The sequence below is a fragment of the Pseudophryne corroboree genome, chromosome 6 (genome assembly GCF_028390025.1).
Source record: "Pseudophryne corroboree isolate aPseCor3 chromosome 6, aPseCor3.hap2, whole genome shotgun sequence".
NCBI lineage: Eukaryota > Metazoa > Chordata > Amphibia > Anura > Myobatrachidae > Pseudophryne > Pseudophryne corroboree.
Genome location: NC_086449.1, coordinates 90704376 through 90848554, shown reverse-complemented (window position 1 = coordinate 90848554; position 144179 = coordinate 90704376). Strand labels below are relative to the sequence as shown.

At 47.2% G+C, this 144179-nt stretch overlaps 1 protein-coding gene and 1 long non-coding RNA gene across 2 annotated transcripts; one reads left to right on the top strand and one right to left on the bottom strand.

The window, feature by feature from the left end:
- Positions 1 to 24797: 24797 nt before the first annotated feature.
- Positions 24798 to 89537, bottom strand: S1PR2 (sphingosine-1-phosphate receptor 2). Its single transcript, XM_063931479.1, has 3 exons — positions 88951 to 89537; positions 35488 to 35590; positions 24798 to 31673 (listed from the first exon to the last, which is right to left on the bottom strand). Exon 3 carries the CDS (start codon positions 31554 to 31556, stop codon positions 30513 to 30515), a length of 1044 nt encoding a protein of 347 aa, XP_063787549.1. The 5' UTR covers positions 31557 to 31673; positions 35488 to 35590; positions 88951 to 89537; the 3' UTR covers positions 24798 to 30512.
- A 1811-nt stretch (positions 89538 to 91348) lies between these two features.
- Positions 91349 to 92446, top strand: LOC134934862 (uncharacterized). Its single transcript, XR_010179829.1, has 2 exons — positions 91349 to 91621; positions 91910 to 92446. It is a non-coding gene; the product is annotated as an uncharacterized LOC134934862 (long non-coding RNA).
- The last annotated feature ends 51733 nt before the right edge of the window (positions 92447 to 144179 follow it).

Sequence of the window (144179 nt, the reverse complement as noted above, 5' to 3'; positions counted from 1 at the left end):
TGTCGAAGTAAAAAAAATAAAAATTACATAAAGAGAACATACAAACTACACACATATAAGTCGCTATACTTGCAAATACGCGCAGCAAGCACAGCCATATATGGTAACACACGCATTTACACGGACATGCCACAGAGATGGATTCAACACTTATTTCATACAGTACATAATTATAATAATATCAAGCGCCAGACATCATGATGATTTAAAATTATATATATTGAAGTAATGTCATGTATGTGTATTATTTGAACGAAACCAGATAGACCGGTCATGTTTACTATTGAAGCAACCAGATTGATGTGTAGATTCATTTGATTCTCGTTGTGAAGTTGTGGGACATTGCAGCGGATAATTATGATTAAATGTATAAAAGCTAAAATCACTTTTATTAGAACAATAGATATTCCAAACAGGTGGTGGATAGGAAACTCAGGCCAGCCCCTTTGGACATCCCCAAGGCTGAACCTGTTCAGCATATACAAAGGGACTGGTGACTCATTGTGAACCCCTCCCCCAGAAACTAGATAACACACTGATCACACAGGAGCTAATGGCTGTAAGGTCTGAGACGATGATGGACTTGCTGGCAGATCAGTTCCTGTATTTATTTACAAAGAGAGAGAGACATAAGATGCATTGGAGGGAATGGTAATTGTATCGCTGGCCTGTAACTGTATGTAACTGTATGTAATTGTATGTTTTTAACTGCTTACTGTGTGAGTTGTAATCATGTAACTATAGGTATACTGTACTTTGTAATATATATTGAATCCATATCCTTTTAATAACAAATATATACATCAATGAGCTTTGGAACTCAGATAATGTGTGGATGTATTGTTTTCTCTTATGGGATGCAGTGTTTTGCGATGTATAGCGCACATTAATAGGATATGGTAATAAGAGGTGCAGGCGTTTACAATATATATTAGAGCGGGCATTTTAAATATTTGTGAGAAATCAATTTGGCATTCTTAGATGGGTGCTCGTCCGGGATATTAGGGTCTTAATGATGCACTGTACATTACAAACGCGGCTCCGATGGACGCATTGCGAAGCTGATGAAAATAACATCCACGTTAATGTATTGTTGTGTTATCAGTAAGCCAATGATATGAAATTTCAAGGGACAATGCGTTTCTCATAATATTTAAGATGCTAAAATGTATTTTTATTGTTGCAAAACAAGGTTCAAATAAGTCATATTGTGTTTGATTCAGATTGGATTGTTTATCTGTTTAAGTAGGTTTAAAAGTATATTTAAAAAAGTTGCTGCATAGCCTTGATATAGTTTTTTTTTTAACTCAGGCCTAAAATAACTTCTGGTGCTTGTATGATGTGTGATTTCTTTGTGACAAAGGAAGCCACATGGTCTGTCCTCCATTTTGGACTAACCACATGGCCTGTCCACCGTTTTGTGTAACCCTCATGGATGTGGAAGAGGGAGGAGCAGCGGCCATTTTGGGAAGGTCATTTTCTAAGTAGCTGATTTTCACTGCTCAGAATAATCAGCTTTCCTTGGTCACATCAAACACCATTTATGAGTTACCAATGCATTTATTTAACCTATGCCATAGTCAATTACAAATAGTTTCAGCTGGGCCTAGTGAGAGTTAAGAGATGAATACTTGATGTAAGAATTACACACAGATATTTAAAAAAAAAGTTTTTTTTTCTTTAACCTCTAGGATTTAGTTAAAATCTGCTTGCTAGTTTAGGATAGCCATTGAAATGTTAATTAACCTGTCCCACTACCCTCTTGAACAGGCATATGAACCTCTGTTGATATGCAAATTAGAGACTTTGAAGGAAATGCATTCATTCAGTAGGTGTGTACTGTGTGGGGGTTCTATGAGAGTCAAGTGGTATATATATTATATTAATATATATTATATATAATATTATAATTGTGTGTATATTTATATCAGTGTATGTTCTGCAAGATAGCTATCCAATCTGAATCATATCATTTAAATTATTGATTATTGCTAGATTCATTATAGATTTGTGTGAAATAGGATACATTTGTTGCCATATAGTTAAAACTAAAATAACAGTGTTTAAGGAAGTAAGTATAAAGACACAAACGCAGGTCTGCATAAAAGTTTATACAGAACAAGTTGTGTCTAGTGGGCAATAGTAGTTAGTATTGCTCACATTTATAGAAGCTGTGTGATTTGTTTTATTGCGGACGCAGGGTTTTGTACATGTGTCTCGGACAAAGTAAAGGACTGCGCACGCAGCGTAAGGGACACGCACGGTCGTGTGTTTGCGCAAAGTGCGTAAGAATGCGGGCTCTAAGTACAAATTATACAATAGTGTCGTTTAGTTCAAAGGTGGGATAGTAGACATTTAATACAATAGCACATAACTATCAGATTTCAAAAGCAGGTTACTCTAAATTTAGTTTAAAAACTGTATTGCCTCTGGGGTAAGGCTGCCAACCTGAATGAATCCAAATTTTCTGTACAGAAAAGACAAAGTGTACTTGAGCGACCGAACGTAGGAGTGAGTGGAACTGAACCCCGGAAGTCGGGTCCCGTAGTACATCAAGTAAGAGGAGGCTTGGTGGCGTGAAGTGGCTGACTCACGTTAATATAGATTGAAATACGCAAATCGTGAGGTGATTTGCAGAGGAGCGTGATAGTGCATAGTATTGCGATTGAAGTTAAAAGGTTTTTGTATTACGCTCCGAACTGAGGGTTGCAGTTTGTACATCGACCCGTGGTTGTACGGCAGATAGGTAACAAGTACCTATATGCTGTGCGAGAGGGCCGCTCATTTGTGGGTGCGATATATATAGCGCAACTGGATACCCCTTTACGAGCTTTTGCATAAAATCGCGGTATCATTAGCGCTGTATAGAGCATGCGCAAGTGTGATTTGTGTATAAGTGTATAGGGAGTTTTCACTGGTCTCTCTCAGGAAAATCTCCAGCGGTGTATATTCACTGGAATAGGTAAGTCACTCCTAAACACTTCCAGTGAATAGAAACCAGATAGGGGCCTCACTGGGTTCGCGGTGGTCACTATTGGAGTGAGTCGTGGTACTCGGCGGAGAAGGAGTGGGTGAAAGCGCTCTAAGAACTTTCACCGTCTATCTGCGGTGTGCATTGGGGATTGCGTAAAAAGGAAAAAGTCCGCGATGGGATCCAATTGCACAAGCAGTGGGCATTTGGTAACTAGGGTTCAGGTTGAGGTGCCGCGGCCCAGGGGGTCAGCGAGGTTTATTATGTGTGGTAAATATGGATCACACACGGAAGACTTTTTGTCTGAATGGGTACGTATGACTGTCAAAGATAGGGTACCATTCCCTAAAGTGGGCAGCTTTGAACCAGAGGTATTGCAGAACTTAAGGATAAGAATATGTCTGATAAAATCCCGAAAACAAAGGGTCAGACATACAAATTGTTTAAACCTGTGACAGCAAGAGGGGTTGGTGAGTTTGATCCTAAGGTATTGCAGGTGGTATGTATATATAAGACAATAATGGAAATATAAGAACTGTTTGAACTTGTAGCAACAATAAATAAGTAGGAAGAAAAAAAGAGAATGCAAGTACACCGCCTTATGTAGATGTGGAAGCAGTTACGGCCAGCATACAAACTATAGAAAATAATAAAAATATGAAAAATATGACTGTAACCTATATATGTACTAATGAATGTTGAAGTTTTATTTAGGAGGAGAAGGTGACCTGATCATTTTCAGCCATTTCTCATGCACCCAGAGGAGTATCCAACCGGTAAAAGAAGAGCAGTAGCCTGTGGGGGAAGTGGCTGAGACCAGTGGAACAGGTAAGTATGGTATCATTCGTGTAAATATATAGTAAACCCCCCCAAAAAAAAAAAAACTAAAAAAAAAAAAAAATCAAGAAAGTAACGTCACAAATGGAGAGAAAAAAAAAACCTGCCCGCACATTAGTATTTGCCAGTAGGAAAGCGGACAGAGACAAGGTAGCCCCAGGGTATTTCTTTCAGTTACCATATAAGAAGTATTTATTCCTAGTAATGCCCCTAGTAAAGATGAGCTTGGAAATGTTTGTTGGACCATGTACAGACCTTTAATACTGGATGAGAAGGATTGAATGAAATACTTTGCATGACCTAGAAGCTTGTTAAACTTTTTTTTTGTTTTTGTCTTTTGCAGAAATAGAAAACTCTCCATCTGGATAAGATCACTGGTAAACACTAATTCGGCAAATGGGAGATGGCTGTCTCTGTGCAAATGGACGGGCTCAATAAGGCATTGAGTGTCAGGGTGCAGACTTCTTTGCAAAATTGGAAAGGGATCACAGTAGCTAATTTTAGATAGTGTTCTATTGAACATCACAAGAATAGTGTTAGGCGCAGAGAACAACAGGTGGAGAGGTTGAGGACGGTAAGTATACTGGCACATACAGGAAAGACCCATCAGTCCAAACCCCAGATCCCTAATGGTCAATAATATGTTACACTTGTAGGAAGGAAGGGCATTTTGCCAGAGATTGTAGGAGTAGTAGGACACATAGTCAATATAGATCCCCTAGACAGAAAACACAAGCCAGATTATTAAACACATAGACGGGACCAAGGGATATATAGTAAGGAATCATAAGCCATATAGAAAACACAGATTCGGTTAATGGGAAGAACAGAATAAATGCAACTTACTAATGTTACATTTCACTGTTCTAGATGCATGTCCATCACAGGTAGAGGAAATTAACTCACAGATACCGGGTTCCCTATGAACTTAGGATGGACAGGACACTGGATTGATGGCTGGGATAGTCCCAGTAGAGATAACACACAGATTTTTTTTTTAGGGGTATAGACCAAGTAGAGAATCACTTCCCCGTAGTGCCCAATCCAGTTGTCAAATTTTTATAAAATCTTCTCCACCTATACAAACTCATCTATCACCAACCTCTATTCTGTTTCTCTACAGTTTTCCTCTTCATCTTTTGCGTTCACACAGGGTGGTAAAATACATGGACCCAAGTACAGTTCAAACTCCACATGCCTAGGTCCTTCAGAGTTCTTCCCGAACCCAGTATATCTCAACAGCACGATGACACCAGTATTACTGCAGTGTGCCTTGTCATGCACAAAGGGTGGAGAATGGGAATACTGGTGAAGGGAAATTTTGTATAGACACTGATATGTCTGTTGGTGAATGGCAAACCTGACATTTTCTTTTTCATTTTCTTCTTCCTTCTCTCCTCTAGAGATGTTTCTTTTTTCTTTTCTTTTTTTTGAGTTATGCTCATGGTACTCTACATTGCAAACACATGATAGTTAAATTAATATACAAAAATTTGTGTTCCCTGCAGGAAGAGGCAGTCTGGAGGACAAAGGGGTATGGCCAGGAGGACTGTGGGCAGGTGGACACGGTAAGCCAGTAGCCCCCAGAGCATACCTTCCAAGTCTAGCTGAGGTGGCACACGGTCTGACTCATCTAGGCAAAGAGGGTAGGTGCAGGCTGATGAGAGCCTACTGGTGTGCGCCAGGATTCTATTCTCATGCAGGTAAGAGAGCAATGACCTGTCTTACTTGCTTGAGGAAGAATATTGGTAAAGCAATACCAACAGAGCCATCCCATATCCCTCCTGCAGACGGATCTTTTCAGGAAATACAAATCGACTTCGTACAGTTAACACCCTTTAGGAATTATTGTTATGTATTGGTGTGCACTGATGTTTTCTCAAGCTGGGTAGAGGCATTTCCTGCCGCCACGGATGCTGCTGTGTTTACTGCAAAGGAAAATTGCGCAGAAATTTGTGTGTAGATAATGGTACCCCTAGAAGTAGGAGCAAAGCTTGAAATTGTACTATTGTGATCATAGATACTGCCACTAGTATTATGTAGCTTCGGAACCACTCCCAGATCTTCACTCGACGAATCACCCTCTTCGAAATTTGTTTTTGTTTTGGTATTTGTGTCTTTTTGGGTTGTTTTTGGAAGACAACCTCATGTCATGATTGATCCGCACAATGATCAGAAATACACCAATGAGGTGACAGTACAGTACCTTGAGATGAGCCAGCATTTGACAACTTGACAAAAGAACTTGAAACTGTTGATTGCTGGTATGCCAAATGCTAACTGTCTTGATTATGAACCAAGAGACTGTGTGATTGTTCTTACACTCAGGTTGCCTAATAGACAGGTGGGAAGGACCATACCAAGATTTGTTGACAGCACTAAAGGTCGCCGAAAGAGAGACTTGGGTCCACTCGTCTAACTGCAAGAAGGTCGCTGATCCGGAGAGAACTCGTGACAAAGTAGTTTATTGCTCACATTCATTGAGTTTGTGTAGTTTGGTAACTGTATGTTCCAAGTGAACTGTGTGTTCCAAGTGAACTGTGTGTTCAAAGAGCAAGGTGGAGAGCAAAGTGAACTGTGTGTTCCAATTGAAACTGTGTGTCCAAAGAGCAAGGCAAAGATAACCTCGTATCACCAGAGACTCTGTTCCGTGAAGACTGAGAGGCGGCACTGTTGGACACTACCTGAGCGTACTAAAGGACTGCAGAAAGACCAGTCATTGTAATTGATTTGTTATGAACAAGAGTTGTTTTGTTCTATTTCTCTTTTCTCTCTTTCCCGCTGACAAACATTTTCTTTCAGGATATTCTATTTTTGCGAGGTTTTTTTTTATGAGGAGTCGAGTGTGGGACTGGAACTGGTTCTGTAGGAAGGAGTGATCTCCTTATAGGATCCCAGGGTTAGCCGATCAGTTTGTTAAAGTCAGAGAAAAATCAAAGGTCTAGTAGTTATGGAGTTTAGAGGTAATCAGGAACAGTTTGACAATGGCTACTCACACATTGCAGATAAAGAGCTCATTAACATATGTGGAAGAAAGGTTTATGAGTGGCTCTCACCGAACTCCGAAGGTTTACGTTATTTAGGAAGGACACTACTTATAACCCTTGTTCAATGATTAAACAGACCTAGCATGCGTTCCAGAAATGGAAACAATGTTCAGAAAATGATAGGAATATGTAGATCATGAAAATTTTATGGGGTATATGCAATTCCGGGCGAATTGCAGCTTTTTTTCGCCCGTTTTTTAATTCGACACAATTCGACCGTCGAATTCCGGCCGGCGGGTGCCGGAATTCGACATATTCAATAAAAAACGGATTCGACAGTCCCGCTGTCGAAAAACGGACCAATTGACGGATAAGTGTGTCCTGGATTCGACTTTACCGACGGCGCAAAAATGGTTACAAAACACAGAAAAAAATTGCGTGGGGTCCCCCCTCCTAAGCATAACCAGCCTCGGGCTCTTTGAGCCGGTCCTGGTTGTAAAAATACGGGGGGGAAATTGACTGGGGATCCCCCGTATTTTTAGAACCAGCATCGGGCTCTGCGTCCGGTCCTGGTGCAAAAAATACAGGGGACAAAAAGCATAGGGGTCCCCCGTATTTTTTGAACCAGCACTGGGCTCCACTAGCTGGGGAGATAATGCCACAGCCGGGGGACACTTTTATACCGGTCCCTGCGGCCGTGGCATTAAATACCCAACTAGTCAGCCCTGGCCGGGGTACCCTGGAGGAGTCCACTTAAATCAAGGGGTCCCCCCCTCCAGCCACCCAAGGGCCAGGGGTGAAGCCCGAGGCTGTCCACCCCCCATCCAAGGGCTGCGGATGGGGGGCTGATAGCCATGTGTAAAAATAAAAGAATATTGTTTTTTGCAGAAGAACTACAAGTCCCAGCAAGCCTCCCCCGCAAGCTGGTACTTGGAGAACCACAAGTACCAGCATGCGGGGGTGAAACGGGCCCGCTGGTACCTGTAGTTCTGCAAAAAAAATACCCAAATAAAAACAGGACACGCACACCTTGAAAGTAAAACTTTATTACATACATGCCGACACACACATACTTACCTATGTTCACACACCGACTGTGTCCACGTCTCCATCTGTCGACGTCTCGGAATCCGGGGTACCTGAAAATAAAATTATACTCACCTAAATCCAGTGTCCTGTTATTATTTGTAATCCACGTACTTGGCAAAAAAACAAACCGCATACCCGGACCACGGACTGAAAGGGGTCCCATGTTTACACATGGGACCCCTTTCCCCGAATGCTGAGACCCCCTGTGACTCCTGTCACAGAGGGTCCCTTCAGGCAATCAGGGAGCACCACGTCGTGGCACTCTCCTGATTGCCTATGCGCATCTGAGCTGGCAGACAGCGCATCGCACAGCCCCTCCATTATATTCAATGGTGACCGCGAGTAACCTCACCGCTGACCGCAAAGTTCCCACCATCCGGGTATGCGGTTTGTTTTTTTGCCAAGTACGTGGATTACAAATAATAACAGGACACTGGATTTAGGTGAGTATAATTTTATTTTCAGGTACGGCCGGATTCTACTTGGAGACGTCGACAGACGGAGACGTGGCCAGAGTCGGCGTGTGAACATAGGTAAGTATGTGTGTGTTGGCATGTATGTAATAAAGTTTTACTTTCAAGGTGTGCGTGTCCTGTTTTTATTTGGATATTTTTTTTGCAGAAGAACTACAGGTACCAGCGGGCCCGTTTCCCCCCCCGCATGCTGGTACTTGTGGTTCTCCAAGCACCAGCTTGCGGGGGAGGCTTGCTGGGACTTGTAGTTCTTCTGCAAAAAACAATATTCTTTTGTTTTTACACATGGCTATCAGCCCCCCATCCGCAGACCTTGGATGGGGGGGACAGCCTCGGGCTTCACCCCTGGCCCTTGGGTGGCTGGAGGGGGGGACCCCTTGATTTAAGGGGTCCCCACTCCTCCAGGGTACCCCGGGCAGGGGTGACTAGTTGGGTATTTAATGCCACGGCCACAGGGACCGGTATAAAAGTGTCCCCCGGCTGTGGCATTATCTCCCCAGCTAGTGGAACCCGGTGCTGGTTCAAAAAATACGGGGGACCCCTACGCTTTTTGTCCCCCATATTTTTTGCACCAGGACCGGACGCAGAGCCCGATGCTGGTTCTCAAAATACAGGGGATCCCCAGTCAATTTCCCCCCCGTATTTTTACAACCAGGACCGGCTCAAAGAGCCCGAGGCTGGTTATGCTTAGGAGGGGGGACCCCTCGCATTTTTTTTCCAGAATTTTAACCCATTCCCACCCCTTCCCACTGAAAACCATGCTCTCTCAATTTTAGTCAGTTAAAAAAAAAATATTATTTAAAAAAAAATATAAATAATACTTGTGTCTCCTAATAGACAAACCAAGGACCTAATCCCTTCTAATATAAATAGATATGCTATTAGCAATAAAAAAAATACATAAAAAACATGTTTTAATTTTTTTTTTATTAGATTCCGCCAGCAAAGGGAGGCGGAATGAAATAGACGAATTTACTGTTGAAAAGCACTGTTGTTGAATCAACATTTTTCAATTGAATATACTTTTGTCGAAAAGCCGCATTTTTACCATTGCAGACATGTCGAATTTGTCACCTGTCGAATTTAAAAAAGTCGAATCTGAAAAGTCAGTTTTTTTGTCGAAAAGTACTGTATTGCATTGTCGAATCATTTTTTTGTGTCGAAAATGTCCAGTTTTTCGACATTTGCGGCAATTCGACCGCAATTGCATATACCCCTATATGTCACTGTCACGATTTGTTTGTGTCTTTTTCATCTACCCAGCAGAACCTCAATTGAATCCAAACATCAGTGTACAAAGACGTAGGCACATGTATGTGTGAAATGTTCGTCGCAAATCAGACATTATAGGCCACAGCACTGTCCCAGCATACTCTATAGGTTGAATGTTGTCCCACACCCAACCAGTGGTACCGTGACCGCCGAGTGCATATAGAGGATGTCTCGTCCTCCTCCCTTTCTTCCCCAAATATAGTCAAGTGTCTGATTTGCGAAATGCATACATACTTTTGTCTAGGTCACCGATTATTGTATGAAATATTTTTTCTTATGTTAATAATTGATGGCAGTTATTGTTTACTGCCAAAGGGTGGACTGTCGAAGTAAAAAATTACATAAAGAGAACATACAAACTACACACATATAAGTCGCTATACTTGCAAATACGCGTAGCGAGCACAACCATATATGGTAACACACACATTTACACGGACATGCCACAAAGATGGATTCGACACTTATTTCATATAGTACATAATTATAATAATATCAAGCGCCAGACATCATGATGATTTAAAATTATATATTGAAGTAATGTCATGTATGTGTATTATTTGAACGAAACCAGATAGACCGGTTATGTTTACTATTGAAGCAACCAGATTGATGTGTAGATTCATTTGATGCTTGTTGTGAAGTTGTGGGACATTGCAGCGGATAATTATGATTAAATGTATAAAAGCTAAAATCACTTTTATTAGAACAATAGATATTCCAAACAGGTGGTGGATAGGAAACTCATGTCAGCCCCATTGGACGTCCCCAAGGCTGAACCTGTTCAGCATATACAAAGGGACTGGTGACTCATTGTGAACCCCTCCCCCAGAAACTAGATAATACACTGATCACACAGGAGCTCAGTGGCTGTAAGGTCTGAGATGATGATGGACTTGCTGGCAGATCAGTTCCTGTATTTATTTACAAAGAGAGAGAGACTTAAGATGCATTGGAGGGAATGGTTATTGTATCGCTGGTCTGTAACTGTATGTAACTGTATGTAATTGTATGTAACTGTAAGTTTTTAACTGCTTACTGTGTGAGTTGTAATCATGTAACTATAGGTATACTGTACTTTGTAATATATATTGAATCCATATCCTTTTAATAACAAATATATACATCAATGAGCTTTGGAACTCAGATAATGTGTGGGTGTATTGTTTTCTCTTATGGGATGCAGTGTTTTGCGATGTATAGCGCACATTCATGGGATATGGTAATAAGAGGTGCAGGCGTTTACAATATATATTAGAGCGGGCATTTTAAATATTTGTGAGAAATCAATTTGGCATTCTTAGCTAATAGTGCAGAGTCTGAGCTATTTATTTGTAAAATGTATTAATGGAAGAAATACAGGCGATGTTCTTATAAATTGCTCCTAATTTGAACATAACCCTCACTGACCCTTTTTCATCTGGTAGAAACATAGAATTTGATAGCAGATAAGAACCACTTGGCCCATCTACTCTGCCCAGTGGCGGAACTAGCGAGCGGTGGGCCCAGGTGCGACAAAATGCTTTGCCCCCCCCCATATCCCATCCAAGTCCACCCCCTCACCGCTGACTGGATCTGGTGAGGGGGACCTGCTTCAGGGCCAGAGAAATGGATACCTAGCAACAGTGCCGTAACTAGACATTTTAGCACTGTGTGCAAGAAACGGCATCGGAGCCCCACCCCTGCATGCAAACAGGGGCAGTGCGCGCCGTAGGCGCGCGCAAAAATACATAGTGGCGTGGCTTCGTGGGGAAGGGGTGTGGCCACAAAATAATACCAATTCATAAAACGGTGCACAGTAGTCTCCATTATTCAAATTACGCGGCACAGTAGCACCACTACACCAGGTAGAGACCCTTTTACACCTTACAGCGGACAGATTCCTCTTTTTACACATTACGGCAGACAGCGTCCCCTTTTTACACATTACGGCAGACAGCGTCCCCCTTTTTACACATTACGGCAGACAGCGTGCACTTTTTACACATAACGGCAGACAGCGTCCCCTTTTTACACATAACGGCAGACAGCGTGCCCTTGTTACACATAGCGGCAGACAGCGTACACTTTTTACACATAACGGCAGACAGCGTCCCCCTTTTTACACATAACGGCAGACAGCGTCCCCTTTTTACACATTATGGCAGACAGCGTACACTTTTTACACATAACGGCAGACAGCGTCCCCTTTTTACACATTACGGCAGACAGCGTCCCCCTTTTTACACATTACGGCAGACAGCGTGCACTTTTTACACATAACGGCAGACAGCGTCCCCTTTTTACACATAACGGCAGACAGCGTGCCCTTGTTACACATAGCGGCAGACAGCGTACACTTTTTACACATAACGGCTGACAGCGTCCCCCTTTTTACACATAACGGCAGACAGCGTCCCCTTTTTACACATTATGGCAGACAGCGTACACTTTTTACACATAACGGCACACAGCGTCCCCTTTTTACACATTACGGCAGACAGCGTGCCCTTGTTACACATTACGGCAGACAGCGTGCCCTTGTTACACATTACGGCAGACAGCGTCCCCCTTTTTTACACATTACGGCAGGCAGATTTCCCCTTTTTACACATAGCGGCAGGCAGATTCCCCATTTTTACACATAGCGGCAGGCAGTCCCCCATTTTTACACATTGCGGCAGGCAGATTCCCCCTTTTTACACATAGCGGCAGGCAGTCCCCCATTTTTACACATAGCGGCAAGCAGATTCCCCCTTTTTACACATTGCGGCAGGCAGATTCCCTCTTTTTACACATAGCGGCAGGCAGTCTCCCATTTTTACACATAGCGGCAAGCAGATTCCCCCTTTTTACACATTGCGGCAGGCAGATTCCCCCTTTTTACACATTGCGGCAGGCAGATTCCCCCTTTTTACACATTGCGGCAGGCAGATTCCCCCTGTATACACATAGCGGCAGGCAGTCCCCCATTTTTACACATAGCGGCAAGCAGATTCCCCCTTTTTACACATTGCGGCAGGCAGTCCCCCATTTTTACACATTGCGGCAGGCAGTCCCAACAAAGACAGAAAGAAAGAAAGAAAGAAAGAAAGAAAGAAGAATTATACTTACCCTCTCCGCAGGCTCGAGCTCCTCAGTGCAGCTTGACGATTCCCGGGCAGGAGAGGAGGTGGAGGAGGGAGCCGCAGCAGCGCTGTGTTATTGGTGGAGGCGCTGCTGCTGCTGCCCCTCTGCTTCACTATAGGCTGTTCTCGGAAGACAGCCTATAGTGAAGCAGAGGAGCAGCAGCAGCAGCGCCTCCACCAGTAACAAAGCGCTGCTGCGGCTCCCTCCTCCACCTCCCTCCTCCTCCTTCCCCCGTACCGCTGCTCCTCTCCTCTCTCCGGGCGGCTGTGCGCTGCGGGCATCGGTTGCCCGCAGCGCACAGCGGCATGTAATGAGTCAGTTTGACTCATTACATGCTTTGGGCCCCTGGACAGAGGCGGGCCCCAGTGCAACGCACTGCTTGCACTGGCGGTAGTTCCGCCTCTGACTCTGCCCCTTTTTTTATTTTTACCATATTTTTATTTCAAGCCTTATTTGATCCTTATTTCTTTGTAAGGATATCCTTATGTCTATCCCATCAGAGGCGGAACTACCATTGGTGCAGCAGGTGCATTACACTGGGGCCCCTGAGGATTAAGGGGCCTACTGCTCCCCAGACCAGCAATGATTAACCCCTGGCTTCCCCTCTGCAGACCATTTTAAGCAACGTCGGATGACTGGCCCAGTACAGAGAGCAGTGTGGGCCCCACTGCCTCTCCCTGTCACCCTCTACCTGTCACCTACAGCCTCTCTCTGTCACCCTCTGCCTCCCCCTGCCTTCTGCTGTCACCCTCTGCCTCTCTATGTTAATCTCGGCCTCCCTCACCATGTCATCCATTGCCGTGTGGCATATTGTGAACTTGGGGTAGAGGAGGGGGCTCAAATTATATTTTTACACTTGGACCCACCACTGACATGTTCCGCCACTGAATCCCATGCATGTTTAAATTGCTCAACTGTCCTAGCCTCTACTACCTTTGATGGGAGGCTATTCCACTTGTCCACTACTCTTTCTGTGAAGTAATTTTTCCTAAAATTTCCCCTGAACCTCCCCCCCTCCAGTCTCAGTGCATGTCCTTGTGTCCTTTTGCTTCTCTTCATTTGAAGAATGTTTCCCTCCTGAACTTTGTTAAAACCTTTGATATATTTGAAAGTGTCTATCGTGTCCCCCCTTTCCCTTCGCAGCTCCAAACTATACATATTGAGATTTTTTAGTCTTTATGGGTATGTTTTGTGATATAGTCACCATGCACCACAATGCACCAAGATACATTATCTATGGATAGACTGGTCCAGTGACTCCCAGAGGAATATGCTAAACAACGGTGGGTACGGAATATCAAGTCAAAGGGCGGTATTCCAATAATATATCACGCCCAATCTCCTCTCTAAAGTGGTCCCTGTTATTGCGCATATCGCGCCCATAGTAATCAGGTTTAGCTGCGTAAAGGGTTAGAGCGCCTCGCTGCCCCAGGGCTAGCAAGCGGAAATTATTATACCACACCCGTCAGCAGAAACAGAACGGGTGTGGAAGTGGGCTGAAAGAATTGAATACTGTCCATAATGTCACCATTCATCATGTCACCATGAGAACGTTGATATGGTAAAAGTGTCTGGGGGTGGGGGCACTTCTCTAACAGAGCAGACATGGAGCTGACCATCTGATTTATACATAGGCGATGTCACAGTAGCTGAAAGTCTGAGCTGATCCCATTAGGACACTGCTCTATTGAAGTGGGAGGAGCTTCAGTTGCCCGTCATGGACTAGGACAGCAATTACTTTTTAACAGCGCTCATGTGAACATCAGGTGAACGCTGAATATTTTACTTTCATGCATCACAATGGCCATACCTCCAAACATGTGAGAGATAAAAATCAGGAGTTTAACATGCATGCCCCGGAAAAGGTGGCGTGGCCCCCGTTTACAAAACTGTGAGTACATGCCTGGCGCGTCTGAATATGCTCGACTGCCCACAGGGTCTCCCTGTTCACCCGCTGCTCTGCTATGGAGCGCAATGGTGGGATAGCGCTTTTCCCCCATGTGGCATACTGAAGCCTGTGGATGGGATAGCGAGACAGTCCCCGAAATGCGGCACTGCCCTTCCCAAAGCGGGACAGTTGGGGGTTTGGTAGCGGCACATTGTGGGCATCACCCCTACAACTGAATCAACACCAATGTTTCAACAGAATGAAGTCACCCCTTGGCCAGTTATCCCTGTGTGTACTGACTCTGTGTCCTATCTCTGCCTTCCCTTCCATGATGTCACTTATTTACAAATCGGTTTATCTAAGACAAACAACCACTTTATTATGGTGACATGAGCAGCATTCTCAGTCCTAACCCAGAGAGCCTTGACCATTAATTGAATGAATCATTGCCACATTATTCCCAGCAGACGAAAAAACCAGAGCAGTGGAGGCTCAGCCCAGTGACAAGGGGCAAAAGGACAGAGGGTTATTTAATGTCTTGAACAAAACATTGCCACATCCCCCTCTTTTAAAATAATTAACTTAGGTTTCCACATGCTGCCAGTGTGCTCGGAGGCCGGGCTTTGCCAGTCAGTCATATAAACTAAAGACTTAACAAGCACTTCTACAGTGATCGAACGTCACAGTGCGTCAACCAATGATATTGGGGCACATGACGCAGAGAGCTGGGTGAATTGTTTTCCGATTCCTTCTCCATTACATCACTGGTTACCGGTGCTTTCTGAACCAGCCAAGAGTCCGTTCCTGCTCTCTAATTATACACATAGATGAGAAAATATGTACACAGCACTGTGAATGCTAGGAGGACAGAACATTCCAGGGAATACGGGATGACAAGTCTATAAAAGGGAAATCATTAGCTGTTCTTATACTGTTTGCAGCAACCAGTATAACTATAGACGCACACAATGGAGAAGCCTTTCCCTCAAGATATAAGCATTCAGGAGCAGAATCAATTGCACACAAAGTGTTTTGCGGCATTATACATACAACAGCAATTACAGCAAGGAGTAATAGGCCTATACTCATTTCCTCACCCATAAAAAGCCGTGAAACTGATTATTTTTATATATATATATATATATATATATATATATATTGGATGCCCAAAATATTTCCTTGTGTACTTTAGCTCTGAAATGGGTTCAGATTTGACCTAACTACACAAATAATTTTTACAATTAAATGGGTTGTTATTTTTTAGAGCTAAATTCACAATAGCATTACTAATTAACTAAAAGTAAAATCCAAAAATGATCAATGATTATCTATAGATATATTATTCGGTATGCATATAAAAATCTATGTTTGGGGTCATTTTTGACCCCATTTTGTGCATCCGAGGAATAAAAAATGTATTGAGGTAGCACTCTGGCAGCCTTGTGAGAGATATTATCAAATTTCTCTTACTGTACCTAGCCCTAGATATTGTGGGAGCTTCAGGCCAAAAAGGGACAGCAGGCTACTGAATGTAAACTGTGGCTGACCAATCGCATGCTGCCTTCTTCATCCTGGAACGCCACACTTATTTCAAGTGTGGACTGTCAATCTTTGTGGAATACAATAACAGCCTGATAATGTCAGGCTTTGATGCAATGCCTTTCACTGTAAGATGCAATACACAGATAAGCTACAGTTTCCCACTTAGGGGGTCTATGGGCTCGATTCAGATCTTATCGCCGTTGTGCGCATTCACAAGGCGGCCGATTATTGATCGACCGTGAATGCGTACGGATCGTAGTGTGCATGCGCGAGGCCAAACTGCGTAAAAATCCAGCAACTTTTTTTGATCACTAGGCGTATGCAAATTGATTGACAGGAAGCCGGCGTTTGTGGGTGGTAACTGTCCGTTTTCTGGGAGTGTCAGGAAAAATGCAGGCGTGGCCAAGCATTTTCAGGGAGGGTGTGTGACGTCAGCTCCGGCCCCCATCAGCCTGATTCTATCGCACTAGAGGGGTGATTCAGGCCTGATCAGTCACACTGACATGTGGGGGGACGCCCAGCACAGGGCTAGCCCGCCCCGCATGTCAGTCCCTGCCCCGTCACACAAGTACAAACGCACTACACAGCGGCGATGCTTTTGTACTTCAGGAGTAGCTCCCAGCCAGAGCAGCTCCTGCTCTTTGGCAGGAAGCTACTCGTCGCTGCCCGGGTCGCAGTGGCTGCGTGTCACGTTACGCAGCCGCCGCGCCCCGCCCCCCCCAACGGGCCAGGCATGCCTGCGTTGCTCGGACTGCGCCCCCTAAACGGCGGCTAAACGCCGCAGTCCCGTCCCCTCCCGCCTCGGCCTGTCAATCAGGCAGAGGCGATCGCAGAAAGCTTTACCCTTGTTTGTGAATAAACCTTTAAAGAATGGTTTATAATGAAGCACATGGTTCCCACAAATAGTGAGGTCGTTACCGGCTGGAAGTTCCGGTATTTTTATCAATAAAGCTAAATAAAAATAAAGAATCTTTTAATAAGAATTCATCCTCGAAAAAGTGCACTTGGGTTGCATGAAACGCGTTGGTGATTTCACAAACAAGGGTAAAGCTTTCTGCACGGCCCCAGCATCGGCCGCATCACGAACCACAACATCAGCCACGTCCGGAGCAAGAGAAGGGACGTCACGCCGCTCACAGCCCGCTGGACGCAGCGGGACTCGGAGCGTTGTCAGCCCCGCCATCGGCTGCACAGAGCGGAGACGAGAGCCGCGGTAACCGAACATCAGTGGCTACAACAACATCAGAACAGGGACAGACAGGTAGGGAGAGTCACTATCTGCAACGGTTACCAACCAAACGTGGTCTGCAGGCTACCCACATTATCACTCAAAAGAGTGTAAACATTATAAAAAAGCTAACCAAAAAAATGTCTTTATTAACAGGTGCCACTAGTATTAACATACAAACATAATATAACATCAGCGCTCTCTCACACTAAATTAATATTCAGGGCGGGATGTATTAACATACATCGCCGCACCTCGCCGGTTACCGCAGCGATGTTGATCGCGTATGTACTAACATATGCGATCAACATCGCGATGCGGTGACGGAGGCCACCCGCGATACCTGTTAGGTGGTCTGCGGGGGGTCTCCGTCACCTCCATGGGGTCCCCACACTGCCTTGATGCCGGGTAGCAGCAGCAGGCTGCCCCCGGCGCCTCCTCCTCCCCCCTGCAGCCGGAAGGACGTCCGGCTGCGTTGCTAGGGGGAGGAGGAGATTACCTTCCGGGTCAGGTAAGCTGGGGGGGAAGGTAAGCTGGGGGGGAAGGGGGTCGGCGTCTGCGGCGGTGTCGGCGGGTTGCGGCGGTCGGCGAAAAGAAGCCCATAGGCTTCTATAGGGTATCGCCATCCAGAGATGGCGATACCCTGGACGCCGAAAACGCGGCGGTAGGGTGTTAGTAAATATGAAAATGCGGTAAAACCCCCGTTTTCGGGGGTTTTACCGCATTTTTGCTTTAGTACATCCCGCCCTCAGTCTTTTAAGAGAGCTGCTTTATCTCAAAGCGCAGCAAATATATATTTTTTCATTGCACCACTTTTCAAGGCAAAATACATCTCCCCCTTAGGTTGGTACTTTGGGGGTCATTCCGAGTTGATCGCTCGCTAGCTAGTTTTAGCAGCCATGCAAACGCTATGCCGCCCTCCACTGGGAGTGTATTTTAGCTTAGCAGAAGTGCGAACGTTTTTATCGCAGAGCGCCTGCAAAAAATTTTTGTGTAGTTTCAGAGTAGCTCAAAACCTACTCAGCGCTTGCGATCACTTCAGACTATACAGTTCCGAATTTGACGTCACACACCCGCCCAGCCACGCCTGCGTTTTCCCTGGCACGCCTGCGTTTTTCCGAACACTCCCTGAAAACGATCAGTTGACACCCAGAAACTCCCACTTCATGTCAATCACTCTGCGGCAACAAGTGCGACTGAAATGCATCGCTAGACCCTGTGCAAATCTGCATCGTTCGTTGCGCCCGTACGTCGCGCGTGCGCATTGCGCCGCATACGCATGACTGCCATTTTATAGCCTGATCACTGCGCTGCGAACAAATGCAGCTAGCGATCAACTCGGAATGACCACCTTTATCTCTCTCCACTTTGGGGGTAATTCCAAGTTGATCGCAGCAGGAATTTTGTTAGCAGTTGGACAAAACCATGTGCACTGCAGGGGGGGCAGATATAACATGTTCAGAGAGAGTTAGATTTGGGTGGGGTGTATTCAAACTGAAATCTAAATTGCAGTGTAAAAATAAAGCAGCCAGTATTTACCCTGCACAGAAATAAAATAACCCACCCAAATCTAACTCTCTCTGCAAATGTTATATCTGCTCCCCCTGCAGTGTACATGGTTTTGCCCAACTGCTAACAAACTTGCTGCTGCGATCAACTCAGAATTACCCCCATTATCTTTATCCAAGGCTTAGTAAATAGACCCCTTAGCTTCATAATAATTTTGCTTTGGCTGAATGCACCCCACACACTCACTCTCAGAGTAATGTCCAGCGGTACAACTATAATGAATGTACAGTATTCCTAAATGTCCAACATGAATTCCTCACTGTGCGATTAAAGAAAGTTCCATAGGCAGCACACGCAAGTAGGAAACAGCGAATAAGGGTGTAGAGAGAGGAAAGTGCCATGAAGTGTGGGAGATATCCTCTCATGTGATCTCTTTATCAGTGACTAGAATTATACTCACATTCCTTCATGTACAGCTTCTACTCCTATATTACAATTCAGCTCATTCTTCTCATACTGTACATGTATAATTCCTTTCTATAGACCGTGCCATTTAAACATGAGATTATATTGGCGCACACAATCGCCTACACATGCTAAAGAATTCAACCCATCAACTCAACTGTGAGTTACTGGCATCACGGCCATGTTTCTTGACCAAAACTCATGAGTCCGGGTTTACCAGTGTATTAATAACCAGCTTTCTCTTGATTCTATGGTGTATTAGGCAATGGGCGCTTTTTAAATGGTAATAACTACGTGGAGGTGCCATCATTAAATGACATTTTACATAAACTTCCTGTATCACATGATAGCTGCGCATATTGGCCCTCATTACGAGTTGATCGCTCGCTGCCGTTTTTTGCAGCGCAGCGATCAGGTGAAAAAACGGCATTTATGCGCATGCGCATTGTACGCAGCGCGCATGCGCTAAGTACTTTCACACAAAAGTTTGCAGTTTTACAGAAGCTCGAGCGACGTTTTTCAGTCGCTCGAGTGTTCGTAGTATGATTGACAGGAAGTGGGTGTTTCTGGGCGGCAACTCAGCGTTTTCAGGGAGTGTGCTAAAAAACGCAGGCGTGCCAGGGAAAAACGCAGGAGTGGCTGGAGAAACGGGGGAGTGGCTGGCCGAACGCAGGGCGTGTTTGTGACGTCAAAACAGGAACTAAACAGACTGCAGTCATCGCAAGATAGGAGTAGGTCTGGAGGGTTCCGGTATGAATGGTCGACCATGTTATGGTCGACAGTCATTAGGTCAACCACTATTGGTCGACATTGACATGGTCGACATGGACACATGGTCGACACATGAAAGGTCGACACATGAAAAGGTCGACATGAGTTTTTTTTTTACTTTTTTGGGTGTCGTTTTTTGCGTAAAGTGACTGGGAACCCCAATTAGTGCTTCGCTCGGCACAGATTACCGTTCCAATCGTATGCCTTCGCTTCGCTCGGCACAGATTACCGTTCCAATCGTAGTCCACGTGGATCGTAAAGTATGGAAAAGTTCTCCAAAAGAAAAAAAGTTAAAAAAACTCATGTCGACCTTTTCATGTGTCGACCTTTCATGTGTCGACCATTTTCATGTATCGGCCATGTGTCCATGTCGACCATGCCGATGTCGACCAATAGTGGTCGACCTAATGACTGTCGACCATAACATGGTCGACCATGTGAACGGATACCGGTCTGGAGCTACTCAGAAACGGCATGACATTTTTCCTGTGCAGTTCTGCTAATCTTTTGTTCGCACTTCTACTAAGCTAAGATACACTCCCAGAGGGCGGCGGTGTAGCGTTTGCACTGCTGCTAAAAGCAGCTAGCGAGCGATCAACTCGGAATGAGGGCCATTGCCCCTTTATATATTTATAAATATTAATCATATCTCCTCTGAGACCACTAAAAGGGAAATATGATTAATATTTACAAACATATAGAGGGCCAATATGCGGGGCTATCATGTGAGTTGTTTACTAAGAGATCTCTTTACAAAACGCGTGGACACCCACTAAGGCTTGAGGAGAGAAAATTTTGTACTCAGCGCAGGAAGGGATTCTTCACTGTAAGGGCAATACGAATATGGAATACACCGCCAGAGAAGGTTGTAATGGCGGACTCAGTCAATGCATTTAAAAATGGGTTAGACAAATATCTAACGGAAAAAGATAAATAAGGATATAGCCTTTAACCTAAATATATTAGGGAATGCAATATAATTCAGGTTGAACTCGATGGACTACTAGTCTTTTTTCAACCTCACCGACGGTATCCGGTCTCTAGGTCGATAAGACTTAAATCGACAGTGTCTAGGTCGACCACTATTAGTCAACAGCAACTAGGTCGACAGGATTTCTAGGTCAACAGGGTCTCTAGGTCGACATGTTCTAGCTCGACAGGTCAAAAGGTCACATGAGTTGTTTTTTTTTAAATGTCTTTTTTTGAACTCTTTCATACTTTACAATCCACGTGTACTACGATTGGGACCGGTAACCTGTGCCGACCACAGCGGTAGCGGAGCGATGCACCTTGATGCAGGGGACGCGGTGCACTAATTGGGGTTCCCGTCACTGTACGGCGAAAACGATACCAAAAAATATTTAAAAACTCATGTCGACCTTTTGATCTAGACCATGTCGACATAGAATCCCTGTCAACCTAGTTACTGTCGACCAATAGTGGTCGACTTAGACACTGTCGACTTAAGTGTGGTCGACCTTCAGTACCACACCCCTCCCACCATTGTTCACATAACCGCATCCCCATGCAGGGCTACATGTGTTTATTATTGTTTTTTTACATGCAGAAGTGTCTTATCCAAAGCCATCTGCAGACCTATTTTATATTCCTGAAAATCTCCCTTGGAATGTGAGTAGCACACATAGGGGCAGATTTATCAAAGCTTTGAGAGAGATCAAATAGAGAGAAGTTAAAAAGGCGAATGTAGGGGGTCATTCCGAGTTGATCACTAGCTGCCATTGTTCGCAGCACAGCGATTAGGCAAAAAAAAGCGGCATTTCTGTGCATGCGCACAGGCCACAATGCGCACGTGCGAAGTACTTTCACACAAAACTCTGCAGTTTTACACAAGGTCGAGCGACTCTTTTCAGTCGCTCGGCTGATCGGTGAGTGATTGACAGGAAAGGGGCGTTTCTGGGAGGTAACTGATTGTTCTCCGGGAGTGTGCTAAAAAACGCAGGCGTGTCAGAAGATAACGCAGGCGTGCCTGGGGAAACGGGGGAGTGGCTGGCCAAACGCAGGGCATGTATGTGACGTTAAAACAGGAACTAAATAGTCTGCAGTGATTGCAAGGTAGGAGTAGGTTTGCAGCTACTCAGAAACTGCATAAAAAAATTTCCGAGCACTTCTGCTAACCTTTCGGTCACACTTCTGCTAAGCTAAGATACACTCCCAGAGGGCGGCGGCTTAGTGTTTGCACTGTTACTAAAAGCAGCTAGCGAGCGATCAACTCGGAATGAGGGCCGTAATAGGGTGTGAGAATCAGTAAGTGAGAGATTTTGTGAGAATTCTCCTCAGAACTCTCACAAATTCTCTCACTTCCTGATTCTCACACCCTAGTACATTTCCCCCAAAGTAACAACCAATCAGTGCCTACCTCTCATTTTTCAAACACCTGTAACACGACAGTAAAGCCCCGTACACACGGGGGAGATGTGTGCTGAGCTGTCTAGCACAGACCGTTCAGCACACATCTCTACCCCCACTCAGAACTCAGCGCTATGTGTGCTGAGCTGAGCAAGGAAGAGGGGGACGTGGGGCAGCTCATTTTACCCAGCGGTGAAATGAGCGATCTCACTACATTTGGCATGCATGCATGCCAAATCTAGAGCCGGCGATAGCGACCGCGCATCGCTGTCGCCGACACCCTACTACACACGGAGAGATCCGTGCTTAATTTCTAAGCAATCTAGTCAGATTGCTTACAATTTAAACACAGATCTCTCCGTGTGTACCCCCCTTTAGGGACTGATTGTTTGGTACTTTATCTCTCTCCACTTTATCTCTCTTCAAGCATTGATAACTCTCCCACACGGTTATAAGCAAATTATAATTTCCTGATACAGCATACACTATGACACCTCATTAAGAGTGGGACAAAAACGCAAATTGCGCCTGTTCTGACCGCAACTTGCTTTAGAGAACACGTACGTCTTTTCGCCATGCATGTCTGTTTTCCAGCCCTGTGTGCTAAGGGTTCTGAAATATGGAGATTGGGATACGTGTGGCCTAAGTATGGTTGGAACCTAATACCACAAATTTTGCCTTAGATGGGCGTCGAATAGCTGCAAATATGCCCGTTTGAATGGACGTGACTTGTGTGTACTCAAACCCTGGTGCAGACTGGTGATAATAACTACTGGCATATTTACAATGGGTGCAGTGTGTGCAGTGCACACGGGCCCCCGAGGTCCAGGGCGGGGACCACACCGCACACCCTGCACCCATTTTTTAAATACTCACCTCTCCGGAGTCCCCAGCTGGTGACATCTCTAGGCAAATCTCCAGTAAATGGCGCGGTGGCCATTTTCCCAGAGATCTGCGCATGCGCACTAGACTCTGGGACATCGCTAGGGTCCCCTTGTCCAATGTGTCTAATACACACCCATGAATGCAAAGGAAGTTAAGATGCTGCGATAGTCATTTAAAAGCAGGATTACAGTGTACCGAACACTCAGGAAGGAGATCAGTGGAGAACAAACACATTATAGACAAGTAGACTCAATAATGATGACAGGCAGCTATCCCAGAATGTCCTCCCATTATTCCTTGCCCAAAGATCCAGCCTGGTCTTTTTAGAACCTCCAATTACATGCCATAACGGAGATGTAGACAGTAGATCAATAATAGACTGGTTCTTTTCCTCTCTCGTGGCACAGTCGTGAGTAGACTCTGCAACTGTGCTGCAGTCAACGGAGTACGTGCAGGTCTGCAGGAACATGGTGCCTGTGCTATGCTCTCATTGAGTTCTCTACTGAGCATGTGCAAGTCTCAGAGAAAAATGGCTGCAGAGTCTCCAGAGAGGTGAGTATAATATATGGGTACAGAGTGCAGTGTGGTCTCCCCTGTTTGGAGCAGATCAATACCGTAGAGATATAGGGGGTCATTCCGACCTGATCGCACGCTAGGTTTTTTTCGCTGCGATCAGGTCAGAACTGCGCATGCGTATGCACCGCAATGCACAGGCACGTCGCACGGGCGTAAAGCGGATCGTTACTCTGCGATGGGATTTACAAAGAATCCATTTGCACGGATGATCGCAAAGAGATTGACAGAAGAAGGCGTTTATGGGTGTCAACTGACAGTTTTCTGGGAGTGTTTGGAAAAACGCAGGAGTGTCAAAGCGTTTGCAGGGCGGGTGTCTAACGTCAATTCCGGCCCCGGACAGGCTGAAGTGATCGCAAGGGCTGAGTAAGTTCAGAGCTACTCAGAAACTGCACAAAATGTTTTTGCACAGCTTGGCTGCACATGCGATCGCATACCTGCAAGGCTGAAATACACTCCCATGTGGGCGGCAACTATGCGTTCGCACGGCTGCTAAAAACAGCTAGCGAGCGATCAACTCGGAATGACCCCCATAGCCCTAGTATAGAGCATTTAGTATAGAGCATGCCACTGCTCAATGGGGCGGAGCCTCCCATAGTCACATGCGCCCTAGACTGCTATAAACTAATATCTAATTGGTTAGTGTAGCCTACAATATATCATTCCTACTCTGGAGTAGGCCAGCCAAATCTGTAATTCACTGCGTTCACAGTCTCTCTCTCTACCAACTTTTCAATTATTTGATTTCAGAATAAGCCGGCTCTAAGGAGACTGACGTCCTATGAAGTTTTTTAAAAAAAAAGCTACACAGTCTTTTAAAAAAGCACAATGTTTTAATACACATTTTACAATCTTTTAATATTCATTTGAAATGCTGTAACAAACATATTTCAGCAAAATTGCACCATGAAAAAAAAAAAGTATTACATTTATACAACATAAACTTGTAGTGTACTTAAAGAAATAAAAATGAAAATACATTTTTGTTTAAAGAAGATGCAGACAGTTCTGGAACACTTTGCAAGAACATGTAACACAATCACCTCCGACGTCACACTCATGAGCAATACTGTCTGGAAGGGTTTTCATGTGTTTCAACACGCTGCAGTCGTTTTGTTACATGTAACATTGTGATATCAAAGAGTGGACATGCTGTCAGGCAGTAACTGTACCTGGAGAATGGCTATAAGTTTTAGTACCGTTAATGATATAAGCTATGAAAACTGGAAATGTCTGTACCGTATACACACACACACGCGCGCACACACACGCACACACACACGCACAAAAGGAAACAGAATGAGGCTGTTAAATACATGGTATAAGCAGCATAAAAACTAATTGTCAGGTAACTTTGGGCATTGTAGGTTCCATATATAAAGCTGTATTTTTAACCCCACCCCCCTCCCAATTTCTCACTGTAGAACCTCAAAAGTCCAAGCCTACAATATAGAGCCAGATAAACAATTGGGGCAAATTTGACTACAGCCCCAGGCCTCCACATATGGATAGGCCCATCATCATGACAGTATGAATATGACAAGCCGACTGGCCACGTGGTCGTCAATCAGTATTACAATTGTGTTTCTATTTTCCACGGGAAATTAAGTATTTTCAACTTTTATTTACATGCCCACATGGTACAGGCCACACCCACACAACACTAGCCACACCTCCTCTGTGTCTTACTACAGGCCTCTGATCTCTTTCATCCCCAGGCCCATATGGCCCTGTAGGGGAGGTTTATCAAAGCTCGGAGAGAGAGTGTTTTTCAAACACATCCTGTAACGGGGTGCATTCAATATCCCGGTTGACGGGATCCCGGCGCACAGCATACCGGCGCCGGAATCTAGACCTGGGGGGATACCGACGTCTATTCTCCCACTTGGTTTGTCTACGACATCCCTGGAGGGAGAAGAAATAGTGTGGTGCGCCACTGTGCCCGTAAGGGGCTCTTTTGCGCTCACCCCGCTGCCGGCATTCCGGCACCCCGTGGTTGGGATTCTGACCGCCGGGATAACAGGCACCAGTATACAGATACCAACCCCCTGTAACATGACAGCAGCGGATTGGTTGGTATTTCATCTCTCTCCAAGCTTTGATAAATCTCCCATTTAGTCTGACCCTGCCAGAATCCACAAGGTTCTAAATATACTTTTATCAGTGAGTGTGATGGTAACTTCTCTTAATGACTGACTGACTGACTGACCAACTACTGGAAGTTTGTGAGCAAACTGCAGATATTGTGTAGATGTCCATTGAGCCTACTGGATGGCTGCTTGTCCAATCAGCAAGACTGACACCCAACCAGTGCTTGTGGTTTACTTGCAAACTTCTCCCAGCTACAGATAGCCCTTGATCCTCAGTAGTCAGTGCTTTTAGTTGGGAGGATATTTAATGGGAAAATAAAGGTTCTAGGTGGCGTTTTCCTTTACAGCAATTGCCACGTAAGTATAATCAGGCTGTTCTGAATGATAAGGAGCTAGTACCCTCCTTGCAGCTAAAGTGATATCACATTCTTGGATTAAAATCATGTATATATTTGAGAGGGGCTCATTACTTGTCCCTACCCTTTGTTTTCTCTTTTTTTAGATTTATGCTACTTGGTAAAATGTTAAATAAGCAATATACATAGTATATAATTAGCTAATTAGCTTTTATTGCACACATATTATTTAGTGACCTTTTATACCATGTACGCTAAAGTGACAAATCCTAAATCTGGCCACAATATTAATTTTTACGCAATGGAAAATATATATATTTTTTGTTTTTGTTAAAACCTACCAATTGTAGTCCTGGACACATAGACACCTAACAGCTACCAGGATTGTATCTAGCCGCTTACTGGAGGTCATTCCCACCCGATTGCTCACTGCAGTTTATCGCAGCGCAGCGATCAGGATGAATCTGCGCATGCTGGACGGCCGAAGGCCGTTGTTCCCTAGTGAGCGCATCTGCCTGATTGACAGGCAGAGGCGGTCGCTGGGCGGGAGGGGGCTGGATGGTGGCTTTACGCCGCCGTTTAGGGGGCACGGTCCTGCCAACGCAGGCGTGGCTGGACCGTTGGGGGGGGCAGGCCAAGGCGGCAGCGTAATGTCACACACAGCCGCTGCGACCTGGGCAGCGAAGAGGTTCTCCCGGCCAGCGCAGCTTCTGAAATGCATTGCCGCTGTGCAAAGCTTTTGCATTTCTGCGGGGGAGGGGGGGGGGGGGCGGGCGGCACTGACATGCGGGGCGGACTAGCCCTGTGCTGGGCGTCCCTCCGCATGTCTGAGTGCCTGATCGTAGCTGTGCTAAATTTAGCACAGCTACGATCAGCTCGGAATGACCCCCACTGTCCATTGAGATGCTTTCTGTAGCCAAACAACATGTCATTGTGGGACAGCAAACCTTCTCAAATCACAACCTCCTGTCCCTGAAGGGGAGCCTCCTGTGTAATGTCATCTCAGCACACGCTATGCCAGACACGCTTCAAAGCAACCCAAACAATATTTTGGCCTAGTTGTATGTCATACAGTATAAATAAAATAAATAAGTGGGATAGTGGGGTCCTGTGGATCGGCACATTGAATTTATATCTTCCTTTGGCCTAGATGAGCTACGACATCTTCAAGACAGCAAAGTGGGGGTTGCTGTAGCAAGCAGTGAAAAGAGTGGAGAAGCGGACAAGTAGATAAGTTGCCCGTTGCAACCAATCTGCATCCACCAATTATTTTATAGAATGCACTTGATAAATACTACCTTGAAAGCTGATTGGTTATTCTGGGCAACTTATCCACTGGTCCTCTTCTCCACCCTTTTTACTACATAATGCATCAACCCCTTGAATGTGAGTGACAAGACATTTATCTCAATAGCATGCTATATACTGACAAGAAATATAACTAAGAGCACCAGCCAGTCCCGTTACAGTAAACTCGTGGATTGTTCGGTATCAATGCAGGGAATGTGGAATTATTTGATATAGTTTAGAGAAGTCCACTAACTTCATATGGGACTATTCCTTCTGAAACGAGGCATCACAACCATAACCATATAAGAAGGATTTGTGATCATTCCTGTTGTTTCTGTAACTTTACGCTTCCAAATCCCTGTGATGAGAAAGTTCCCACAGGAAGTTAGAGTGAGTGCAGCAGCACTGTTCTATGTCTCTGCATAACAACCAGGCCACTTTTTCTTACATTACATAACTACGAGAACTATTTCCTGTTTTCTAAATCATTGGGATGGAGCGTCTACTTTTTTTTTTTGGGGGGGGGGGGGTGCTCTATATTTGTAACTCTATGTTATGGGACATATTCATTAATTAGGCCTCCGAGGTAGAACTGTCGCAGCAAAGAGACACTTCCGGCCAGCTCTACGTGGTACGAGCCAGGACTAGCTCCATTGGTTAGGTCATGTGTCTAGTCAACGTCTTCCAGCATCACATTCCATGGTGATCAGAAAGCTTACAGAACACACACTACTACAGACCGCACCTACCTATATGCCCAAAATTTATTTGAGGGATTACCATTGCACACTTTGTTATGAGGTCAATGTCATGGATGATATTTCTCTATCTGTGGCCAAAATTAAGGTTCTCACGATGAACCAAGGCTGGCGAAGAATCATGGGCAGCTAGATTTTAAAGTAATGTCATGGTAGCAACTTTTTCCTATCACCTTTGGGTTTCTCTATCTCAATGATAACTTGTCAATGCAATTTGTCAATCTCTAATTAAAATAATTCCTATGGAGCCAATACACAAATCGAAATACAACCCATGACAACAAATATTTGGTCCCCTTTATAACATCTCCAGTTTCATGAACAGTCTGGTCATTTTGGCTGGTACACTGGCCCTACTTTATGTTTGTATGCTATGGCCGATAATCATACAACGGAACGATTGTCAGCAGACTACGCATGCGCTTCGATCGCACTTCCCACGCGCCAAAGTAGCTCTACGATGCCACTCACAGTGAGATTTTAATTGACAGCAAGTGACCATTTGGGGGAGGTAACGGGGAGTGGCGACAAAAATGCAGGCATGTCATGGGCGTTTTCAGGGCATGCATCTGCCTTCAGCTGCGTCACGCACGCAGAGAAACATGGCGCCAGCATCGCTACTGCTGTGTTCACTCTGCGTAGCCATAGGGCCGATGTTCCTCATTATTGAATATAAGCTGAGCAGTTGCAAATTAGTTTGCGATGGCTCCGGTGAGTGTCTATCTTCTTTCTCTAGTGATGACTAGCAAATCCGTGCCTATAGATTCACTGCTGCGTAGGCAAGTACGTACAAACATGAATCAGGCCTACTGTCCCTTGTGTTTTCACATATTGGGGTCTATTCATGAAGCAGTGAAAAGAGTGGAGAAGTGAGCCTGCGGAGAAGTTGCCCATGGCAACCAATCAGCTGCTCCGTACAATTGTATAGAATGCAAATTATAAATGTTACCTCAATGCTGATTGGTTGCCATGGGCAACTTCTCCACAGGCTCACTTCTCCACCCTTTTCACTGCTTCATGAATAGATCCCATTGTCTTTAACAAATTGTCTTCTAAGTGTGATAGGAATTAACACTAATGCCCCCTACACATTTGCCGAGGTGCCCGACGGCTGATACGGCCGGCGGATGACCCAGCAGCGGTGAAGGAGGGGTGGCGGGGGGAGTGAAGTTTCTACACTCTCTGCTCCCTGACGTCACCCGGCCCCATAGCCCTGCATGTTAATATGAACGATATTGTCCATATTGGCTTGCGGGCATAAACGAGCCGGCACCAACGATGAACGACCGCGGGGCCGCGCATCATTAATCGTTGGTGCCTACACACATTACTGAACGAGATTGTTCATATTGGCCGCGCACATCGGCAAATGTGTAGGGCCCTTAAGAACTAGATTGGGCTGTAAATGATTAAAAAAAAATTCATTTTTCCCCTGCAAAAACAGTATAGGATAGGTAGGTATTCCTCACTGTAATAGAAACAGGAAGTACAGATTATATATTGTTACTTATGTGCTAGAAACGCTTTCTTAGTTTTCTATACAGAGTTTAATTGGGGAAAAAAACATGGCTCCTCAATATTAATATTAACTCAATGGCTTTCTACATTCAGACCTTTTCTGACAGCATAGCATATTTATATGGCACTTTGTACTGCAAAAATATATCATGATCTAAGTCCCGTGTTAAATATGTGCGTTTATTTTTCAGAATATAAAAAAAAAATATCTTATTTTTCACATTAGACTTTAAACGCACATCATTGCTTCACTTTAGAAGCAAACCGCATGCTAAATTCCTTAGAGAATTTTCCCTGTAAAGCAACGTGCTCCCAAATATGAGAGGAAAAAAAGCTGAGGCCAGAATGTAAGGAATTGTCGTTGTCGTCGTCATCGTCATCATCGTTATCACACCTTTCCAAACAAGTGCTGTGTGATGGGTACCTGAACCCAGATGTCGGACTTACTGGGATTATCTCAATACCACCAACTTTCCTTCAAAGTACTGAGCATTTTTTTATCCATAAACCATTGGGATCTATAGAACATCTTTACTCACACAAATGTATTGCAGTTCTTCATGATAGGCGATGTGGGAAAATAGTGTTTTTGTGTGCAACGCTCCAGGGAACTAGAACTACGTAAATTGAGCATGAAGCGGTCAGGAGTCCTACTCTTCCTCAAGAAGTTCCAGCAACAAAGCACCCTCAGGAACTCCTTCCTCATGTCTTTGCTCCTCAGAGTGTAAATGATGGGGTTCAATGCCGAATTCAAGGTGGCCACCCCAAAAAAGTAGTCAGCTTTATAGAGAATGGAGCAGGATTTGACTCTGCAGGATACATCCATGAGGAGGATAGTGAACGCTGGCAGCCAGCAGACAATAAAGACTCCAAGGACTATTGTAACTGTTTTTAGAAGGGCAAGGGTCTGGGGTGCAGCAATCTCGGCATGGCTGGACTTCACAATAAAATAAATGCGGACATAGAAAATGACAATGGAGAAAAGTATGAAAGTGAAGATGGTGACTATGAACAGAATGTATTTTTTGGCATATAGAGGAAAGACGGTTGAACACTCGTCCAAGTTTCCGATGCAGTTCCAACCGATGATCGGTAGACCTCCGATCACCATTGAAATAACCCAACAAGCTCCGATGAGTATGATCATCCTACAGTTCCTGTCACTGCTGTAGACTTTGACTTTGGTGATGGCCACATATCTTTCAAGAGCTATGGCCAATAGGCTGAAGACTGAAGCAGCAAGCGTTGTGAAAGCAGTGCCCTCACGGATAAACCATGCTACGGGAGTCAATGTGAAGGTAGCTTTACCAGACAGCAAGATGTTGGCAATGTAGGCACATCCAGTCAGCAGGTCAGAAAATGCCAAATTTCCAATAAAGAAGAACATGGCAGAATGGAACTTCTTGTTCCGCCAGACGGAAATAAGAACAAGTATGTTCTCCAGTATAATAATACAGCAGATGATGATGAAGATCACGGAGATAACTTCACGGGAAGAGCTCTCCTTTTTAATCCCTTTAGTATAGTTATAGTGTTCACAAATCTTGGACACATTTAGGTACTGCTTGTAGATGCTCATCCTGGCTGTTTTGGCAACCTGGAGGTACAGGACTGCTCTACAAGGGTCAACGCTGCACCAGCAAAGTGACGGCTGTTAGACCATTCTCTTCTCTTTCTTAGAAATATTTATTAGGACCTGAAAAAAAAAAAAAGTATGTATAAAACAAATCAAATCAGTAAGGTATAAACCATGCAAGTTAGGGAAATGTAAGTTATGGCAATTTAATACATGCAGTAATATGAAGAGTCTTGGAAACCGAGTATAGCAATTATATGGAGAAATTATACGCAGTAATAAGATGAGATATAGGGAGGTTATACAGAGTAATAGGAGGAGATATAGGCAGAGGTTATATGGAGTAATAGGAGGAGATATAGGGAGAGATTATATGGAGTAATAGGAGGAGATATAGGGAGAGGGTATATGGAGTAATAGGAGAAGATATAGGAATAGGTTATATGGAGTAATAGGAGGAGATATAGGGAGAGGTTATATAGAGTAATAGGAGGAGAGATAGGAAGAGGTTATATGGAGTAATAGGAGGAGATATAGGGGTATATGCAATTGCGGTCGAATTCCCGAAAATGTCGAAAAACGGGACATTTTCGCCAAAAATAAAAATTCGACAATGCAATTCAGTACTTTTCGTCAAAAAAACGGACTTTCCAAATTCGACTTTTTGAAATTCGACATTTGTTAAATTCGACATTTCTGCAACGGTACAAATGCGGCAATTCGACAAAAGTATATTCAATTGAAGATTGTAAATTCGACAACAGTGCTTTTAGACAGTAAATTCGTCATTTTCAATCCGCCACACTTTGCTGGCGGAATCTAATAAAAAATTTAAAAAACATGTTTTTTTTGTGTGTTTTTTATTGGTAATAGCATATCTATTTGTATTAGAAGGGATTAGGTACTTGGTTTGTCTATTTAGGAGGCACAAGTATTATTTATATATTTTTAAAAATATATATATATATTTTTTTTATGGAATGGGGTAAAATTCAGAAAAAAAAAATGCGTGGGGTCCCCCCTCCTAAGCATAACCAGCCTTGGGCTCTTTGAGGCGGGCCTGGTTGCCAAAATACGGGGGGAAAAATGACAGGGGATCCTCCGTATTTTAACAACCAGCACCGGGCTCTCCTCCTGGTCCTGGTGCAAAAAATACGGGGGACAAAAAGAGTAGGGGTCCCCCGTATTTTTTGTACCAGCACCGGGCTCCACTAGCTGGACAGATAATGCCACAGCCGGGGGTCACTTTTATACAGCGCCCTGCGGCCGTGGCATTAAATATCCAACTAGTCACCCCTGGCCGGGGTACCCTGGAGGAGTGGGGACCCCTTCAATCAAGGGGTCCCCCCCAGCCACCCAAGGGCCAGGGGTGAAGCCCGAGGCAGTCCCCCCCATCCAAGGGCTGCGGATGGGGGGCTGATAGCCTTGTGTAAAAATGAAAGAATATTGTTTTTTGCAGAAGAACTACAAGTCTCAGCACGCCTCCCCCGCAAGCTGGTACTTGGAGAACCACAAGTACCAGCATGCGGGGGGGAAACGGGCCTGCTGGTACCTGTAGTTCTACTGCAAAAAAAATACCCAAATAAAAACAGGACACACACACCTTGAAAGTAAAACTTTATTACATACATGCCGACACATACATACTTACCTATGTTGACACGCCGACTCTGGCCACGTCTCCATCTGTCAACGTCCGGGGTACCTGAAAATAAAATTATATACTTACCTGATCCAGTGTCCGGTTCTTTTATTGTAATCCACGTACTTGGCAACACAAAAAAACGCATACCCGCTCCACACGGGCTGAAAGGGGTCCCATGTTTACATATGGGACCCCTTTCCCCGAATGCTGAGACCCCCTGTGACTCCTGTCACAGAGAGTCCTTTCAGGTAATCGGGTATCGCCACGTCCTGGCACTCTCCTGATTCCCTATGCGCGTGTGAGCTGGCAGACAGCACATCGCACAGCACCTCCATTAGTTTCAATGGTTGGAACTTTGCGGTCAGCGGTGGGGTTACCCACGGTCAGCCGCTGACCGCGGGTGACCTCACCGCTGACCGCAAAGTTCCCACCATTGAAGATAATGGAGGGGGCTGTGCGATGCGCTGTCTGACAGCTCAGACGCGCATACAGCCAATCAGGAGAGTGCCACGACGTGGCGCTACCTGATTGGCTGAAGAGACTCTCTGTGACAGGAGTCACGGGGGGTCTCTGCATTCGGGGAAAGGGGTCCCATGTGTAAACATGGGACCCCTTTCAGTCCGTGTGGAGCGGGTATGCGTTTTTTTGTGTTGCCAAGTACGTGGATTACAAATATCACAGGACACTGAATTTAGGTGAGTATAATTTTATTTTCAGGTACCCCGGACGTCGACAGACGGAGACGTGGCCAGAGTCGGCGTGTCAACATAGGTAAGTATGTATGTGTCGGCATGTGTGAAATAAAGTTGTATTTTCACGGTGTCTGTGTCCTGTTTTTATTTGGGTATTTTTTTTTGCAGTAGAACTACAGGTACCAGCGGGCCCGTCCCCCCCCCCCCACATGCTGGTACTTGTGGTTCTCCAAGTACCGGCTTGCGGGGGAGGCTTGCTGGGACTTGTAGTTCTTCTGCAAAAAAACAATATTCTTACATTTTACTCAAGGCTATCAGCCCCCCATCCGCAGCCCTTGGATGGAGGGGACAGCCTCGGGCTTCACCCCTGGCCCTTGGGTGGCTGGGGGGGGGGGGGCCTTGATTGAAGGGGTCCCCACTCCTCCAGGGTACCCCGGCCAGGGGTGACTAGTTGGATATTTAATGCCACGGCCGTAGGGCGCTGTATAAAAGTGGCCCCCGGGTGTGGCATTATCTGTCCAGCTAGTGGAGCCCGGTGCTGGTCCAAAAAATATGGGGGACTCCTACGCTTTTTGTCCCCCGTATTTTTTGCACCAGGACCAGGCGCAGAGCCCGGTGCTGGTTGTTAAAATACGGGGGATCCCCTGTCATTTTTTTCCCGTATTTTGGCAACCAGGACCGGCTCAAAGAGCCGAGGCTGGTTATGCTTAGGAGGGGGGACCCCACGCAATTTTTTTTCGTGATTTTTACCGTTTTTTGACCATTTTTAAAAATCGGATTAAAATCCGTCAAATCGGCCATTTTTCGACAGCGGGACTGTCGAATTAGTTTTTTATTGAATATGTCGAATTCCGGCACCCACCTGCCGGAATTCGACGGTCGAATTGTGTCGAATTTAAAAACGGTCGAATTCCACCCGGAATTCGACCACAACTGCATATACCCCATAGGGAGAAGTTATATGGAGTAATAGGAGATATAGGGAGAGGGTATATGGAGTAATAGGAGGAGATATAGGGAGAGGGTATATGGAGTAATAGGAGGAGATATAGGGAGAGGGTATATGGAGTAATAGGAGGAGATATAGGGAGAGGTTATATGGAGTAATAGGAGGAGATATAGGGAGAAGTTATATGGAGTAATAGGAGATATAGGGAGAAGTTATATGGAGTAATAGGAGATATAGGGAGAGGGTATATGGAGTAATAGGAGGAGATATAGGGAGAGGTTATATGGAGTAATAGGAGGAGATATAGGGAGAGGTTATATGGAGTAATAGGAGGAGATATAGGGAGAGGGTATATGGAGTAATAGGAGGAGATATAGGGAGTAATAGGAGTAGATATAGGGAGAGGTTATATGGAGTATTAGGAGGAGTTATAGGAAAGGGGTATAGTGAGTGAGTAGAAGTTATAGGGTGTAGATATATGGACTAAAGATGTAGATATATAGTGTGGTCTTATAAGGACGAGATATAAAGAGGGATTACATACAGTAACAAGTGTTATACAGAGAGATGTTGTATGGAGTAAGCATAAAGAGGGGTTATATACAATAACAGGTGGCTATACCAGTGTGTAGTAATAGTGTCACTTACCCATCAGGTGTCTGCCTCTGAGTTCTGTGTGATACACAATGATTTGGTGTGTGCTGCCTCCTTTATTACGGCAGTGGGTGTATGAGATGACAGGATCCCCCACCTGCAATAATGGAAAGAGTCAGTGCATCCCCGAGACACCAGACATTTGGGGATTTCCTACCTTTACAGTTCAGATAAGAAGGATTTATTACACAGCTTCCCCTCTGCTCTACAGACTTATCTGCATGTACATACAGTTTAGCTGTCACGTGTTTTCTAAGAAACACTCCACATGAGATGATTTTATTCTGTGTATTAGAAATGTATATACTGTATAGACTGTAACACATATATTTGTATATTTATGATGCAAGCTTACTGACACAAGGGGGGAGGGTGTTTGTGGCTTGGAAAGGGTCTTGTTTTTAACCGACACTTCAACGTGGCTCAGAACTAGGTGCTGTATATCATACAATAACATTTGTGTTTGGGTTGATCCACTTTTCGTTTGAAACCCACACATTAAAATTTTCAGGTATGAACAATGAAGGTGATATATGATGTTACCCTGATATTCAACGTTCCCTTGTTCTATAGAGGCAGCTACAGCTCCTCCTACTATGCATCGTATGAATCTGTTTTCACTTAATTATTAGATGTTTTTTAACAAATTAGATTTCACTTATATTTCTCAAAAACGTATTGCAGAGGCAGCTGGGGTTTACGGGTGTGGTTCATTAGGTCGACATACATTGAGTCGACCATGTTTGGTCGACATGCATTAGGTCGACATGATCACTAGGTCGACATGTACTAGGTCAACATGGAAAAAGGTCAACATGAGTGTGTTTTTAAAAAAAAAATTGGTGTTGTTTTCTTAGAAGAGTAACGGGGAACCCCAATTAGTGCCCCGTGTCCGCCCGCCATGCTTCGGGGCGCGGTTACCGTTCCCAATTGTAGTCCACGTGGATCATTAAGTATGAAAAAGGTCAAAAAATTGAAAAAATTGTGTCAGCCTTTTTCCATGTCAACCTAGTGACCATGTCGACCAAACGTGGTCGACCCAATGTATGTTGACCTAACTCATGTCGACCTAATGACCGCCATCCGGGGTTTACTGGGCTACTCCTGTGACACTGGCCCAGGGAGGTGAGGGTTAACTACCGCTTACCTGGCCAGCCTCCATAGTTGTGTGTATGTGTACACACACATAGGCCCAGATTTATAAAGCCTTGGAGAGTGATAAATTGCATGGTGATAAAGTACCAGACAATCAGCTCCTAACTGTCATGTTACAGGCTGTGTTTAAAAAATGACAGTTAGAAGCTGGTTGGTTGGTACTTTATCAGCGTGCAATTTATCACTCTCCATGGCTTGATAAATCTGGGCAAGAACATATTATACCGACTGCCGGCTAGTTCCCCCGCTTGGGTGGTGGTCCACAAAACCACTCGAGGGGGAATAGAACCCTATGGCGACTGAAGGTCACCACCAGGCCCGAAGTGTTGTGAGCGCAGTGAGCCCGTGAGGGGACACGCTGCGCTCACTGCCAGGATCCCTACGTCGGTCTCCTGACTGCCAGGATCTCATACTGATTGCATTGGTGCGATGATGCCTTGAGGTGGCCTCTATGTACAAAGAAAAGCAGGGCAGGGAAGGGCACCGAATTGGTCAAGTCCGTCTCTGCTTCCAATTGTTCTCTTTAGAAGGTTTGAAACATCTACCCCTAAAGTCTCTACCACACACACAGTGTCTTCCCTTCTCACCAAGGGGGACACGACTTTACTCTCTTCATGACTTGAGGTTGCAGAGATCAACTCTCTACTTTCAATAGAACCAGAAAAGATGTCACACCTCCAGGCTGCACCCTTATGTAAAAGGTGCTTTTTTTTTTGCACCCATTATAAAACTTTCAAACTGAGGAAAAAAGACGCATAATCGGAAACCTGTAATCATACTTGACGGCTTATATTTGCTCCTCTGCAAGAGAAGCATGGAGAGGAGATGCAGCTGTTCGTATTGGGGAGGGGCCAGGCTCTTCTTGTCATTTCTGCCCCGCCCCCTCCATACGGACCAGCGATTCCTGGAATTATCTCCCCATTTTGTCACCTCACTAGGAAGTGGGTGAGATGAGGAAGATGCCCCCACTCTTCCAAAGGGTGCAAGGGACTACCCGAAAAATCGTGAGTCTCCCGCACCTTCCGGATGTAGGTAAGTATGCCTTAAGTCTCCTAAACTAAGCAGTGTTTTACAGTAAAAAATAAATAAATATCAAAAGAAGGCAGCTCCTCAGAATTGGTACTTTTAAGTGGTATTTTTATTGTCCCCATAATGCAAATTTACAGCTGGATCCGCGCACTCACAAAAGACAGGTCCATGTCTTGCAGGGACAGATCTAAGGTACATTAAGTGGTAATGCACCTTCAAATGCATTTGAAGGACAAAATATCTCATTTACGCAAATAAAAAAAAGTGCGGGTTACTTGTAAATAACCCACATAGTCTCCTTCATAACATATTTTGGTTCTCACGCCACATCTCACTTCACACTAGAAAGTCCTGGGTATAGGAGGGTGGTTTTGGAGAGAGAGAGAGATAGAGAGAGAGAGAGAGAGAGAGAGATATTATGCCAGGTTTTGCAGCTTATAAACAGCTCCTTTATAAATCTACTAGATCGCTGAATCGCCTCAACTAAGCTCTTAGGCAGGCATTCAAAACCTCACTCCTCAAGCCATGCTAACAGTCCAGGTTTTAGTGATATCCATACTTGAGAACAGGTGACTTAATTAGTACCTCAGTTATTATGATTTAACCATCTGGATATCACTAAAACCTGCACTGTTAGTGTGCCTTGAGGGCCGAGGTTGGGAATGCCTGCTCTAAAGGGTGATGCAGCCTGAGTGCTACGCTGCTTCGTTTGGCATACATGAAACCACTGTGCATACTCTCAGAAAGAGGACACACACATATGAAGGATTGTAGATGCACAAAACCTGATGTTTAGAACACCACGCGAGTGAAAGGAAGGTGTGGAGGGAAGGTATTCGGATGATAGATAGACAGTGTCTAGGTAGTCAATAGGTAGACACCATACGGTTGAAATACATTAGGTCGACAGGGTCAACAGGTATAAGGTAGACAGTGCTTACAGGTCAACAGGTACAAAAGAAACACATGCCAATGGTCGACACACATATGGTCGAAAAATTTTTTTTTTTTAGGTTTTTCACATATTTTTCACTTTTGCGTAGTTTACCATCCGTGTGGGCTACGACTAGGAATAGTAACCTGTGTCTATCACAGCGGCAGCACAGTGAGCACCTAGCCTGAAGCATGGCATTCAAATAGGGTTACCACTTCATCCCTTTCATTCTGGGCACATATTAATTACACAGGTTCTGTGGCTGATTAAAACCAGGTGAAATGGAGTCTTGAAGTCAGCCAGCCACAGAACCTGTGTAATTAATATGTGTCCAGAATGAAAGGGATGAGGTGGCAACCCTACATTCAAAGCGAGTCCCTGAAGGTATACGTTTGCACTAATTGTGGTCACATATGACGGAACATACTGTACAAAATGACACCCAAAAAACTTTTCTACTGTCAACCTTTTCCATGTCAACCTAATGCATGTCGACCATATGAGGTTGACCTATTGACTGTATATATAATTACTGCATATTTGCCTTCCTGACCTTCTCCATGAGGGAGAAAATAAGAATTTACTTACCGATAATTCTATTTCTCGTAGTCCGTAGTAGATGCTGGGGACTCCGTCAGGACCATGGGGAATAGCGGCTCCGCAGGAGACAGGGCACAAAAGTAAAAGCTTTAGGATCAGGTGGTGTGCACTGGCTCCTCCCCCTATGACCCTCCTCCAGACCTCAGTTAGGATACTGTGCCCGGACGAGCGTACACAATAAGGAAGGATTTTGAATCCCGGGTAAGACTCATACCAGCCACACCAATCACACTGTACAACCTGTGATCTGAACCCAGTTAACAGCATGATAACAGCGGAGCCTCTGAAAAGATGGCTCACAACAATAATAACCCGATTTTTGTAACAATAACTATGTACAAGTATTGCAGACAATCCGCACTTGGGATGGACGCCCAGCATCCACTACGGACTACGAGAAATAGAATTATCGGTAAGTAAATTCTTATTTTCTCTGACGTCCTAAGTGGATGCTGGGGACTCCGTCAGGACCATGGGGATTATACCAAAGCTCCCAAACGGGCGGGAGAGTGCGGATGACTCTGCAGCACCGAGTGAGAGAACTCCAGGTCCTCCTCAGCCAGGGTGTGCCCCTGACCAAGTAGCAGCTCGGCAAAGTTGTAAAGCCGAGACCCCTCGGGCAGCCGCCCAAGATGAGCCCACCTTCCTTGTGGAATGGGCATTTACATATTTTGGCTGTGGCAGGCCTGCCACAGAATGTGCAAGCTGAATTGTACTACACATCCAACTAGCAATCGTCTGCTTAGAAGAAAGAGCACCCAGTTTGTTGGGTGCATACAGGATAACAGCAAGTCAGTTTTCCTGACTCCAGCCGTCCTGGAAACCTATATTTTCAGGGCCCTGACAACATCTAGCAACTTGGAGTCCTCCAAGTCCCTAGTAGCCGCAGGTACCACAATACGCTGGTTCAGGTGAAACGCTGACACCACCTTAGGGAGAAACTGGGGACGAGTCCGCAGCTCTGCCCTGTCCGAATGGACAATCAGATATGGGCTTTTGTGAGACAAAGCCGCCAATTCTGACACTCGCCTGGCCGAGGCCAGGGCCAACATCATGGTCACTTTCCATGTGAGATATTTCAAATCCACAGATTTGAGCGGTTTAAACCAATGTGATTTGAGGAATCCCAGAACTACGTTGAGATCCCACAGTGCCACTGGAGGCACAAAAGGGGGTTGTATATGCAGTACTCCCTTGACAACTTCTGGACTTCAGGAACTGAAGCCAATTCTTTCTGGAAGAAAATCGACAGGGCCGAAATTTGAACCTTAATGGACCCCAATTTGAGGCCCATAGACACTCCTGTTTGCAGGAAATGCAGGAATCGACCGAGTTGAAATTTCTTCGTGGGGCCTTCCTGGCCTCACACCACGCAACATATTTTCGCCACATGTGGTGATAATGTTGTGCGGTCACCTCCTTCCTGGCTTTGACCAGGGTAGGAATGACCTCTTCCGGAATGCCTTTTTCCCTTAGGATCCGGCGTTCAACCGCCATGCCGTCAAACGCAGCCGCGGTAAGTCTTGGAACAGACATGGTACTTGCTGAAGCAAGTCCCTTCTTAGCGGCAGAGGCCATGAGTCCTCTGTGAGCATCTCTTGAAGTTCCGGGTACCAAGTCCTTCTTGGCCAATCCGGAGCCACGAGTATAGTTCTTACTCCTCTACGTCTTATAATTCTCAGTACCTTAGGTATGAGAAGCAGAGGAGGGAACACATACACCGACTGGTACACCCACGGTGTTACCAGAACGTCCACAGCTATTGCCTGAGGGTCTCTTGACCTGGCGCAATACCTGTCCAGTTTTTTGTTCAGGCGGGACGCCATCATGTCCACCTTTGGTCTTTCCCAACGGTTCACAATCATGTGGAAGACTTCCCGATGAAGTCCCCACTCTCCCGGGTGGAGGTCGTGCTGAGGAAGTCTGCTTCCCAGTTGTCCACTCCCGGAATGAACACTGCTGACAGTGCTATCACATGATTTTCCGCCCAGCGAAGAATCCTTGCAGTTTCTGCCATTGCCCTCCTGCTTCTTGTGCCGCCCTGTCTGTTTACGTGGGCGACTGCCGTGATGTTGTCCCACTGGATCAATACCGGCTGACTTGAAGCAGAGGTCTTGCTAAGCTTAGAGCATTGTAAATTGCTCTTAGCTCCAGTATATTTATGTGGAGAGAAGTCTCCAGACTTGATCACACTCCCTGGAAATTTTTTCCTTGTGTGACTGCTCCCCAGCCTTTCAGGCTGGCATCCGTGGTCACCAGGACCCAGTCCTGAATGCCGAATCTGTGGCCCTTTAGTAGATGAGCACTCTGCAGCCACCACAGAAGAGACACCCTTGTCCTTGGAGACAGGGTTATCCGCTGATGCATCTGAAGATGCGATCCGGACCATTTTTCCAGCAGATCCCACTGAAAAGTTCTTGCGTGAAATCTGCCGAATGGAATCGCTTCGTAAGAAGCCACCATTTTTCCCAGGACCCTTGTGCAATGATGCACTGACACTTTTCCTGGTTTTAGGAGGTTCCTGACTAGCTCGGATAACTCCCTGGCTTTCTCCTCCGGGAGAAACACCTTTTTCTGGACTGTGTCCAGAATCATCCCTAGGAACAGCAGACGTGTCGTCGGAGACAGCTGCGATTTTGGAATATTTAGAATCCACCCGTGCTGTCGTAGAACTACTTGAGATAGTGCTACTCCGACCTCCAACTGTTCTCTGGACCTTGCCCTTATCAGGAGATCGTCCAAGTAAGGGATAATTAAGACGCCTTTTCTTTGAAGAAGAATCATCATTTCGGCCATTACCTTGGTAAAGACCCGGGGTGCCGTGGACAATCCAAACGGCAGCGTCTGAAACTGATAGTGACAGTTTTGTACCACGAACCTGAGGTACCCTTGGTGAGAAGGGCAAATTGGGACATGGAGGTAAGCATCCTTGATGTCCAGGGACACCATATAGTCCCCTTCTTCCTGGTTCGCTATCACTGCTCTGAGTGACTCCATCTTGATTTGAACCTTTGTATGTAAGTGTTCAAATATTTCAGATTTAGAATAGGTCTCACCGAGCCGTCTGGCTTCAGTACCACAATATAGTGTGGAATAATACCCCTTTCCTTGTTGTAGGAGGGGTACTTTGATTATCACCTGCTGGGAATACAGCTTGTGAATTGTTTCCAATACTGCCTCCCTGTCGGAGGGAGACATTGGTAAAGCAGACTTCAGGAACCTGCGAGGGGGAGACGTCTCGAATTTCCAATCTGTACCCCTGGGATACTACTTGTAGGATCCAGGGGTCCACTTGCGAGTGAGCCCACTGCGCGCTGAAACTCTTGAGACGACCCCCCACCGCACCTGAGTCCGCTTGTACGGCCCCAGCGTCATGCTGAGGACTTGGCAAAAGCGGTGGAGGGCTTCTGTTCCTGGGAATGGGCTGCCTGCTGCAGTCTTCTTCCCTTTCCTCTATCCCTGGGCAGATATGACTGGCCTTTTGCCTGCTTGCCCTTATGGGGTGAAAAGGACTGAGGCTGAAAAGACGGTGTCTTTTTCTGCTGAGATGTGACTTGGGGTAAAAAAGGTGGATTTTCCAGCTGTTGCCGTGGCCACCAGGTCCGATGGACCGACCCCAAATAACTCCTCCCCTTTATACGGCAATACTTCCATGTGCCGTTTGGAATCTGCATCACCTGACCACTGTCGTGTCCATAAACATCTTCTGGCAGATATGGACATCGCACTTACTCTTGATGCCAGAGTGCAAATATCCCTCTGTGCATCTCGCATATATAGAAATGCATCCTTTAAATGCTCTATAGTCAATAAAATACTGTCCCTGTCAAGGGTATCAATATTTTCAGTCAGGGAATCCGACCAAGCCACCCCAGCGCTGCACATCCAGGCTGAGGCGATCGCTGGTCGCAGTATAACACCAGTATGTGTGTATATACTTTTAGGATATTTTCCAGCCTCCTATCAGCTGGCTCCTTGAGGGCGGCCGTATCTGGAGGCGGTAACGCCACTTGTTTTGATAAGCGTGTGAGCGCCTTATCCACCCTAAGGGGTGTTTCCCAACGCGCCCTAACTTCTGGCGGGAAAGGGTATAACGCCAATAATTTTCTATCGGGGGAAACCCACGCATCATCACACACTTCATTTAATTTATCTGATTCAGGAAAAACTACAGGTAGTTTTTTCACACCCCACATAATACCCTCTTTTGTGGTACTTGTAGTATCAGAAATATGTAACACCTCCTTCATTGCCCTTAACATGTAACGTGTGGCCCAAATGGAAAATACGTTTGTTTCTTCACCGTCGACACTGGAGTCAGTGTCCGTGTCTGTGTCTGTGTCGACCGACTGAGGTAAATGGGCGTTTTAAAGCCCCTGACGGTGTTTTAGACGCCTGGACAGGTACTAATTGGTTTGCCGGCCGTCTCATGTCGTCAACAGACCTTGCAGCGTGTTGACATTATCACGTAATTCCCTAAATAAGCCATCCATTCCGGTGTCGACTCCCTAGAGAGTGACATCACCATTACAGGCAATTGCTCCGCCTCCTCACCAACATCGTCCTCATACATGTCGACACACACGTACCGACACACAGCACACACACAGGGAATGCTCTGATAGAGGACAGGACCCCACTAGCCCTTTGGGGAGACAGAGGGAGAGTTTGCCAGCACACACCAAAACGCTATATTATACAGGGACAACCTTATATAAGTGTTTTCCCTTATAGCATCTTAATATATAATAATATCGCCAAATAAGTGCCCCCCCTCTCTGTTTTAACCCTGTTTCTGTAGTGCAGTGCAGGGGAGAGCCTGGGAGCCTTCCTAGCAGCGGAGCTGTGTAGGAAAATGGCGCTGTGTGCTGAGGAGAATAGGCCCCGCCCCCTTTTCGGCGGGCTTCTTCTCCCGTTTTTCTGACAACCTGGCAGGGGTTAAATACATCCATATAGCCCCAGGGGCTATATGTGATGTATTTTTAGCCAGCATAGGTACTTTCATTGCTGCCCAGGGCGCCCCCCCAAGCGCCCTGCACCCTCAGTGACCGTTGGTGTGAAGTGTGCTGAGAGCAATGGCGCACAGCTGCAGTGCTGTGCGCTACCTCATGAAGACTGAGAAGTCTTCAGCCGCCGATTTCTGGACCTCTTCTCTCTTCAGCATCTGCAAGGGGGTCGGCTGCGCGGCTCCGGTGACCCATCCAGGCTGTACCTGTGATCGTCCCTCTGGAGCTAGTGTCCAGTAGCCTAAGAAGCCAATCCATCCTGCACGCAGGTGAGTTCACTTCTTCTCCCCTAAGTCCCTCGTTGCAGTGAGCCTGTTGCCAGCAGGACTCACTGAAAATAAAAAACCTAACAAAACTTTTACTCTAAGCAGCTCTTTAGGAGAGCCACCTAGATTGCACCCTTCTCGGCCGGGCACAAAAACCTAACTGAGGCTTGGAGGAGGGTCATAGGGGGAGGAGCCAGTGCACACCACCTGATCCTAAAGCTTTTACTTTTGTGCCCTGTCTCCTGCGGAGCCGCTATTCCCCATGGTCCTGACGGAGTCCCCAGCATCCACTTAGGACGTCAGAGAAAACGCTCTGTTCCTGGACTTTCCTGGTAATGTATGATTGCCATCACCTGTGGTGAGCTAGTTCATTGATAAGAAAGGTGTTTCACCACAGGGGATGGCAATCATACATTACCAGGAAAGTCCAGGAACAGAGCATTTTCTCCCTCATGGAGAGGGTCAGGTAGGCAAGTATGAATTACTGTAGATTATACCACACCCTGGAGGGAATGAGGTATTTCAACACAGGCTGCGACAGTAAATGGGTGTTTGTGCAAATGTGGCACCCACAGACCTGCAGAAATACACATATACACCTATAAGAGGGTGTCGCTTCTGTGCATGGATCAAGTATATACAGGGACGTGCGGTGAGCTAAATGACTCAGGAGGCACTAGCTTGCACCTGAGCCAAATTTCCATGCAATATATGAGCCAAAGCATACATCTGGCCATTATACACAGGTGCAGCAGTATAAACTCCTGGAAATTTGGCGAGTTTTGATCAGAGATGTGCGTAAAAGATACACAGGTGAAGCACTTCCTCACCTGCCATAGAATTTTTACTCCAGAGTTTTGGCTATAAAAAGTATTAGAATAATGTAAAAAAGACATTTCAAACATATTCTTTGTATTTGTCATATACTTTATAAAGTCAAAACTCTGGCACAAATGTTAGTATGACAGGAAAGGCTCTGCCTCACCGAGTATATATTTCACTACAGTTAATTGTCCTGCAACATAACCTACTAGATCAGACCTGGCTAACCTTTGGCTCTCCAGCTATTGTGAAACTACAAGTTCCAGCATGCACTGCCACACTTTTTTCTTTTAAGGAATGTTAAAATTGTGGCAGGGCATGCTGGGACGTGTAGTTTCACAGCAGCTGGAGATCCATATGTTGTCCAGGCCTGTACTTGATCATGGGTTCTCAAACTCTGTCATTAGGACCCCACACAGTTCATGTTTTCCAGAATCACAGGTGAAATCATTAGCTCCACCTGTGGATCTTTTATAATGTGTCAGTGAATAATGAGTACACCTGAAAAACATGAACTGTCTGGGTCCTAATGACTGAGTTTGAGAACCTGTGCACTAGATAAGAGGTTCCCAAACTTTGCCATTACAGTCCACGTTATAAGGATATCCATGATTGAGCTCAGATGGTTAAATAATTTTGACTGAGGTACTAATTAATACCTCTTTCAGACCGCCTGAGGCAGGTCGCACATGGGAGCTCCCAGCGTGTGACCCACTTCAGGCTCCACCACCGCCGCTGACTGCAACCCAGCATATTGCCGGGTTGGTGATGTGAGCAGTGACGCAACGGGGGCAACGCTTGGAGATCACATGCTCTCCAAACGCCGCCCGTACACAGAAAGTGAACGGGAAACGGGTCGCATCGACTCAGCTCCCGTTCACACGCACAGTGAGCCGGATTAAAGACGTGTTCAACCCTGCTCACGACCAGAGATGAAATACTGGGTCACTCGACCCGGTATTTCAACCATTGCACCTTTCAGACCGCACATGAACATGGGTTATGCGCGTTCATGTGCCATTAACCCGTGTTCAGTGGTGGCGTTCTAAAAGGGGTATAAGTCACCTGTGCTCAAACATGGATAAAACTTGGACTGTAAATGTGAACTTTGGGAAAAAAATACATTAGATCAGTGTTTCCCAACCACGGCCCTCAAGGCACACTAAGGGGTGTATGTAATTAGCTAAAATTTTTCGCCTAGGTGAAAAAACTGAGCTTTTTCGCTATTTTTAGCCTAGGCGAAAAATGTGACAGGGGCGGAAAACAATCAGCAAATCCACTTGTTTTCCGTTTAAAATGCGGCCCATTTTCGCTGATTTTGAGGCATTTTTCGCCAGTTCCTCTTCACTTAATAAAAGAAGGTGAAAAGGCACTGGCGAAAATGCCTTCAAAACTGCTGAAAACGGCCCTAAATGAGTACGAGTGGGGCGAATTCATTAGCTCCGAAATGTAATTGGAACTAATTGCATACGCCCCTAAAGGAGCATACACACTGGGCGGTTTTGCCCAGCGTGTATGCACAGCGATGATCGTGGACATCGCTGGCAGGAAAATAGCTCAGTGCATACACACTGAGCTATTTTCCCTGTGACAGCGATGTTCACGTGGGGGGGGGGAAGGGGAACGACTTTCCACAGTAGGAGACTGTGGAAAGTGCTTCCCCTGGCGGCGGCTGGCGATGATGCGGAAGTGCGCATCAGCGCTCACCGCCTGCCCATACACACTGGCCAAGTTTGAGCTCAAAGTAGCTCAAAATGCCAAAAGTGAGTTACTTTGAGCTCAAAATCGCCCAGTGTGTATGGGCCTTAAGAGTCCAGGATTTAGTGATATCCAGGCTTCAACACAGGTGATTAAATCAAATAACTGTGGTACTAATTACATCACCTGTTCTCAAGTATGTCTATACTTAAAACCTGGACTGTTAATGTGGCTTGAGAGCATGGTTGGGAACCTCTGAACTAGCTGTGTTATAGGCCCTACACACATGCCGATTTTTTGAAAGATATGAACGATCTCGTTCATAAATGAACGAGAACTCGTTTATATCTTTCAGTGTGGAGGCTCCAGCGATGAACGATGCGCGGTCCCGCGCTCGTTCATCGCTGGTCCCCCGTCGGCTGTGCATGCAGGCCAATATGGACGATCTCGTCCATATTTGCCTGCACTTCAATAGAGCTGCGTGACGGGGGGAGTGAAGAAACTTCACTCCCCCCGTCACTGCCCCCCCCGCTGCCGGGTCGCTCGTCGGCCGTATCCGCCGTCGGGCAGCTCGGCGGCGGGTCGGCCAGTGTGTAGGGCCCCATAGATAATTGACAGAACCTCATTATTATATCTCCAAGGCTTGATACATCTCCCCCTGGCAGTGAAGGGAACATACAGAGGGGCTGCTGTTTAGTGTTACAGAAAGCTCCTGGTGCCTGGTGTGATTTATTGGAGAACCAGCGTCACCCTTACAGAGATGGATCATGTTGCAGCGCCTACTGGTGTACACACACTGAGAGCAGCACATATCCTCTGACAGTACCGCACAGTGTATTATGTGACCACATAGGACTCTTCCTGTGCCGCGTTACACTCTCTGAGCTGTCACTGTGATTAAAATACAATAAAACAATTCAGTGCGGATACAGAGGGCACAGAGGGACATTTCCGCCAGCGTAATACACTGGGCAGATCCCTAGCTTGTGTCTGTGAATTGTCCGGATGAAGGAAGGGGGCGAAAGAGCAGACACGTCCCCAGTGGGAAGGGACCCTACTAGAGAGACCCAGGCTCTAGGTCACATCTGCTTTTCTCTTCCGATCTTCCGCTTAGGGGAGAATATTCTATTTCTGTCTCACTCCCATATCCTCTGTTTGCCAAAAGCGTTTCCTTGTAGCTTTCCAAGCTGCTTCCCTCCCAGAGAAACAGCTTCACCACCAGTCGTTCTCCTACCTGGAGGGATATCTGACACTTACAGATGTAGCCATGCTCATCGTTGACTATTGTGGGAACACACACTGCGGCCAGTCGCAGAGCGGCGCGTTCTGTCATAATGGGAAGAGCTACTTAAATATATAAAGGGAAGGGGATGCAGTCCTAATGTCAACACCACAATGTGGCTGAGATGTTGACACAATTGGCGACATCTGAAATGCCGACATTCTCAGATATCAACAGTTTGTGTGTAGGCAGCAGTGAGGAATTAATCAGCGGGACAGGAGGTTAGAGTTAGGCAATAGGGGGAGGGTCAAGGTTAGCGATACCATCGGAAACCGCCACAAGAACGCTGGTTGTCAAGTCTGCTGGCTGCCCGGAAGACCCCGCTGGAGCTGCCGAACCAGGAAAGTGAAACATTCCACTGTGTCGACATTTCAGCAGTGTTGACATGCTGAATGTCACAAAAGAATACACACCTAAATCTGCGCAGTAAACATGGACAAAGCAGCCTCACCAATACAACGAGAAGCAACCCCTACTTCTCAAATACATGTGACTCAAAATAGCCGTGTCTGGTGAATGGCGATAAATGACATAAAGATGTTTCACCAATAAGCCTTAACCCACCATAATATGACAATAGGGACAGGTATGTGATAGCAAAAACAATTTAATCCACTTGCTAAAGGGCAGTACACAACGGGAGATTTCTCCCAGAGATGTGCACGAACGCTCAGGCCAATCTAGTACCGGCGATAGCGACGCGGCATACAAACGGAGAGATCCGTGCTTAATTTCTAAGCAATCTAGTCAGATTGCTTCGAAATTAAGCACAGATCTCTCTGTGTGTACCCCCCTTAAAGCACAACAATATGAGATAAAACATACAAAAAACAGGAGCATATGGATATGTACAGCACACCTCCCTATTTAGTCCAATAGTCTCATCATTTATAGGTGCTGCTGCGGTGAGCTAAATGCAGACAGGTCCCAGGCCGGGCAGTTCGGCACCACTGCAGAAGGGTTAACAGGACCAGGTTTGGGTTAACAATGCTGTGATCATCCAGAGTCTAAGCATGAGGCCTGTGCAACGCGTTTCGGTATTTTGACAAAATATACTGAACCCACGGGAAGAGTTATAGGGATGAAACCTTATGCAGAGATGGAAATAATAGGGCGTACAGTGCTCAGAAGTAGTGTGTATAGAAATGTATATTCACCCACATGCAGAGCTGTAAGTATGTGCCCGCCTCTGTAATTTAAGGCCAGTAAAGACTGAGATGCATGCTGAAAGCGAGGGGAGGACGGGGGACCGCTCATTTTACACAGCGCTGAAGTGAGCGACCCGCTAGATTGAGCCTGCATGCAGACACAATCTAGCAACAGCGATAGCGACGCGCGGGGCTACGCATCGCTATCGCTGGGAGGCATACACACGACAGATCCGTGTTTAAAATCTAAGCAATCTAGTCAGATTGCTTAGATTTTAAACTCGGATCTCCCCCTGTGCACCCCCCTTTAGTGGGTTCTTGCACCTGGGGCATATTCACTTACGTCCAAGGGCCCAATTCTGCATGAATCGCAAAAGTGCGTAATTCTCTATTTGGTGATTTCCGCACGTGCATACTTAAACTACGATCGTAGTTTAAGAGCCGGTGGAAGGGGGGTGGCTTTGTGGCATTTTGGAGGCGACAAAGTAGTGATGGGCGGTGTGGTCCGGACAATGGAGGCGTGTCTGGACTGTTTGCAGGGCGGGCCGTGGCGTCACACTCAGCAGGGGGTGGGGGGGAGGACTTAGCATGCGGGGCAGACTTGCCCTGTTCTGGGCAGCCCCCCGCATGCTAGAGAAAGAAGTTGTAGTTTTTTTTTGCAAAACTACAACACAAGCTGAATCAGGCCCCAAGTCTGCACATCCCTCACTGAAGTTTGACTATGTAGGTTTGCCCTTCTTTGGTCACAAGTGTAAATGAGTCGCCCACATTTACATGCACCCATTTTTGGCACATGCGCAGTGCAAGTAACCACAAGTTGCCGTATTCTGGTTTAGTCTCATTATCCACATAATGCCGATCCTAATTTCTAACAACTACTGTATCTCATCTTCCCCTCTTTGAAATTTATTTTGCTGATTTTTCTTTTCTTAGAAAACCCCCAAACACTTTAATAATGAGAAAATTATTTCAGATTTACATTAGTTAATGGCTGACTGACTAGCGGACTATTGGCAGGTTTTGGGGTCATGGATTGATGGAGACAAGCATTTTTGTTATGCATCTGGGTTTATTGTGTTGCCTAGTACAGTGGGCGGGTCTGTTTTTGAGACTGCACAGATCTCCATGTGGGCATTTGTTGGGTGTCTGTGTGCTGTTGCTAGGCACACTGTCATGGCTGGCCGACAGGCCAATCCACCCACAGCTATCATCAATCACACTCTCCTCTTGGATGGAAATGTTTTATTCTCAGAGCCCTGTTGTATTACCGTCGGCTCTCTGTTCAGTGATGGGTATGCTGGGGAGATATGGGTACTCCATACATAACATTGATCACCTTGAAGCAATAGACTGATTGTGCATATGAGTGCACATTGGCCCTCATTCCGAGTTGATCGCTCGCTAGCTACTTTTAGCAGCTGCACAAACGCATAGTCGCCGCCCACAGGGGAGTGTATTTTTGCTTTGCAAGTGTGCGAACGCCTTTGCAGCCGAGCTCTGCAAAAACATTTTGTGCAGTTTCAGAGTAGCTCTGGCCTTACTCAGTCCTTGCGATCACTACAGTGTTTTTGTTCCCAGAATTGACGTCAGACACCCGCCCTGCAAACGCCTGGACACGCCTGCGTTTTCCCAAACACTCCTAGAAAACGCTCAGTTGACACACACAAACGCCCTCTTTCTGTCAATCTCCTTGCGACCGGCTGTGCGAACGGAATCGTAATAGAAGCCATCGCTGGGTAACAAACCACTGTGTACTCGTACGGCGCGCCTGCGCATTGCGGTGCATACGCATGCGCAGATTAGCCTCGTTCTGCCATGATCGCCTGGTGAAGTGATAAAGTGGAAGGTGATAACGCACCAGCCAGTCAGCTCCTAACTGTTATTTTTCAAACCCAGCCTGTAACATGAAAGTTAAGAGCTGATTGGCTGGAGCGTTATCACCTTCCACTTTATCACTTCACCAAGCTGAATACAACTGCCCCTCAGTTTGAACACAACCCACCCAAATCTAACTCTCTCTGCACAGGTTATATCTGCCCTCCCTGCAGTGCACATGGTTTTGCCCATTAGAGGAAAGTATTGTTTTGCAATCAACCTTGAATTAGACCCTGTATCCCCAATTCACATTATGACACACAGTGTCGCCTATTCTTACTGTGCCACATTACAGTGCCCACCAGTACAAATTCTGCCACATTACAGTGCCCCTTTTCATATTAAGCCACAGTATAGTGTCTCCATTTCATATTGGTTGATGCTAGATCCAAGTGGCCTAAGGGACCTTTTCCGTCAGGGGGGAGGAGCCACGACACAAGGGGGAGGAGCTAGGCCAGCGGGATAGTTGCTCTACTGTCCACGCCACCCGAAGCGTGGCGAGCGAAGCGAGCCCGCGAGGGTACTTTTCGGGTACCCTGTTCGGCCGTAGCTCCTCCCCCTGGTGACGTGTCTCCTCCCCTTGAAACGTCAGAAGGTCCCTTCTCCCACTCCGAAGTAGAATCAACCATTTCATATTGTGCCAGATTGCAGTGCCCAAGTTCTTATTAAGTAACATTATTGTACCCTCCACATTACAATGAGCAGATCAGATTATGACACATTACAGTGCCCCCTTACCATTACCATTATCCAATACTCACACCCTCACTGAGAATATAATGTCACACAATTCAGATTGGGCAATTGTTCAGACCCAACTGCTTAGCAGACAATACTTGGAAATTGGTATGCAACTTTATATCCTGGGTCCAGGCCCCGCTAAGCCTCTGGGCCCCATAACAATGGCACCCTTTGCGCCCACTATAGTTACGCCCATGACTGTCACGGACATTGGTAAACATGCTGCATAACATTTTCAGGCGTGTTTAAGCAGTGGTGGGTGTAGCTAAACACTGCATGCATCAGAAACTGTACAGTACAGGGAACACAGTCCATAAGTTATGTAAGAGTAACCAAACACTGTATGAACTATGAAGATAATAATAAATCTACCTAGTCATTTGTGTGCGGTTGAATAGTAAAGATCATACATTGTATCTCCCATCCCTGAGAGCCAGCGGAGCAGGTGGCTGGTTTGCCCCCCCCCAGTTTGCTATGACATTATCAGAGCCATCAACTGCCCACTACGCAAACCGGTTAACTTAACACTATAACACCCTGGACGGTCAATGATCCTTACAGATGCAGCAAAAACCCAACATTAATGTCCACTAGATGCTTACCCACTGAGAAGAGGTTCTGTAAGGAAACCCAGCTTTCACTTTAATGTCAACACACACTGTATTCTATGATGGTGTACTCACCTTTACCCATGCCTAGAAACGTACATGAGAAATACGGTATGTTTCCGTGTGACCTCAATGGGCCATTTACAACCTGCTGGGTGACATTTCCATATCGTCATGGTATTTATAAACACGGAGCCCTGACTCAGTCCGGTCCTCTCTGTGATGTGGCTGTCACTGCACATCCTCCTTTTGGAGTTTTGTAGAGTTGAGGTTACCAGTATTTTTACAGCAGGAAGAAGATATGCCTAGCCTGTCTCATGCTTAACCCTTTGAACCTCCTATGTGCTGTGCTAAGCTTTAGTCGGCATGCTGCAAGTCTGTCCTAGCCACAAAGTCAATGTAATCTCCAAACCCTTTGCAGAACACAGCGCTGATGCCTTGGACCTCAACGTATTCACTCGCTGTCGTCACACCAGGAATCTACCTCTGAGTCTTTCATACTGTGTACACCTGGGACTACTTGCCACGGGATGCAGTCAATATACTGGCTGTCGGCACCCCAGCGTTCTGGAGAACCGACATGCACATAATTTAATTCTCAGTGATTTGTGCTGGAAGAGTATATTTCCCCCAAAGTTATATTCAAGACGCAGGAGTGTACCATGTTAGGAGTGTATTTCTAAGAGGATCAGTACGAAATCCCACCGGACGGGATCTCGGCGGTCAGAATCCTGACACCGGAATCCCGAGCGGCACAATCCCGACAGGGGGGCGAGCGCAATGCAGCCCCTTGCGGGCTTGCTGCACTCGCCACGCTGCGGACACGGTGCCTCACTACGCTCGGCAAACTAATTTATTCTCCCTCTATGGGTGTCGTGGACACCTACAGAGGGAGAATATGTTGGCATTATGCTGGTCGGGATTACGGTGTCGGTATTCCGTCCGCCGGGATTCCGTCCGGTGGGATCTTGACCGTATCCCTTTATGACTTATTGCAGGTAACACTTTGCATGTGCTGATCTGCACACTCAGGTATTTTGCTGACAGGTGTTGATGTTTCCATTTTAGAACATTTATAAAACTGACATTAGAGTAGTGAGTGGGGCATGTGCACTAGAGAACACAAACAATCAATAAAGGGACCAAGCAGAAGGTGTCTCTTCTCTTAAAAGGAAAGGGTTTTGGTGGAGCACATTCCGATGCAACCGGTGTGGTAGGATGCCTGCGCCCTTCCCCCGAGCTGGCTGAGATGTATATTTCCATTCCTATTGCCCCCAACATTTAAATTCCTAAATCAGGACAAGGCCATGTCTCCTTTAAAAAGGGGGCGTGCTTTGCACCCACCCTATCTCCCATCCCTGTAAATTGCCCTTGAATTGTCGCAGGAAGCGTGGACAGGATGCAGTCAATTTACCTACAATCAAAATCCCGAAGGTCAAAATCCCGACAATTAAAATACCAACAAGGTCAGAATAACGACATTTAAAATGTCGACATGTCAACATGAGTTTTTCTTTTTTTTTATTGAATCCGACTTGGTCATACGTCACCATCCCAGTGGACCTGGAGGGGGAATATAATAGTGTGCCCGAAGCGCGCTCGCCATGCGAGGGGTCGCGGTACACTTATATGGTGTTCATGTCAACATATGTCGACATACACACAAAAACAATGAAAATTCGTGTCGACTTTTTGATCTGTTGACAATTTAAATGTCTGTATTTTGACCTTGTCGGGAGTTTGACCTTCAGGATTTTGATTGTAGGGATTTCATACTGATCCTGTGTGGACAGACCTACCAACACTTATGACTGCTTGTGCAGAGCGGCACTGGGACACCCACTTGCGGGTGCCTGGGGGCAGGTGAAAATACAAATACGCGCTGATCATAATGAAAAGTGACAGACATAGGGAAACGTTTATGATTGGCTGAACGTAGATGCGGCGCTAGCACTGATAGGTTATGTGATTGTTGCTCATGCTTATGCTTGCGTGTGCATGTTCTATTTAAAAAGAAAAGCAAAACATATAGTTAAGGGTTAAAAACATGGGTGTAAGGGTATTTGACCTAGGGCTAATATAAACCTGGCACATATGTTACCGGGTACAGACCTGGCACGCCTCTTGTGTTAATTGCAATTTGCATATGTCCGCAGTGTTTTAGTGAATGTGCATTTTGCACTTGCGATTAGGCCAGTCACGTAGTGTGTAGATTCGCTGTAAGACAGTGATCCCACTGAAGCTTCCGTTCCCGTGCACACCTGCACTTTTAGCACAAACAGGGTCATTGTTACCAACTAGTACAAAGGTTTATTGGCAGGCCAGTATTGTTACTGAGAAAACGGCATTTCTGATGAGTATATACACTCGGGGCGATGCAGAGTTGCAGACAATGGCCCTCATTCCGAGGTGATCGCTCGCTAGCTACTTTTTGCAGCCGTGCAAACGTATAGTCGCCGCCCACGGGGGAGTGTATTTTTTCGCTTTGCATGTGCAGCAGAGCGGGACGAAAAAGTTTGTGCAGTTTCTGAGTAGGTCTGAACTTACTCAGCCGCTGCTATCACTTCAGCCTGTCCGGTCCCGGAATTGATGTCAGACACCCGCCCTGCAAACGCCTGGACACGCCTGCGTTTTCCCTACAACTCCCAGAAAATGGACATTTGAAACCCATAAACGCCTTATTTCTGTCAATCTCCTTGCAAACATCTGTGCGAATGGAATCGTCGCTAGAAGCATTGCACAGCAACAATGCTGTTTGTACCCGTATAATGTGCGTGCGCATTGCGGTGCATACGCATGCGCAGTAGTAACCTGATCGCTGCGCTGCGAAAATCGGCAGCGTGCGATCAACTCGGAATGACCCCCCCATGGGTGCAGGGTGGTCTAGTGCACACGGGCCCCTGGGTCTAGAAGGCCCACATAGCACACTCTGCACCCATACATAGTTATACTTACCTCTCCACCTTCTTCGGGGTCCAATGGTGGCCAGTGGCCCAACACTGAAGAGCAGCAGATATCACTGGGAAAATAGTGAGGGGGCCATTTTGTCAGTGATTTGAACATGCATAGTAGAAAAGTCCTCGGGAATAAAGTAGGGCGCCATGTTCCCGGAGACCTGTACATGCACAGTAGATTAATGCTCAGAGAGGAGGGGTCCTGTATGGAGCTTGTACAGAGATCCTCTCCTCTTTTAAACCGTCCCTGGTTGAAGATCTGCCTTCTTGCGGCACGTTTTGGAAACAAACACACACAACTACTGGACAAGGAGATTTGCAGCAGCACTGCAGGCACTTTTGGATCTGTGTGGTAAGAATCAAAGGCTTTATGGTTTATTCATTAAACGACAGGTTTGATTATCAGCATCCCCCCCCCCCCCCCCCCCACACACACACACACACCACAAAATTTAAAACAGCAATACTATTAACTTCAAGAAACTGTATGGTTTATGCTTAATAGTATTGCTGGTTTTATCGGAATTAATGTGTGCAGGTGGTCATATTGCAGAGCTAAATAGGCACACACTAGTGGATGACTCACACTACAGTATGAACAGCCCTGTTACTTAACCAGTGGTGTTTTATTTCTTGATAGATAGCAGGTACAATCGTACTCACTGTTACATGTACACTGGTAATGGCATGGAGCTTGCGTGTAGTGGGGTTTCATACAGCTCACCAGCTGGTGAGCGTATACTACAAACGGGTAGCAGTGCAGGGATGCTAGGACAGCTTTATAGCAGGTATTAATCAGCCATTTTGGGAAAGGGCATGAGGTTTCCATGGAAAACAGGAAGACTGGAGTCCGCACAATAGCTCACTGCTCTTTCAATAGGTTTACATTCTCTGTGCAAAGCCACAAATAATGGCAGCTCTGAAAAGCTGCTGTTTAGTAAATAAGTCCCTTTGAGTGATGAGTGTGTGCAAGATCCAAACCATACTTACCTACTTCCTGGCTGCTCTCTCCCGGGGCGGGATGTACTAATGTACATCGCCGCCCTGCGCCACGATGCTGATCGCATATGTACTAACATATGCGATCAGCATTGCGGAGGACAGCTCTTCCGATAAGAGCTGTCCTCCGCGATGCACAGCGGCAGCCTGACTTCCGGGATTCGGCCCCAGGAGTCAGTCTGCGCATGCGCGGGGTGACGGGGGCGACCGCAGGGCATGCTGGGAGGGATCCGATCGGATCCCTCACACAGCGCCGCGGAGAGAAGCCCATGGGCTTCTATGGACTAACGCCAGCTAAAGCTGGAGAACCCCGCCGCGGCGCTGACCTGCCGGACGTGGGTTAGTACATCAGGAAAATGCGGTAAACAGGGGGTTTACCGCATTTTCCACTTAGTACATCCCGCTCCCGAGAGAGCAGCCAGGTCAGCTCAGCAGAGGGGCGGGGCAGGACAATGACGAGCAGAGGGGGCAGGGGGGAACAGAAGAATCGGGAGACTTGCCTGCTCTTCAGGGGGGCCGGGAGGGTCACCCGATTTTCGGGAACCTCCCATCCATTGTGGGAGAGTAGGCAAGTATGATCCAAACTCACCTTTGAATAGAGATAATACGAAGAGTCACATACACGAGCCCTAAAGATGGTTATGTTGCCCACCACCGATATAAAGCTATCTACATTCCATACTATCAGTTGGTGAATACAGCCTAGCTACTGATTTCTTCACTGTAACTGTCACAAGTTATGTAAACTGCTGTTATTTTCTGATAAAGTACAACAGATTACATCACATGATAACATATATTGCAAATATGACAAATGTGATGTAACTCGCACCATTACTTATAGAAATCTAATTGCACCAAAACACAGTGCAATCAATCAAGATCTAAATGGGAGCCACCCATGGAACAGGACGGATGGTGGACGTAGATGGATAATGCTGACATGTGATCTATCGTGCTAATGGAGCTCACAGAAAGATTTGGATGTTCGGTCAAAGGGCTGAAAATCCAGATGTATCAGACTGATCACACACCAGTGTATGTGTATGTAATCTGGCAGACATGTGGCCACCAGAAGGTCAGGACGAGCTGCCAGCTGTATGTAGCCCAACTGCCTGGTATAAATACTGAACTGACTGATACAGGTTCCAGCATGTGAATATTGTATGACAGTAAATGTTATATACTATACTAACATTGCCCAAAATGTGTAATTGTTTACAAAAGCTAACTAACCAATCTGATGTTTTCTAAAATTGTATTATTTGCATTTCAGGAATAAAAGTTTATTGTTGATTGGTTGCTATAGGTTACCTACAGAAAACAAGGTTATCAACTAGTTTCCAGTTTCCTCTCCTGTTAATCGTTTACCAACACTCCTAATGGGAAATCTGGGACAGTGGTCTTACAACACTGTGGGTGGTCCTAAGTAACCCTCCAGACTGTCCTTTAAGGAGGTTAAAAGTATACCACTCCACTGCCATTCCTTCAGCATGAGGTGGACAGGGTTTAGGAAGTCTTAAAAGTTCTGTTTCAAATAATAATTAAAAAAATCCATGGGAGGATGAGGAGGACAGAAGTTTTAATGCAGAAAACAAAGGCGGACATTGTCCCAAATCCCCTACTAAAACAACAGCTTCTGCTCTGTCAGCCCTGGCTGCTGATATGGGAAAACCGTGCGCACCCACAGCTTCCTGCAGCCACTCTGCCATAGTCTAAGACATGAGAAAGCTTGTGCTCCGCATAAAACGGGTGTGCTCTGGAGAAATGAGGGGTGGCCAGGGGATTCGCTGAAACAACAATCTGAACACTAATCCCTATCCTGTCTGCCTTTGAATTATTGTTCCATTTAATTACTAGTTCAAAGTTATTTGACCCCACTAAGCAAAGAAATTCTGGTAATAGTTTAGCATTTACATAGAGAACAGACATGATGTGATTTTATATTATTATATAACTATGATTAGACGCTTCTCTAGTTCCTAAACTCAGAGAGAAACTGGATTTATATACTAGTAAATCTAGTGCTAACAGAAGGAGAGAGAATTGACTGCATAGGAAAGGAAAGAGTTAAACATCTGGTGAGGGGTGGACCTAGCTGTGAGGAAAGTACAGCCTTTTTTGAAGGGGAGGGTTTAATATATATAGGGAAGGTGAGGCCATTTTAGATCTCTCTGGTGGTGATTTGCCTTAGTGGGTGAGTGCTGCAGTGCAGAAATTTTCCCACATTATTTTGAGTGTGTTGTTCCCAATTACACTTAGTCCCTGCTGTCCTGCTGCTAGCTCCCCTGCATTCAGTTTTAACATGGCTTCCCGCCCTCAACGTTCCGCCGGGCCCCCAGCTCGGTACCGCGCTTCTGGCGGTGGAGCTGGGCCGGGGGAAGGGGTGGTAGGCCTGGGGGACGGGGCTCCGTCCCCCGGGGCCTCCACGAGCGTGGGCGGGAGCACAGTGCGGCGGACCAGGTCGGCCTCGTCGCTGGCGGCCGGGCCGGCGTTGCCGGCCAGGCGCGGGTGGCGGCGGCGGGGGGGGCCGGAGGTACGTGTAAGCCACCCGGAGGTCGTCGGGCAGTGGCCCTCGCCTCCGGGAGCAGCAGATGCAGGGGCAGCGTTGGGCGTGCACATGCGCGCCGCGGAGGGCGCCGGGCGGCGCAGTCGGGCCCGGTTTCTACCTCCTCCTCCTTGCCTCGGACGAGTGGAAGTGCCGGGCGGGGGAGGAGGGCTGGAAGGGGTTCGGGTAGTCGTCGCGCGGGGCCTTGCTCTGAGCCTCGCGCGGCGGCTGTGACTGATGCGGCGGCCGGGAGCTCCGTGGCGGGAAGCGGTGGGTCGCGCACACGAGGTGCGCGCGCACCCACGCTCGCCACAGGCGGCGCCAGCCGCGCACGAGTGCGCGCAGCGGCGCCGCCAGGGTCTCTGTCCCCTGACTTAACTCCACGGCTGCCGGAGTACGGCAGGAGCCAGGGGGTTGTGAGGAGCAGGGGGGAGCAGCCTAATAGGGCTCGAGCAGGCCAGAGGGAAGAGGATGCCAGTACATGGCAGGAGGTGGAGGACACGGCGGGGAGCAGTGATGGGGCGCACGCACGGGATGCGCGCGTGCCCATCGCAGGCGGTGCAGTGCGCGCGCGACCGGGCGCAGCTGCACCGCGGTCGTCCCTGTCTCCCCTAAACATTCCTCCGGAGTCGGAACGCAGCGGCTTTCGGGGGAGGAGGGGGGACAGGGAATGGGTTAGTGGCCGCAGGGCCGCTGCACGTGCTGCGCGGCATTGCGGCGAGTCCTCCCCGGGATCGGGGAATAGTCCTTATCTGCAAGGGGAGGAAGAGGATGCAGAAGGGGAGAGTGGGGGCTCCGACTGGGGTGCCCCCGCTTTCCCGCTGGGGCGTCGGGCGCCCGGGTCACGACCGGCGGGCAACGGCCAGAGGACCTTCGGGGTCCATTGCTGGGTTGCACGGCGGTCGGGACACTTCCGGGGCGCTGGCGTCGGCCCTGGCCACGGTGGTGGAGGCGTTGGGGCCGCTAGCTGCGGTGGCCTCCCCGAGGGCGGCGGCAAGGTCCGGCGCGTCTGCGGAGGCGGGCGGATCCGGCAGGCGGAGGGCCTCAGCGGCGCAACGGGTGGCTCGCGCCTGCAGGGAGCTTGGAGCGGCCGCCGCGGAACTGGAGTTAGGTCCGGGACAGGATGGGCTAGGACGCGCGGCCGCAACGCCCCACCCCCCACGTAGGGTGCGGCATGCGCCGCGTGTGCGGGCCAGGTCCCCCTCTTCTTTATCTTTTATAGGGGACCACGAGGAAGTTGAGATGGCAGGCTCCGGGGAGGAAGACATCGAGGTGGACGCGCCAGAGGATTCCATGTCGGAGCGGTCGACGGCATCAGGTGAGGTGGTGCAGTCGGTATCGGGTTCCCCCACGAGCTCGAGTTCTCGCAGCTCTTCTTCTTCCTCCTCTTCATCTTCTCTGTCGTCGCAGGCGTCCGAAGTAAGTAGCACTACTAGGGCGAAGAAGAGGGCGGCGAAATTTGCCAAGCGGGCAGCAAGGCAGCAGAAGAGGCGTAAGCGGCGCAGGCGGCTTAGCGAGGAAGCTCGTAGGGCCAAGAAGCGCCGCGATTTGCCCGGGGTCGTTCGCTGCGACTACACCGCCGTAATGCGAGGGCTGCGGGATAGCTGCCACAAGAAGATTCGTAGGGGTGACTTCGTGGATGTGTTCGTATTGACAAAGGCCATGAAGAAGGATTATAAGACGGCGGCCGCGAAGAAGGGCATCGGGGCTGAGGCATTCCGGTCCTTCGATAATTGGCTGGCCGGTTTCTGGGTATTTGCGGCGTGCTACTTGGAGGACAGGCCGGAGGAGCACATGAATGTAATCCGGTATCTGCATCTCGTACACGACATGCAGCGCACATCCTCGGGCTCTGAGTGGCGGCGGTATGATCAGGAGTTTCGGGAAAAGCAGGACGGTTTGAGGGTCATGGACTTCGGGTTCAAGGATGTGGAGGTCTGGCTCAAAGTAACCCGGGCCTCGCAGCAGGAGGAGGAACCCCGGAAACCGGGGGCGGACGGGCGCCGCGTCATCAGCCCAGGGGTCCGGCGCGGACGGCGGATTGGCCAAGGCAGGTGGATCGGCCGTCCGTGCAGGAGGGCGATCCGCCACAAGAGGAAAGTGTTTCGCGTTTAACAGCGGGACATGTTCCTTTGGCAAGCAGTGTCGTTTTCGACACTCCTGCCTGCAGTGTGGCGGATCCCACCCAGCCTCCTCCTGCTTCAAAGGCGGTCGGCAGGGGGCGCGGGGTAAGCAAGCTTACCCCAGACAGGCCGCGAGCGGGACCGCTCTGCAGAGCTCCAACACCAATTAAATTGGAGACTATGGGCCGGTGGTTGGACTTGTATCCGAATACGGAGGATGCGAATTTTTTGTTTTCCGGCTTTAAGTTTGGTTTTCGCTTGCCTGTTGCGAGCGAGGTGTCCGTGCGGGCACAGAGGAACCTCCAATCTGCCCGAGCCTTGCCGGTAGTGCTACGGGAGAAAGTGGATAAAGAGGTCAGGTTGGGCAGGATGGAGGGACCGTTTATGTCACCCCCGGTGGATGACTTGGTCATCTCTCCGGTCGGGGTGGTCCCTAAGAAGACTCCGGGCACTTTCCGGCTCATTCAGCAACTTTCTTACCCGTCGGGGGCGTCGGTCAATGACGCAATACCGCCGGCTCATTGCTCGGTGGTGTATCAGTCATTCGACGAGGCGCTAGAGATGGTCCACAGCTACGGGACTGGGGCCCTCATGGCTAAGATTGATGTTGAGTCAGCTTTTAGGTTATTGCCGTTGCATCCGGACTCATTCCGTTTTATGGGTTTTAGGATTGGGGCGGAGTATTTCATCGACAAATGTTTGCCGATGGGATGTTCCGTTTCATGCTAATTTTTCGAGCGTTTTAGCACGTTTCTTCATTGGTGCGTGGAGTCTTCGTCAGGGGGTCACGGGGTTGCCCATTACCTCGATGACTTTCTGTGTGCGGGTCCGGCTAATTCTCCACGGTGCGGCAACTTGCTTTTTAGCATCCGAGCTCTGTTTTACCACTTCGGTGTTCCCGTGGCCGTGGACAAAACAGAGGGTCCGGCCTCCTGCTTGTCATTTTTGGGGATTGAAATTGACACGGTGGCGGGAGAGTGTCGACTGCCCCGGGACAAGGTTTCGAAGCTCCGCGACGCCATTTGCCGGTTCGAAAGGTCGCGTAAAGTCACGCTGCGGCAGGCGCAGTCCTTGCTGGGCATGTTGAACTTTGCTTGTCGGGTAATACCGATGGGCAGGGTTTTCTGCCGGAAGCTAGAAAGGGCGACGGCGGGGTGTGCCAGACCACACCATTTTGTGCGTTTGTCCTCCGAAATAAAAAGGGATTTGGCCATATGGGCCTCGTTCCTGGAGGATTTCAACGGGGTGTGCATATGGCAAGCGCCAGCGGTGGACAGCGAGCGGTTGCAGCTGTTCACCGACGCAGCGGGTGCCTCTGGATTCGGTTGCTTTCTGGAGGGATCTTGGTGCGCGGCATCCTGGCCGGCGAAATGGCATGGCGAAGGTCTAACAAAGGACCTGGTGCTTCTGGAGCTTTTTCCCATTATGGTGGCGTTGGAGGTCTGGGGCGATCGGCTGGCTAATCGCAGCATTTTGTTTAGATGCGATAATTTGGGCGTGGTGCATGCGATTAATAACCAGAGGGCAAAGTCGTTGGTGGTTCTGCGGGTGCTGGGACAATTGCTTTTGACATGCTTGCGTAGGAACCTGTGGTTCCGCGCGCAGCATGTGCCCGGTTTGGAGAATGGAATTGCCGACGCTTTGTCGCGAGGACAGTGGGAAAGGTTTTGGTTGTTGGCACCCGAGGCCGACGAGCAAGGTTTTCATTGTCCCGGTTATGTTTGGCAGGTGATCGGGCCGGACTGGAGGGTCTAGCGTTGCAGTCAGTCGCGCCAGCCACGCTCAAGGCTTACGGACAAGCTTGGAGCGAGTGGGAGGAGTTTGTCCAAGGACGTCAGCAACAAGGTAAGAGCAGGCATCGGATGATGCTTTCTTTTATTTGGCAGCTGTATGTTTCAAGTAGGTCCCGAGCGGTGGTATCCCGGTACTTGGCTGGGGTCTCGTTTTTCAGCAAACTGCGGGGCGTCCCCGATGTGACAAAAAGCGATGTTCTGCGGAAGGCGATGAAAGGATGGGCGCGAGTCGCGCCGACGCCACCGGATAGGAGGCGGCCCATCGATGCGGCGTTGTTGCCGGCCGTCATTGCGGCGGTTGGGAAAGTCGCGTCGTCCAGGTTTGAGACGCTTTTGTTCAGTTTGGCGTTCTCAATGGCTTACCACGGGGCCTTTAGGGTTTCGGAGTTGGTAGCGCCTTCCAAGAGAACAGAGTCGCGCATGCTGGTCGGAGACGTGGTGGTGGGTGAGAGGTCCTTGCTATGCAGATTGCGGCGCTCTAAGACGGACCAAGTGGGGAGAGGTCGTTGGGTCACTTTGGTTCCGGCGCATGAGGAGAGCGTTTGCCCAGTAGGTCTGGCTGTGCAATATGTGGCGGTCCGACCCGTTAGGAGGGGGTCATGGCTATTGCATTAAGACGGGCTGCCGGTGACGAAATACCAGTTTCGTTGGATGCTGAGTCGTTGTTTGGCGAGCTTGGGCCTCCCACCCGCTGCGTTCGGTACCCATTCCTTTCGAATAGGCGCTGCGACGTCGGCGGTGGCGGCGGGTTTGTCCAGAACTGAAATCCAGGCAGTGGGGCGATGGAAGTCGTCAAGTTACAGACGATATATTCGCCCCGTTGCATGAGAGGTCGGATTGCGCGTGATGCTTTATTATTTGCATTTTATATCATGTTGTTACAGTTCTGTGAGTTATGGTATTGTGCGTTTGTTGGTTTCCCCTTTTTTTATCCTACTCAGGGATTAGCTACTCGTCGTTGCTGGCATGAGACGGCAGCGGGGGTCTGGAGTTATTTTGCGATTTTTTTGCCTGACTTGACGGACTGAATTCTAATCTACAATTCGGCTAATCTGTTCTAATCAGAGTCCCTCAGCAGGTCTTTACGCTTTCACCTCCAGCTGAGTTTACGCTTTCACCTCCAGCTGAGTTATTACATGTGTTTCCCATTTTATACCCCCCCCTCCCCCCCCCCTGTTTTAATTTCTTTTGACTTTATTTTGAACTTAACCATTGTGTGTCTATGTTCGCTTCAAATTGGCAAGAAGCATGGTGCAGATCGGCTAGGCCGTGACTGCTGCAATTGCGAGAACTAAAGTTTTTCTTTTTGGCAGATCCTTCAGGTGAAAGCAATTAATGAAGCTTTTAGTAATCAATTTTACCCCCTTTTTCCCTCTTCAGGTTGGTTTGAAGACAATATGGCTATTTGGGTGGTCGGCCACTCTTATGTATACTGGGCAGCCAAATTTGTGGCCTCGGAGGGGGCTCAGGCGTTGCCTGGAGCACAGGGTGTTAGATGGCTTGGCTGGCGAGGGATGAGGTGGAGCGAGCTGAAGAGTAGGCTAGTTAGTCAGGCCAGCAAGCATGGAGTCCCTAGGGTCTTGGTTGTCCACCTAGGTTGCAACGACCTGGGGAAGAAGACATCCTTGGATCTGCGGTGGGCCATGATACAGGATCTGGCAAGTGTGGCCGCAGCATGGACCAATTGCGTATTGGTTTTCTCCTTGATGGTGCCAAGGTTGAGTTGGAGGGGTGTGGCGGATGGTCGCCAAATTGATGAGGCGCGGAAAAAGGTGAATGGGGCAGTGGCGAAGTGGATACTGTCCCACGGTGGCAAGGTGGTTCGCCACCCTAGGATTCGGTTTAGAGACAGTCACCTTTTTCGGCCTGATGGGGTACATCTATCCAATGAGGTGATGATGTTTTTCCTGGAGGATCTGGGTTCCGTTTTGCAGGAGTTAGGGTAGGTTATGGTGGCGGTGCGAAGACTTTGGGGGATGAGTCTTTCGCTGTTGGCGGAAAAGAACGGCAGTTTGTATTTGTATGGTAAGTTGTAGTGTTTTACAGTTTGGTGTGGTTTAGGTGCACTCACCTCCATCGACTTATAGGCCGCTTGACCACCCGTCCGGGAAGGCAGCGGCAGGGCACCCATCAGGGTGGGTAGTCACTTTGGGGGTTGAGTTGTCACCTATTACCGGTTTTTGATAGTTGTAGTAAAATTAGGATGGTTTCGAGTTTTTAGTATTTTACGGTTAATTTAGGTTAATAGAGCCGTTCTTTTTGCTGCCACCATATACCGGCTGGATCGGCATCTTAATAAAATTTTCTATTACAGGTTTGCTATTGGTTAGGGTCAAATAAATAGCTAGCAATTTTTCTGCCAAAATTCAAGTCTCCGTGTCTTTATTTCTGGGTTTGAAGGTAATGAATGCTTTACTTTGAAGGAAGGGGGTCCACCAAATATCACTAGGATGTTTAGGAGAGAGAATTGACTGCATAGGAAAGGAAAGAGTTAAACATCTGGTGAGGGGTGGACCTAGCTGTGAGGAAAGTACAGCCTTTTTTGAAGGGGAGGGTTTAATATATATAGGGAAGGTGAGGCCATTTTAGATCTCTCTGGTGGTGATTTGCCTTCCCGCCCTCCCGCCCCTGTGGTCAGAAATTCTGGCACGTGGTGCCTTGGCGTTAAATTGTTGGCTGGTTTTATCGTTGGCTATTTATTGGCGGAAAAGAACGGCAGTTTGTATTTGTATGGTAAGTTGTAGTGTTTTACAGTTTGGTGTGGTTTAGGTGCACTCACCTCCATCGACTTATTGGCCGCTTGACCACCCATCCGGGAAGGCAGCGGCAGGGCACCCATCAGGGTGGGTAGTCACTTTGGGGGTTGAGTTGTCACCTATTACCGGTTTTTGATAGTTGTAGTAAAATTAGGATGGTTTCGAGTTTTTAGTATTTTACGGTTAATTTAGGTTAATAGAGCCGTTCTTTTTGCTGCCACCATATGCCGGCTGGATCGGCATCTTAATAAAATTTTCTATTACAGGTTTGCTATTGGTTAGGGTCAAATAAATAGCTAGCAATTTTTCTGCCAAAATTCAAGTCTCCGTGTCTTTATTTCTGGGTTTGAAGGTAATGAATGCTTTACTTTGAAGGAAGGGGGTCCACCAAATATCACTAGGATGTTTATGGCCTACACACCTGTCTTTCATGTGCAATCTGTATTTCATCAACTTCCATAGATGTAAAGTTGGCTGCCTGGTACCCTGCAGGTCTAGTGCTGCTTAGTGTTTAACTGGGAACCTCTTCTTTGTTATATTGAACCAGTTACATGAGTTGAAGTCATATATACAGTCATGAACAATCGGAGAGCAATACATTATACTGTAGTGGAAACCAGGCCTCAGTGGTGGCGCTTCACTGCAAACCATGCCTTGGAGATGAAATGGATCAGGGGACAGGGACAAACACTGTAAATGTCCATGCGGGAGCAATATGGTTTCCCGACTGACTGGATCCCGGCAGTCGAAATATCGACACCGGAATCCCGACCTCGAGCGCAGCGTGTCCCCTCGCGGGCTTGCTGCGCTCGCCACACTTCGGGCCCGGTGGCGACCAAGATTCTATTCCCCCTCAGATGGTGGTGTGGACCACCACCCAAGAGGGGTTTCTGGCTGGTGGTTGGGATTCCGCATCACGCAGCCCAGGCTACAAATACTGGGTACCTAAGGCTGTAGGTCCCAGTATTCTGGAGGTGCTTTCTCTCCTCTTCACGCCCCTGACACCTGGTGCCCGAAGCCTACGCTGCCTTCAGAAATGATGACACTGCTAGGCCTAGGGCCTTTGGACTTATAAAGGACATTTATGAACTCTAAATGCAATAGCACCACTCTAGTGGCTACAATACTGGGCAGTATGGATGGTGTAATGGTTAGCATTACTGCCTTACAGCACTGAGGTCATGGGTTCGATTCCCACCATGGCCCTAACTGTGCGGAGTATGTATATATTCTCCCCGTACTTGCGTGGGTTTCCTTCCACAATCCAAAAATATACTGGTAGGTCAATTGGCTTCCAACAAAATTAACCCTAGTGTGAATGTGTCTGTGTGTACATGTGATAGGGAATACAGATTGTAAACTCCACTGGGGCAGGGACTGATGTGAATGGGCAAATATTCTCTGTAAAGCGCTGCGGAATATAAGTAACTGGTAATAAATAAACATCAGCAGCCACTCAGCTTGCTTACATTTACCAAGCATTAACATTTATCCAAAACATCACTCAGACTTGGCTGGTATGCCTCATTTATTCGGGAAGACTTATTCCAGTGATCTGCAGCCCAGCTCCTTTCTCCATTTCAGCACTCTCACTGAATGGTGTCTTTCACTGACTGTCTCTCTGCTGTTTTGCCGCAACAGTCTCTTCTCCATCCTACTGTCCCTTTCTCTGCTTATTGCTGGATCCGGTCTCTAGGTCGACAGTAACTAGGTCGACATGTTCTAGGTCAAAAGGTCAACATGAGTTTTTCACGATTTTTTGTTGTTGAACTTTTTCATACTTAAAGATCCACGTGGACTACGATTGGAACGGTAATCTGTGCCGAGCGAAGCAAGCCATACGAGGGGACATGGTGCACTAATTGGGGTTCCCGGTCACTCTACGAAGAAAACGTCACAAAAAAACACACATATAAAAGACATGTCGACCTTTTGACCTGTCGACCTGGACCCTGTCGACCTAGTTACTGCCGATCAAGTGGTCGACCTAGACACTGTCGACCTAGTTACTATCTACCTTCCATACCACACCCGCTTATTGCATGACCTCACTCTCAGTTATCTTACAGCGTTTATACACAAGCTATCAATGCTGTGCTATAATACAGCAAGCCTATCAGCTGGGACATTAAGAATAAAGGAGGAAGAGCCAGTGAAGTAAGGAGGAAGTCTAAGCCAAGTGACCGTTATTTCCAACAGCTCAGGATGAATTGGCCAACTCTGACATTGCAAGTGATGGGGTGATGTTCAGCCCCCAGATGCCATGTGTAAGAGCACTGTGTGCACCACCAGACACTGCAGTGTGTCCAAAAATCATAGATGGTATGAGAGATGTCCTTATCTGGCTAATGCGTCAGTGCAGGAGTGTGTGTGGCGCCAGCGGAGGGTGCAAGTTCCTGAGCTCCGTACGGCTCTGCATTGTTCTGCACTGCAATAACAAACACTGCTGTGTGTATGAGGAGGGTTTGGTCTCCTGTAGAGACCTGACCCTAATAGCTATTGTTGTCTGAACCACAGGGACCGATTCTTGCACGGCGTATTATTAATGCTTACTGCAGGGGTGGACAAAACAACACTCAATTCAGGAGCCAGTCAGAAAAATCCAGGAGTCAAAACAAAAGGAATTTGTAAGAAGAAGAAGAAGCCAGGGAAGATAACAGCGGGCTGCAATAGGAATGTCTTGCAGCGATGCTTCAGGCGCACAGGCATAGCAGATTATTACTATGCACTAGTGTAACAGGGATGCGGTTATATGTAATCCACTGTAACAGTAACATGTGACAATAGTACATAGGACACTGCAATTCACTGCGTTGTCCTGGAGATATCTGGATGCTAAATCTAGTCTGATCCTCGAGTAAAAACACTGCAATTTCAGACATTTATTTTTTTTGCTCTCCAGGGTCGGATTAAGGGCCACATGGGCCTGGGGCAGCTGAAAATGATCAAGGGCATATCGTGGGAATTGGAGGAACTGTGATGTCTGAGTGTGGGCAGTGCCATGTGGGTGTGGGCAGTGCTATGTGATTGTGGCTAGTACTATGTGTGACCAGTGCAGTGTAAGTGTGTAAATGTGACCAATGTTGTCTGGATATGACCAGTGCTGTTTGGGTGTGGGCAGTGCCATGTGGGTGTGGCCAGTACTATGTTAGTGTGACCAGTGATGTGTGGGTGTGGGCACTGCCATGTGGGTGTGACCAGTGCTATGTGAGTGTGACCAGTGATATGTGGGTGTGACTAATGTTGTCTGTGTGTGGGCAATGCCATGTGGGTGTGGCCATTACTATGTAAGTGTGACCAGTGATGTGTGGGTGTGGGCAGTGCCATGTGGGTGTGGCCAGTACTATGTAAGTGTGGCCAGTGTTGTCTGCGTGTGGGCAGTGCCATATGGGTGTGGCCAGTACTATGTAAGTGTGACCAGTGATGTGTGGGTGTGGCCAGTGTTGTCTGCGTGTGGGCAGAGCCATGTGGGTGTAGCCAGTACTATGTAAGTGTGGCCAGTGTTGTCTGCGTGTGGGCAGTGCCATATGGGTGTGGCCAGTACTATGTAAGTGTGACCAGTGATGTGTGGGTGTGGCCAGTGTTGTCTGCGTGTGGGCAGTGCCATGTGGGTGTGGCCAGTACTATGTGAGTGTGACCAGTGATGTGTGGGTGTGGCCAGTGCCCTGTGGGCATATATACCCATACACTATCAGCCCCAATATCTCACTAAATAAGTAAAAGTAGAAAAATTGCATCATTTTGTAAAGAAAGAAGAAATACAATCTGAATACTTAGATTTATGATGATTTCTAGTCATAATCATGCTGCCATGATGATAGACCTGTTTTATTGTTGGCACCTGGGGCTGTTGTCCCATCCTCCTGCCTGATTAATCAAATTTATTATAACATTTCTACAACTGAGGTCTATGTACTTACAGTAGGAATATAGCGTACCGTGGTCATCACAGAGTAGATTGGGCCACCAACAATCGATGGTTACTGTAGCAAACATCAATATTCGAGCAATGTTGGAAACGTTCAATTGCTTTATCATCTACTGGGGAAGCCCTGGAGTGTACATAAGTGGCAGAGGTCCCATAGCATAAGCTTGAAACCGCACAACATCAAACCATCAGTGAAGGCTGTTTAGACAAGGTCTAGCACTCTTATTAATGGGAGGGGCTGGGAAGGATAGCAAGCACCCCTCCAGATTTTCCACCCCAATGGTCCAGTATAATGGGAGTCATATACAGTGGTTCCAGTATAATGGAAGTCTATTATTCTACATGAATAGCATTTCCAATAAACTTGAGCTATATAATAGACTACCCAAAACTCTCTGTTAACAATTAGACATGAAATAAGATCTTTGTTCTAGATTCGCTGCAAAAAATATGGAAAAAAACAACCTGAAAAATCCCCACCCGCACACTAGCGCTGACAGTCACTGCATGATCAGAGCAGGGTGCAGCTGGGCCCGGGACAGCTGTGCCCCCAGCACCCCCCTGATGGCGGCCCTGAGGGTGCTCCAGTCACTTTGCTGGCAACCAATCGCAAGTATTTTATCACACTGGCCTCTTGTGATTGGCTGGCAGTGAAGGGGAGTCTCTGGGACTACTCCTTTTTGACCATTTAATGACAGTCAGTTGTTTTTTCTTCCCACAAAACAGAAACCAATAATTAAAGATCTCCAGCTCTCTACTGATGTGACAAGAGGCCAACTGCAACTGCTGGGAAGCTTTAAGTATTTTGGATAGCAAAACTCATGCAGACTAATTTGGAATATGCCTTGTCACCATTACAATGAATGTGCCATTTAAGTCAATGGAAAATCTTAAACATTATAAATAAATAAATAAAAATCACATTAAAAAAAAAGTTCACATTTGTTACAAATTACATGATTTTGGAAGTAAAATAGACAATTTCTGTCTGACAGATTAGAGTTGTGACAATCCTTGTGAGTCAGTAAATTTAAAAAAGGTGTAAAATTATGACCTTCAGTAGCAAAGCATCTAAATAAATAAACCTTCAGTAGCAAAGCATCTAAATAAATAAATAAAGCTTTTGTCTGGCACCCGGTTATTAGCAGCACCACCTCCCGCCGCCAGCCAAATACAAGCGTCTGAACCCTGAGAACATTCGGTGTAATAACTGAATAAGTAATAAGCAGATCAAGGTGGGTTCCTGCATCCCCTGAGGCGCCACTGTGCCAATGACTTTACCTATAGCAGTGCAAGTTATTTATGACACCATTATTATCTTTTATACTTCAATGAAGACAGTCAGCCATTGTTCTCCCTTGCCAAGTGTTTCTACCTGATAAAGCAAAAAAGGCTGGAAAGGTACGACGGTGAGGATGTGCAAAGCACCTGCTCTATGGTGCACAGGCTGGCATTGTTCTGAGGAGCCAGAGGCAGATGTTGTTCTGTTGTAGCCAATCTTATGTTTTGTGGGGGCTGAGGTGCTTGTTGCTATGTGGGACAATGTTTGACAATTCTCTGCGAGAGTACAGGCAGTTGTTATTTCATGGAAGCCTAGGATGGTATTGCTCCATGGGAGCCTAGGATGGTATTGCTCCATGGGAGCCTAGGATGGTATTGCTCCATGGGAGCCTAGGATGGTCTTGCTCCATGGGAGCCTAGGATGGTCTTGCTCCATGGGAGCCTAGGATGGTATTGCTCCATGGGAGCCTAGGATGGTATTGCTCCATGGGAGCCTAGGATGGTATTGCTCCATGGGAGCCTAGGATGGTCTTGCTCCTTGGGAGCCCAGGCTAATCTTGTTGTGCATGGACCCAGGCTGGCATTGCGCTGTGGGAGCACAGGTTTGGTAGGCTCTATGACCTGCTGATGTCAACACCTCCATCCCTAAAAATAATGAGCATCTCCCAGATTTCAATTCACACAATTGGTGTCTACAAACTGTTGGACCTGGCTTCTAATTTGAGGCCTGCAGTAAAGGCTTCCCACACCTGTAAGAACACCATGATTTGACTAGTCTTTACCGACACTGCATATACCTATGTACCCTGAAGGCCGGGTTCCTATAATATATGCCAGAAATCTATAAACTAAGCACATCATTTGTACCATGTTACCCCTCTCTCCCATATTATATTAGTACTATGATCTCTATCAGTGCTCCTGCTGACTAAAGTCCTATCTCTCCCCAGTATAGTCTCCAGCTTCAGTGGAAGTGATATGTAGTTTTTCTTTATGCAGAAGATCATACTACTTCCATCTGGAACAGTCAAACAACGACAGTGTGCTTCATACTGCTTGGAATTAGGTATACAGCCGAGGAGAGTCTGCCTCAGACGTTATATGGAATGCCCAGCATGATTATTTTTATACATCTACTTCACTCTCCACATGCACAGAGCAGTCTCCTTCCCAGACCATAACTCCTAGCATCGCAGACACTCAGGCTCAGTGCAAACATAGACTTCAGATTGCTTTCACAGTCACACACATGGAGCCAGCGGGGATCTATACAGGACATGTGGACACAAAGTCCCAAAAACTACACTTTACCACCAGAAACAAAAGAAGTCATGGGACTACTATGCTGAATGTTACAGTCACGCAGGGCTTTGTGATTCACTACAGGAGGCAATGCACGAGGATAATTACTGTGCAGAAGTCCCTGCAATTATTATCTAGATTATTAGCGAGCACTGGGTTTACCTGAGGTATCACTAAAAGCCAATGTCCTGATATGGCAGCATCATGCGTGGTCATCATAGCAGTGATTGTACATGTCCTACTATAGATCCAACCTGTACCCATCCCAGACACTTCCAGCCCTCCCATATCTGTAGCCTCCTTATTATCCAATACAGGCACACTGACCAGGCCTACCCCCACCACACTCACCAGAATGGCATGAAGCACTTATGCCCAGGCTCTGTACTGGCATTTCCAGCATGTCCATTCAGTGATGGCTAACCCCTATACCACAGCCGGTATCCGTTCACATGGTCGACAGTCATTAGGTCGACCACTATTGGTCAACATTGACATGGTCGACATGGACACATGGTCGACACATGAAAATGGTCGACACATGAAAAGGTCGACACATGAAAAGGTCGACATGAGTTTTTTAACTTTTTTTTATTTTGGGGAACTTTTCCATACTTTACGATCCACATGGATTACGATTGGAACGGTAAAGTGTGCCGAGCGAAGCGGTAGCGGAGCGAAGGCACCATGCCCGAAGCATGGCGAGCGAAGCGAGCCATGCAAGGGGACGCGGTGCACTAATTGGGGTTCCCAGTCACTTTACGCAAAAAACGACACCCAAAAAAGTTAAAAAACTCATGTCGACCTTTCCATATGTCGACCATTTTCATGTGTCGACCATGTGTCCATGTCGACCATGTCAATGTCGACCAATAGTGGTCGACCTAATGACTGTCGACCATAACATGGTCGACCATTCATACCGGAACCACCACAGCCACGCTCAGTATCACACGGCACAAACTCTTGTAATTTCCCTAATGCTCACACCGTCATCACACGTCTTATAGTAGTACAACATGTTCAAGTGTAAAGTACTGCTACATGTGATACGTGATTAGATGCAGGCCAGTGTGCACACACACGTAACCCGCATGTATGGTGTTTCCCCCTCATCCCTCAGCACTCTATTACTTCCTGTCATGCAGCTGTCTTATCTGTACAGGGCTGTCTACCCTCATGTAACCCTTCCACTGCCGGCAAGGGACAGAACACAAGCTGAGAAATACAGAGACTGGCGTAAAATATTACATAACGCCTCCCACGATGCTTTGCGACCGAGCAGTATAGTTACATACTGTATAATACCAGACTAACAGACGCAGAAGCTGACACGTAAACATTTTTAGCGCAATGGCAGAATATAATGAAGGGAGTTTTGCACAGTCAAAGGCAGCCTCAAATTTATTTTATGTCCTATAAATGGTGTTTTAGGTTTTTATTTTACTTTTTTGTTTTGTTTTGTTTTATTTTTAGATTGTAGTTTACTTTGCTAGTAATAATAATTCAGTAATGGGTGTTAGGTAGAGATGATGTTGGGGGGTGGTGGTCAATTAATCATTTACATGATACTTGGTGTCCCTTACCAGGTAGTGGGCATAGGGGGTCATTCTGACAAGTTCGCTCGCTGCTTTTTATCGCAGCCGAGCGAACGGGTGCCCACTGGGCATGCGCCGGCGCATGCCAGACGGCCAAAGGCTGTAGCTGGGCTGCGATCACCTCTGCCTGATTGACAGGCAGAGGCGGTCGCTGGGCGGGAGGGGGCGGAACGGCGGCATTTGGCTGCCGTTTCGTGGGCGCGGTCCGGCCAATGCAGGCGTGGCCAGACCGTGCAGGGAGCGGCCCACAGCGGCTGCGTGACGTCATACACAGCCGCTGCGGGTCGGGAAGCGACAAGTAGCTCCTGGCCAGCACGCTAAAGCTGCGTTGGTCGGGAGCTACTCTTGAAGTGCAAAGGCATCGCCGATGTGCAATGCCTTTGCACTGCTGCGGGGAGGGGGGGGGGGGGGGGGCGGACTACCCCTGTGCTGGGCGTCCCCCCACAAGTCAGTGTGAATGATCGTAGCTGTGCTAAATTTAGCACAGCTACGATCATCTCTGAATGAGGGCCATAGTCTCTGCTAGTCAGCATGCCGATTGCCGGGATTTACATGGATGCGGGATGTAGCCGACGGTATTGTGACTGGCAGTCTCCTGACCGCCGGTCACATAACTACATCTCCTCAGCTCTTCTTGGTACTATGGGGACATTTACTAAGCAGTGATAAGAGCGGAGAAGTGAGCCAGTGGAGAAGTTGCCCGTGGCAACCAATCAGCACTGAAGTAACATCTATAATTTGCATACTATAAAATTATACAGAGCAGCTGATTGGTTGATGGGGCCACTTCTCCACTGGCTCACTTCTCCACTCTTATCACTGCTTAGTAAATGTCCCCCTAATTACAGTAGAATCAGACCCAGCTTTTAATTCTCTCTTCCATAATGTCACCACACTTTCTGTGCCGCGTTACATCCCCAACCCAGCACCTGATTCATATTGTGGAAGCCTCCTTATCCCCACTCCTCATGCATCTCATATTAAGGCCACGGTTAAATGTTTAGAATATGTCGTGGTTAGGGTCAGCATGTCAATCTACAGTAAACAACAACCTCAACATGCTGTCAATATTCACAATATCCACATTCTGGAAAGGGCGATATACTGTCAGTGTCAACATTTGATAGGTCTTCATAGAAACATAAACTGTGACGGAACATAAGAACCACTTGGTCCATCTAGTCTGCCCCTTTTTTTTAACCTTTTCTCCAGTTCATGTTGACATTCTGATATTGCCTTTTATGCTACACCCGTCTGTGACTATGGTAACGCTGGCATGGAGATCAGAGCCAAAGACATCATTTATTTTGGGGAACCTTGAATGACAGAGATTCTGGACACTTCACCCTGGGGTTTCCTGTATATGGGAGGCATTTGATATGATGGCTGTCAGGATCCCGGCGCTCAGCATACCGACAACTATTCCATACCCTCCAACTGTACCTTTTTAATAGGTACAGTACCTTTTTTTCATGGTCTGTACCGATTTTTGCCTCTCCAAACTTCCATTGAAAGTATAGGAAAAGGGGCGTGGCCACGCCCCCTTTACACGCGACCACGCCCCTTTTTCGGATTTGTACCGATTTTTCTGTGTAAAATGTTGGAGGGTATGCTATTCTCCCTCTTGGGGGGTCCACGACACCCCTGGAGGGGGAATAAATAGCGTGGCGCGCCACCGTTCCCGCAGCGATCCTGCAAGGGGCTCAATTGCGCTCTACCCGATGCCGGCATAACGTAGTACACTCCTATATACTGTATGTAAGCCACACTGAAGACGTTGGTGTCCAGTATGGCCACTTCTCTAATCACCGATAGCCTGGTCAGAAGACAATGGCACACAGACATTGGGGGTAATTCCAAGTTGATCGCAGCAGGATTTTTGATAGCAATTGGGCAAAACCATGTGCACTGCAGGGGAAGCAGATATAATGTGCAGAAAGAGTTAGATTTGGGTGCCATATTTTGTTTCTGTGCAGAGTAAATACTGGCTGCTTTATTTAGATTGCAGATTGAACACACCCCACCCAAATCTAACTCTCTCTCTGCACATGTTATATCTGCCTCCCCTGCAGTGCACATGGTTTTGCCCAATTGCTATCAAAAATCCTGCTGCGATCAACTTGGAATTACCCCCATTATCTGACCTTATTACCAACGTGAACAATAATGATCACATTCATTTCCATCAGCTTATTGGCGGGCTTGGTTTGGGGGACACTGTTGTACTTTGCCTGGACAATAGCTTGATATTGCAGCTTGTACATTTAAGAAATGTGTCTTCCTGACAGTACAAGTGCCGCCAGACCAGAATACATCTGTCAACTTTCCGACCGCAACCATTTCAAGGTGACATATCGTGAGCCATTGACAAATAGGAAATGTTCAATTCCTCTTTTTTTAAGGGCAATAAAAAAATCCTGCCCGGCACGTGTACTGTAACTGGTTATGTCTTGTATGAGACGCTCTCAGCATTCGCTGTTATCAGCTTCAAACGCCAGAACGGCTTCCCTCAATAATGCCCAGGAGCGAAGGGCGGGTACCACGCCAACAATTGTTCCTATGGGTGCAGCGTATTGCATACCTGTAAAGCCAGCACCATTCATGTGTGTGTATTGTTACAATGGAACTGATGCAGCGTTCTTACAAAACTGTGGTAAATCACTTAAACAGTGCAGGTAAAATCAGCGTATCTCTGCCCATACGCGGAGCTTGAGATGTGGTCTGGTGGGCAACCGTAACACAGACATCAGGTGTATGCCAGGCACAAACTGCAGACACCTACATGTCCCTTAAGCCCATGCTGCAAACCATCTATTTTATGGGCAACAAGCGCATTTGCTACTAGGCAGCAATTAAGCTACAAAAACCTCTTATACAGCAGAAACAATCCCTGTGTCGCACACACAAACAGTAGGCAGTGCAAGGTCACACAAGCCACACTGGGGCAGATGTATTAAGCCGGGAGAAGTGATAAAGCAGTGATAAGTGGAAGGTGAAGACGCACCAGCCAATCAGCTCCAAACTCTCAATTTACATACTGGAGCTGATTGTCTGGTGCGATTATCACCTTGCACTTATCACTGCTTTATCACTTCTCCAGGATTAATACATCTGCCCCAATATGCCATCTGTCATAGTGCTCGCTTTGTATCAGACCCCATATGTGTATAACTATACCGCTGACAACTCAGACTGTGAGACAGTTGTACACAGCGGAGGCTGTATCTGGGATAAGTCTTCCAGTTGTGTATACTCATGTGTACATATTGGGCCTGATTCGGAGTTGTACACTATGCCGATGTTTTCGCATGCAGGCTGCGAATGTGTACCCAATTGTGAATTAGTTTGTGATGGCTCCGGTGGGCGTCTCTTTACATTTCCGTCCAGAAGCATCAGCAGCTCCGTAGACTAGAAAATCACACTTGCAATTGCATTAGCGTACAACTCTAAATCAGGCCCAGTATGTGTCTAGGGTGAGCTGGGGCTGGCACAGGATCACAGTGCATGTTTAGCATTAGTTATGGATTATGGGATATATATAAAGTCTGCTGGGTATGGGCATTAAGAGGTGCTAAAGAAATGAATTAGTATTTTTTATTTTTTTTACATGTGAAACGTTGATTTAGGGACTTTACTACTGAGTGGGTAAATAGTGCTGCATGTCTGGGCTGTGACATGACAGATCCTCGTGTCACTGGTTTGTGTTCCTGACATGTCATATACTCCGCCCTGGGGCAATTTATAAAACGTATCTGTGCAGAGTTACACTTCGGGGAGAAGTGTGAGATATAGGGGAAGATAAAGCGGAGTAATCCTCATAGGAGCCAATAAGCTTGTGTTATTTTTCTAGCACAGCCTGTAGCATGAGAGATGCAGACTGATTGGTACTTTATCTCTCTCCACTTAATCTCTCCAAGATTTAATTGACCTTCCCCACAGTGCTATAGAATGAGTCAAGGAGTCAATAACACTAATTATAGCACATAATACATGAATATAGCTATACACAGAAAGAGAAAATATAATGCAGGTGCACACTCTATAGTACCAAGCACTGCTAATCAGAGTAATCAGAATGAACTCTGCAATCTACCATACAGCAAAATGTATATCTATATGTAGCTCTACTATAAACAATCACACACAAAACACATAATATGCGTTACAGAGGGACATACACATCACGGCTATATAGCATGTAATCTCAGCATCAGTCAGCGATGCTGCAATATTTTTTTTCCCCCTTAATCATGGACCTTATTCAGTTGCTGGGGGCTGCCCCACACAGGACAAGGCCGCCTAGCATGCAAATGGCCGACAGTGATGTGATCGCAATTCAACTGCAATCGCATAGCTGAATAAGAGAAGCCCCCCTGCCCGCAAAGCCTGGCAAAGGGAGTCGACCGTCGCCATTTTCCCCAAACCCTCCTCTGTTTCCGCGACCACATCCCCGCAAGGTCACGTTGCTGCCCCTATAACGCTATGTTGCCACCTCGCGAACGCCTGTCTGTCAATCAGGCAGAAGAATTTGCATCAATGCGATGTGAACGCATTGGCTGGTCCGTGCACGTGCAGAACGGGCCCTGCGCGTGCGCACTGACCCGGAAAATGGCAATATGCGAAGGCTCCATATCTCTTCAAAATGTTAGAACATAAGTCCTGATAATGATCTCCTGGAATAAAATAACTGGCTGTGAGATTGAATCTTGTGGCCCTCCTATTAGGGTGGTGTTACTAACGGAAACAAATGGAAATGTATTCTCTCACCACCAGAGTCTGGACTGGCACTGAGCTGTCCTCCTGGACTCATTGTTCTCTCCAGGGGCCACTGCTGGGTCTTTAACTCCATGAAGCCTGGAGAGGGTTAAGCCTGTAATAGCTGGTGTGTGAGAATGGCTCCAGAACCTTTGTGTGTATCCTCTGATGGAGAACATCTGTCCTGAAATATTATGCAGGCGCAGGAGATGAGACATAGAGGCTGAGAGGTCACATCTTAATTTTAACCCTTATGTTATCTACGAGAGTAAGGAGCAGGGGCTGGAAGGGTAAGAAGCCAGGAGACGGCAAGATGAGTAGCCAGGAGGGAAATGGTAAATAGCTGGGGGATAAAGTTGAGAAGCCAGGGTAAAAGCAGGAGCCAGTGAAGCAAGGTCAAGAGGCCAGTGGTGGTAATGGAATGAACCCAAGAGATGTAAGGGTAAGAAGCCAGAGGGTGGAAGGGTAAGCAGCTAGGAATGGAAGGAAAAACTGCCAGGGACTGGAAGGGTAAGAAGGCAGGGGGTGGAAGGGTAAGCAGCAAGGGACTGGAAGGGTAAAAAGGCAGGGGGTGGAAGGGTAAGCAGCCAGGGGCTGGAAGGGTAAGAAGGCAGGGGGTGGAAGGGTAAGCAGCCAGGGGCTGGAAGGGTAAGAAGGCAATGGGGTGGAAGGGTAGGCATCCAGGGGCTGGAAGGGCAAGAAGGCAGGGGGTGGAAGGGTAAGCAGCCAGGGGCTGGAAGGGTAAGAAGGCAGGGGGTGAAAGGGTAGGCAGCCAGGGGCTGGAAGGGCAAGAAGGCAGGGGGTGGAAGGATAAGCAGCCAGGGGCTGGAAGGGTAAGAAGGCAGGGGGTGGAAGGGTAAGAAGGCAGGGGGTGGAAGGGTAAGAAGGCAGGGGGTGGAAGGATAAGCAGCCAGGGGCTGGAAGGGTAAGAAGGCAGGGGGTGGAAGGGTAAGAAGGCAGGGGGTGGAAGGGTAGGCAGCCAGGGGCTGGAAGGGTAAGAAGGCAGGGGGTGGAAGCAGAGGTGGATTTATACCTCATGGGGCCGGCCCTAAGCAAGATATCAATTTGGGCCCCCACCCCTCCCTCATATCTGTATATTTTCATTCCTGATATTTGGCTCTTAAATGGTTTGTTGTTTTTCTTCCTTATATTCTACTACAGTATAATACTTTCCCCCTTCACTGATTGCACCACGTACACTCACTGACTACATTTGATATCAGCATTTTATAACACCCATCATTACCCTCCTCAGTCATTATGACTGTATTGATTATATCAGTGCCCCACTGATTGTAGTAGGCAGGCCCCCATCACAGTATTACTTAAAACAGAGTATAATAACATATTGATATACAGTATCATCAGTCAGTGTATCCCCCCCCCCCGACCTGATTGTAGCAGGCGGATGTTATACATTGTACCGCACCCCCTACCTGACTGGAATATGAAGTAGATGAATGTTATACAAAATTAACAAAAATACTGTAATAAAGTGCACTGGAAGAGCTCATGTTTTCTCTGTGCGGTCTCAGCTCCTCTCTCTGTGTGTCATGACAGGTCACGCACACAGTACTACAGGACTGGAGACACGGGGGTGTGCTGGACCTGGCACCCAACTCGGTCTCATATCTGCCAGCCTGCCACCAGTATTCAACCAGCCCACTGCTTGGATATTTTCGTTGGAGGTTGTGGTCCATAGGAAATGCCCACTATACAGTCTTATCGCCCAGCCCCCCTGGGTCCCACAGGGCCCCCTGAGACCTACAGGGCCCTAAGTAGCCGCCTTGGTTGCCTTGTGGTAAATCCTCCTCTGGGTGGAAGTGTAAGCAGCAAGACACTGGAAGGGTAAGAAGGCAGGGGGTGGAAGGGTAAGAAGTCAGGGGGTAGAAGGGTAAGAAGGAAGGGGGTTGAAGGGTTAGAAGAAGGCAGGGGGTGGAAGGGTAAGAAGGCAGGGGGTGGAAGGGTAAGAAGTCAGGGGGTAGAAGGGTAAGAAGGCAGGGGGTGGAAGGGTAAGAAGGCAGGGGGTAGAAGGGTAAGAAGGCAGTGGGTGGAAGGGTAAGAAGGCAGCGGGTGGAAGGGTAAGAAGGCAGGGGGTAGAAGGGTAAGAAGGCAGCGGGTGGAAGGGTAAGAAGGCAGCGGGTGGAAGGGTAAGAAGGCAGGGGGTGGAAGGGTAAGAAGTCAGGGGGTAGAAGGGTAAGAAGGCAGGGGGTGGAAGGGTAAGAAGGCAGGGGGTAGAAGGGTAAGAAGGCAGGGGGTAGAAGGGTAAGAAGGCAGCGGGTGGAAGGGTAAGAAGGCAGCGGGTGGAAGGGTAAGAAGGCTGGGGGTAGAAGGGTAAGAAGGCAGCGGGTGGAAGGGTAAGAAGGCAGCGGGTGGAAGGGTAAGAAGGCAGGGGGTAGAAGGGTAAGAAGGCAGCGGGTGGAAGGGTAAGAAGGCAGCGGGTGGAAGGGTAAGAAGGCAGGGGGTAGAAGGGTAAGAAGGCAGCGGGTGGAAGGGTAAGAAGGCAGCGGGTGGAAGGGTAAGAAGGCAGGGGGTAGAAGGGTAAGAAGGAAGGGGGTTGAAGGGTTAGAAGACAGGAGGTGGACGGGTAAGCTGCCAGGGGCTGGAAGGGTAAGAAGGCAGGGCGTGGAAGAGTAAGAAGGCAGAGGATGGAAAGGTAAGAAGATAAGGGGTAGGAAGTCTTTGTCTCAAATGGTTTCAAGGGGGGTCTCAAGGGCCTGATTGACAGGCAGAGGCGTTCGCGGGTTGGGCGGCAGTCCGTTGTGGGGGTGGCGCAGGGTAAACGGGGCATGGCAGCAGAAACAGAAGGCGTGGTATCGGCGGTTTTGGGGCGGCTGTGTGTCGTCACACGCAGCTACTCCAAACAAAAAAATGGTGGCGATCGTGCTGAAATTGTGGTGCGATTGCAATCTCAGCGTGATCACAGAGGGTGGGCAGTGGGCTGCAAGCTGGGTGGAATTGCCCTGCGATGGGCGGCCCCCAGCATGCGATTCAAGGAATTGCAAATTCTGCTAAAAAGCAGAATTTGCAATCCTTACTGAATAAGGTCCTATGGTGGTCATTCCGAGTTGTTCGCTCGCTAGCAGTTTTTAACAGCCGTGCAAACGCTATGCCGCCTCCCACTGGGAGTGTATTTCAGCTTAGCAGAAGTGCGAACGAAAGGATCGCAGAGCGGCTCCAAAATAATTTTGTGCAGTTTCAGAGTAGCTTCAGACCTACTCAGCGCTTGCGATCACTTCAGACTATTCAGATCCTGTTTTGACATCACGAACACGCCCTGCGTTCGCCCAGCCACGCCTGCGTTTTTCCTGTCAAGCCTGCGTTTTTTCGAACACTCCCTGAAAACGGTCAGTTGACACCAAGAAAACGCCCCCTTCCTGTCAATCACTCTGCGGCCAGCAGTGCGACTGAAAAGCTTCGCTAGACCTTGTGTGAAACTACATCATCGGTTATAATAGTACGACGCGCGTGCCGTTTTTTTTGCCTGATCGCTGCGCCGCGAACGAAAGCAGCTAGCGATCAACTCGGAATGACCCCCTATGTCCATGCAGAGCAAAGAACAGGCAGCATTGAGGCAGAATGGGCAGGAGAGTATTTAGTGTAGCCTGTATTCAGATAAAGCTGGCAACACGTTTTGGATGGGACTTTGCTGGAACCAGTCTGGCAGCAAAGTGTTTGAATAGAATGAGAAGCAGACTGGACAGCACAGGCAGCCTGGATAGAAACGGCAGCAGACTTTAGATGTTATAGGCAATAGATTAAATAAAGCAGCAGACTAAATGATATAGGCGGCAAATTATGTCTATAAAACAGGCAGCAGCACACAGTGTCTGGGGGGAATGAGCTGTGAATTGTCATGATGGAACAAGTTACAGTCTGTGCCTGACAGGAATTGGCAGAAGACTGGATGGAACGGGGGTGGTAACTACGTCTGGATAAAACACAACTTGTATGAGGCCAATATCAAATACAAAGTTAAATATATAAAACTTGAGATAAAGAGAAACACAATACACGCACATTTACTTTCACTTTTATTTCAAGTTCATATTTGTATCTGTTATTGTATTAATGAGTATGAAGGATGGAACAGATTAGTCCCTGCAGGGACGTGATCGGAGTGTAACTAATAAGTGACAATTTGAGCTGGTTCTGGTTGTTTTGGTTTATAGGGGGTCATTCCGACCCGATCGCTCGCTGCAGTTTGTCGCAGCGATCGGGTCGGAACCGCGCATGTGCCGGACCGTTGGGGGGGGGGGGGCTGCGGCGGCTGCGTGACGTCTCACTGCGCTGCGCTGGCCGGGAGTTACTCCTGAAATACAAAAGCATCGCTGCACTTTTTATTTGTGCGGCGGGGGGGGGGGGGGGGGGGGGGGGCACTGACATGCGGGGCGGACTAGCCCTGTGCTGGGCGTCCCCCCGCATGTCAGGGAAGATGATCGTAGCTGTGCTAAATTTAGCACAGCTACGATCAACTCGGAATGACCCCCAGAGGACGCTCTTTATAGACACAGTGCAAAGTGCTTTTTTGGTTTCACGGTGCGCCTCAATATGGACAAGTGACCCTTGATTTCCCACATTGGTTTCCGGAGCTAGCCTTGACTGACCAATGGGAGAAGGCGGGAAAAAGAGAAACTCACACAAACAGAAGCTGATTCTGAGTTGAATGTGGAGAGAAACGTGGAAGCAGCAGCAATGTTAAGATGTGGTAATGCAGCAGGGCTGTCCGATATAAGTAGACGCCTCCTGCATGCACACAGAACGCAGCACTGGAATGCCAGCACGTGACGCCTCCTGCATGCACGCAGGACACAGCACTGGATTACCAGCACAGGACGCCTGCTGCATGCATGAATCTGAGGAAGCAGCATTGCATCGCTGAGGTTAGGAAATCTACGTCGATAGAGACCCTGTCCTCGGCACTCAAACAAAATGGAGATGACACGCCTCCACTTTGTGAAACAGAGACCTTTGCCGCCCCCTCCCCCAATGGCTGCAGACTGTCAATCAACTGACGTCTGCAGCCGTACTGCGTCTGAGGTCGCAGGATACCATTTGCCGAACATTAGTACATTGCGTGATTCCCCACCGTGCAACCAGACCTGAATCAGGCCCCTTGGTAAAACCATGTTGCACTGTGGGGGGGAGCAGATTTAATATGTGCAGAGATTAGGATTTGTGAGGGGCGTGACCAAAGTCAAATCTATAATATAGTGATCCATGCCAAAGCAGCCAGTATTTGCCATGCATACAAAGAAAGAACGAAATGCATTTACATCTCCTGCAATGCAGCTTGGTTTGTCCAGGTACAAAGTTACTTTCTTTTTTCTTTGCCCAGAGTCCACTACAAAGTGAGAAGAGGGTGCACCATTGTTCCTAGTTTTGCAGAGCAGCTCATAAATAAAAGTAGATTTTGCGGAGGAAGATTACTGAAATTGGGTAAGGTATAGAAGATCTAAACTGACTAGATAGTCATTAGGTCGACCCCATATGGTCGATACTCAACATGCATTATGTCGACAGGGTCAAAATGTTGACATGTAAATGGTTGACACAAAAATGTATGTTTTGTATGTTTAGCCATATTTAATCACAATAAGTGGTAACGTGTACCCTCATGGGCTCCAGGCAAGGTGGCTCGCTCCACTACTGCTGCTCTCGCCGCAGGTTACTATTCCCACTTGTAGTCCATGTGGATAGTAGAACAAGCAACAGTTGGAAAAACATTTTAAATAAAAGGGTGATGATCATTTTTGTGTCGACCATTGACATGTCTACCTTTTGACCATGTAGACATTAAACACTGTCTGCCTTTTACCTGTCGACCTTTTGACCATATTGACCTAATACCATGTTAACCATATAGGTTTGACCTATTGACTGTCGACCTAGACATTGGAACCCACTGAAATTACAGTAGGAGAAATGGTTCCTTGCTTGCAAAAGGTGGATCATCTATTTCACCCTGCGAGATACTTGAACGATGACCAGGCAGTGGCCAAAAGACCACAGGTGCAAGCGGATGTCACTATGGGGTCATTAAAGCCACTGGATGCCATCCCCGTAACTGGCAAAAAAAGTTTGCTTGCACCAGTGGGTATCTCACCTACAGATAGATAACCTCTCCCTCTGCAGGAGGTGATGGTACCATGAGTGCCCTCACATTCACGGCAACACCCTCTCCCTGCCCAGCTTCTCTATCTCTAATAGTGTGTACACACGGTGCGATATGCACTTAACTTTCATTACGATTTTGCCTATGTAGTCAAAATCGTAAGGAAAGTTAGTGCATATTGTACCGTGTGTACACAGCTTGTGATGCCGATGCGCGGTCCCGCGGGATCGGCATCACAAGAAAAAATAGACTGTGCAGGTAGCCCAACATTGACTATGCCCATCGTATAGTCAGTGTCGGGCTAACAGCACATTGCGCCGGGTGTACACGGCTTAAGCTAGACCTCCACTCTGACAGACCATCTACAGTTTGTGATGAAATATGCTTTGTAAAGTGTTGCGTAACATGGTGGCAAGGGCGTCTCTAGAGAGGAGGGGACCCGTGTGCAGACTCCGTGTGTAAGCCCCCTCCTCTCCCGGAGCCGTCGCGCCGCTGCTAGCGCTCTGAGCGCTGTAGACTCTGGCACAGTGCAAGAGTCTACAGTGCATGCGCAGGACTCCGAAAAATGGCCGCCGCAACATTTTTTCGGAGTCCTGCGCACCCATTATAGAAATGCCAATGCACGGTGGAGCTATATAAATAAATTATTATAACATACAAAACCTTAAATAAAAATTGTACTAAACTAAATTATCTGAACTTCACTGTGCTGAAGCCTTGTCTCTGCCCCCCTCCCCACCCACACCACGGTGTTCTATTAATTCATTAATTCCTGATTCATATTACTAGAGGCAAATCTACCATTTACCACAATGTGAAATTTCACAAAGATATTGTTAGATCGGAACAAGTTTCAGCTAGAAAGAACCCATCAAAATTCTTTTGGCTTGTGGGAAAACTTAAACCACAGGAGTAACAAAACAGTCTTTAAAGCTGGGCATACGCTATACAATTATCTTGCAGATCATCTGCTAGACCTGGCTGGTTGGAATTAAAATTTGGTAATAGATGAGAGCAAATGGCAATCGACCATTTGCTCCCAAACACTGGAAAATGGACAAAAATGGTCGTTCATACAAATTGATGAAATCAGTTTGATTTAACAAATTTAACCGAACAATCGTTTTTGTCAGTTTTCCAGCATTAGCTTTGGGAGGAAACTTTTGATTGTCATTTGCTCCCATACATTACCAGATTTGTGTTCCCAACAGACAGACTGGACAGATAAATCTTTAGGTGTGTACCCAGACTATGGGGGACATGTACTAAGCACTGTAAGCAGTGGTAAAAGTGGAGAAGTGAGCCAATGAAGAAGTTGCCCATGGCAACCAATCAGCATCGATGTAACATTTAGAATTTGCATACTATAAACATATACAGAGCAGCTGATTGGTTTCCATAGGTAACTTCTCCACTTTTATCACTGCTTAGTACATGTCCCCCTATATCTCCTCCTATTACTCCATATAATCTCTCCCTATAACTCCTCCTATTACTCCATATAATCTCTCTCTATGGGGCCGATTCAATTGTTTTACAATTGTTGCTCCGTTTAGGCGCCCAGTAGCCACTGGGCTGATATTTTATTCTTGCAACCTCCTTAGGTGCAAGAAAAAAATTGTGGGAACTAGGCACTTTGGCCATCCAAACGGGAGTTTGGATGCCCAAAGCAGGTAGTTTAGACGGGCTTAGCCGTTTTATGTGACTAAAAATGGTCTGTTTGGGCGTGACATGCGCGGTGTGCATGGGCGCCCAAACACAATTGAATAGTGACAATTGTTTGGGCATCTAAAAAGTCCTGTTTAGATGGGATCGTTAGACACCCAAAACAATTGAATCAGCCCGCATAACTCCTCCTATTATTCTATATATCCTTCCCTATAACTCCGCCTGCTACCCTATGTATCTGCCACTAATGGGGGCGTGGCCACCAACTGTAATATGTGAAGCAAAGGTCTCTTCTGGGCCCCATAGCAAAAAACATCCAGAAACGGCCCAGTGCAGTGTTCTACTCCTGATATTACACCATATATCCCTGAGTCAGTCACAAACTGCAATCTGCAGACCCTCAATGCTTCTTATGTACGCAGGTACTCCAACCTGTCCTCAGACCTTCACATAAACTCAAAATACATACCTACTTCAGATTTTCGGAAACTCTCTCATAAAGTCAACCTGCTCTAAGTTTTCCAGGTTTGTGAATGCAAGTAAAAAAAAAAAAGTCTCATAAAAGTCCAACCTAATAACACTTGAGGACCACCAACTTAAACTGTGAGGTGACATCGTGACTGTATTTATTACTTGTCACATTTGTTGTTTGAAATTTTTTATTACATTTTCTCAGAACATTTAGAAACATGTTGTCTTATAGAGGTACAACTTAAAAGTGTGAAGTACCTCCCATTATAAGTACATACCTGTCTCACAAATGTAATGGATTTCTCCCAAACTGCCCTACTGGATCCATCCAACCAGCTTCTGCAGTGAAGTGGCTAGGCTGGAGACCTGCTGACGCATTTCGCAAATGGCATGAATTACAGCCAGGATTGCTCTGCCTTTCTGTGCCCCTACACTTGGACACCCCACCCAGAGTCTCCTGCAGTGGAGGTTTGAAAAGGATGCAAGTATTTATAAGTACATGACCGAGGCCCAATCCCTGGGACTCATGAGGTGGCGAAAATTTCAAGTGCTTTTGCAGGAAGGAAACGGCCGTGCGCCCAACCCTTATTTTATCAAATAATCCCATTCTACAAAATTAATACTAGTTGCTGCATTTCAGTGCAAAACCAAGAAAGGCTCCCAAACCACTGCATCACACGGTGCAAACTGTTATGCACCTGCCGATGCGGCTATCTTGGCCAGCCAATCTGGATACCTATCCGTAAAACACAGGGCAACTGCACAAAAGCAGACGCCTGACATCACAACGGAGGATTTGTGGTATGGCTTTACACTCCTGTGGTTAGTAAATGAGCCTGCATATTTGTTTAGTATTGTGCACAGTTTATCAGACATTACAAAACAGGTAAGCATCTTGGCTAAGAAAGGTGGCGCTCACCTGGAAATAGGCACAGGGTGTTTGTCTTGGTTCTCGTTACATAACAGTTATGACATGTTTTTCTCTTTCATGTTATAATTTATTCCACACATTGACTCAACCTTTTCTCTCCTGTCCACCTAGCTTATACCAAAATGTAATCTCTCAGTTATTGTTCTATATAACCCAGGACCTAGGATGTAAATATGGATGCATCCCTGCTCTATAGCTAATGTATATCCCCTTCAATCTCACAGCACATGAAACCACAGACACCCCCTTCTCTCCAGCCCTCACCTGTTGTGTACACACCTTCATTCCTGCTGTCTGCCTGCCCTCCTCTGTCTGCACCACAGCTGGGGAATCCCAGGTGCAGTCAGCCATGCGGGCACATCTCTGTATGCTATCTCCCAGTGACAGATGTACTTCTAGAACTTAAAGAGTGATAAAGTGGAGAGTGATAAGGTGCCAGCCAATCAGCTCCCAACTGTCATTTTTCAAACCCAGCCTGTAACATGGCAGTTAGGAGCTGATTGGCTGTTACTTTTTCACTCTCCACTTTATTACTTTTCGAAGCTTAGTACATCTCCCCCCCCTAACCCTCCTTTATCCAATATATCACAGCATATACCCATTCCTGCAGGCAGAACCTTTACCAACCTGGCACCTCGGCTCTTCCTAATGAGCCACCCGCTCCCGTTCTGCAGCGCTCACCTCACTCTTACCCTGGAACCTGGGCCAGGCTAACTGTGGCTCTCCAGCTGATGAGGAACTACAAGTCGCAGCATGGCAGGCAGAGCATGCTGGGTATTGTGATCCCACAACAGGCTAGCCACCGAGAGCAGCAGTAACTCAGACAATGGGCAGCACTGTACATTCGCTTCTTGTATCCCAAGTTTCGGGACTTTGGATGCGCCTCCAGCACAGAGTTGTTTTAATGTATCTTTAACTATGGAAACACATTAGCAATATCTATCTATCTATATATTTATATCTTTATATGAGAGAGAGAGAGAGAGAGAGAGAGAGAGAGAGAGAGAGAGAGAGAGATAAAAAGAACTAAGGTATAGTACAGAATTATACCTGCAGATATCCTGTCCTTACCTTAGTCGCTTGCTGCCTACATCCAGCAGATGATGGGGTGGGTTTGGGGGGGCTATCCTTCTCTGTGCGCACCCAGCACCCAAACAACAGTCAGCACATGCAAATTCCACAGCAGAGTCTCCTCCACAGAGGTCCTTCACCCCGAGCACATAATCCTGGGAAGAGACCTGTAACTACAGGGGGTCCAGACAGGTCTGCTCCTTTCCTGAGCTGTACTCTGTGTCCTCTGCTCCAAGCCAGCATCTTAGAGACTTGTCAGCCTTCCCTCTCCCACTGCCAACCTGCCAGAGTGGGGGGTTTTTGGGGTGTGCTCACTACACCCATAATTCTCTCCCTCTCTCTCTCTTTCTCTCTCTCTTGCTTTCTCACTCCTTCCCCCCTCTTCTTGGAAAACAAAATCCAGATGTTTTCCTCTGCCTTTGGCTCTGGGACCTTCTGTGGGAGACCAAGGAGGGGCAGAGTTTAGGAAGAGAAAAAGGGTGGATAGTGGGAAAAGTGAAATAAAAAAACAACACCAGGCGGTGAGATGTGACCAAAGTGTCCTTTTTGGTGCTCAGCATTGGACATAGAGAGGAGGAGGACAGAGAGAACTCAGCCCTGACTCCCCCTCTCTGTCTCCACCTCCTTCTCCTGCAGACTCTGCAGCCTCCCCCTTTGTAGACACAGTCACTATTCTTTGCTATCTAACTAATTATGGAAACTGCAATTTCAACGCAGCTGCTATGATGGGGGGAGGGGCAGACTGCTTTTTTTTGGGATCTGTTGCAAGCAAGTTTTCCTGACCCGAGGTATAGTTTGGGGAAGGAAAACTTGCAGTGCGCATAGATCTGGTCAGTGTCAGGTTTAGCTCAGCCACAACTTGGTGACCTGCTGACAGCGACTTGTCTAGAGGATAAAGGGTCAGTGCTGTGTGACAGGAACTTGTCCCGGCAATAACATGATGAAAGGTGTTGTCCCCTCTACATTAAACAAAGCAGTTATGGTTCATCAGCTGAGTGTAGTGGAACTACAAGTCCATGCATGCCTTAGCTGCACTTGGTTGGTATGATATGCTGGGATTTGTAGTCACACTGTAATTAATGGTTACAAGATACCTAAGCCAGGTAGAAACTCTTCCATAGTCACTGGTAACTTTTATTATGGTAAGTTTGTTTTATGTCATTTTATCTATCTATCTATCTATCTATCTATCTATCTATCTATCTATCTATCTATCTATCTATCTATCTATCTATCTATCTATCACTCTGTCTGTCTATCTGTGATGCTTTTACAAGGCTGACGTATCATATCAGTTACCTAAAATGATCCCTATTCATAACAGCTCTGCTAATGCCTGGGGAAACCCACTGTAGATTCATGTTTGTTAAACATAATGTGTATTGCTAACTCATGTTATCAGAAATAATCAGTGCGGTTTTTGTTTGCAGTTTAGTTTCTATACAGTACTCATGTATTTTGAGATCAGTAGAAGAGATTGCCACTTAGTAGATAATAATAATAATAATAATACAGTAGGTTTAAGTTCACAGTATTATCATTACTGCGTGATTGCATATTCTGCTTCAATGACTGCTTATTAGAATGGGTTGGTGCTGGTAGATTGATGTTTGGGGTCCCGGAGGTCACCATACCGACCCCTAGATCCCGGACTCCACATTGCCAGCAGGGCAGTATGGGTGTCGTGAATACCCAGGAGTGAGAATAGGCCCTGTTAGTGGGCATGCCGACTGTCGGGCTTTCACCCACTCTAGAATCCGTAACCTATATCTCAGTGACATCACTGGTCATTGTAGAGCCTGGGCATCTAATAATAATAATACATTGTAGTCCTGTAGTAGTCACTGTACATAATCCTGCCTAGGGCCACCAATTTATATATTTATGCTTTGATTTCAGATTTAGCATTTAATTTTTGTAATCGGTGTTTGTTAACCAATTATAGTTGTTTTTTTTGTCTTTAGACCCCTTTAATGGTTTGTTTTCACACATCTGCAGCTTTAAATTAACCCTGCAACCTTTCTGTCTTCAATCTCTGTTTTTCACCTATGTTTTTAGATCATCTAAGCAGAGTTTATTAGCATGGCCCTTGGATACGACATGGTTCTGCCTTATGCGCAGAGCCAATTTATGTTGTATCCAAGGGCAAGAGGTAAACAGCTGCCAATATGATAACATATAAGAGTATAAAATAATATATAGAACTCACTGCAAAAAAAACCCATAGTTCAGTCGTAAAGTTAGACAATACACTTACTAGAGATTAAGGGGTCTAGTCATAAAGCAGAGGAAAGTCCTGTTTTACGGAAAACAGAGCTTTTCTCTGCTTTGGGCTATTTACAGAGAGGGTTCCTGACTTCTACAGCGGCACCACCCCTCCGTGCTTGAATCACATCACCATACTTTTGCTTTCCACTTATCCATAAATTTCAGATTCACCATCTCAGGATGGCATTGTTTGAACTTTGGCGTGGAAATGGCAGGGAAGCTCAGTGCTTTCCTGCTCTCTGTGCGGCACCCAGCGCTAGCTCAGCCTCCTGTTCTCCCTGAAGCCTCCTGGAAGCTCAACCAGCAGCACATGTGCAGAAGGGACCTGTTGGCTTCGCGGAGGTGAGCGCTGGTGAAGACTGCATCGCTGGAGCCCAGAATACTGGATCACATCGCCGGAAAGGTGATTGTACATGAATTGCTACTTACCAAAACTCTATATCGCGTCGAACTGGGCTCTACACACATACCGATCCGCCGTCGAGCTGCCCGACGGCGGATACAGCCAACGGGTGACCCAGCGGCGGGAGGAGTGAAGTTCCTTCACTCCCCCGTCACCTGACTCCATAGCACTGCACGCTAATATGGACAATCTCGTCCATATTGGCCTGCATGCATAAGCGACGGGGCACCAACGATTAGTGTGTAGGGCCCATAAGTGATAAGTAACAATTCACTTTTCCTTTTATAGACCCCTAAGGAGACAGATGAACAAAAACATAGCTAGGAAGAAATACAAAGGCCCATCAAAATAAATAAATCTGTGGCACAGGATGAAGGAACAGCCCCATGTGACAATAACGTTTGTAGGGTATAATTTCTAGCAATGTCCTAAGGCGTCTGTAAACATGGCCCCGATTCTTTATGAAGAGGAACAGCGGAACTGGGATCATTCATAGAAGCATTACAGCCACAAAGGAAGTCTATTGTCATCTCTGCCAGCAATGGTGTAATGTGGGTGCGCGCAGTCCTGGACCAAGCCTCTCCAGAGTAAGCTATGCAATATAACTCACATTAAGTTGAACTGTTCCAGGGTATTAACTGCAGTAATTTACCACAAAATAGCCTCACATAAGTGATGAATTGAATAATAACATATGTTTCCGAATTGGCGTGTCTGTTGGGATGATTTTACTCCGTGTGAAACACTAGGAAATCTGGGGAATTTTCCTGTTGCGTAAAATTGTAAATAAAGTTTGACCATCTCGAAATAAAAATGAAAACAGTGTTCCAGGCCACCCTTTTGCGTTTATTTTGTATACTTTTTATGTCAGTTTTATGTGTGCTCTGGGCCTAATTCAGGTTGGATCGAAATACGCGATCCAACAGCAAAAACTAGCAGAGGATGTGGGCGCTGCCTGTCAATCAGGCAGAGGCGTTCGCGGGGCGCAGGTGTGTGTAGGGGGTGTGGCGGCAATGCTACGTTTCCCAGGTGGGTACGGAACGATAAAGGGGCGTGACGGGAGCGTGATCGAGGCGGCTGCGATCAGAAAAATTGAAGCGGGCCTCCTGTGGGCGCAGCCAGGCTTCGCCAACCAGAGGCTACCTCCTTTTTTGTGATCACGCTCCGTGGTCAAGGGGAGGAGACAGCTGATAGCGTTCTGGGCGGCCTTGCCCTGTGATGGGCGGCCGCCAGCATGCGATCCAAAGGATTGCAAATTCTGCTACTTAGCAGAACTTGCAACCCTTTCTGAATCAGGTCCCCTGTCCGGCGCTATGGATAACTTTGGCACCTTTATGTCACAGTTAAATTAATTGGCTGATTACTGATGACTCTGCAGCATGGTTTATGCACTACAGAGACTGCTTCTAGTGGCCTGGCTTATCTATTGATAGCATCAGCCAGTGATTCCAGCAGTCACTAATTTAATAGAGAGCAATCTGGAGCTTAATTTTTAACAGGTACTAAAACAAGACAAACTGATATCAAGGACTTGTGCCTGTGGCTGGCCTTGGCTGTACCACGGCATTAATGTAACTCTTTCACGGCTGGTGCTAGGCAGGCCAATCTAGCGGGTCGCTCACTTCACCCGCGGTTCGCTCAGCACACATCTCTCCCCACATCTGCCAGTGAGTACTGGCCTTTACAGTATTTTAAATGCCTTTTACTGTTGCAATTATTCCATATAACATCCCATATTTAGCTGTATTTATTATGCCGTACTTTATAACCCTGTCCACAGTACTCTTTTCTTCTACTCTGTACAACCCATACTTTGTAACGCTCCAATTTTGATGAAACAACCCCCATTTGTCTTGCAATTTTCAGGAAGTTGCATGGGAGGAATTTCCCCTGCTGAGCACAGCGTAGGCAGGTGCCTCCTATGCATGTGACAATGAATTAATGAATGTTTTTGTAGGAGGGGAGGGCGCTCACCACATCAGAAGTGCTAAGCCAGGGGTGGCCAACCAGTCAGAGACAAAGAGCTAAGAAATCTTGTTAGGTACATCAAAGAGCCGACTTCGAGCCGAAGGCGCACTTGCAAAAATGGGGTGTGACCTTGTGCCTGCTAGGCCACGCCCCTGGTATAAAATACATTGAAAAAGCCAGATCCAACATAAAATAAGTGAAAAGGCCAGATCCGCATAAAATATATTGAAAAGCCAGATTCACATAATACACTTCAGTTCCCCCATGTGTCACTCCAGCCAGCACCCGCCTGTGTCACTCCAGCCAGCTCCCCCATGTGTATTTGGCTCCCTCAGTTCTCAGTCTACGTAGTGCTGCTGCATGTCTGGCTGGAGTGCAGCGGTTTACAGATCTCTTGTGGTCACGTGACTTTGAGTGTTGGGAGCCACATTTGAATGAAGAAAGAGCCACATGTGGCTCAAGAGCCACGCGTTGGCCACCACTGTGCTAAGCATACCCTTTTAGTGATGGGGCCACGCCCACTATGATGTAGCCACGCCCCCTGTTTCTTAGTTTACTAATGTTAGGAGCTACTATAGGCTCTTCCTACAACTCTTTATATTGCTCCCTATACTTCCTCTTATTACCTCATATATGACCTGATGTAGAGTTGGATGTAAGTGGTGCATTTAAATTGTGCTCTGTTTTACTGCACACCTGTAGTTAGTTTGCATCAGAGTCGCTTCATAAGTAGAGTCTGATGTATCATGTCACGTTTACAACTGCTTGAATTTAGAAAGGTGGGCAAGTGTACCTAAAGTAGAAGAGTGATGTGGTGTATTGGTTGCAGCTGCTTCACCCCTGGTGCAGGATATGTGTCTGTGATCATTATCTCTCACTTGGACCTTGCAATTATATTTCTCTTACATCCTAGAGGATGCTGGGGTCCATATTAGTACCATGGGGTATAGACGGGTCCACCAGGAGCCATTGGCACTTTAAGAGTTTAACAGTGTGGGCTGGCTCCTCCCTCTATGCCCCTCCTACCAGACTCAGTTTAGAAAATGTGCCCGGAGGAGCCGGTCACAGCTAGGGGAGCTCTACAGAGCTTCTTTAGAAAAGTTTATTTTAGAGTTTGTTATTTTTTTTTAGAAAAGTTTATTTTACAGTTTGTTATTTTACAGGGAGGCTGCTGGCAACAGCCTCCCTGCATCGAGGGACTGAGGGGGGGGGAGCAGTGTCCGCTCTGCGGGGTCTGAGCCACTGTCTCCGCTGTGGAAACGCTCACCCCAGCAGCATGCCGCCACCCGCTTACAGTGCTGAAGTGTGGCGAGTGAGTCACCGACCCCCCTAGCAAGCGGGGGGGCCGTGTGAAGATGGCGGCTACAGGGTAGTAGCGCAGTACTAACTGCACTCCGGGGGCTCAGCGGTACTTGGTGTGGCGCTGTGAGGGGAGCCCTGAGCCGGCGCCTTAACCCTACACTGACCAGAAAGCCTGTGGGGGTCCGCGGATCTCAGCCAGCACAAAATCCTCAGGCTAATATAATCTTGGAAGAGCGGGAAGACAGCGCCATTAAGGGGGCGGAGCTTCTCCTCAGAGCGGACCCAGCAGTGTTCAGCACCATTTTCCTGCCTGCAGACACGCTGTCAGTGGAAGAGCAGTCCCTCCAGATCACCTCCAACTATCTGTACGGTACCAGGGGGTTGTAGAAGGGAGGGGAGGCTGTGTAAAGACTGTGTCACTTATACCCCTTTTACACTCGCATGAAAATCCCGGGATATTGCACGTGAACGCGCATCATCCCGGGTTTTTTGTCAGTGTGAAAGGGTACAGGGACAATTTCCCGGGTCGAGCATCCCGGGATTTCAACCCAGGTCTCGACCAGGGTTGAATCCGGGACCGTCCCGGGAAGCTGGGTAGTGTGAAAGGGCCCGTCCCGGGATTCACTACCCGGGACTGTTAAAAGGCCTCCGATTGGAGCTTTCATGGGCTCAGAAAAGATTATGTCATCTTTCAGAGCCCAGGGGAGCATCCTGGATGCGTGTGAGGAAGGCAGCATGGCGACCTGGACAGACCAGGAGGTTAGAGAGTTGCTGAGCATTAGGGGAGAGGAGGAAATAATGAGGCAGATCACAGGCACAGTTAAAGATGCAGTGATTTATAAAAACATCTCCAAGATGCTGGAAGCCAGGGAAATCATCCGCACACAGCAGCAAGTGTTAAACAAAATGAAAACTCTTAAAAAGCAGTTTCTGAAGGTGCATGACAACAACAGGAAAAAGAGCGGTGTTGGCCGTATCTACTGGCAGTACTATGACATCTGTGCCAATATCTTTGGAAACACAGCTATATGCAGTCCGGTGAGTCTGTCTTCCAGTTCACAGTACACTGCTACAGAAGGCACTCCAGAAGAGACACAGACAAGCAGTGACGTCTGTCCGTCATCACCGTTGTTAATTGACGACACACCTGAGGACAGCGACACATCCTCCCAGCCGTCCATAAACACATCCAGAAACGACGACAGCATAACTGCAACCATTAAAGACGTCGTGGATGCTCAGACCAGTGACAGTGGGACTGTACAAAGTGCCGTCACCGTCACCCTAACTTTACAGAAAAACAGTAAGTACATGTTTAGAAATTAACACTCATAGCACAAATCTACAATTGTTAATCATCCGGTTATGTGTGTAGTATGAGTGGCCAGTGTGGCAGCAGCGTGGCGAGCGCAAATGAGCCCATTGCAGGATCACTGCGCTCATCACGCTGCTGGCACGGTGGCACGCTTTGCAATTTTTGCCCCCACCCAGGGGGGCTTTGCATTTTTATAAATAGTTCAATGTTGCAGAGTAGCTAGTGTGTAGGTGGATTAATGCCACAAACACATGTTTGCTAACGCTGCTATTTTTATATACGCTCATTTTGTATTTCTTCTCTTCACAGTTTACACTGTACCGCCTAGAAGGAAGAAACTGAGCAAAGCGGAGCAAGTGGCTAAAGCCATGTCAAATGTCATGGTCGACCAACTCCGAGAGATGGACGCTACAATGTCCGCACAGGAGGATGCAAGGCTCGACAGGTTTCTAGAGGCAGAACGCCAAATGCATGATGCATTTCTTTCCCAAGTCATGACAATGCAGGAACGCATGAGTAGAGAGCAGTATGACCGGCACAGGGAAATGCACCAAATGAACATGGCGTTCTATGAGCGTATGAGCAATACCTCAAGAGCACCAATCCAACACCACAACTCACAATACCCTGAGCAGGGTTTTTCATCATTTAATCCTGGCCCATACTATGCCCCAAATACTGCACCATCTAGCGCGCAAAGCACAGAGTTTACTGTATTGCGCAATTTGCCGTGAAACACAGTGAATTTCTTATTGTTGTTATTTGTTGTTAAATAACCACAGTGTGGTCAGTGTTTATGCACAACTGTTTGTGCATTCTTTAATTTTTTTTCTATGTTCTGTTTTGTATAGTGTCTACATTAAAGCACTTTTTTTTTTTTTTACACAGTAATAATATACTGCAGGGACACTGTGGTTTATGGTGTTGTATCTACAAGCCTACCAGTGTTTTTTTTTTATCTTTTATGCCACTCAAAACTTGATTGCAAATCTATGCATAACATTCCCACTTGTGCGTAACAGTAGACCATGTTTTCAGTGTTTTCTACATTGTTTCTCCATATATACACAGTTGCTGGCAATGTGGTTTTTTTTTTGGAAAATCATAAATATTGAAACCAAAGATCAAAGGTGGAATACAAAATAAAAAAAATGTAATTCACCAAACATGTTGTGCTGATTCTTAAACACTATTGTACCAGTGCTGCAAGGTTGGACGTAATAGTGTGGCGTATTTGTTCTGCAGCGGAGTTTGAGGCAGTCCCAAACAAAGCACCTTCCACATGTGGGTTCATAACCTCAGGGTCCAGCACAGTCCACTCAGGAAGGAATACCTAATTTTTCAGTTCACAAATTTATAGTGTCCAAGGTCATTGTCCAAGTTCCACCTCATCAGTTGAACAAAGGTTACTAGTCGAACCTTTTTGTGGTTCCGAAGCCGGATGGTTCAGTCAGTCCAATTCTGAACTTAAAATCTTTGAACCCTTATCTCAGGGACTTCAAATTCAAAATGGAGTCTCGGAGAGCAGTTATCTCAGGACTGACGGAGGGGGAGTTCCTGGTGTCCCTGGACATCAAGGATGCGTACCTCCACATTCCCATTTGGTCGCCGCATCAGGCTTATCTCAGGTTTGCACTGTTAGACGATCACTATCCGTTTCAGGCACTGCCGTTCGGTCTCTCCACAGCACAGAGGGTCTTCACCAAGGTGATGGCAGAGATGATGGTTCTCCTCCGCAAGCAGGGGGTGAACATAATTCCATATCTGGACGATCTGCTGATCAAGGCATAGTCCAGGGAGAAGTTGTTAAGATCCATTGCTCTCACGACACATCTGCTCAAGGAGCACGGTTGGATCCTGAACCTTCCAAAGTCTCATCTGGAGCCAACAAGGAGGCTGTCTTTCCTGAGGATGATCCTCGACACGGAGGTGCAGAGGGTGTTTCTACCGGTGGAGAAAACGGTGATTCAGACCATGGTCCGGGATGTCTTGAAGCCTGCCCGGGTATCCGTTCATCAGTGCATCCACCTTCTGGGGAAGATGGTTGCCTCCTATGAGGCTCTGCAGTACGGAAGGTTTCATGCTCGATCCTTTCAACTGGATCTCTTGGACCAGTGGTCAGGATCTCACCTACATATGCACCAGAGGATACGTCTGTCACCGAAAGCCAGGATTTCACTCCTCTGGTGGCTGCAACTACCACACCTTCTGGAAGGACGAAGGTTCGGAGTTCAGGACTGGATCCTTCTGACCACGGATGCAAGTCTAAGAGGTTGGGGAGCAGTCGCTCAAGGGGAAACCTTCCAAGGAAGGTGGTCAAGTCAAGAATCCCTTCTTCCGATAAACATCCTGGAGCTAAGAGCCGTATATATAACGGCTTTCTTCAAGATGCACACCTCCTGCAGGATCAGGCTGTTCAGGTGCAGTCAGACAACTTGACCACAGTGGCCTACATAAACCGACAAGGCGGAACGAAGAGCAGGGCTGCAATGTCAGAGGTGACAAGAATCCTCCTCTGGGCAGAAAGGCACGCTGTGGCGATGTCAGCGATCTTCATTCTGGGAGTAGACCACTGGGAAGCGGACTTCCTCAGCAGACACGATCTCCATCCAGGAGAGTGGGGCCTCCACCCGGAGGTGTTCGAGGAGGTAACTGGTTGGTGGGGGGGGTTCCTCACATAGACATGATGGCCTCCCACCTCAACAAGAAGCTGCGGAGGTACTGTTCCAGGTCGAGAGACTCACAGGCAGTGGCGGTGGATGCACTAGTAACACCGTGGGTGTTCACGTCAGTGTATGTGTTCCCTCCACTTCCTCTAATTCCAAAAGTTCTACAACTGATAAAAAGAACAAAGGTTCTGGCAATCCTCATTGCTCCAGACTGGCCAAGGAGGGCTTGGTACGTGGATCTGCTGGATCTATTGCTGGAAGATCCAAGGCCTCTTCCTCTTTGGGAGGATCTTCTACTGCAGGGGCCGTTCGCTTATCAAGACTTACCATGGCTACGTTTGACAGGATGGCGGTTGAGCGCCAGATCTTAGCTCGGAAGGGTATTCCGAGCGAGGTTATTCCTACCCCGATACAGGCTAGGAAGGGGCTAACGTCTAAACATTACCATTGAATTTGGAAAAAATGTGTCTTGGTGTGAATCCAAGAAATTTCCTGCGGTGGAGTTTCAACTTGGACGGTTTCTCCTTTTCCTGCAAGCAGGTGTGGATATGGGCCTGAGTTTGGGCTCCATCAAGGTCCAGATCTCAGCTTTATCCATTTTCTTCCAGAAACAATTGGCTGTCCTCCCTGAGGTCCAGACCTTTTTGAAAGGGGTTCTGCACATCCAGCCTCCCTTTGTGGCACCAACGGCACCCTGGGATCTTGATGTGGTGTTACAGTTCCTGCAATTGGATTGGTTTGAGCCTCTACCGGAGGCTGAAATCAAATTTCTCACGTGGAAGGCGGTCACTTTGTTGGCCTTAGCTTCTGCACGACGTGTGTCGGAATTGGGGGCTTTGTCCTGTAAAAGTCCCTATCTGGTCTTCCATGAAGATAGGGTGGAACTCAGGACTCGTCCACAGTTCCTTCCTAAGGTTGTGTCGGCTTTTCATATCAACCAACCTATTGTGGTGCCAGTGGCTACTGACTCCTCAATTGCTTCAAAGGCCTTAGATGTTGTGAGGGCTTTGAAGATTTATGTGAAGAGGACGGCTCATCATAAAAAATCGGACTCTCTGTTTATCCTCTATGATCCCAAGAAAATTGGGTGTCCTGCTTCTAAGCAGTCGATTTCACGCTGGATCAGGTTCACCATCCAGCATGCATATTCTACGGCAGGATTGCCGTGTCCAAAATCTGTTAAGGCCCACTCTACTCGTAAGGTGGGTTCTTCCTGGGCAGCTGCCCGGGGTGTCTCGGCTATGCAGCTTTGCCGAGCAGCTACTTGGTCGGGGTCAAACATGTTTGCTAAGTTTTACAAGTTCGATACTTTGGCCTCTGATGACCTCAAGTTTGATCAAGCAGTTTTGTAGGAGCCTTCGCGCTCTCCCTCCCGTTCTGGGAGCTTTGGTACATCCCCATGGTACTAATATGGACCCCAGCATCCTCTAGGACGTAAAATAAAATAGGATTTTAATTACCTACTGGTAAATCCTTTTCTCGTAGTCCGTAGAGGATGCTGGGCGCCCGCCCAGCGCTTCATTTTCCTGCAGTGGTTATTTAGTTCAGTACTGCCTGGTTCCTAGGTAAGTTCTGCATTCTTTACTGTTTCAGTACTGTTTCAGCTGTTGCTGAGTTTATCCAGCCTGTTGGCCGGATTTGCCTTGTTGTATGAGCTGGTATGAATCTCGCCACTATCTGTGTATTTCCTTCCCTCGAAGTATGTCGTCTCCTCGGGCACAGTTTCTAGACTGAGTCTGGTAGGAGGGGAATAGAGGGAGGAGCCAGATCACACTGTTAAACTCTTAAACGGCTCCTGGTGGGCCCATCTATACCCCATGGTACTTATATGGACTATGAGAAATGGATTTACCGTTTTTTTTTGTGTTTTTTTTAAGTACCATCGCTGCCCAATACCCCCCCCCCCTTCCGAAAAGTGTGCGGTACTGGGCTGCCATCAGAAATTGTGTGGCATGGGCTGCCAGAATAGGTAGGGCCCGTCATCTTCCTCTCCCACTGCTGGTTGCTGGTCCCAGGAGAAGGCAGCAGGACATCATTTGGCACCCCTAGGCACGACCGCAGCACCATCACAGAGAAGGAGCCTGGGGCAGGCAGCGATGGAGAGACAGTGCCAGTAGGATTTCATATTTGGAGCCAGCTGCGAGCCAGTTGGAACTTGCAGACCGACAGTCAGTCAGGAATTGCCGCTCCTGATTGGCTGCCAATGCATGAGCTCAGATTGGCTTGCGGCCGACACCAAATTCAAAATGCCGCTGGCACTGTCCCTCTATAGCTGTCTGCAGTGTGCTCCAATGCACATGGCTGCCATCCGAGCCCCCTCGCGGTCTGGCCTCAGTCTTTAGTCCCCCCCTTATGGCAGCCCTGGTAAGATCCCACTTAAACATAAAACTGGTATGGGACTATTAACATGTTGCTAAATTCCACCCCACCCATAAAACATAAGGACCTATCCCAAGCACATCCCATATGCGGCAGGTGTGGGGTGGTAGACCCACTGTAATAAATAGAACTAGTGTGCCGTTACTGCATGATACACTTGGAGCATGATTTATAGCCGTACGCAAACCCGATGGCGGGGTGCACTGCGCATGTGCAGAACGGGTCCTGTGTTATGGCCCATTGGGCCATGCTATGTTGTTGCATGATTGGCATGCTGCAGCTGCTTGCGGGCGGGACGGGGGTGGTGACAGGGACTGGTTACTGTTCCCAATCCTAGTCCACGTGGATGGTAAGCTATGAAAAAGTTGAAACAAATGAAAACAACAAAACAAAAACTTGTGTTGACCATATCTATGTGACCATTGTCATGTCGACCATTTGAACCTGTCGACCTTAAGCAAGGTCAACCTTTTACATGTCATCCTATTGCATACTTGCCTACCTGACCCTCTCCATGAGGGAGAAAATGCTCTGTTCCTGGACTTTCCTGGTAATGTATGATTACCATCACCTGTGGTGAAACACCTTTCTTATCAATTAACTAGCTCACCACAGGTGATGGCAATCATACATTACCAGGAAAGTCCAGGAACAGAGCATTTTCTCCCTCATGGAGAGGGTCAGGTAGGCAAGTATGACCTATTGACCATGTTGACCTTTGTACCTGTCGACCTATCATCCGGATATCGTCCATTGAGCCTTTAATATAGTTATATTTACCTGTCTTTTACTTTCACTCTGTAAGTTGATATTTGGCTCTGCAGTGTGTGTAATTACAGCACTTTCCTTTTCAGGTTGCCGTATGACATATGGTAAACGCTGCATTTAAGAGATTAACAGGAATCAGCCTCGTCATTTACCTCCATCCTTTTTGATACACCCCCCCTCCCTCCCCCCTTCCCAGGCTCGTAGTTGCGTCTCATCATGTGGAAGTAACATGTCCTGACAATGCCCCAGTTCCCATAATGGCTCCTACTGGATTTACAGCAAAGGGAAACACACTATTAACTTTTTATTTATCCTTATTAAAATGTATCATTTTCATCTCGCTGTATCATTCTGTCAGCAGCGTTGTTGCCGTTGCTTGTTTTGGCTCCTGCTATTTGTTGTATTTCTCTAGCAGTGCTGCTCATGTTGATTGCTATGTATTATGTACAGCAGCTGTTGTTTCAGTACTGCTATCGACTAGAGCACAGGTTCTCAAACTCGGTCCTCAGGACCCCACACGGTGCATGTTTTGCAGGTCTCCTCACAGAATCACAAGTGAAATAATTAGCTCCACCTGTGGACCTTTTAAAATGTGTCTGTGAGTAATTAATACACCTGTGCTCTTGCTGGGTTACCTGCAAAATATGCACTGTGTGGGGTCCTGAGGACCGAGTTTGAGAACCCCTGGACTAGAGAAAGGGGCAGTGACTTTACAAGCTGAATCAGTATTGGGCCACGGGGAGACCTGATGAGGCATGGTATACTGGGAGCCTGCCCAAGCCCCAGGGTCGGACTGGCCCACAGGGCTACAGGAGAAACCCCCGGTTGGCCCCACTACCTGAGGACCCGCCTCTTTCTCTAGGGATCAGATTCAGTCTGTGCACTTGAATTACACATTATACATATGAGGTGTACTACGTTATACCGACACTCGGGATCCTGGCGCCCAGCATATCGGCACCAGTATCCCGACCGCCGGAATGCCGGCAGCGTGGTGAGTGCAAAAGAGCCCCCTTGCGGGTCTGCTGCGCTCGCCATGATGCGGGCACAGTGGCGCGCTATTTATTCTCCCTCCAAGGGTGTCGAGGACACCCCAAGAGGGAGAATAGTTGTTGGTATCCCTGCGCCGGTATGCTGAGCGTCGGGATCCCAACAGCCGGGATATCGCGTGCCTCCCATACATATGTTATATTATACTGCACGGGACTATATATTTTCTACAGTGCATTAATCTGGTATATTTTCATGCATGGATGGAATAGATTTATAAAGGGGCCTTGACAATACACTTTCTAATGGTTAGCCAAGCCTCTGTGTTGGCTAGCCACACTCCCTGTGGAGACTGGCCACACCCCTAAGTAAGGGCCCGTGCCACTGCATTCCCCAGGTGGGCCCTTCATGCCCCAATCCGACACTGCTAAGCCACATTGCAAATACTAAGGCTCTCTTTACATGCTGCAGGGGCCATTTCCACATCATATTGGGGGAGTGGCTGGACCCCACTGGGAGACTCTGGATCATGGGTGGGCAGATGGCCCCTCGTCAGTCTGAGCCCCATACACAGGTACCCCATGTAGCTAGCCCTGATTGAGCCTATCAGTTTACTAGGAAGTAGTGACATCATTGAGACCAAATATCTATTCACACTAATCTGTATGTAATCAATACAGAGACTACTACGTGAATTCTGTACTTGTGAACTACTTTACCAAAGCTGCCTTGGAGAGATCCAGGGCCTGAAATGTCTAGATGGGAGGGGTGTAGGCGTGCACTGTAAATCATGTCGCTATGGCCCCTCCTCTGCAAAATAATGAGCTATGTCAACATATTCATAGTAAATCTGTTTGTCATGTTCCCCGCCTACCTTACCTAAGTATCTGGATGCGGTTGGTGTTTGTTTAACACCCCGTGGGTGCTGACAAAACTTTTACATTTGCAAGCCTTGTGGAAATTCTAGGAGAATATGAAGATATGCTTAATATGGTACATTATTCTTATACACCTGTATTAAGCATGTGACAATAGTTTATATTTAGCATGTTTATATAAGCATGTACAGTAACAACTGCATATATAAGACATTCATTGCACCAGTTCTATTTACATAGTGGGGAATGAACCATCACAATTCAGTAGAAACCAGTGAAACCAGTCAGACACTCATTGGAGACAGTTACTCTGTGGAGGCAGACAGTTTCTGGAGGCAGATACTTTATGGAGGCAGATACTTTATGGAGGTAGACACTTTATGGATGCAGACACTTTAGAGGTAGACACTTTATGGATGCAGACACTTTGGAGGTAGACACTTTGGAGGTAGACACTTTAGAGGTAGACACTTTAGAGGTAGACACTTTATGGAAGCAGACACTTTGGAGGTAGACACTTTATGGAGGCAGACACTTTATGGAGGTAGACACTTTGGAGCTAGACACTTTATGGAGGCAGATACTTTGGAGGTAGACACTTTATGGAGGCAGACACTTTATGGAGGTAGACACTTTGGAGGTAGACACTTTATGGAGGCAGATACTTTGTGGAGGTAGACACTTTATGGAGGCAGACACTTTATGGAGGCAGACACTTTAGAGTTAGACACTTTATGGATGCAGACACTTTGGAGGCAGACACTTTAGAGGTAGACACTTTATGGAGGCAGACACTTTGTGGAGACCGATACTTTGTGGAGACCGATACTTTGTGGAGACAGACACTTTGTGGAGGCAGACACTTTGTGGAGATAGATACTTTGAAGGCAGACACTTTGTGAAGGCAATTATTTTGGAGGCAGACACTTTGTGGAGGCAATTATTTTTGGGGCAGACACTTTGTGGAGGCAGATACAGTACCTTTGAGGCAGACACTTTGTGGAGGCAGTTACTTTGTACATATGCTTCCAAGGAAATCTCATGCACACATATGTGCTGTATGGGTCTAATTCATGTTTGTACGCAAATTCAATTGCGATTCTCTTGGCTACAGAGCAGTTAATGTTAGCGAGTGAAGCTACCGTCCTGAAATGAAAAGAGATACCAATCGGAGTTATTGTAAACTCACTGTGATCACAGCACATGCGCAGTCTACCAATATTCGCTCTGTTGCGTGATAATCGGTCATTCAAACAGCTCAAGCACACTAGGCAACCATGAAAATGTAAATGACAGCATTTTACTTGCAGTCCAATCACCAGCATCTAACTACATAAACGTGGCTGTTTTATGCTCATTGGGCCTCATCCTGTTGCAGTGCTTCCAATGTAGTAGAATCTATGTCAGAATGAGGGCATGCCCACAGCAGTACAAACATAATTGATCTGGATTAATCCTCTGTATAGCGGCTATTGATTGTAATCCTGTGTTTCAGGTCACTTCTCCATCAGTGATTTAAGAAATAATTAAAAACCATCGGAGTAGAATGTCTACTGACAGCAAAATTATACTTATCGATGTCGATGCCAGGAGCAACAACTGAGATGGCCCCATTCCTTACACACTGACAGAACCATATGTGCATAGACATCCATGCAGAAACCTGGCTAATCTCCCCCAGGAGGGTGTTATGTCCGGGATGGCGAGAGATGCTTCTATTCTGTGGCCATGGTCCTGGTGGACTCCTGAAGATGGGAGATCCCCCAAACACATTGGGTCTGATTCAGAGGTGGATATAGATGTGTCACCGGCTGCGTCTTTTGGCGTTCATCCGTCTGCTGCTTTATGCAGTTATTATATAGGGCCAGCATATTCCATTGTGCTTTACAATTGGTTCTTTACTGTAATGTATCTCCTGAAAACACGACCACTCACCAGGGCCGGTTCTAGCCCTTGTGGCGCCCCGGGCGAAAAATAGGGGCATGGCTTCATACAGAGGCGTGGTCAGTTACGCCCCCTGTAGAGTTGTGCCCCCATGTGTGCCCCCTGTAGAGTAGCACCGCTTACAAAAAAAAAAAAAAATGAACTATCCCCGCTCCCGATTCCCGACCGCTGCAGACCTGCGCCGCTCCTCTCCTCGAATCTATGGGAGAGATGTCAGGACGTCTCTCCCATAGCACAGCATAGATAGACACTAGAGGTCAATTATGACCCCTAGCGTCTGTGCCAGTCCCACAATGCTGTGCGGTGCGCAATGACGTCATCGCGTACCGCACAGCAAAGGTCCTCTCCACGAAGGGAAACTAGACAGGTAGCGTCTAGTAACCTTCACAGCGGGGGGCACTGCCAAAAGTAGCGGATCTTGCCATGGTCGGGCGTCCTCCGGGCAGCGACGGCGCCCTACGCAAGGCGGCGCTCCGGGCAAAAGTCCTGCTTGCCCGTGCAAGATCCGCTACTGCCACTCACATACAAAGGGGGGATGCATGTTCCAACTTTATTCATGCTGAAGGAATTGTGCTCACAATAATTCATATACACAAATAAAGTACTATCCCGACAGTAATATCCTCATCCCTGCAATAATATGCACAGGCCTGTGTAATAAACATTTGTATATCGTCATGGGTAAATATTTACATTACACAAGCTGTACACAGAGTTCTTGGTTGCTTACTATTATTAGGCAGTTCCATTAAAATGACACTCTAATACGAATGACGTAAGTCCCTGTCTCCAGAGTTTTTTACTCACATACTCCACTTAATAATGAACTGGAACCATTTCAACCAAAACATATGAACCTGCCCAAAACTAGCCGGTATCCGTTTGGATGGTCAACAGTGTTAAGGTCGACAGTCATTAGGTCGACCACTATTGGTCGACATTGACATGGCCAACATGAACATATGATCGACACATGAAAATGGTCGACACATGACAGGTCGACATGGCTTTTTTGTAACTTTTTCATACTTTACCATCCATGTGGACTAGAATTGGGAACGGTAACCTGTGCCGAGCGAAGTGGTTGCGGAGCGAGGTACCTTGCCCGCAGCACGAGCCATGCAAGGGGACGCGGTACACTAATTGGGGTTCCTGGTCATGTTATGGAAAAAAATTACACCAAAAACAGTAAAAAAAAAAAATCCATGTCGGCCTTTTCATGCATCGACCAGTCCCGTGTCGACCATTTTCATGTGTTGACCATATGTCCATATTGACCATGTCCATGTTGACCAATAGTGGTCTACCTAATGAATGTCGACCTTGACATTGTCGACCATTCATACCGGAACCAAACTAGCCAACGTCCTCCGTTCTTCTGGGTCTGAAGAGACTACTCGATTTTAGGGTGCTCCCTTAGAACAAATTGCAGCTTTAAATCTTGTGGCTAAATCCAGGGCCGGCAAGAGAAATCTTGGGGCCCGGTACACCAATTTCTCCGGGGCCCCCCACCCTGCCTTGACTCCCCCCCCCCTTATAAAGTACAAAGTCGCTGTAAAAAAATTATATATATATACACACACACACACACACACACACACATACTGTATATATATATATATATATATATATATAAAATATACAGTATATATATTATAATTTATACATATATATATACACACACACACATATATATATATATATATATATATATGGTCCTTGTATGAGCGGCATACAAGGACCATATACAGTTACACAGATGCAGATCTGAGGGGAGGGCACCGGAGCAAGGTGAACAGAAGTCCGGAGTGCCAGGGACATTTTTTGCATATATATATATATATATATATATATATATATATATATACACACACACACATAGAACTCACCATACACACATTTATATAGAATAATATGGCAGTACCTTGACATAGTATACAGTATGACAGGCTGTGAGGGTGCCATCCAGGCACGTAGGGAGCAGGTTTGGACAGAGGTAGTGCTGCGGGCAGCTGCTATAAGGAGCCCTGACTCACACAGTCAGTGTAGCCTGTGTTTGCTGCTCTGCTGCCCGGCTCTTCAGCGGCAGCAGATCGTCAGACAGGGACGGGGCGGCAGAGAGGCATGCCGCAAGCATAATGAAGGCAACAAAGCGAAGACCAACCAGACCAAGCAAGTGATGGGGCCCCCCTGAAGCTCGGGGCCCGGGAGGGTTGTCCCCTTTGACCCCCCCTGTCGCCGGGCCTGGCTAAATCAACAAACTCTCAGCACTTGACACAGGGCCTAATTCAGACCTGATCGCTCCTCTGTGAATTTGCAGAGGTTTGTGATTGGATAGTCACCGCACAGAGTGAAAAACCGCCCCTGTGTAAGTCTGCGTACGCCGTGGGATAGGCTTTGCAAATGCCAGCCAGCTGTAAATGCATTCGCAACTCACTATCTAATAATTTTTCCAGTCTGTGCGTAGCCCAGAACATACTCCTACAGTGCGAAAACAGGCTGATCGGGCCGGAGCTGACGTCACACACCCTTCCTGAAAACGCTTGGGAACACCTGCGTTTTTCCTGACACTCCCAGAAAACGTCCAGTTACCACCCACAAACGTCCACTTCCTGTCAATCAGCCTGCATACGCCTAGTGATCAAAAAAGATGCTGATTTCTTTAGCAGTTTGGCCTCGTGCATGCGCTTTACAATCCGTACACATACGCAGTCATTCGATAATCGTCTGCCTTACGATTTCACACAACAGTGATCAGGTCTGAAATGAATTAGGCCCACAATTCACAGGCCCAGGCACCCAGCAGTTGCTGACTCAGGCTGGGCAGACTGTGCAGCAGTGAACCTGTAACTTAGGAGAAAAAAAGGGGGTTTCCTGTGCGCTGGTGCAATTACTATGAGATAAATGATTGAACCTCTACAATGTGTCATGAGGCAATGGATACGCAACTGACATTTCATAGCATTTCAACCAAAACAAAAAATGCCATCTCCAGATATTGTTATCCTATAGTAGCCCACTGTCTCACATGGGTGTCGTATGTTATGCTGGCGGTCGGGCTCCTGGCGGCCAGCATACCGGTGCCGGAATCCCGACTGCCGGTATACAGACAGCTAGGCGAGCGCAAATGAGCCCCTTGTGGGTTCGCAATGCTCGCCACACTGTGGGCACGGTGGCGCGCTACGCGTGCCACGCTATCTATGCTGCCTCCAGGGGGGTCGTGGACCCCCAAGAGGGAGAAAAGCTGTCGGTATGCCGGCGGTCGGGATTCTGGAGCCGGTATACTGGTCGCCGGGGAGCCCGGCCGCCGGCAAACTGAAGACCACCCGTCTCACACATACGCATGCGCCACCTGTTGGCCACACATTGGCGTGGAGGGACCCGAACCAGGAATTCAGGAAAATTAATGTGAAAACATTAATTTTCACGTTGATAATTTATGCAAAATATATTTATCACAATCTGCAATAAAAATGCAGATTGTGAGATTAATATGCCCCTTTGTCACTGAATGGATAGTTTGACCCTAGAGGTAGTTACACTATAGCTGGAAAGTAGCTGTTACACAGAATGTGTCTGGGAAGCCAGGCTTGTTTTCCTGTGCACCCGGGTAGACCTTTAATAATTTGGTCCTGATACTACACACTGGGCCACCCCAGTGATAGTTCCTTTTACCCACATCACATGAGCCATCACGTCCTTGCAAAATGGGTATTAGATCATTGTTAGTGGAGATGACCCTTGCACCAGCTAGCGCCAGACATAGGGCCCGATTCAGCTTGCGTCGCTCCTACAATGCGAACGCATTGGGCACAAATAGCAAAACTGCAACTGAAGCTGAATAAGACCCATAATGTAGATGAGCTTAGTGCAATAATGTAAACTACGGGCCCGATTCAGCATCGATCACTGAAGTGTAGAAATCGCTACTCAGTAATGTCAGCACTTCTGCGCGTACAGATCGCAGTCTAAGTGATGTCAGGGTGTTGAAGGGGCATCGTCACAGCTGCGGCAACTCAAAACATGGCAGCCCGACGACTGCCTTTGCAGCTAAACTGCGAAGGTAGGGGGTTACCATAAAGATGTGAGCGCTTCGCTGGCTAGCAAAGCACTCGCATTTTAGTTAGTGATGAGCGGGTTTAGTGGGGTGGAAGGACCTGGCATGAGGGGTGGCTTGCCCTGTGCTTGGCGGCCCCCCGCATGCTAGTGGAAGGAGTTGTAGTTTTGCTATTTTTCGCAAAACTACAACTCGTGCTGAATTAGGCCCTATTGGGGCCATTCCGAAATGATCGTAGCTGTGCTCAATTTAGCACAGCTACGATCATCTTCCCTAACATGCGGGGGGACGGCCAGCAAAAGGCTAGTCCGCCCCACATGTCAGTCCGCCCCCCCCGCACAAATACAAAAGCATCGCACAGCGGCGATGCTTTTGTATTTGTGGAGTAACTCCCGGCCAGCGCAACTCCTGCGGCTGGCCGGGAGTTGATCGTTGCTGCCACTGGCCGCAGCGGTTGCGTGAGACGTCACGCAGCCGCCGCTGCTCGCCCCCCCCAACGGTCCGGCCACGCCTGCATTAGCCGGACCGCGCCCCCTAAACGGCGGCTTAACGCCGCCGTCCAGCCCCCTCCCGCCCTGCGACCGCCTCTCCTAGTAAGTCAGGCAGAGGCGATCGCTACTGAACTATGGCCTGCGACCGTCCGGCATGCGCCGGCGCATGCGCAATTCTGACTTGATCGCTGCGCTGCGATAAACTGCAGTGAGCGATCGGGTCGGAATGACTCGCCTTGTCAGCACAAGATCTATCAGCGGAGATGAAATAACTAATTTAGGGGCCCATTTATCAAACAGTATTTGTGGCTATATCTCAGAAAACACCCATTTTGGGGGGCTAGCCGCAAATACTATACATCCCTGCTATGTATGAAGGAGGCATCGCAACAAGTACCTCCAATACCTGCTTTGATTCCTCCATTGCCGCCCGCAGTCGCATCCCCCATAGCTTTCCTATGTGACAGGTCAGAGTGAGTTACAGGGCATGGGCAATGGGGGTCATTCCGAGTTGATCGCTCGCTAGCAACTGTTTGCTGTGCTGCGATCAGATAGTCGCCGCCTATAGGGGAGTGTATTTTCGCTTTGCAAGTGTGCGAACGCTTTTGCAGCCGAGCGGCACAAAAAAAGTTTTTTGCAGTTTCTGAGTAGCTCTGGACTTACTCAGCCGCTGCGATCACTTCAGTCTTTTTGGTCCCGGAATTGACGTCAGACACCCGCCCTGCAAACGCTTGGACACGCCTGCGTTTTTCCAAACACTCCCAGTTGACACCCACAAACGCCCTCTTCCTGTCAATCTCCTTGCGATCGGCTGTGAGAATGGATTCTTCGTTAAATCCATCGTCCTGCACCATTTCTCTTTGTACCCGTACGACGCGCCTGCGCATTGCGGTGCATACGCATGCGCAGTTTTGCCGAGTTTTTACCTGACCGCAGCGCTGCAAAAGGGTTGCAAGCGAGCGATCAACTCGGAATGACCTCCAATGTCCCTATGGGCAATATCGCTCATACACCACATGTAGAACTTAGCAGCCCTCTGAAATCCGTAGCTTTGATGTCATTATTATGTCAGGGAGTTTCCTACACTTCCTCACAAAGCCAACTCTTTCATTTGCATTAAAGCTGTTCATTAGCTGAAGAGCAGTGAATGTGTTTGCATAAGAACACACCCGTGTGCTGTAACCACTTCTATGCCAGCTTGTTGTGCCCCCTGTAACTCCGTTACTGCATTTCTCACTGCGGAGACACACAGCTGTCACTGAGTGCTAAGCAGCCACTGACAAAAGTGTAGGTAAAAGGTGCAACTTACAGAAAATAAGGGGAACACAAATACTTCTGATGTACATCGAAAGGCGCGCTGGCATTGGCGTTTCTATAATGGGTGCAATGGGTGCAGTGCACAAGGGCCCCTGGTCCAGGGGGGCCCACACCGTACCCATTTTAATACTTACCTTTCCGGAGTCCAGCACCGGGAGCTGCAATCACGACGGAAATCGTCGCCAAAATGGCCGCAGCGTATGCACTGTAGCAAAATTGGTCTCCGGATCATGGCGGGTGCCATGTTTCCAGAGACCTGCGCATGCGCAGTAGACTCCGGCACAATGCCGGAGTCTACAGCGCCGTACAGAGGAGGTGGCCCACCCAGAGGTGCACACGGGCCCCCTCCTCTGTAGAAATGCCCCTGCGCGCTGGTGTGGACCCTAACTACCATGCACCGATGTGGCACATCTGAGGCGCGCGGCACTATCAATGTTCTATGGGCCTCATCCTGCACTGCATTTAAGCGCTTTATATTTTAGAGTTATTTGCACCTGTTTGCAGACCACTCTGCAGCAGCCCCTGAATGCCTGGCAAGAAACGTGTAAGGGGGCATTTATCAAGGATTTCAAGGATTTCATATTCAAAGGGCAGGATTCAATTCATTTCACTCCCTTCCATACCCGTTCTGTTTCTGCTGACGGGCATGGTATAATAATTTCAGCTCGCTACCCCGGGAGTAGCGTGGGCATCCAACCCTTAACGCAGCTAAACATGATTACTTTGGGCACAATATGTGCGATAATGGGGATCACTTTAGAAAGGAGATTGGGTGTGATGTATCATTTGAATAAACCCCAATATGATTTGGCCTGGATCTTACCACTCAGGGCAATCCTATCAGGTAGATGTATCACCCGGCACAAGCAGGGACAAAAGGAGTCCGTGCGGTGTCCAACAGGGCCGGCTCCAGGCCTACTAGCACCTCGAGCAAGAAATTGTCGTTTCTGGGAGAGGGTTCCTGGGGAACCCTGCTGGAACTACATACCACAAAGTATAGCCCATACTATCACACTGCTTCCAGCTCTTCACCAGGACGGGCTCTTATCGGCAAGAGGGAGATTAGGGCTAGGCACTAAGGGGGGTAGGTTAGGGTTAGACTGTGGGAAGGGAGGGTTAGAGTTATGGGGTAGGGTACAGGGAACAACACTCTTAATTCCCCCCTGTCGGGATTGCTGTTGTTGCGATCCTGGCGTTGGTATTATGATCCCGTGAGCCGGGAATACATACTGAACGCCGTCTATTCATTATCCCTTAATTTCTACAAAGATAGGTGAAAAATAACATTATCACCTCTTTTTGTAGAAATTAAATATTGGGCCAGTCATTGCAAAGGTAATACAATCCTGCTTACCTTTCACTCCTGATCTGGCCCAGTGTCCCCATACAGTAATATGGGGACCCAACGTAATCAAGCTCCGAAAATAATACATTTTGAGGACTTGACAATGAGAAACTACGCCATCAGATGTCGATGATTCCCAGACCCCCGCTCCTTTCCTGTATTTGCAGTGCCGCACCCCTCCAACAAGTCAGCCCGGGGTAATTAATACCCACTCCTCTCCCTCTCTGAGCGTCCCTGTATATGTGTATATATGCCCTCCTTCATTCGCTACTTACACAACCACAGTGATGAAATACTATAATGAATTAATCAGACTAATTATTAGTGTTAAAAGTGGAGTGTGCTACTGCACAGTCTCCAACAAAATGGCTTCTCTAGGGTAACTTCATTTCCTTACCAAGATGGCTGCCAATGGGGTAAATGTACATGCATGCCACCATCTTACCACTGTTTGATAGCAAAATGATGGGGGACAGCTGTTCTCCACTTAGCTCTGAAAGATCCGTGACGATTACCCGCTATTTATCACTGTTCCAGCCATTGCACCGCAAACCTTATAGAACGGTCACCAGCTGGTAATTTGTCAGTGCCCCTGCTCCGCTATAAGCTCTGCATCCATCAAAACCAATCTGTGTGACAGTGAGTGAGTGAGTACGGTTGTACATGCAGAGGCGGAACTACCGCCAGTGCAACCTGGGGCCCGCCACTGCCCAGGGGCCCAAAGCATGTAATGAGTCAAACTGACTCATTACATGTTGATGTGTGCTGTGGGCAACCGCCGCCCGCAGCACACAGGAGAGGAGACGGAGAGGAGCGCAGCTGCCACGGGCTAGAAGGACGAGGAGGGAGGTGGAGGAGGGAGCCGCAGCAGCGCTGTGTTATTGGTTGAGGTGCTGCTGCTGCTGTCCCTCTGCTTCACCAGAGGCTGTCTTCCGACGCTGTGAAGCACATCCCAGCATTCACAGCGGCGGAGAACAGCCTATGGTGAAGAATTGGGACAGCAGCAGCAGCGCCTCCACCAATAACACAGTGCTGCTGCGGCTCCCTCCTCCTCCTTCTCTCCTGCCCGGGAATCGGGATCTCTCCCAGAAGCTGCACCAAGGAGCCTGAGCCAGCGGAGACAGTAAGTATAATTTTTTCTTTCTTTCTTTCTTTCTTTCTTTCTTTCTTTCTTTCTTTCTTTCTTTCTTTCTTTCTTCATGTGTAAAAAGGGGGACGCTGTCTGCCGTTATGTGTAAAAAGGGGGACGTTGTCTGCCGTAATGTGTAAAAAGGGGGACGTTGTCTGCCGTAATGTGTAAAAAGGGGGACGTTGTCTGCCGTAATGTGTAAAAAGGGGGACGTTGTCTGCCGTAATGTGTAAAAAGGGGGACGCTGTCTGCCGTAATGTGTAAAAAGGGGGAAGCTGTCTGCCGTGATGTGTAAAAAGGGGCATCTGTCCGCCGTAATGTGTAAAAAAGGGGGATGCTGTCTGCCGTAATGTGTAAAAAGGGGAATCTGTCCGCCGTAAGGTGTAAAAGGGTCTTTACCTGGTGTAGTGGTGCTACTGTGCGGCGTAATTTGAATAATGGAGACTACTGTGCACCGTTATATGAATTGGTATTATTTTGTGGCCACACCCCTTCCCCACGAAGCCACGCTGCTATGTATATATGCGCACGCCTACGGCGCGCACTGCCCCTGTTTTGCATGCAGGGGTGGGGCTCCGATGCCGTTTCTTGCACACAGTGCTAAAATGTCTAGTTACGGCACTGTTGCTAGGTATCAATTTCTCTGGCCCTGAGCAGGTCCCCCTCACCAGATCCTCTCCAGGACTTGGATGGGATGAGGGGGGGCAAATCATTTTGTCGCACCTGGGCCCACCGCTCGCTAGTTCCGCCACTGTGTACATGTTATACTGTTCAGTAAACCTACACAGTTTGGTTAAGCTCCTTGAATTGACATTGCCTATAGTTGCATCTGCTACTGTGTGGAAAATGCTCTGCTATTATTATACAACTGCACACACATGCCCAACAAATAGTACTCACTGATGTCACTAGTGTGAGCCAGCTGCATGCGCTTTCATTGCCGTGGACCTCGGTGCAGTTCAACGGCTGCACCGCAGAGAGATCAAACCCTGCACTACACCCCCTGTATTCTCAAGCCTGGGCCTCCACCTCCTACATCTCCTAGGCAGCCTGGATAAAAGCAGACAAGTATTACCTATGCTCACAGCAGCAGCTTTTCTGAAAGTCTGAGTCACAACTGGGCCTGAGATTTTTCACAGGAGCCCTGTCTGTATCACCCTATGGAATATTTGTCAACACCTATGGGAGATGAAGAAAGTTGGTCTCCAAAGTCAGGGTGCACCAGATGGGGCGACCCAATGTGCGTAATCACAGCCCACCCAACACTGCATCGCGTCTCACCCACTGACATGTGATGACCTGCATCACATCACCAAGTATTGCAGGGCGGGGCGTCATAATACGAATTGTATCATTGTCCCCTCTTCCCTGCCCACTTCTCCTCCCACTCAGGAGACTTACAGGCTGTCTCAGGAGATCGGGAGGACTTGCAGAAATCTGGGAACCTCCCTGATATTCCATGAGACAAGTATGCCCAATGGTGGTAGATGGAAAATGGTGGGAAGAGTATATTACTACGTACCACAGACACACCATGCTAATATAGCTCTGAAAATGAGCAGAGACCAGAATAATCCCATTCTACATCTGGAAAACATACACGTCATCTCCCAGCAATCTGGAGTCTCAGTATCATGTAAACTTGGCCTGTTTTCTAGAAATTACAGCAGCTTTCATTCTTGTGAGTAAATCCTGCCTCGGAATATGTGCCATGAATGCGTCTTTTCATTTCAAATTTCTTGCCAGATTCCAAAACTACTGCCAAAGTATGAATATATTCAAGAGCTTGTATGTAGGTGGCAGATGGAAAATAAAGGCAGGATGAGTAACAGGCTAGTTCCTGACTAAAGGAGAACTCCCTTTTATTACTGAAAACACTTCAACTGTTCAAGAGTTATAAACTGAATCCATTTTATCAGTCTTTGATGTTATCATCATAATTAGTATTTTGGAACCATCATGATGCAGGTCGCCCTAGGGTACCCGAGTGCCCATGCACAGGCTGCCTGCATTTAACCCTAATCTCTGGTGGGGGTTTTGGTTTACCAGGTGAAAAGAACTATGGCATAGCACATCATTTACTGGTCTGCACGCTAACCAATAAAACCCGTTCTTAGGGCTTCTCCCTATGGCAAATATTTGTTATTGTACTGATAATTATAATTTCTTATTGCTGCAATCAGTGGCCGAAAATTATGCACTGAGCTCCCCGCACCCCTCCATAACACATCCATAAAAGATAGATATATATCTTTATATATATATATATATATATATATACACACTCCAGTGTGGGCCCCCAGGGGCTTGTGTGCTCCGCATCCCATGCACCCATTATAGATACGCCACTGCAGTCACATCATGTCTTCGTACCCACAGTGTGATGCTGTGACTTGTGGCAAGGTCATGGTGCCACCAATCGTGTCGCCGTTGTCAAAGTCAGAAAAATATCACGATGCACACTGCCATATTTGCACCTCATACAGGTCCGCGCTGCGCATGCGTGCGCTCTCCCGTGCGTGCGCATACTCGCTGTTGCGGGCACCCGCAGGCACACGGTATGTGCATTTACGGTAGAGTTTATGTGTTCGTAGCGTGCGACTCAATCGTTACATATTTTCACTATATAATGTATTTTGTAGATCATGGTCCCTTTGATAGATTCTGAAAGTTTAGTTAATATAGCATGTTCATGGACGGAGAGATCCCTCTTTGTTTGATACGAAGGGTCAGACAGGGGTCATACAGTGGTGTTTAGTATCCATCGGAAGAGTATTTAATTAGCAATATTCCGGTGTTGGTTTGAAGCGAATTAATCGCTCGTGCGGATAGTTATGGACATAAGAAGTTTATGTCCATTTACTATTATTTGCACTTACTTATCCATGCGGCGGGAAACCTCGTTTCCCACCCACCTGAGCAGTTGGAAATGGTCTCAGCCCACCTGTATGAATCAACCTATGACCTCTTGTTATAATGCGAAGACGAATTCCTGTGTCCAATGAACAATGAGATTGTAGGGACCATTGAATTGTATTGTGTGTGGGGCATAAATAGACAAGCCGATCACATCCAGCTCACTCTTCAACGGTTCTCATTGCTGATAATCGGGAGCTGGATGTCCAGAGGCGCATGCGATCGTTCCCCTTTGTGCGTAAGTTTTCTCCGCAATCATATTGTTTTTCTTGTTATTGTGAGCCATATCTCTCTCTCTCTCTCTCCTCCTCTTTCTCTCGTATTTCCCTTAAACGTAATAGTATTGTATTGTATTTCCTGTGTAGTTATCTGGTTAGTTAGTCTATGTTATATTGTAGTGTATGACTTGTACTGTATTATTCTTTTTTTGCAAGTATAACATTCATATAAGGCGTTAGACCCTAAGCCCGGTAGTTGTGTATTTCTTATAGTGTTAAGTATTCTCAGAGCGTCGGTGACGCTCAAACAGCTTTTAAGTTAATAAGGTTACACTGTGTTGCATCTACACTCTATCACTACACAAAGGTTTTCCTGTATGATACATTGTTTATGGTTTAAATATAAAGGTTCAACATTGTGAGCGTCTGCGCCGCTCGTGATCTCCTCGTGGTCTCGAGCGTCCGCTACGCTGATAGCGTAGCATTACGGTAGTCGCTCACCTATAAGTGTGCCCGATACCAACAGCGTATTCTCGCGAGCGTTTGTGTCGCTCGAGCGGCTCGCTCCCGATACAGCGTCCGCTACGCTAAGAGCGTACCCCTACGGTACCTCGTGCGCCAGTTGCGTACAGTGTTTCTTAACCTCTTTATAGTGTGATATATAGGATACATATTTGGCTTTATCTAGTCGGCAGCCTATAGCGTGCCTGCCTGTGATCTCTTGGTCGTGAGCGAACGTAACGCTTGAGCGTCTCGACTACGGCTAAGCGATTGTTACGCAACGTGCGTACCCTTACGGTACTCCAGACGTAAATAGCGTACAGTGTTCTTAGGCCTCTTAAAGGGTTTTTAAGTAAGATAAATATTCAGCTTTATCAATTGGCGGCTCGTCCAGTCCTTCACATATCTCTGCTAGGTAATTTCAGCAGACATTAACCATCAGCAAAGGGCGGGAGATCATATTCTTCGCAGTGCTGACGGGATAAGCGTCTGCTTCGCTTAGTAAAGGGTGCTGAGGGAATCCGGAACCGGAGGTAAGAACAACACGCTAGTGTCTTTTAAAACTGTTTATTTCTATCTTGCGTACGCACACACGCATATCTGCATTTCTTTTTTCGTGTATTTTCATATATCACTCTCCTGTTTGCCATTTTATAATTGATAAACGTGCTAAAAGAGATTTGTCGCTATTTCATAGTTAAAAGTGTAAAAGTAATATATTAAGGGATAAATTGTAAAGCGCACACGCAACTCTACCTAAAGGTACAAGGAGAGATTGGTGTGGTGCTCGGTAGATGATCGAGGATCATCTACATTGATAAACGTGTTAGTTGTGTTACGGTGGACATTGGCTTTGTGTACACGTGTCTCTAACAAAGGGCTGAGACTCGCGTACGCAAAGGCCGACGCACGCAGCGTAAATTACGCAACGGAGCGTCTGGGTACGCCCACGTAACTCAAGTCACACGATAGTGTTGATTTTTAACAGGCGATAAATAGCGCAACAGGCGATAAATAGCGCAAAACGCGATAAATAGCGCAAATCTATTTTAATATCCGAAATTTAAATTAACAGATCCTTCTCCAAATTTACAACACATCTGGTCTAAAGAAAAATTTCTGCGCAGAAATAGAAATAGAAACAAAAGTGTACATGTGGTGAGTGAGTGTGTTGTATACAATTTTGAGGTTGAACCACAAGAAAAGTATCAAGTTCTCGTGGAGGTACATACATGTAAGTGACGTGCATGGTGGCTAGGGAGGCATCCCTGGTTAAACATAAAATTTGAGCATTAGAGTGTAGCAGACCAGGAGGTCACACTGTAGCAGCAGACCAGGAGGTCTTATAACAAGACCAGGAGGTCCAGTTACAGCAGACTAAGAAGTCCGCTATAGAGACGAGTAGCACAACACCAAGAAGGGTTGGTGCGGAACCCATATAGGCCATAAAGCTCTGGCTGAAGGAATTCGCAGCAGTAATTTTCGATTCCACTGGTCGCTCCGCACATAAGATTAGTTGCTTATGTGCTGAACGATTGTACCGCACGTAATTGTGTGCATTAGTAAACCTGACCGGTACCATTTGTGTACGAAGGTCATAAACGCTATTTGTACATTTTAACGTGATTTGTGAAATTTTTTTATTTTAAGGGAAGTTCGCTGGTCACTCAGGAACTATCCAACAACCGATACTTGCTGGGGAACGCGCCCCAGTAAATAAAGGTTCACAGGGGCCCTAGGTTGGGTACAACAGCTCTGGATACAGTGATTGTGTTACTGGCCAACGTGGGCGAGAAGTGAGTGGAGTACTCGGTAAACTTCACCGCCAGCCTGCCCCGGACATCTTGGTTTTTGTAAGGGTTCGCTGAAGAAAAGCAACACCTGCAAATTATGGGGGCCAGTTGTTCAGGTAGGGGGCGATCAACCTCGGTTCGGGTTGATTTAGTAAACCGACCAGTCGGGTCGGCAAGGTACGTAATGTGTGAAAAATACGGTTCACACACAGAGGTTTTATGTGATGAATGGGAGAGAAAGACGGTACATGACGGGGAGAAATTCCCAAGAGTAGGTAGCTTCAGCCCAGAAGTGTTAATGAATTTAAGGAGAAGGATATGTCTCATTAAATCAACAAAGAGACGAATCCAACATTATGATTATTTGCAGCTATGGCAACAAGAGGGTGAAATACAGAGAGGATTGGCTCTGGCGGCGGGATCTAATGCTATCAAGAAACTGATAGCCACGGCACCGCCGCCACCATACATTGCAGGAGAGAAATTGGTTGCAGAGAATGACGCACTAAGGTGTGACAAACAAACACTTAGCAACTGTGTAAATGTTAAAGATAATGTTAACCAATTAACCAATGCAAGTATTAACCCGTGCAAGTTGTACCCTGTTTTGAACTTTCCCCAGGAGTGTGATCAAGAGGACGAATCAGCAACAATATCAGCGCTCTCTCTAGCAGCCACCATAGCAGAGACAACAGTAGGCACAGCTCCACCCCCGAGATTAGTAACAAAGGCCCCTAGCGGAGGGATAGGTGAGGTCGTATCAACGGGTAAGTACGGCACCATACACTATGCTGAAACTATTTCACCACAGGCTGTAGACTCTACACAGAATGATGTTGTTAGAATTAATCCTGTTAGGGTAATAGCAGTGCCAAATGGGAAAACGGTCACTTCAGGAGTCACTCCTATTAGGAACATTGCCATGTACAGCCCGTTTTCCCGAATGGAATTAAGGACCATAGTGTCTGAATTCCCTGACCCCAGAAAAGACTTAGTTGCTAGCCAAAAATACATCAGAGACCTAGGAAACACTTTAGAGCCCAATAACAAAGATTGGCAGATATTGCTGAGGGCATGTTTACCCTCCAATGTCGACGCTGCTCAATTTTTAGCTGACTGTGGATTAGATCAGGATGTACCTCTTACAGATGTGTACAACAAAGATAATGTAAAAAGAATAAGTTTACAGTTAAAGGAGTATTTCCCAGCCGTAGTTAAATGGAACAAGATATTCTCCATTAAACAAAAGGAGTCAGAAACAGCTGCAGAATATTTTCACAGGGCATTATTAGAGATGGCAAAATACACAGGCATAGAGGACATTAAAACAAACATAAACCATCGAGAAGTAGCAGTATCTGTACTAATGGATGGTTTAAAAGAGGCATTAAAGACCAGGGTACAGACCACGCAACCATGTTGGCGAGGTCTGTCGGTGGCTACTTTGAGAGAGGCTGCTATTGATCACGACCGGAATATCACCAAACACAGGGAACAACAAGGTGATAAATTAATGGCCGTAAGTATACAGGCCCTGACCACAAGGCAGCCTTTGTATAATTCACCAAACCCTGTGGGTAAGTCAAATGTGGTTACTTGTTATTCTTGTCTTAAACAGGGACACATAGCACGAGACTGTAGAGTGAAAAATTCACAGAGATCATACCAACCCCCTAGACAACGACACGAGACACGACATTGGGAGCAGGGTCCGCAGAAACGGAGTTATGAGCCACATGCAGGGGAAACAAAAAGATACCCCCCGAACAGAGACTGGCAAGCCACTGGTAGTTCCCAATTAACTCCGTCACAAGTAGTTGCTGCCAGCGGGATTCAGGGAGGTCACCATACCCAATAGGGGTGTGGCCATACCTGTAATCTGCAGCCAGTAAAATTGATTGCAAGTCTTGGAAGTGAACCCGAAATTGCAATTGATGTAGCTGGTAAAACATTAAACTTTCTTGTAGATACGGGGGCGGCCAAATCAGTGATAAATTCGACAGTGGGCATGAGAACCACTGGTAAGACAATTCCAGCCATGGGAGTAACAGGAGTAGTCCAGCACTACCCTGTTAGCAAACCAGCCGAGATTACAATAGGGCCTTTACATACCAAGCATTCCTTTTTGCTGGCTGCATCGGCACCGACTAATCTCCTGGGAAGAGACTTATTGTGTAAAATGGGGTGCGTCATTTATTGTACTCCTGAAGGTGTATTCTTGGACATACCTGAGAATCACGCTCAGGAAGTGCGAGACATGTTAGACTCCCCATCAAAATTAATGTCACATACCATTATGACAAATAGGACTCCATCCCAAGTAGAAGAAATGACATCCCAGATACCAGAGTCACTTTGGACTAAAGATGGACAAGACACTGGATTAATGGCAAACGTAGCTCCGGTAGTTGTACAAGTAAAAGATGGTAGGATAGCTCCAAAAATCCCACAGTACCCTCTGAAGCCAGAGGTGGAGTTAGGAGTTTATCCCGTAATAGAGCGCTTGCTACAACAGGGCATTCTGGTAAGAACATCCAGCACTGCCAATAGTCCCATCTTCCCTGTGAAAAAGAGTGGGGGGAGGGGTTACCGGCTAGTGCAGGATCTAAGGGGGATTAACAAAATAGTTGAGAGTCAGTTCCCCGTAGTGCCAAATCCAGCTGTCATCCTTATGCAAATCCCTCCCACTGCGAAATTTTTCACTGTTATTGACCTCTGCTCCGCTTTCTTTTCGGTACCCCTGCACCCTGACAGCCAATATTTGTTTGCATTTACATACAGAGGAGTCCAATACACATGGACTCGATTACCACAAGGTTTCATAGACAGTCCAAGTATATTTTCTCAGGCTTTGCATGATTGTCTACAGTCTTTCCAACCAGGGAGTGGATCAGTATTGATACAGTACGTGGATGATTTACTACTGTGTTCAGATTCATTGGAAGCCTCTCTGAAGGATACAAAACAGCTCCTGTTTCATCTTTCAGACACAGGACACAAGGTTTCCAAAGACAAGTTACAATTATGCCAAACTAGAGTAAAATATTTGGGACACTGTCTAACACAAGGACTGAGACACCTGACCGCTGATAGAATTCAAGCAATTAGAGACATGACTCTGCCACAAACCCAGCAACAGATCAGAACGTTTTTAGGAATGTGTGGGTATTGCCGTAACTGGATCCCAGGATTTTCCATTCTAGCGTTACCTTTGCAGGAGATGGTCTCCTCAAACAAGCCTGATCGGATTTCGCATACAGACGAGTCCGAAATGGCATTTGAGAGACTTAAACAGTGCCTAACGCAGGCACCAGCATTCGGTATGCCAGACTATGGGAAACCCTTTGAGCTGTACGGAACAGAAAGTGCTGGTTGCGCGGCAGGCGTCCTAACCCAAAAGCGCGGTGATGCCAGCAGACCAGTAGCATACTACAGCGCTCAGCTAGATACGGTAGCGCGATCCCTCCCCACATGCTTGCGAAGCGTTGCTGCGATAGCATTGCTAGTAACAAAAAGCGAAGATGTAGTGCTAGGTCACAACCTCACAATTCATACACCACATGCAGTGTCAGCCTTGCTAAATTCTGCCCAAACCAGGCACGTCTCATCAGCGTGGTTTACAAGATGGGAATTGGCACTAATGGCCCCCGTAAACATCACCATAAGGAGATGCAGTGCATTAAATCCTGCAACATATCTCCCAGGTGTGCCTGGACAGGCACAAAGGGTGGAGGATGAGAGTGGTGGGGAAGGAGGATTTAATACAAAGGAGGACACACATGATTGTATGGAATATTTGACCCAAAATTTTACCGCAAGGCCTGACATCAGTGACAACCCACTGGAAGATGTAGAGCTCACGTTCTACACGGATGGTAGTTGTCATAGACAGTCAGACTCGGGAGACTTGTGTACTGGATACGCAGTCGTAGATGACCAAGGCACCATAGAAGCAGAACCGCTAGGCCCACCTCACTCAGCCCAGGTTGCTGAACTGGTCGCCCTAACCAGAGCATGTGAATTGGCTAAGGGCAAATCAGCCAATATCTACACCGATTCTAGATACGCCTTCGGGGTAGTCCATGATTTCGGAGCCCTATGGCGCCTCAGAAATTTCATGACGGCAGCTGGTACACCGGTAGCGCATGCAGCTCACATTAAAAGGCTTCTAACAGCGATACAGGAACCCGACAGAGTGGCTGTTATCAAGTGTAAAGCACACACATATAGCCAGGACCCAGTATCACTTGGTAACAGCCGAGCAGACGAAGCAGCTAAGTTAGCAGCTGGTACCCCCAGACAGACAGACACCACACAATTGATGGTATTTAATACCATCAACACACAGAAGTTGTGTGAAATGCAAAATTTGTGTTCCACACAGGAAAAGGCAGTCTGGAAGGCAAAGGGATATGGCCAGGAGTCCTCAGGACTCTGGACGGATGGACAAGGTAAACCAGTGGCCCCCAGAGCATATCTTCCATGTTTAGCTGAGGCAGCTCACGGGCTGACTCATCTGGGCAAGGAGGGAATGTGCAAGTTGGTAAGAGCATATTGGTGCGCCCCAGGATTTTCATCTCATGCAGGTAAGAGAGCAATGTCATGCCTTACCTGTTTGAGAAAGAACATCGGAAAGGCAATACCAACAGAACCATCTCATATCCCACCTGCAGGGTGCCCTTTCCAGGTAATACAGATTGACTTCATTCAATTACCCCCTTGTCGAAATTTGAAATATGTACTTGTTTGTATAGATGTTTTTTCAAATTGGGTCGAAGCATTTCCTGCGGCCACAAATACCGCTATGTTTACTGCTAAGAAAATTGTGCAGGAATTTGTATGTAGATATGGTATCCCTAGAATAATCGAAAGTGATAGGGGTACCCATTTTACAGGTGATGTCTTTCAAGGAATGTGTAAGTTGATGGGAATTGATAGCAAGCTGCACACTCCATACCGTCCACAGGCGAGTGCGAAGGTGGAAAGAGTGAACAGCACTATTAAAAATAAACTGAGCAAAGTTATGGCAGAGACAGGATTGACATGGCAAGAAGCTTTACCCATTGTACTGTACAGCATCAGAACCACTCCCAGGTCCCCTCTTAATCTGTCTCCCTTTGAAATTTTGTTTGGTCGACAACCGCATGTTATGATTGACCCTCAGGATGATTTGAAGTGTAACAATGAAGTGACTGTAAAGTACCTGGTTAACATGAGTAAACAGCTAAGGAATCAAAATGATAATTTGAAGTTGGTGATTCCTGATTTACCAGATAGTAATTGTCATGACATTGAACCTGGGGATTATGTAATGATACGGAATTTTCTACGCTCAGGTTGCCTTATTGACAGATGGGAAGGACCATACCAAGTCTTATTGACTAGCACTACAGCATTGAAGGTTGCCGAGAGAGAGACTTGGGTTCATTCGTCCCATTGTAAGAAGGTTGCTGATCCAGAGAGGTCCCGTGATAAGGAACAGACGGTAGAGGAAGTGGTATCACTGGAGTGTCTGTTCCAAGAGGACTGAGGCGGCACCTGAGCATTGAAGATCACAAGATCAAAAGCAGTTGTCGATTCCCTGTTCCCTTTTATTGTTTTTCCCCACTTCCCATCCCCTCTCCCTCAATTATTTTTTTTCCCCCCTTGTCATTCTTCTCCGTTTCCTCCTATAAGATGGACTTGCCCCAAGAGACTGTGATCCGGATTTTCCTGTTGACCATGATGTTGACCAGAGCAGTCTGTTCCGGCGAGAGTACCATGGAGGTCGAGAGAGGTTCTGGAATGGGTTCTGATGACAAAGATGGAGGCGTAGTTTTCCAAGAGCAACTTAACCAACAAGTAAAGGCGAGTATCAGAAAACGATCCGATAGCATTGACAATAGAAGGAATTGTGAAGGATTGTTAGCTGAAGAAAACTGTATCTGTAGGCTTTGTGACAATGTAGTTGAGGATGGGTGCATTAAGAAATGCCAATCCAGTTTTAATATCCACATGGACCGGCATCCATTGAGTGACTATCACTCCTTAGTGGGTAGTGTGTTAAATCAAACAGATTGTTGGGTATGCTCTCAAGTACCTCAAGGTCACAGCAAATCAGGGCTAGTACCATTTCCTTTAACGGTAGGGGAGGTACTTGAGCTAAAGGGTGGGAGACCGGTGGACAGGAGGTTTAATATCTCCAGTCCTCCTAGTTTGAAGCTCCACCAATATCATGTGGATAGATCCCTAATATGTTTTAACATTACCAATCCCCGAAAGCCGGGAAGTTGGGAAGTGTCATGGAGCAACCAAACCATGACCTTTTCATATAGGGCAGATAGAATGCCTACAGATACAGAGCTTATACGCCACATAGCCAGTAGAGAAAAATCTTTCCGATACAGGTATACCCTAGGAAGTAGGATTACGAGAGTTGGAGAAGTATCACCAGGATACTGTGCACATATCGTACAAACTGATACGTGTACTAGACAGATGGGAGAATTAGGGGTAGGAGATTTCACATGGAGGATGTGTAATATGGTTATGTCCTACTCCGTCCCATATGTTCTCCCCGATGATGCATATTTCATATGCGGGAGGAAGGCGTATAAGTGGCTTGCCCCAAACTCTGAAGGATTGTGTTATATTGGAAAAGTACTGCCTGAGGTAATGACTGTATCACATGCCAAAATGAAAGACATACACCGTGGTGCCCAAGCTCCTTATACGCACACCCATTACGAGCACGTAGTTAAAAGGCAACTGATAGAAAGAACAGAGCATCCGGCCTCTGACATGATCCATGAATCCACCGGGATTCAGTTTCTAATCGCGTTAGATTTCACTCGCACCGCCAGAGGAGTGTTGAATTATAAATACATATCTGCGCTTGCAAATTTGTTAGACAATATCACTGAAATGTATGATGACACGTTTAGGTATACTGGAAGAGAACTTCAAGCTTATAAAACAGAACTGGTACAGCATAGAATGGTTCTCAATTACCTCACAGCAGTGACAGGCGGATATTGTGTCACACTGGCAACGCAGTACGGCGTGAAATGCTGCACATATATAACGAATAGTACCGAGGACCCGGTCGAGGTCATAGACCAAAAGATGGACGATATTCTCCAACTGAAGTGGGAATTTCGCAGGAGACACAATCTCACTCTTGCTGCTGTAGGTAATGAGCTGACTGGTTGGGTGTCATGGTTGAACCCGCGAAATTGGTTCTCTGGTTTAGGAGAATGGGCTCAAGGAGTCATAATGGATGTAGGGAAGTTTCTCCTATGTATCTTAGGTGTTGTCATAACGATTGGCTTGATATTTAGATGCGGTCAGGCTTTAATGAAGTGCAAACGTCGTACCAGGGTAATGAGTCTAAGGAGTGAGGAAATTATAATTCCAATGGATTTGATTTATGACCCAACGGTAGAAACAATGATGTGATGAAAATGCGATTATACGGTCCGTTTCTTTCACCTGTTTTTCCGTTTTCTCCAAGGTAAAAAGACCCACTTGGACGAGGAATTTGATGATCCTGTATACAGACAACTGATGGATTAAAGAAGAAGTTTTGACAACCTAATACACAGATATTTGATGAACTATGCCATAGACCCCCAGTTTCCCTAGAAATTTTAAAATTACCCTAGCCCAACACTTTTGTAAGTCTATGGACATTGACAAAGCTTTTGCTCGCACCTTTTGTGCAAAAGCACAAAGAAGACTGCATTCAACAGACACCGAACAAGACTTCAACCGACAAATGTTCATTAACCTGACATAGAATACCACTGCATTTACCATAAGTGTTCTTTTTCTTCATCTCTACAACCTTCAGGTAATGACACACATAGTCGATAGGGAATACAGGCACAGATATCAGCAATCACATATTCCCCCATTCATGTATCATCAACTAAAATGTGCTCCCCCATTTTGTTGCAACCAAAATCCGAAAAGAGCTCGGTAAAGTTTGACAGCCCATCCACAGACCCGCACCGCGGGATAAGAAGGAATTCAAATGTATACTTCGCAATACCTCGAAGCTTGATGTACAACACGTACGGCACGATGATACATGACCCCCCAAACATGGATTCATACACACATGTTTCTACTATCTCACTAGGTCATACCCTCTTCACACCTTCTCCTCTCTCCCCCCTTACCCAACCATGGAAATGTATTAACCCCTGACATATATTTTTCTCGTTTTGAAATGTTTTAGGAAGTGGCAGTTATTGTTGACTGCCAAAGGGTGGACTGTCAAAGTCAGAAAAATATCACGATGCACACTGCCATATTTGCACCTCATACAGGTCCGCGCTGCGCATGCGTGCGCTCTCCCGTGCGTGCGCATACTCGCTGTTGCGGGCACCCGCAGGCGCACGGTATGTGCATTTACGGTAGAGTTTATGTGTTCGTAGCGTGCGACTCAATCGTTACATATTTTCACTATATAATGTATTTTGTAGATCATGGTCCCTTTGATAGATTCTGAAAGTTTAGTTAATATAGCATGTTCATGGACGGAGAGATCCCTCTTTGTTTGATACGAAGGGTCAGACAGGGGTCATACAGTGGTGTTTAGTATCCATCGGAAGAGTATTTAATTAGCAATATTCCGGTGTTGGTTTGAAGCGAATTAATCGCTCGTGCGGATAGTTATGGACATAAGAAGTTTATGTCCATTTACTATTATTTGCACTTACTTATCCATGCGGCGGGAAACCTCGTTTCCCACCCACCTGAGCAGTTGGAAATGGTCTCAGCCCACCTGTATGAATCAACCTATGACCTCTTGTTATAATGCGAAGACGAATTCCTGTGTCCAATGAACAATGAGATTGTAGGGACCATTGAATTGTATTGTGTGTGGGGCATAAATAGACAAGCCGATCACATCCAGCTCACTCTTCAACGGTTCTCATTGCTGATAATCGGGAGCTGGATGTCCAGAGGCGCATGCGATCGTTCCCCTTTGTGCGTAAGTTTTCTCCGCAATCATATTGTTTTTCTTGTTATTGTGAGCCATATCTCTCTCTCTCTCTCTCCTCCTCTTTCTCTCGTATTTCCCTTAAACGTAATAGTATTGTATTGTATTTCCTGTGTAGTTATCTGGTTAGTTAGTCTATGTTATATTGTAGTGTATGACTTGTACTGTATTATTCTTTTTTTGCAAGTATAACATTCATTTAAGGCGTTAGACCCTAAGCCCGGTAGTTGTGTATTTCTTATAGTGTTAAGTATTCTCAGAGCGTCGGTGACGCTCAAACAGCTTTTAAGTTAATAAGGTTACACTGTGTTGCATCTACACTCTATCACTACACAAAGGTTTTCCTGTATGATACATTGTTTATGGTTTAAATATAAAGGTTCAACATTGTGAGCGTCTGCGCCGCTCGTGATCTCCTCGTGGTCTCGAGCGTCCGCTACGCTGATAGCGTAGCATTACGGTAGTCGCTCACCTATAAGTGTGCCCGATACCAACAGCGTATTCTCGCGAGCGTTTGTGTCGCTCGAGCGGCTCGCTCCCGATACAGCGTCCGCTACGCTAAGAGCGTACCCCTACGGTACCTCGTGCGCCAGTTGCGTACAGTGTTTCTTAACCTCTTTATAGTGTGATATATAGGATACATATTTGGCTTTATCTAGTCGGCAGCCTATAGCGTGCCTGCCTGTGATCTCTTGGTCGTGAGCGAACGTAACGCTTGAGCGTCTCGACTACGGCTAAGCGATTGTTACGCAACGTGCGTACCCTTACGGTACTCCAGACGTAAATAGCGTACAGTGTTCTTAGGCCTCTTAAAGGGTTTTTAAGTAAGATAAATATTCAGCTTTATCACCGTGCTCCCCCTGGTTTTAAATTGGACATACAGATTTCAATGAGCTTGACAATTAAACACACAGTAGTGTTGGTGACATGGGTTTATCCAGCTGTGGAACAAGTCTCATCATGAATGGACCTGTTCGCAATGTCAGTTCGTTCCATTTAGCAAATTCATCCATGTTCATAATTAGCATAACAATCAGCACTGTTGCGTTACTGGGATTCCTCAGGGGCAGATCTAGAAAGGTGCGGGGATGGGGGGAAGGAGGGGTACTGGATGGCTGGCTGCCTGCCTACTATAGAAATGTGCTTGGCAGGAGAGAGGAAGTCAGAGGGTCCTCTCCGGCTATGTTGGTTGTGTTTCAAAAACAAAGTGGATGATCAGCGTCCTCTGCTTGTTTCTCAGCTGGCAAGTGTAGGCTTGCAGAGTTATACACAGTAGCACACCGATTGGCTGTTGACCAAAGTACTGGGAGGGCTCCACCAATCAGAGTGCAGGATCTTGTGAAATGGTCTGTACTATTCGGCAGAAGTCAACAAGGGACCATAGTACTGGTGAGTCATTTAATTGGGGTACAGCTAGGGTCTGATTTCTTATATTACAGAGATTGGGTAATGGGAGAGGGTAACTCTGCAAAACCACACCCCTGGCCTTCCTGTGCTGTGTAGGGCTAATGGGCCTCTAAAAGCCCATGTAGGCATCTGAGAATTGATGTTGTCTTGTCCTTTCAATAGACAGGGATATCAGGTGTGGCAACAGGGACTCAAAGGCTGGATCGCATCCAACTGGGCCACATGGCAGGCTGTACCCTGTGTGGCCTAATTAAGGCTATAATGAAATGTAGTTCTTGTATAAATACAGTATCTCCTGATGATATGGTCATATGTACAGAAATGTTTACATTGTGATCCTCCCATCTATCTCGCACTTCATGTGGTTAATTGTCAATTATCCTGATGACACAGACACATCAAAGTAAGATGCAAGGTTTCTTTTCTGAAGAAACACAGCAGAAAATAAAATGCAGAAACAATGGCGGATAGATCCGGGTAAGATCAGAGTTTCAGTTTCATAGTAAGTCATAGACTGTCTTATCTGGTGTACAGCGACATGTCCCAGAGAGGGAAGTGGCCAGCACAGTGTTCTGATGTAAAGGGCAATGCTCTGAGGTCATCTCATCAGCTAAGCCACAGCACGTGGGGTACACTTATCACACAGGGAGTAGAGATGCCCACCAGAGCCATAGCAACAGGCTTAGCAACTGCGCGCTCCGTAGCAACCGCAACACAGATGCAAGGAACATCAACTCGCTGATTGCCTCTATGACCATGCAGAATGGCAGAGGGAGCTTCAACGCTGGCACCATGTTTTATGTGTATGAGATCACAGTCACGTGCCGAGACACGCCCCTAAAATGGTCACAATATGCCTGTTACCTCCCCCAAATGGCCTATTCCTGTCACTCACTCTGCAACAGATTCCTCATTGCGAGCGACATTGCAAAGGTACCTTTGTGCACGGCAGCCATGATGCATGCACAGTCTGCAGGTAATCGCTCAGCTGCAAAACCATCGAAGTTGTGACCACATGTGAATGAGGCCCATTGGGAATAGACAGATACATATCTATTTCTCCAGAGTCTGCCTGATGCATACATCAGCGGCCCCGATTCCCCCGACCTGCCGGCACCACCGATACGTTGACCAGATCCACCATTCGGCAACCAGCAGGGGGCCTAATTCAGACCTGATCTCAGCAGCAACATTTTGCTCTAATGGGCAAAACCATGTGCAGTGCAGTTGGAGCAGATGTAACATGTGCAGAGAGAGTTAGATTTGAGTGGGGTGTGTTCAAACTGAAATCTAAATTGCAGTGTAAAAATAAAGCAGCCAGTATTTACCCTGCACAGAAACAAAATAATAACCCACCCAAATCTAACTCTCTCTGCACGTTACATCTCCTCCACCTGCAGTGCAACATGGTTTTGCCCATTAGAGAAAGATTTTGCTGCTGCGATCAGGTCTGAATTAGGCCCAATGATCAGTGATCCATCGGGGCATTAGGGAAATTAAACATGCTGAAAATGCCAGATTTGCCAATCCGGGATCAGGGAATCCGAATTTTTAAATATGTTTAATATTCCTGATTCCTTAGGAAATAGCCCCAATATATCTGTGATGTATGCTGCCATAACCCTCATAAGAATGGTACATACTAGAGTCATTGACCAAGCACACCTGAAGCGGGAGGCAACAAACCTAAAAATGTGGTCAACCCTCTGAAAACGCTGTTTTTTGTTATTCACCAGGCTCCGAAATGCAGGGCCGTTTCTTGGGGCAGGCGAGCAGTGCAACCGCACTGGGCGCCCGCCGCGGCACTAGCTGTGGCTCCCTGCTTCCCACTCCTATTTCTCCCCGAGTAACCCGCTCGGGGGGCGGAGTTTCACGGAATGACGCGGTTGCGTCGTTACGTCACGACGCAACCCCGTCACTCCGCGAAATCCCCCCCCCCCCCGAGCGGAGTACAGAGGGGGATCCAGGTTAGGAAGAGGGAAAGGCCGGCGCGAGGAGCGACTGGTGAGGCGGGCCGAAGAGTGGTAATTGCCTCTGTAAGTATTCTCTCTCTCTCTCTCTCAATGTGTAAAATGGGGACACCTGCCGTAATGTGTGAAATGGGGACTTTTGCCTGCCGTAGTGTGGGGATTTAATGTATCAAGGGCATTGCGGTGTGTGGCATAATATGGTGCAGGGGGCATTACTGTGTGGGGCTTAATATGGTAGAATTTTTTTTCCTGTGGTGGTCGTGATCTGTTGGAGCAGGGACAAAAACTGGATTGTGAGGTAGTCTTTTCAGACGAGGCCATGCCCATTTAAATGAGGCCACACCCATTTAGATGAGGTCACGCCCCCTTGCCGAGTGCGCGTGCAAATTTTTTTTTTTATCTAGGTGTGTGTGGGAGGGCACATTTTTTATGTCATGGGGGGGCGCATTTTTAAATCTCGCACTGGGAGCCAAATTGGCTAGAAACAGCCCTGCCGAAATGTGATACATTCCGGAGATTGACCCGGTGGATAATACCATCAGTTGGAGGTTGCATTATCCCCTGAGATAGATCCAATCGGATCCCTCCCAGCAACCCTTGCAGCTCAGATGGACTCCTGGGTCCTAAACCCAGAAGTCCCCACACTGCAAAAGAACAGCTCTTATCACATTTCATGGTGCATACCTAGGGGTACATTTTACTGAAGGTCAATTTTAATTGATTGTTGTTGTGTTTCAGGTGTTTCTCTACTGCCCTGGTGGGAGGGACAGTCTCCATGTCACATAACTCCCTCCTTTCTGTGTCACCATGTGGTGGGAGGAACAGACTCCATGATACATAGCTCTCCCCTGTCTGTGTCACCCCGTTGTTGGAGGGACAAACCCATTGGCGTATTTGTAATAGGTGCAGTGTGTGCTTCACCCTCCAGAGCCCTGCATTGCAGCAGCAGCGCTGCATAAATCACTGGGAAATGGCGCAGTGGCCATTTCCCAGAGTTTTGAGCATGTGCAGTAGGAAAATGACTGGGAAAAATGTCTGCCACGCCATCTTATTGAAGACCTACACATGCGCAGTAGACTCTGCGACAACGCTAGGATTTCCTAGTGACTCTAGTGCCCAGAATCAAGAGCGCTGCTGGCTAGAGAAGAGGGGGACCAGATGGAGACTGCACACGGGCCTCTTCTTCTCTGAAGACGTCACTGGACATAGCGACATATCACACAGCTGTCTCCCATATGTGTTACCTTGTGGTGGAGGGACAGACAGAGCCGGCCCTAACCAATATGATGCCCTAGGCAAGATTTTGGCTGGTGCCCCCTAGCCCCACCAATGGTTCCGCCTCTGACCTTGCACCTCTTTCCCAGCACCATCACCCCTCACCCATAGCAGTCCTTATTTTGGTGTTTGTACCCCCTATATTTTAAAAAGGAACAGTTCGCACATTTGGCACACAGTCCAAAAAGGGGTGTGTTTTTGCTGGCAAGGGGCATGGCCACACAATAGTAACCCCAATTCCAATTACGTCACACAGTACTGCAACTTTATTCACATTTGATCATGCGATAGTGTCCATAATTCATATTACATCCCACAGTAGTATCACTTTACCTTATAAATGTTACTCCTCACATTACATCACACTGAATTTCTCCATATTCACATTACACCACACCCTATTGCTCTTTATTCACATTAGATGACACAGTAGTGCCCTTTCTATACGCAATGCCACATAGTAGAGCACCTTATACACATAATGCCACACATTAGTAATGCATTTATACACATAAATCCACACAGCAATGCCCCTTACACATATGAGATACATTATTAATGTCCTTATAAACATAATGCGCCTTACACATTACGACAACCTTTATTAATGCCCTTTTACAAATAATGTTCCTTACACATATGCCGCACATTATTAATGTCCTTATACACATGACACACATAGTGCCCCCTACACATTTGCTGCACATTATTAGTGCATTTTTACACACATAATGCTCCTTACGCATATTCCAAACACTACTGCACAACCAGCCCACTCACATGCACACAGCACTCACACTGCCACTAACACTGTGACCTCTGCCTCTGCTTGGATACAGATGTGTCCTCATAAATCTTGCATCAATGCTAACGTCGGGCACCTTTTTATTAAATGAAAATGCATCTTATTTGCATTGCTATGTGGCTAGGATGCACAAGCCACTTCTGCCGATTAAAATGATATGCATCATGCCTATATACTGTGTGAGACTGTGGCTGTATCTGCATATGAAATGCTACACACAGAATATAGGCATGCCTTATATCATTTTAATCAGCAGAAGCTGCTGATGCCCCTAGGCATATCAAATGCCCTAGGCAATTGCCTAGTTTGCCTATGCCTATGGCCGGCTCTGGGGACAGACTCCATGTCACATAGCTCCTTTCCAGGGGCGGATTGAGATGGAAAACCAGCCCGGGAAATTTATGAGAGCAGACCTAATGTGGGTACAGTTTATGAGGGGATGGGGTCAGTTGAAGGGTGTGGGATTCCTCCTCATAGGGACTGATTGTACTGTATGCAGCATCTTTTGCTGCAGTTGTTTCTGAAACCATGAGCTAATTGGGAACTAAAAGTGGCCCTATAAAATTTTGTAGATGCAGCCTGACATGGGCAGCACAAGAGGTATAACATACCGTGTAGCCATGGCAGCGTCACTGGATGTCAGAGTTACTGTACTGCACAGATGGAATAACAGAATGAATGGGGACAATGCAGTGTATTGAGTGCGCTGGGCTGCCTGTCATGTGGGTGTGGGACCACCTGACAACACACAAAACAGGCTCCACAGACACGTTGGCCTACCAGGAATCTTCCTGGGGAGCACTTTTGCTATTCCACCACTGCTCTCTTCTGCTTGTGTCACCCTGTGATGGAAGGGAGAGACTCCACTGATATATAGCTCCCTCCTTTCTGTGTCACCCTATGGCATACTTACTTACTTTGCCAGAAGATCTGGGAGACTCCCAATCCATCATATAGTTTCCAAGACTCACAGAAGAGTGAAGTGAGCAGTATTGGGAGCTCAATATCAGGAATCGGGGAGGGGGGGGGGGGGGTGCAATATGATGCAAATTGTGTCATTTAGGCCCTGATACACTGGATTATGCCCAATGGGAGTAAGTCTTAATGCCAAAAAGCACCTGGCACCGCCCCCTCTCTGGGCTTCTCCTGAAGAGCAGTTAAAGAACTAAGGGGTCAATCCAGTTGGCCGCTATGATATTGCGGGAGCGAATGATTGTGGCAGTAGCCGCACATTGCGGCAGCCCAAACTTGGGTAGCAAGCAATTTTGTGTGAATTCAGGCAGAATCCAGGGTGCAAGATCAGGTGTCGCTGCTGGCGTCAAAATGCTGCAGCAACGACGCTTTACACCTGTCTCAGCTAATTGGATTGACCTCTAAGTGAAGGCGCGTGGCAAAAAATAGGGACGTGGTTTCATAGGGGAGGGGCGTGGCCACAGTTATGCCCCCAGTAGCCGTGCCCCCTGTAACTGTACCCCCAGTAGATTTGCCCCAAGTTGATTTGAACCAGTAGATTTGCCCCCTGTAGCTATGCCCCCAGTAGTAGATTTGCCCCAGTAGTTGTGCTCCTTGTAGTTGTGCCCCCTGTCGCTGTGCCCCCAGTAGTTGTGCCCCCTGTTGCTGTGCCCCTTAGTAGCTGCTTACAAACACACACACACACAGAACCCCCCCCCCCCCCCCCCCCCGATACTTACCAACCCCGCTCCTGCTTCCCGACTGCTGCTGCTCCATCTGGCTGCCCGTGGCTCCTCTCTATGGGAGAGACATCATGACGTCTCTCCCATAGCAGTGCCGCACAGACACTAGAGGTCAATATTGACCTCTAGCATCTGACAGGTGCGCCAGCTGCAGTGGACGCCCACACAGCCCACGGCGTCTGCTGCAGCCGAGGAGCGGGGTGTGGGTAGGCGGCGGGCGCCTGCGGGGTGACTGCGGCCGGGCGCAGGCACTGCTTGCCCGCACCAAGAACCGCTCCTGGTTTCAACCTATCAGATTATTATAACTAGCATTTATCAAGTACATACTATAAAATTATGGAAGCCAATTGGTTGCTATGGGCAACTTCTGTACTCTTTAGAAGGTTTGATACATTTCTCCCAAAGTCATTCACCTCTCTCATGCCTTTGGTATGCCAGCCTTGTGTACTGTGATCCTTGTATACAGCATTCATGTTGGATGATGTGAGAAGAAAGTACTTCTGCATTAGTAAAAGTCAGTTCTGTGACGCCATGTAGTAATATCTCCAGAGCACATCACTGAGGGGGAATTCAGTCAGAAACAGCGATAGCTGCGTTTAGACTTCCCTAATAAGCAGCACTAATAAATCTATGCAGACATATTACTAGTAGATTGTCAGCTCCTTCTATATTTAGTTTACACTGCATCTAGTATGGGTCTTTTGCTAAAATGAGCTTGTAATGAGTAGGTTGTGTTGTGGGGAATATTTATGTAAGGTGGAAATATTAAAGGGCAGGAGAATAAGAAAGTGTTAGATGTAGGTGCTGACGGATGGGGACTTTCTGACTATTATTATGGCGACATGATAACCTTTTTAGTTGAAAGAAATGAGAAATTGTGGAGGCAGCCAGACTTCCTTATCACCCTGCAGAGAGTGTGACACACGAGAGTGGGGACAGTGCTGTGGGATCAGAGGCGGGGGATTCTGCTGTGAACAGTATAGTCAGTGTTTCCTTTCCTCATCTCACAAACCTCACGTCACCTGCCCGGGTTGTGACAGCTCTCAGGTGACATTATTAGCATTCTTGTCATAGCTAAGCCAGGAGTCACAGGCAGCACAACTTACCTGTTCTGGCTAGGACATGAAAAAGCTTCATTTAACCCAGTGGCTCCTAAACGTTCTTAAATCACAGTGTCCTAAGCACAGGTTCTCAAATACCCCTTTCACATCGCACAAATAACCCGGTATCGACACGGCATATTGCCGTGTCGACACGGGTCAGTGTGCGATGTGAAAGCACTCTGCCGGAATTAGCGGGTCGCCTGACCCGGTAATTCAACCCGGTATAAAAGAAGGATTATACCCGGGTTGAATACCGGGTCAGGTGCAGTGTGAATGGGAGCCGCGTCGATGCGACACGGTTCCCATTCACAGCATAGGGAGAGGCGGCGCAGGAGATGAGCTCATCTCCCAGCGCCGCCTCCAACCCCGCACCTGCTGCTGCTGCGCCCCGCCGCTGCTATGGCAACCGACCCGGTATATTGCCGGGTCGGAAAGCCAGCAGAGGGGAGCAAATGCCGGATCCCACCCGGTAAGTACACGTTTCTTTTACCGGGTGGGATCCGGCATTTGCGATCTGAATGCGGTAAAACTCGGTCCCCAGGACCCCACACAGTGCATATTTTGCAGGTAACCCAGCAGGTGCACAGGTGTATTAATTACTCACTGACACATTTTAAAAGGTCCACAGGTGCAGCTAATTATTTTAACTTATGATTCCGTGAGGAGACCTACAAAACATGCACTGTGTGGGGTCCTGAGGACCAAGGTTGAGACCCTATGTCCTAGAGCAGGGATCGGGAACCTTCGGCCCTCCAGCTGTTGTTGAACTACACATACCAGCATGCCTTGCTACAGTGTTGCTATTTAGCCATGCAAAATCTGTTGCAGGGCATGCTGGCATGTGTAGTTCAACAACAGCTGGAGGGCTTTAGGTTCCCCATCTCTGTCCTAGAGTATCAGAATTTTTTATGGCACCACTAGGATTAAAGAAAAGTTTCTTATTGGGGGCGGGATGTATCATGCACTGCATATGGCATGTGATACATCTGGCCACTTACTGCATGTATAGCTGCCTTTATTAATGCTGTAAAGGAATAAAAACACATTGGACAGTTCTACCAATAATAACTGTCCTTTGCCCTGTGAGGACTTCTGGATTTATGATGTGGGAGTCTGTGCACGCATGGGCTGCTGTTGGCCTGCTCATGTGCAAGCCGCGGGCCCCTCTGTGTGGAAAGGAGCCCATAGGCTTCTATGAGCAATACCATATAAAGGGACAGTACAGATGGTGTAGGGCAATACAGATGGTGTTTGGGCAGTACGGATGGTGTTATGGTTTGCATTACGACTTTGCAGCCCTGAAGTCGTGGGTTTGATTCCCACCTAGGCCTTGTGTGGAGTTTGTATATTCTCCCACACTCCAAAATATATACGGTACTGTTAGGTTAATTGGCTCCCAAAAAAAATGAACCCTAGTGTGTAAGTGTAGATGGGCAAAGTGGTTCTTATCTGCAGTCAAATTCTATGTTTAGATGGTGCTTGCTATCAGGTACAAGCAAAACTTTCTGGAGCATGATACATATAGGGAATGCAGTAACCCTCTGAAAACTGTAGTTATGACCACATTTTTATCCTTAGTACATCCCACCCTGTGAAATTCAGCAAAAAATATTAAAGCAAATACATTTTGGTTACCTCTCATCTTTAGGTTCAGTTGTATGGCGATGGACAGGGTGGTGCTTCTGTTTGTCCATAGATTTTATAATACCAGCACTGATTTTGCGCATCACATCCATAAATAATCTGACCCCAAACTCATGGCACCCCTGCAAGTTTGGGAACTACTGATTTGACCTATTGCAAAGACAGTTATTACTTTACCAGTAAAGGGATAATAGGTCTACTCAGTTGACCCTCTTCTTTGTCTCCTCTACTCTCCATCTAATTTGTTCTGTCCCCTCTCTGTCCTGCTCCTGTCTGTCCCTCTCCACCTCCCCGCTGCATTCAGCGGCTGTGTACTCATCTATTCCCGCCAGGTTCTCCTCTTCGGCTAGGCTACGGTCAGTCCCGTTACTCTAGCAGTCGGATCCATTGGAGGGTTAGCAAGTGACTCGCCTCACACTACACATGCACATTGGAGATGGGACATATCTTAGATTATATATATATATATATATATATATATATATATATATATCATGTTACAATACTGGTGGTTGCAAGTATTGAGCTTAACCTATGTTCACAACTGGCCCTATTAAAAGTTGCACATAGGTTGTCCCCAGAGTAGACACTCTCATTGGGAATTACATAAATAGAGCGGGTGGTGGTGCCAGCACTACACCTACTGATGTTGAATGAGTGAAATGATTAGGGGAGTCAGGTGTGGTGCGGTAAAGGCATTTATGACAGAAGGACATGCAGTGCTCCTAGCTAAATCTTAAATGTCAGGTGGATTCTTTCAGGGAACTCCCTTTATAAGGACAGCAGTAGAGTACTGCTGTACTTCCCACTCTGCCACAGTAAGGTGACCTGTGACCGTTCAGGTAACTCCTTCAGGGAGCGTCTTTATAGTTGTCCAGTGATGTTGCTATAGTAGCCTGTGACCCTGTGGGGCGCAGCAGAGCTCTGCTGACAATGCCGTTTCTAGCAGCGGGCGAGCCATTCGATCTCACGGGGTGCCCGCTGCGGCACTTTGTGGCTCCTATCCTGCTCCCCATCCTCCCTCCCATAGTATTCCCCATAGTTTTGTGGAATGACGCAGTTGCGTTGTGACAGTACGTGAAACTTTGCCCCCCCCCCCAAGCGGAGTACTATGGGCAGGAGGAGGGGGAGCAGGAAAGCAGTGATGGCGAGTATACACCTCTGGTAATGAGCATTTCCCCTGGCAAGAAACATGGATCCCAGAACTTGACTCCCAGCACATGACACCCTTGGCAACGAGCATTACAACCAGCGCATGAAACCCCTGACAATGAGCATGACACCCAGTGCATGAAAACACCTGGTAACAAGCAGGACATCCAGTGCATGAAACCCCTGGCAACAAGTATGACAACCAGCGCATTAAACCCCTGGCCATGAGCATGACACCCAGCGCATGAAACCCCTGGCCATGAGCATGACACCCAGCGCATGAAACCCCTGGCAATGAGCATGACACCCAGCGCATGAAACCCCTGGCAACACGCATGACAGCCAGCATATGAAACCCCTGGCAACGAGCATGACAGCCAGCGCTTGAAACTCCTGGCAACGAGCATGACACCCAGCGCATGAAACCCCTGGCAATGAGTAGGTCATTTAAAAGTAATTAGATGCCTTACTGTGGGGCATAATGTATCATGGGCATTACTGTGTATGACATAATATGGTGCAGGGGGCATTAATGTGTGGGGCTGAATATGGTGGAATGTTTTTTCACCTGTGGTGGCTGAGTTCTGTTGTTGCATGGTCAAAAACTGGGTGAATGTCTATGGGGGAGAAAGGGGGCAGGGCACATTTTTTTTATGCTCGCACTGGGAGCCAAATTGTCTAGAAACAGCCCTGGCTGCTAATGCTATTTCACTGTTGTGTCCGAGCAGAGTGGTGGAGCAGATCAAAGTAATGGTGTGTACACATGGTGACATTTTTTCTTACGATTTTGACTATATAGTCAAAATCGTAAGAAAAGTTAGTGCAGATCGCAAGGTGAAAGTCACGTCCACATCGCAAGAATAGATAGACTGTGCAGGCAAGTCAATTTTGACTATCTCTATAAATTGACACTTAGCCAAAATCGCACATAGGGGGTAATTCTGAGTTGATCGCAGCAGAAACTTTGTTAGCAGTTGGGCAAAACCATGTGCACTGCAGGGGAGGCAGATATAACATGTGCAGAGAGAGATAGATTTGGGTGTGGTGAGTTCAATCTGCAATCTAAATTGCAGTGTAAAAATAAAGCAGCCAGTATTTACCCTGCACAGAAACAAAATAACCCACCCAAATCTACCTCTCTCTGCAAATTATATATCTGCCCCCCCTGCAGTGCACATGGTTTTGCCCAACTGCTAAAAAAATTCCTGCTGCGATCAACTTGGAATTACCCCCCATGTGCACTGCAGGGGAGGCAGATATAGTGTCAATTACTCTACTGAGGCAACGGAGACAGTAGAGTCGGCGCGGATGCAGTGTGGCATGTAATGATGCTGCAGTGGTGGTGTCATTCATTACTATCACCCATGTCCTACACACAGCAAGTGATGGGGTTGCTGGGGAGGGGGTCAGTAAGGGGGTTACCCAGAGGGGCTTTATTGTTTATGTCTCTGGGGCTAGTTGTGTGGCTGCAGATGGATGGTCGTTGCGACCTGCATATAAATCAAATTTAGCTGCAGCTGTCCTGTTTTGTGCCCCTCTCTGTACCTCAGTGCCCAAGAAGGGTGTACCCTGTAGTCCCCTGTTGCCGGGCCTGGAAATAGGTACAAAAGGCACATATTTCATGGCAGCAGATTTTCCCACAGGGCTTCAGAAATAGCCATAACCCTGACTGTCTTGCAGGAATACACGGCTGCAGGTCGCTATCCGTTACCACTTCTGTACCTTGTGATAATGTATTGTTACTGTAGCTGTGAGGTTGTTGTTGCTGTCTAAGGGCCTGACTCAGAATCGATATTCAGGCAAATGGCTGATGTTTGTTCTTCTGCGCATGGGTCGCAGTGCCCATGCATCCCGATTTTGTAGGAACAGAGTCATAGTACGGATTTGGATGCTCGGTATGACAAATGTTAGGGGCGTTCCTGGATGGTTCCTGGGGATACCTAGAAAGATGGAGATATTGGGTGTTATGGGAGTGCCATGGGTGTGGCGCCGATAGCAGTTACATACAAACATGCTAATCCACTCACATAGGAGGCCACACTCAGAAGGAGAAGCTACACTTGCCATAGGACTGATTTTGATGGTGCAACTGATGGTATGTCTACAGAGTGGGTGGCTCAGTTCTTGCATGCCAGACACACAGATGTGTAACATGTAAGTACGGTGATTGTGTCTGTGCAGGTGCAGGAGTAGGTGGACATACCTGGATTCTTCACCAGGAATTACCTCTTGGACCGGATCTCACTTCTGGAACCATAGGCAGAGGGCGAGGAACCCCAACCACAGAGGACCCAACACAATAGCCACCACACGTTAGGACGGTGACAGAAAGATTTATTATTCAGGAACAGCAGGTCACTATGGACTCAATGAGTTAAAAGGCAAATACAATTTCACCCATGCAAAAACAGTGCATATATTGGTACAGTATCTTACTACCTTATACTCGCTAACTGCACTGGTCACCTGAAATATCCTACTTTGGGCACATGGTAGCGGTATAACCTCCGCTCTTTCTCTTATCTACTTTGAAATGAAAGTGAGTACTCATGTGCTGATTCAGACCTGATCGGTGCTGTGCATTTTCGCACAGCAGCGATCAGGTCTGAACTGCGCATGCGCCGGCGCATGGCAGACAGTGGACGGCTGTCGTAGCCCTGTGATGGCCTCTGCCTGATTGACAGGCAGAGGCGGACGCTGGGCGGGAGGGGGCTGGCCGGTGGCGTTTAGGGGTGTGTCTGGACCATTAGGGGGGCGGGCCGTGGCAGTTGCGTGACATCATACGCAGCCGCTGTGACCCAGGCAGCGACGAGTAGCTCCCTGCCAGCGCGCAGGAGTTGCTCTGGTAGGGAGCTACTCTTCAAGTATAAAAGCATCAAACAGCTTTTGTACTTGTGTGACGGGGCAGGGACTGACATGCGGGGCGGACTAGCCCTGTGCTGGGCGTCCCCCCGCATGTCTGTGTGACTGATTGTAGGTGTGCTAAATTTAGCACATCTACGATCAGGTCTGAATTAGCCCCTCAGTTCGTAGCTTCTCTAAATGGCTAAGGAGTCTCTTTTGAGTGTGCACTCAATTGCAGTCTCAGAGGTAGCAATTAAAGCTGATAGTTGAAAGACAATAGCAGAGCATATGGCACAGTTAGAAGCAGACTTTAGTACAGTTCCATAACACTGTATAGCGGGCAGTTCAAGAGGAGGCCAATAACAGCGTGCAGTTCAGTTACTTTCCCTGCGAGACGTGCAAGCTGGTAGCCTGAAAGGTCACTGAACGACATCATACAGTCACTGACTAGGTCTATGAATAAACTGTGTGTTGCAGTTCCATTAATAGCAGAGATTATAGCCCAAGCAATGGCAAGAGATACCTGCAGTGTAGGAGTTGTAAAGGAAAACCAGTCTATGTCAAGCTGGGAGGCAGGGCCGTCTTAACAGCAGCAAACCTCCCAGCTGTCCCGATTTTCACGGGACAGTCCCGTGTTTTTGGGAATATCCCACTGTCCCACCCGCGGGCTGAAGTGTCCCGCAGTGGGGATGGGGGGGGGGGGGCAGTCGGGAAGCTCCTGCACTCGCTGCTCTGCTTAGCAAGGCAGCGGAGAATAGACGCTGTGCGCATGTGCACAGCGTCTGTTCAATGCAGACAGAGTGAGAGAGGGCATTCCAGCAGCTCATGGAGCGCTGTGCATGCCCCCTCAGTGACGAAAATGTGGGCGTGGCTCGCGAACGTGGGCCCTCCCGCGAATACACAACCCCTTTTCCGGCGGGCATGCGTGAAGCGTGCGCAGATGTCCCTCTTTACTACGGGACAATGTTGGGAGGTATGCAGCAGTGTAGGCCTCTGGGCACAGCAATGCACCTGGGCCCCTACCCACCCTCCAGCAGTAGGGGTCTGGGGTGCTATCAGCAGCAGCATTGATGTCCCACAGGCGGTAGTGGGTGTTCTATCTTCTGCTCAGCATGTAGGACCTGGAGCTGTAATTTCTGCTAATTACTCTTTACTGCACAGATGGGGCGGGAGGGAGAACATTAAACTGTAGAAAGGGGCATTGGGCTGAATGAAGGGGCCCTGGTACAGGACTTACAGGGTGGTAGGGGGTGTTTAATACGTAGGGGAGGGGTGGATAGTGAGTGGCCTTAATATTCATCATTTTGCTGGGGGGGAGGGCAGCTTGCTTGACTGCAGATATCTAAAGTTCCTGGAAATAGATTTCTTAGCTTTTAATGGGATAAAAAAAAAATCAGAGTTTAGGAGCCAGAGCAATCCACCAATGAATATATAAACCTGCATATTAGGTGTGTGGAGCTGGAGAAGGGACTAGCTGCTGGAAGGCTGATATCTCTGGTTCTGGGCATAGTAGAGGGCTGCCAGTGTTCACCGAAAGGGGAGAGTCTGCTTTGAGGTCGGATATCTCCGGTTCCCCAGGGGCGATTTAAAAAAATCTGGTATCCCTGGAAAGAGGGGACCCTCAGCTATCTGCCTGTTACCCTTATACTCCTGAGGCCCTTCAGAAAGTGCCCATTGAGCTCATACGAAAAGACG

Excerpts from the sequence above, each read along its gene's own strand:
- S1PR2 (XM_063931479.1), bottom strand. The coding sequence starts at position 31,556 with ATGAGCATCTACAAGCAGTACCTAAATGTGTCCAAGATTTGTGAACAC.